Raw genomic sequence first — 144179 nt, 5'->3', positions numbered from 1 at the left:
TCTGTAAAGAGCTTTCTTATTTTGTCTTTTAATAAAACTTTTCTGTTTCCAACACTGCCACAGAAGCCATCCTGCTGATTTTATGCCATCTGAGGTGGCTGAGCTACCTTGAGGGTGACATAGATCTCCAAGAGCTCATGAGATCTGGCTTGAGGAGACCCATATATCACACGAGGTCCCCCCAGCCCATGGAAAGCCCTGGATCCTTCCTGAAGGACTTCCCAGGCAGCACATTTTAACAGAACCCAGTGCACCCTGATTCCATCTCTCACCCACCCCCTCCTCTCCCTGTGCTTTGCAGAACTTTCACCTTTCCATCCCTCCCCACGTCTTTTTGGGAAGGCAATCCTTCCCTCACGAGAAGCAGTGCCTCTCACAGCCCCAGCAGGCAGCAGCTGCTTGCAAAAATAGTGACAAAATCTTGACAAGTGGCCACCAAAAGGGATGAAAGGTGAAGCATCTCCTCCAGCACAGAGGTTAACCCCCAGTGCATCCCACATGTGCAGATTTTCCAAAGGTTTAACGTGAGCAGCAGCTCTGTGTGACCCTTTCTGCATGGAGCTGGATGGAAAGCTTGGTTTTTCCTCGTGGTAAGCAAATCCTAAGGATTTCCCAGGAGAGCAGCAAATTCTTCTTAAATATATCTTGCTGAGTCTCTGGAAAAAAAGGAGTGAGTGGTTTAAGCTACTCCTATTTTAGCTGGAATTGTAAGTTCTTCATCCAGCAGTTCCATCAAGGGATAGAGCTTCACCTCCAAATTTCTTCTGGGGGGAAGGGAAAAGTAATTATGACTTAATGGATGAAAGGAATATTTTTTTCATATGTATTATAAGTTCATGGAGCTCTCTGACAGGAGCAGGGATGGAGTGCAAGGTTTGCCACAATTCCAGGGGGAGTCCATCAGGGTCTGTTTTTATTAAGTTTAACACCAACTATATTTCTTATGGAGTTGTTTTCCTTTCCAAGGATAATTTGTCAGAATCAGACAGGCTATTCATTTCTGCTCGCTTGTAAATGCCTGGTGTGTGCTCCAGCACCAGCACCCTCTCCTGAAGTACAGGGGGCTCATTAAAACACCCAAAAGTCTCATTCATTACTAAACAACATTCAACTTGGTTTTTTTTCCCATATAAATATTTAGAAATAAAATTATTTTCTCCCTCTTTCCTTGCCAGAATGCATTTTAACGGTCAGTCATGCACCTTGCACAGCTCCATTCCCTAATTCTGGATTTCTGAATCAGAATATCTGATCATCACAGGAACTTCCTCATCTTCTGGATCCTCAGTGAAGCTCTGAGATCCCAATACAGGCTTTCATTTTCTGTCTCTGGATGAGTTCTTCTTCCCAAGGGGTTTAGGCAACAGATTCTGGGGTTGTCAAATACTCCCTGCCCTCCTAACAGGAATTAATTTGCTCCTTAATTAAACAGATAAATAACCCACACATCTACTGCTGCAATATTTTTCCTCTCAGAGTCGTGGCTGTCAGGCTTCTGTCAGCACCTCATGTTTAAAAGCAGAATTTCTCTGCTGATGGGAGACCACTGAGCTCCTCTTTAAACAGATTCCCACCAGCTTAGGTTAGTCCAGACTGTCAGAACAAATCAATTGGTCCTTACTTGGATGGAACTCATGAGGTGAAATGAATAGGGAACAACATCAGTGAATGGCGGACTTTTAAAAGACTTTATCATTCAACATAAACTGTTTCTACTGTTAGTCCAAGGATAGGAGAATCATCATTTGCAGATGGCAAAGCTTAAAAAAAGTTCCTTTTCCTCAGAATTCACTGAAAACTTCATCTCTGTTACTCAGCAGACCATACAGAGGAACTTTTTCCAAAGCTCTAATCCTGCAAAAATCCTTTCCTAGATTTCCTAGAAAGGTCCTGTCCTAGATTTACAAAACCAGTGGTTTTCACAAGGAATGAAATCCTTATTTCCATCCAAAGGAAAAATTCCCTTCCCTGTTTTTGAGACTAATATTGATCCCGACCCACAAAGGGATGGTAAATATGTGTGCACATCTTACTGAGCTCAGCCTAAACCAAGACCTGCAGATACTGCTCATAAGTTTAAAACCCTCATCTATATCTGATTTTTTTAAGACCAAGGATTGTTAATTTGGACTATATCTAGTCCTAATTAATCTAAGTTTAAATTAAACCAATTAACCTAAGTTTAAATGCATGGGGTCAAACAACTCAAATTTTTATCCAAGACTAACTTTTAATTTTCCACTTTTTCACTCCAAACAGCTGCAGAGTCAGCACTTGCCCACTGGAAATAGGGAACAAAATTTCCAGAGAAAGTTTTGAGAGTAAAACATAATTTTAAATCCTTTGTACACAACATCTTTCCAAAATACTGCTGAGCACAGGGGTGTGAGACAGCCTGGCAGCCAGGAGGTTAATCTGGTTTGTAGACACAGTCATGTGCTGGGAGGGCAGGCATAAAGCTGATTAGAGAACATTAATTGGCTCCTATCTTAATAAGGAGGGAGATTTGCCACGGAGTGGAGTGTCCTTTGAATGCTGCCCTGAATTTATGACACAGGGCTGGCTATAAATGCTACAAAACCAAACTGTCAGAAGTGAAGTTTGATTTGAGGGCTCCGATCCCTTTGTTTGCCTACAAAGCTCTGGGTAAACTGTAGCACTGAGGAAATAAATAATGAATTCTGGCAATTAATAATTCATCTTCTTGCTTGATCTCACTATTGCACATCCAGTGACCTACCTGGCCTCCTCTAAGACTACAAAGATTTGCCTCCAGCAAATGTCTTTTAATGGTTGCTTTTACCTCTTGTTTACCAGGATTGTTGACCCCAGTCACATCCCATAATGTAATTTTAATGGTGACTTTGTAATCAAGGAGTGTGTCTTGGAGGGAGCTGCAGCTGAGGCTCAGAGCAGTTCCCAAAGCAGCTCTGCCTGGATGTTTCCCCTTCCCTTGGATCCAGCAGGATTTGATGTTGGGAACACCCTGAGCATCCCCAGTCTGCTGATTCCAGTGGGGCTCACACAAATCAGAAATATTCCCCCCAAACCTGTCCCAAAAGTGGCTCAGAGGAGGGGACATTCTGCTGCTGAGGCAGAGCAGATCTGGGTGACAACCACCAGGTCTGGATCTGCCCATGGAGTCTGGCTGGGGCTCACACCCCAAATACCAGGGAATCATGGAATATTTTAGGCTGGAAAAACCCTCAAAGATCACTGAGGCCAACCTCAGCACTGCCCCTGTCCCCAAGTGCCACATCCACATCTCTTAACCCCCTGCAGGGATGGGGGCTCCACCACTCCCTGGGCAGCTCTGCCAGGGCTGGACAAACCTTTCCATGAAGAAACTTCTCCTGAAATCCAATTTAAATCTCTCCTGCCATGAGGGATTGACTTCATGATGCTTTTTTTTGGAGGCTGGCTGGGGGCAGATGATGCCTGATGTCACCATCTCTTAAAAATTAAGTCTCTGAGTGTCAACCTACACATCAGGGTTTGTCATTCACAAAATGACAGGAGTAGGAATAATAGTCTCAACTATAAATTTAATTACTCCTGTTGTACCAACAGTTACTCTCAGGAGAGGCAATGTTATCTACAGAGGAATTTCAGGAAGAAAGTTGATAAATAGTGAAGATTTGAACAGGAAACCCTTATGTCTATGTTCTTTTAAAGAGAGTTTAAAAATTATCTCCAAAGTTAGAGCACAGCAGCAATAAACTATTCTGAAATTAAGTGATAGTCACTAAGAAATCTGGAGTAAACACTACCCAGAAAGAAATTGATTCAGTCTTTGAAAGGAAATTACAGTTATGAATTCATTTTTGTTGATGAAAACTATTTTGCTTGACAGCTTGCTGAGGTTCTTACAAATATACAGTTCAGGGAAAAAATATGAGAAAAGAAATAGTGGAGACAGTAGAAAACTTTCTTTGGAAAGGATGAGTTTATTCACATATATATGGGCATGTATACATTGGTCTGTGAGCCCTATGCAGCCATGTGTGTCCAATTCTGATTATTTATACACAAATATTCTGAATTTCTCCAGAGTAGGCAACAATCCCGTGCAAATGTGAAAACCTCTGGATTTGAGCAACTTTTAGTGCTACTGATTGAATTTCTTTGGTGAGAGAAAATGAGAAATCAGGAGAAGGAGCAACTTCTAGAGCTTTCTAGCTCAGCCTGCTCAAACCTGATTAAAAAAAAAAAGCTGGTTTTCCTCTCAGGAGGAAAGCTGCAGGAGATCCTGCAGTTCTCAGGGAGCACATCTGCCTCTGGAAATCTGCTCTGGTCCTTCAGCAGTGGATCTGCACACTGGGACAAGCAGTGGGAACGCTGTGTGCACCATCTCAGCTATTTAATACCACCAAATTACTCATTTAATCAGGACATCAGCTTGAAACAGAAAAAGAAAATAAATTCTGTGTTTTCCCCTTCCTCCCCACACCTCAAGGATCCACTGATGAATGCAGGAGGTGCTGAGGTGATAATAGTTGTTAGTTCATGCTGTGCAAAAGCTTCATTAAGCTTGTGCTGAGCTCTGTTGGTAAATCCCTCCCTGCCATCCATCAGCAGATAGCTCGAATCTGCTCCAGATATTGATCAGCCTGTTCTGCTCAGAGCCGAGCTCCTCAAAATCCCATCTATTCCTCCTCACCATACCCCAGCAAAGGAGAAAGGTGCTTTTTTTTTACCCTTCCAGAGACCAGGCAGCTCCTGAATCTCAACTACTAACTGAGTAATGCTGGAGATGCAAGGCAAAGCTGTTTTCTAAAGTCACACAGGAAGTTTTGGACAGAGCAGGGAAAGAAAAAAAATCTTCCTGGTCCCAGCCCTGCATCCTAAGCAGTGACCGGTTCTCCCCCTGCCTCACAGGGACAGAGTTTTAGCAGGAACACAAAGCAATCCCTTTTTTTTTTTTTTGGTTCAGTCTCAGGGTCATAAATCACTGAAGCATTTGGGAATGAAGCAGTAACCAGAACAAAATCCAAGCCTGTGTTTTTGATAACTTTATGGCCAGAGCAGCTGAGCTGTGATTCAGTCATGGAGTGAACTCCCCTTGACTCGCTCCAGGTGCTCTCCTTGCCTCCCCATTCCCAAGGAAAAGCTTCTTCCCTTTCCCTCTAATCCTGCAGTTGGCCAAGGGATCTGCGCAGCCCCTCGGGGGTCCTGGATCAGCCTCTCCACGCTGGGAGCAGAGCAGATGGAGCAGGGAACACCCCATGCCCTGAGCAGGGCTCGTGGTTTTCCCTACAAAACTCTGCCCAGCCAAGGCAGGCGTGAGATTAAACCCAGCTCTCAGTTGGGAATGGATAAACAAAGTGCAAAGCAAAAAAAATGAAGGGAATCCTGGTTTTCTGCTTGACTTTGTTGCCTAAATTGCTTTATCAGGTGAACTAAAGCATAAAGGAGAGAAAAGAAAACTAGAACAGGGAAAACATTATTTGTTTTTCCTCGCTCTTTCTCACCAAGAGAAGTGAAGAATTCAGCTGCATGCCATGCTTTGGAGGGATGAATTTCACAGTCCTGCTCCAGGAATAATCAAACTCTTCTTTCCTCTCTACCCTCTTGTGTCTCTACTTCAGCAATAATTCAGTAGTTGCTTATGCAGAATAAAGAGAAACAAATGTTCACATTCTCTCCTTCTCAGAAAATAATGAAACCCAATCTCATCTCTGAGAGGATGGTTCCAATCCCATCATTTGTGTGTTCCAATCCCATCATCTGTGTGTGTCTCCAGCATTATCTGTGTGTTCCAATCCCATCATCTGTGTGTCCCCAGCATTATCTGTGTGTCCCCAGCACTCCCTGCTCTGGTGCTGTGGAGCAGGACACAATAAAATCAGGTGTTCTGCTTGTGCTGGGGAAGCCAATTGCACTTTTAGAGGCATGATGAAGGAGTGGGCACTTTTGCTGGCTTTATATTTGGGTGAAAAAACACTTTTGGGTGGTCTTTTTGTTATTTTTGAATTTTCTATTTAGTTTTTTAATGTCAGGATATTACACGTCACACCATGAGGTCCTTCAGCATGGGGGTCTTTGTGCTGGTACAAGGCAAATAACAAAGGGATTGGATTGGGAATTCAAAGCTCATTGCCCTTATCTCTGTGGGGTTTAATTCAGTGCAGATCTTATATTTATTTCAAAGGAATATTTTAGGAATTGATCTCTTTAGGGAAAAGAATTTTAGGAGTACTACTCTTTATCCAAACCCAGGAAACTTCCCTAGGAGTCAAAGATGGCTGTGGGTCAATATTACCTGACCATACCAAGGAGACACAGCTTCTCCATGTGGAAAACTCTTCAGTATCACACTTCAGGATCATGGGTAAGACATGGATATTCCCCACATGGTGGTCACCTGGATGGCAGTTGCCATCCCCAACCTCACTCTTCTCCCTTCCTTTACATGGTACATTAAATACTTGCTGCACTATATTTGGCACTTTTTACAGATTTCCCCATAGATCTTCAGATTCAGCATTTCCATTGGCTGGATGTTGAGTGTAAACACATTAATCATCCTGCATCATCCCAGATCCACTTGCAGGATATTCACTATTCTGTAGAGTTAATGCTTCTTCAGATGCAAAAGTGAAAACACGTAAGAACATTTAACTTTGATTAATTAAACTGTATTAATTTAACAGATGGTGTGCTGTGACACCCACCAGGCTGAGGTTTAGATTTGTGATACTTTAAAGAGGGATCACTGCCTCTGTTTTGATATAAATTTTGAATCTCTGCACAGCCAACAGATGTTCAACTCAGGGTTTTTTTCCTCCCCCATTTTGTTTTGCCTTCAATTCATGGTTGGCAAGTCCAGGGACTTCCAGGGGGTTGACACTGCTGCCTGATAAATCTGAGTCCTTGGTAAGGAGTCCTCTCTCATTGTGTGCAAACAAATCCTCATCTTTAAGTAGCAAAGCAGAAGAATTCTGTGGTGAATCCCCTTTCTCCTAGTGAAGTGTTAATTAGTGGAGTGAACCCTGCTGTATTTTAAGAGAAACCATCCAAGAGTTCAAATATATCTCATGAAAAAATGAATTTAGAAAGAAGCAAGATTTTAACTTTACAAGTATGCATGCTAAGGGCGCTGAGAATACATAAGAGGTATGTAAAAGAAAAGGCAAAAAATCATCATGGCTTCAGTGCAAAGCAGAAATGCATCAGGGACCCTCCTGAGCTGGTGCTGCTGAACCTGTGACACTCTGGGCTTTCACTGCCTGGCCTGTGGCACCTTCCTGCAGCCCCTGGTGTCACCTGGGTGTCCCTGCCTTGTCCCTCTGCCTCTCACCCTGCTCCTCCCCTGTGCCCAGGGCTCGTGGTGACAGCTTGTGAACATCCTCTGCTCGAGGGGGAACATCTGCCTCCCCCTGTCCTCTGTTCTGTGCCAGCTCCAGGCTGCTCCCCCTGCTCCTCCAGCCTCTCAGCACTGCTCCATGCCTCTTGTGATAGATGAGCTAGAAGCAGTGCTGGCTTCTTTCAAGATTTATGAGATTTAGCTCGCTTTGAGCACTTCACAGAATCTACAAATGACATCTAAACACAAACCCCCTGATTTGTGAGCTGGGCTGTGCGATGCTCTACACATCCTTTATTTTTTTATTATTTTATTTTTTATTTAGGAGAACCCCTCCCTTCTGGAAGCTGCTCTTCCAGGGTTGCAGAGATGTTGCTGCAGGCAGAAAATCTGCTGGAATTTCCACCAACCCTGGCCCCAAGAGTTGCTTAGTAACTACCAGTGGTTTCCCAGGCACAGCCTCCATGTACCAACCTCAAAGCCCAGAAGAGCCAAGCTCAGAAGCAGCTCTGAGCTTGCACATTCCCTCTGCTCCTGACATGCCATGAGGCAGGAAATCTCACTGCTGAATTTCAGACAAAAATTAGGAATGTATATATCCAGCAGAGAGGGTGTTTACTTGGTTTCGCTCATGCTGATTTGGAAGGCAGTTTGTGGAATTAAAGCATTGCCCTTATAAATTGGATTTACATTGGGACAATGGGCATTGAATACATTAACATGGGTTAAATTCCTGGAAGAAGATAGGGAAAAAAAACCCTAATTATTCACATTAGAATTTGGTGATTTATTAAATGACAGATTTCAACCTGTCCAGAGTTTCTATACTTAAACCCCCTGAAGAAAGAAGGGAAAAAACCCAATGTGGCAACACTGCTGGGAACAAGGGAAAAGCTGCAGTGGAGAGAAGGCAGAAGAGAAACTGGACAGAGCTTAGCTTGTGTCAGAACTGGAATTAGCACCTGAGGCTGTGAGAGCTGATATCTCTGCAGGATTACTTTACATCAGGATTAGTTTTCTGAACTGATTAAGAAATTGCTGCATAATGAAAATTCAGTTACGTACTTAGAGACTTGAAATTTTAGACAGCTGAGGCAACCTCACTGGTGAAGGCAGTCAGTCAGTCAGACCACAACAAAAATAACTTCTTTTAAAGTGCATTTTTCTCTAAATAAAGACAGAAAACAGGAGCTAATCATTCAGACAACTCTATTGGAAAAGCTCGGGAATTGTGTCACTTCCTAACTGAATTCCTCCTATGCAGACAGTTAAATCCTTCTGTGTCAGTGCCAAAATGTGACAGCACCAGGCTGCTGCTCCTACCTTCAATGCAGCCCTTGCAGGATGCCAGGCAGCCAGGGATGCTGGGGAGCACTGCAAGGAGGAGAAACACAACTGCAAAGACAAAATGCAGCTCTTTACCTGTGCTATCTTGCATTATATACTTGTTTAAGGTTAAAAAAAGTATGTTTGAATCACATCAGTGTGTTTCTATTTTTACAAGGAGACCTCTAAGGAATATTTTTACTTTTGTTTTTGGTAGGAGAAATCAGCGATTCAATTGGTGTTTGTGCCAAAAGTGACCGTTCACCACCAAGTGATGCAGGGCAGCCTTAGCCTGGAGTGTGGGCTCTTGGTGCATTCAGTTATTGTTTGCTGTGATTTTAGTTTTGTTTCTGTGAGTTCTGATCACCAAAAGCATTGAATGCTTCAGCCTCTGCTGTGGCAGCACAGTTTTACACTGTGAGCTTCCATCCCTGGATGTGCCAGCACAGCCTGAGCAGCTCTCTCAGCACAGCCATTCTCTTGTCCCTGCTACTCACATGCCATGGCTGTGTGAGCCCATAAAACTCCCAAACCACACATAAACCCCCTCAGTTGCCTGGAATCCCAGCCAAGGCCCAATCTGGGTAATTGCATTCTGTCTATTTAAAATTCAGGTGTCAAGTTTCAGTTTGCTGTTGATTGGACTCTTCCTCCCTTTCTTCACTCCACCATCTGCAGGTTTTCAGGCAGGAGCTGCAGTTTGTTTTCCAGGTAGCTGTGTTCCAGTCCGTGAGCCAGGGGCTGGATGAGGGATGGCCAGGCTGTTCCAGTGCCATGGGCAGTTCAAGTGGCTCCTTGACTGCCTCACCAGCAGCTGCTCCTCTTCCTCAGCCAGGGATGTCACCTCTGCCTTCGCATGGTGACAGAGCTCTGCCAATTCCACCCCAGGAAATGGCTGAGATTTATTTATTTTTGTTCTTGGCATCAAATCCCTTGAAAACACAGCCTGGAAGGAACCTTGTGCATTGAGCTGAACTTGGTCCCCTGCCACCTTGGCAGGCACAGGTTATGAAATGCTGCTGTCCCATGCCAGGCTGCAGTGATCCCAGCACTGCCGGGAAATGCTGTTCACTGTGTCAGAGGTGCACACTGACCCTGGAGGGATGAGCTGCTGATCACATTGCTTGCTGCTGGCTTGTCTCCACCCCTGCAGTTTAATATTCCAGGAGAATTCTCCTAACAGGAATGTGAACTTTGCTGCAGAGCTAAAAGGTCCCAGACAGCCCTGAGGAAAGGTCCCTGAATGCAGCTGGGCAGGGAAAAAAAAAAAAAAGATATATTCTTCCCTTTCATCCTGAACTTTCCATGAGGCAGTCAAGCCAAAGCTGAAGCTTTCCACCAGCTCCAGATAATTCATGGCATGAAGGAGGAAAGTGAGATATAAGATCTATTTCTTGCTGAATATATTGCTGATGAGCAGTGGCTGAAAAGCTCCGATGCACAATTACAGGGACGGAGTCCTGGAGCCAACTTTAATTAAAGTTCTTTTGACATTACAGTAAATCCTTAGTAATGGTGTCTTATTATTCCAGTTTCCTTTGACTGGCATGCCTACAATGCTCACTGGGAATGGGAAAAACCCTCCCTGGAAACTCTCCTGTCTACGCTGCTTTTCTGTAATTAGCCTGAGCCAACAATGCTCACAAGAATATCTCTGAGCCCCTCGATGGATGCTCAACTCTGCTTGGAGTGCTTTATAAACTGGAGATAATTACCCACAAAATAAATACAGCTCCCTTGGGTGCATCTGGGCACCTGAGAGCTGTGCCCATGGCTGTGCCCATCAGGATGAGCGTGGGCACCCTCCTGGTGTGTCCTTGAGCTGCAGAGGGAAACAGCCACGTGTCCTTTGATTAAAGCCAGAGATTTTCAGTACAATTAATAAAGGTGTAATCCATCCTGTCTAAGTCTCACTTATACTTAAAAACTGCTGGAAATCTGTGTTAGTGGACACTGCCCAGCACCAGCAGGGCTGTAGTGCAATTCCCTAGGGTTGAAGCTGCTTTTTGGGAATTTTTTCACATGTTAACCAAGGAGAGAAACCCATGAACCTCATTTACTCAGCTAAGAAATGTAGAAATACAGTCCAAAAAGAGGATCCCTTATATAAATAATCACAGCCAAGCCATTTCCAGTGCTCTCTTCTCTATGATATCTATTACCTTGCAATAAATCTTGGTTCTTAAATATTAATGGTATAAACATTGAAGATGTGTAATATCTCCAAAAGCAAGCTACCAAGTGATATTCAGATGTCACTCTCCCATGTCACTCTTTATTTCTCACTTTTACGGCATTTGTGAAAATAAGCAAGGAAATATATAAGAAAAAAAAAACAAACACATTTAAAACAAAAAGAAAAATAAGATGTGGAGAATTCAAAGGCATGAAGGGACGAAGGAACGGGAAGCAGCTCAAAGCTGCAAAAATGGCTCAAATATCTAAATTACACCAGATGTTTCTGGCCAGCCCTAACCTGATGATCATGAACAGCTGCACTGATAGGCAAGAACAAATGCACTTTGAGAAACTTCACTTTCATTGGCTTATTTGGCGGCTAAATGATGAATCTGATAAGACAGATTCATCCCTTACTTAAAACTTTGCATTTTTTTAATTAAAGTGTGGCATTATCTTCACAAGGAGCTCTTGTCCTCCCCTCTCCTTTTTTATGAAGCTGTTCCTCAAGTTATTCTGTCTTTTGCCATCAGAGTGGAGGCAATGAAATATGTCACTGATGCAACTGGAGCCCAACAGCTCCTATCAGAAGCTCTCTTGGTCCACAAAAAACCTTAATTACTGAGGAAACATTCTTTTTACATACAGAAAAAAATTAAAATCTTTATTTTATGAAGAGGAGGAGCAGAGGATCAGAAATCCCTTGATGTTGTCAGAGCTCAATCCCACTGAATAGACCCTACAGACTTCTCTAATTATTCACAAAACATTTGGAGCAGATGTCCGCAAAATAAATTATCCGCTGCCTGCCAAAAACTACCTCTGGCAGGCAGCACACCAGGTAAATAAGATGAGAGGTTGGGAACATGAATAAAACATGAATGGAACAGCTTAGGGCGTTTTGTTCCTCGTAAATTCAGCAGCACCAGTTGAACCCACGGAGGTGCAGAAGGCAGGGGAGGGCCACCATATGAGAAGGGGTTGGAGGAAAAGCTCTTAACAAGCATTTTCTTGTGTCAGTGGCAGTATCCCTGTGCCAAGGCACAAAAAGCACTTCAGGGCAGCACTCTGCAGCATCTACCATGGGAGACAGAGAATTTGGGCTTCCAGCAGCAGCCTGAGCCCTGGGAGTCCCGTGGGCCACCACCTTGGATTCTTACATTTAGCAAAAGTTGCTAAACTGTGCTATTGGCAAGGACATCCTTATCTAATTTAGCCTTAGCTTGATAACCCAATGAAAAATATTTACTTTCTTGCCCTTCCTACTAGGAGCGTGCCTGATGTTTCCTAATGAAGGCAGGATGCTCTACTCCATTAAAATTAGGGGAAAATTACCTCTACAACAAGGCTGAACACGGCAATGAGTAAATCTGCAAATTAAAATGCTATTCAGGAAGCAAAGTTTAGGTTTTAAACCACTCAGCCTCATGTTGGTTCATCTAGTTCTGAGATCACTTTTTAAGTGTGGTATCATTTCAGGCAGGTTCATATAGATCCAGACCAAAGAAAATATCAATTATTTGAGAGGAAGGGGCTTCCCAAAGACTTTACATTGAAAAGTTAAAGTTTGCTACTCTGTATTCTTTCACTGACTAATAAAAAATTTATAGTGCTTTAGGAACAGGTATTGTCCTTCATCCATATCAAAATTTTACTGTGCTACACAAAGTGTGCTGGTTTGTTGTTTCAGGTAGAAAGACCCCATAAAGTGAGGCTGGTAAATCTAAACATCAAGAAAATATGAATTAATCATTTTTACTTATGGAAAAGCTTGCCACATAAGAGAGGGAGAGGAAAAGATGGGAGGGCAGAGTAATTTGAAAATTGTGATTAGAAGCAATGTATGGGCAGGTAGGTAACCCCATAAATAATGGACCAGATTTATTCACAGTGGGTTCATTAAAAGCAGTGATAAATTAGTGCCAAGCAGAATTCTGCTTCTTCGCAGTGGTTGTGACCTATTCAGTGGAACCATTGTAGTTACTAATTCATACAGGATTATACATAATTGGGATGCCCAATTATTACAGCTGAGTTTCAGAAATGACAATGTTCCCTTTCCTTCAGGGATCTGTAATTTATTCCATTACCTTGAACCTGCGTTACGCAATCTGCCAAAATAAAATTTGCAAATGTTCTGCTAAATCCTGCTATCTTTGGTTCATACTCTATGTGTGAGGGAAACATGTTGAGAGGATTAAAAATATGGGAAAGAATTACCATTTTAATACATTTGACTTGTCCACCAAGAGACAACAGAAGGTTTTCAGCCTCAGTAAATCCACTTTAATGTATGTAAAGAGTTCATAAAAAATTATTCTATCCCATTGTTGTCATGAAAGCTAGAGCTGGTTTGTGCTAGAAAGGCCAGGATTAATTTACCAAAGAAATCTGCAGGTCTATTTTGTTTTGCAGGGACAGCTTCCCTTACCACATTTTATTCCACTCAAATACTTCCTAACCATATTAATTCAGGTGAAATCTTTTATATAAACTGCCAGCAGAAATATCAACCCTTTCAAAAGTGTGGCTGATGCCACGTTTCCCTGCACTTTGAAATCTCCGACATAGAATTTGGCTAATGGCTCTGCTTTCCACGTGTCATCTCGAGAAGCTGCTGAGATATTAAGATAATAAATGTTTGAAGAAAAGGATCTATTCACACAGAATCAATAAAGCGTTGCCAGGAGAAATGTGAAGCTCTCAGAAGGAGGTTTCCTAGAAAAAAGGGTTTTCCAGGGAAGAATGGTTTGTACACGTTTGATTCTTTCTGACTGTTGCTGTCTCATTGCCTTTGTTCCTGTGGCACTCAAGCCTGCCTGCTTCAAAGCAGGAATTCCCCTCAGGAAGATCCTCCAGCATCACAAAGTGGAGAAATGACTTGCTGGGATGTCCAGTCTGTGGCACAGGGGTTGGATGAGAGAGAGGTGTGTGAGCAGCACCTCAGCAATGCAAAATGATGGGAGAAGAGCTGGGGAGGGGTTGGGGTTTGGGGAACTTTGGGTGTGATGAAGAATTTTGGGGGGAGGTGTGAGAGCTCTGGGGTTTTACAGCTTGCTTACAGGGCAGGGATGATGATGATGATGATGATGATTATTTGGTCATCTTGCTGGAACTCAGAGGGGAAAGTGTTTTTTCTTACAGCTTTTGTGCCTGGACAATGCTCTTGGAACAGGGTATGGTCCTTGGGGTGTCCTCTGCAGAGCCTGGACTTCCATGAGCTTCTGGGTCCCTTCCCACCCAGGATATTGGAATATTCTGTGATATCTGTGGTTTGCTCTCAGTGGAGCAGTGCAGACGTTATTTTGTGGGTGTTCAGATGATGTGAACTACAGAATGTGCATGAAAGTACATTTATACCTTTTTCTAGAGTTTGAGGGTGGATATCAATATCTGTAAGATGTGACAGCATTATCTTCAGTTGCTACAGTGAACAGTTCATCACCAGCCTCTAAAAAAGGGGGATAAATTGGATTCTTTCCCAGTCACTCCTGCAGAGTTTTTCCTGTGGGGTCAGCAAGCCTTGGGGCACACATGTGACACAAGAAGTGGTGCTGCTCTCACCCTGCCTGCCTCCCCACACAGCCAAAATCCTTGGGTTGTCATCCCAGCCCATGGACAGGGTCTGTGCTGCTGCACATTCCACGGGTATGAACAGAGGGCTGCTTCTCCGGCTGCCTCTGAATTCAGTTTACAAGGCAATGAATTGGAACAAAGCCAGAGACATCCCTGAATGTCAGAAATGGGATCTTTGAAGTGATTCTGGATGCACAGCAGCCAGCCAGCCAAGTTCGGTCCCTCTTCAAAGTCATGATGCAAGTATTGTAATGCAGATTACATCGATTTGCTACCAGAGGCTGGCAGCTCGCAGGAGTCTTTTCAAGATTCTCCACAGCACCCGTGGAATAAAGAGCTCTCTGCATGAAAAGGAAGCTGTATTTTCATGCAGATGACAGCTCGAAAAAATAGTATCAATGTTATCATATATGTAAGGCAAAAGTTCAATTTTGTGTAGTGGATTTTATGGCTGTGTCAGGGTTCAGCTTACAGCACAAAGAGAACTTACATCTGGCACTTGAGTACATGGTTTAATGGTGGTGCTGGGTTGATGGTTGGACTTGATGACCTTAAAGGTCTTTTCCAACCTGAATGACTCTCTGATTTTATGATTTAAGCACATAAGAAATGCTGCTGGCTGGAACACCTGCTTAAGTGCTTGTTGATTATTTGTTTTGTAATTAATGTATTGCAGAGAGGCAGCAGAAACGCTGACTTGCAATATCCCCACAGCAAGTTTGCTGTGGATCTGAGCTCTCCTTGGGCAGGACTGGTGTGCAGGTGTTTGATGAATGGGAGTAGACAAGATTCTACAATAAATACCTGAAATACCAAAGCCATGACTACTGAAGCATAAAAGGAGTGCTGCACCAGGCCATAATTCAAAGCAGCATTCCATTTACAAATGGAATAAGAGTAATAGAAAAGATTAACTTTCATAGGGAATTACAGTTTGGGTGTGTGGAAGTGCCTGTTTTTATGAAGTGCAGTTTCTTACAGACTTTATGTTGCTGCATCAAAGCTACCAGAACGATTTGAGGCTGCAGCTCCTTTCAGTGATGTTCTGTCACTGTGTATCAGTGCTCCCAAGGACTGCTTCCCACTGGGACCAGGTTTTTGCAAAGATTTCTGTGTGTATTTAAAGCCTAACCATAATCCAAGCACTGGAAACTGCAGTGTGTGCTCATTTCTTTTTTTATTTGCATGTAAAGGCACATGCAAACCTTTGGGATTACACCTGAGCACTGCCTACAGCTGGATGCACAGATTGGCAGACTGGAGGAATGTTCTCCAAAATGTGCTTCTGTATGGAGGAGCTGGAAGTGTTTTAGATTTGCCGAGTGCCATAAAATACACCCTGGCTTCTCCAGCTCCTCATTATCTAAGGACAAAGGGATGCAATTGCAACCAAGGCAGAGACGCTTCCACTGTCCCAGGCTCCTCCAGCCCCAGTGTCCAACCTGGCCTTGGGCACTGCCAGGGATCCAGGGACAGCCACAGCTGCTCTGGGCACCCTGGGCCAGGGCCTGCCCACCTTCACAGGGAGAAATTTCTTCCTAATAGCCCATCTAAACCCTCTCACCTTCAGCTTAAGACCATTTCTACTTGTCCTATCACTTCATGCCCTTGTGAAATGTCCCTTTCCAGCCTGGACAAGAGTCCCTGGGCAATACCAATCCTGCAGTCCTCATCATTTGCTTCCTTCCTGATGAAACCTCCCAGCCCAACAACCCAATTTAAAACAGTCAAACCAAACACACAAAAAGGAACCTGAAACCAAAATACAGGCAGTATAAAAATCTCATTGCTCAAATGATGTTCATCCAAAAATAAAATCAAAAATCAAATGTGATTAATGCAGGGGAAAGGAAGAAAACTAAATCATTGCTCTGTTTCTTCCTTTTCCTCCTTCTGCTCAATGTCTGAGCTCCACAGAGTTGTTTAAAACACCTGTCCTTTAAAAGTTGTTATCACATCTCTAATTTTAGATGTGATAGATCACATCTCACAGCTTTAATTTTCCTATGTGAGCTTGAGGCCTATCAAAACTGGAGCAAAGCTGGTGAGAAATCTCCATTGCAGATCCCTGCCCTGAGGGCCTGGCCAGCCATGCCGTGATTGCTGCCCAGATTTCAGCTGCCCTCGGTGGCATTATCCACACAACAGCTTTATTGCATCCCCAGCTCTGATCGTGATCTGTCAGCGGTGCCCAGGAGCTGGAGTGACATCCCCAAGCTGAGGAGGGAGCGGCTGTCACAGGGAGACACAGCTCAAATGCCACCGAGGCCTCAATGGCAGCCAGGCCGTGACACACAGGGATGACGCACACGGGACTCCCAGGCTAATAACCATATTTAAAACAAACAAACCAAACACACAAAAAGGAACTTGAAACCAAAAGACAGGCAGTATAAAAATCTCATTGCTCAAATAATGTTCATCCAAAAACAAAATCAAAAATCAAATGTGGTTATGCAGAGGAAAGGAAGAAAGCCAAATCATTGCTCTGCTTCTTCCTTCCTCTTAAGGAACTTCTGCTCAACATCTGAGTTGCTCAGAGTTGTTTAAAACACCTGTGCTTTATAAGTTGCTGTCATATCTCTAATTTTAGATGTAATAGATCACATCTCACAGCTTTAATTTTCCTATGTGAGCTTGAGGCCTATCAAAACTGGAGCAAAGCTGGTGAGAAATCTCCATTGCAGATCCCTGCCCTGAGGGCCTGGCCAGCTGTGCCGTGATTGCTGCCCAGATTTCAGCTGCCCTCGGTGGCATTATCCACACAACAGCTTTATTGCATCCCCAACTCTGATCATGAGCTGTCAGCAGTGCCCAGGAGCTGGAGTGACATCCCCGAGCTGAGGAGGGAGCGGCTGTCACAGGGAGACACGGTTCAAATGCCACCGAGGCCTCAATGGCAGCTAGGCCATGACACACAGGGATGTCACACACGGGACTGTCCTGGAGTGGCAGTGATGCCTTGGGATTTCAGCTTCTGTATTTTTTCCAAATCCTGTACTGATTTGGTGTACAACTCTGAACTCCTTATAAAGTGTTAGTTACTGTCTTCACATGTTGGTCAGACACAACGATCCCTCTGCGTGCTGAGCTCTTGCATGACTGAAAACCCAAACTGGAAGCCCTTAACATGATGGACCACCTCTAAAAATTCTAATTGAGCTGCACTCTGTAATAGATTGGGGGAAATGAGGTAAAACGTTATCACTAATCTTCGTGCTAACTGCATTAAATCTCAGGGTATATTTATAAAGGCAAGGGAGGATATTAGCAAAAAGATTTATCCAACAGTGAAGGGTTTTTTCCCCATTAACCAAGTTCTAAGTTTCAAAGTTCTTGCAGTTTAATTGGAGATAGTGGAATTTAGGAGAAATAATTATAAACATGACTACACAGGCAATATGCTGCTATTAAGCACAAAATACAACAACTGTTTGTTTGGGGCTAGTAATTGAACCAACACAATGGGAGAAAATTCGAATAAAATTAACTTTCATTGGAAAATGGGAAAACGATAATAAGGAAATTTTGAACAAACTGTCAAAGGCTTAATGTGACTGCCATTGAGAGGAGCATAAATAAATGGAGCAAGAACAGAGAGACAACCAAAACCAAATGGCCTTATAGAAGGTTAGGGGTTGTTTTTCTCAAGGAAAAGAGAGAATTTAATGTCTGAAGTCAAAGTTAGACTCAATCAATACATTCAGGGCTCTTGAGAAATTTTGAAAATAGTTTCCTACTTGTAGTGATTTAGGGCAGTCAGGCATATAAAAAGATTGAATCGGTTGTAAGAAATCAATGACCTCCCCCAACACCCCCCAAGATTCCCACTGAAATGAAAACTTGCCAATTACAATGGGAGTTTTGATAAGGCCAGCAGGAGAGGGATGTTCCAGACTTGAAGAAATAGCATTTGAAATGTAATATCTGTTATTTTTTGTGCCATTAGGGTGTGAGACAGAAGCCTGCTGAACATCTCAGCTCAAAACACCAGCCTCCGTCTCCCGTGGCAGATTAGGGGTGGTGATGCAAAGCAAATAAGCAGAGTTTACACCTGCATGGGATAATGATTGTCCATCTTCCAGGGATGTCTGCAGACATTTGCTTCCCCACACAGCAGGTACCTGAGATGCTCCTTCCTTGCAGCCTTTGGAAACCCCCGCCAGAGCTTCCTTTGGGTAAAATGTGACAAAAAATCCCTCACTAGGTAAAACAACAGATAATAGATGATTTCCCTTCACCATTTAACACCAGGATCACTGGTTTCTTATTCTTTCACCATGATGGTCTGTCCTGTGCCATGCCAAGCACACAGGTACTGATGGGGCCCTGTCACCACCAGTTAATGGGGCAGATCCACTGCTGTGGGGAGTTGGTGTTGGCTCTACAATTCCTGGGGCTTTTAACTGCAGAACAGGGCTGGTCTTCTCCCCTGGGATGAATTTCCTGAAGGTGTGCATTGGGTGTGCTCCTGTGGGGACATTTTCCAGTTTATTTTCACCTGAGAGGAACCAACTGGTGCAATGTGAGAGTTGGCCACAATGGGAAGTGATGGATGGGATGGGGGATTCAGTTTGGTGAATGCAGAAGGGAGGTCCTGGCTTACAGAGCAGGTGCAAACATGGAATGCAGGTCACCACAGCACTGCACTACCCTTTTCCAACCCTCTCCCCCTTTTCCATAACTTTTCCTTTCCAATTTAGACATTTCAGTTGGGGCAGCATCCTTCTTTGACTTGCTGCTATGGCCGCTTGCCAAAATAACTCTCTGAGGGCTCTGAAGAGCAACCAAGCTCTTGGGGATGAACTTCTCAAACCTCCACATAAGCACAGGTAGAGAGGATCCCAAAAAATCCTGGTTGCCATGGCTTCCTGCAAGCACCCAGTGATTCCTCCAAAAGGCCAAGCCCATTCCCTCTTCTCTTGCCTCCTAAGAGCAGTGTTTGAGGGAAAAGCCAAGCAGCTGTGCTTACAGGGTCTCACAGAGATCCCTAAAAGCTGATAATCAGGTTTGACAGTCTTGTCATAATTGTTAACAATGGTACTGGAGACACACCAACAACCTCACACTCTGCTGCTGCTCCCCTGGCTGAGAGGAATTGCTCCACGAGTGCAAGTCTGCAAACCAAATTTGACATCTAGGGATGTTTCATTGAGAGGAAATGCAGAGCACTGGGTTGTGTTGCTGCCAGATTACACAGCAGCCTCACAGGGCAAAGCAGTGAAAGAGAAGAGGCTGCAGTGACACCACATTAATATTTGGTATTTCTGCTCTCTCTGCACTCACACTTATTATGTTGTTAAGGCCTTTAGAAACCCAATGGAGAGCCTGGCAGGTTTGGCAGATCGTGTTGGGCATGCTCTGCTGGGACAGCCAGCAGTGATGGATTCATGTTGGCTGGCGATACCTCACCCCATTAAAGGCTCTGCTCTTCTCTGCTCCTGATACACCATGCTGAGAAAAGTTTCCAAAAGTGTGATTTGGAGCTCCTTGTGCTCCTTGTGCACGGCTATCTGTCCTGGTTAACATGCACCCAATAATGTACCTGCCAGAATAAATCACAGCAAATGATACTTTTCCATGTGGGTGTCATGAATTTCAGAGCTCAAGGTTCTGGGATTGTTTCAGGCCGATGGAGGGGACCAGCTCCTTGTGAAATTTGTTGACCCTCAGACAGCTATAACTCTAAGCAACCTTCACTGTGAAAGGAATCAAAATACAAATCAACACCATAAAAAGTGACACATGAGAATGCTGTCCTTTCTGCCTGTGTTTGTAATTCCTTCTCAATGGCTCTATTAGAGCTCTTATCAGCAAACCCATGCAGATCTCTGCACGAGCTGTTAATGATTATAGACTGTTGTTTACCTTATCAGGGAAGCTGTCAATAGACCTAGTTAATGATTTTTTTTCTTGTCATGGGCATTTTATTTAACAGTTTATTAACTCCAAATCCAATTCACTAGAGGTCTTGGCAGAATTCTAGAAGATATTCTATACATATGTTTATGCTTTCTTCTCTCTTTAGACTATTTCTGGTCCAGAATTATTACATCAATTTCCCAGCACTGCAGATACGACTCTGACCACTCCAATTATCTGCCTGCTCCACAATACAGCAGCTGTAACTTCAAGCCATCAGAAAGAAGTTTATTAATTTAGCTCCAACTGAGTGCCAACCATTTCACTGCAGTGCAACTGAAAGTGATCTGCCCACGGAAGAAACCTTGCCCTGTTCATCTCTTGGCTTTTCTAAAAGGACTTTACAAAATTTGCGAGGATGAACAGTGGCTCCAGTGCAGAATCTGCATGGAAGCTTCCCTAAATCCCTGCAACAAAGGAATATTTCGGGTAGAAGCTGCTATTTTTGAGCCTCCGAAGTCAGGTTTGCTGGGGATGCAGCAGAACTGAGGCTCTTTTTTCCCCTCATTTCCAAGGGCTGGTATTTGTTTACACTTATTGGTGTGTGCTGTTTCCCCTTGAGTCAGCTTTTGCCGGGAAATCTGAATATAAACCTCCAAAATCACTCCTAACCATGCTCACAAACTTAATATCCTGAGCATTGGATACGCCTGACCTTCAGGCAAAATTGGGTTGAATTTCAACTGACCACTGTGCCCTGGGGCTGTACAGTCGCCTGAGATGTCCAACAGGCTGGCAGGAAGGAGCAGAGCTGCAGCAAAAAGAGATGCTCAGAATAGATAAAGCTGGACTGTAATGGCCAGTGTGTCATGGAGGAGTCATCTGTGGAGCACCTGGGGATCACAGAGCTGGCCCTGGGCTGAGGGAAGGGAAGGGAAGGGAAGGGAAGGGAAGGGAAGGGAAGGGAAGGGAAGGGAGAAAAAGCTCCTCAGCTGAATAAAATGAAGTACCCACCCAGGAAAGCAAGGAGTGAGGCAGGGATAGTCTCACAGGGTTGTCAGCCAGGCTGTAACACCTGGGTGTGTGTAACCTCCAGCATGATCCTCACTCTGCATCCTCCACATGACTGGAAAATTGCCAGGGATTTCCTCAGCCAGCAGAGATTGGTCTGGGATGCAAAGGGATTGCTTTGCCTGCTCTCTGTGTTTGGAATAGATTCTGTACTTCCCAAGGTACTGAAGCAAAATAAAATTCCCTGAGCTCATGGCAAGTCCAGGTGCTGCAGCAAACCAAGGCACTGAAGCTGAGCACGTTTTGCAGGTGAGGTTCTGCTGTCTGTTTGAAAATGTCAGTTGTCATGGGCATTATGGTACAATTCCAGCCATCTCCTGTCATCTTGAATTGCTGTTGGTCAAACACCTGTAACCCCAAACTCAGAGCCTGTCTCTGAATTACAGAAAACAGCTGCCAAAACTGGCAGCTTAAATACCATCACTCCATCAGCTGGGCACCAGGCGAGGGGAAATGCCAAGGAAATGTTCCTGCAGGGCCAGGCAGGAACAGCACAGCCAGGGCAGAGCTCTGGGGATCTGTGGGGCTCCTGAACACATCCCAGTCAGGGTGCAGAGCCCAGTACAGGGAACTGGGACTGACTGGGAGCAGGTTTGGTTTCCTTGACTGCTTTGAGAAGTCATGCACAAACCCCTGACTGTCAGTGGAACACAGGACCAAAATCTCTGATTAGATTTTCTGCTGAGTAGGGGGAGGAGGAAAAAAAAAGGCAATTCCTGTGCAGTGCTCCCAAAAGAGCCAAAAGTGACCCTGCAGAGCTGGGCTGCTGCCCAGGGTGAAGGCCACACTCCATTTCACAGGAATATCAAACATGTTTGGCAGTCGGGTCTTTTTCTGAGCTGAGAGTGAACTGTTGCACTTCATGGATGGTTACTAGTGCAGATGTCTGGGGTGATGAAAGAGCAAAGATAGATTCCTGATCTTTAGGCAGGGCAAAATGGAGAATGGAGGAAAAGAGAGCTTTTCTCAAGTGTAATAAGGAACAAGTGTGAAGCAACTATTTGAAAACTGCTTCAAAGCCACTTAAGTCAGTGAGAGGTTTGATTTCCCACTCATTCCAGTAAGCTTTTAATCAAGCCAATAAAGGGGAGACAGAAACAGACTGGTGGAAATTAGAGAGGTGTAATCAAAACACGAGTATCCATTTGGAAATGGGACATAAAATGGACTTTTCCCTTTACACCATGTTTAATCCTCATGCTTCTGAAGATATTTATTTAGAAAACCAATCAGATTCTCATTGGCAGTGAACATAATAATCTAATAAGTTTTGCAGACTTATATGGAATGGTAGCTATAAAAGACACCACCTATAAATTAAGGTTCAAAAGGTGAGACAGAAACAGAATATTAAATAACAGCACCTTTCCCTAAGTTGAGTTAACTGTTCCAGCAAAATTTATTGCCAATCTGGCTACAACATCTGCAGAACTAAAGGAATTGTTAGAGAAAAATGAAACTTGTCTTCCTGCCAAAGTTTGGAGAGGCTTAAACAGAAATTAATATCCATAAGAAATCCTGGAACATTTTTGAAAAATTATCTGCCTGGCAAATCCTGCTGCTTTTCAGAGAAATAAAAGCATTTTAAAAGGCATCTTTCACAGTGCAGCACAAACTTGCTCCACAGAAATGATGGTGCTTTGATACAACTGCTTTCAAACGCCGTCCCTGTGGTAAGGTAAATTTATGCTAATCACTCTTATTTCTGTCAAAACAAATCTGATGCATTCTCTACAGAAACAGACACCAGGCTCCTGTATCCTCCCAGAACGTGGCACATGCTGGTGCTGAATTCAAGGGATATGGATGATAATGCAGAGGCCTGTCTGTATGAGCAGGTTCAAGGTGACACTTGAGGACAGTGCTCTCCTCTGGGTCATAAATCCTCCCTCTGGTTTGTGTTCTGGAGGAGAGCTGCCAGAGCAGCTGAGATGGGCTGCAGAGGCCTAAAAACTCATCAGCACTCGCCCATTTTTGCCTATAAAATATCCAGCTGCTTATAGTTAAACATGCTAATGGCCCTTCCCTTCAAATTCTGGAATCCTCCAATTCCTTTAATTACTAGATTGTAAGAGATTAATGGCACCAAGAATTCAGTCACTTGACGAGACGCTGCTTCTCTTTTTATCACTGAAATCTGATGCCTACAGCCTCTACTATTTGTGATAATAGACCATGGAAAAGAAGATAATCTATTTTGTTACATTTTTACATTCATTCTCTCTTTTGAATTCTCTCTCCTCTCAAGGCACCTCTCAGAGAACTGGGCTCTCTGGGCTGCTCCTCATTAGCAGGGGGCACATGTTGGATTACAAAGCAACACTGCACTTGCTGAGGGAGATGCCCAAATTCCTGCCCTGGGGTGCAATGCCAGCACTGCCTGCGCTGTTGGAAAACCTGGGTTTAAAATGGCAAGGCCCAGAGAACATCATCAGTTGCAAACTGAATCCCAGTATTAAGCAAGGGTATGGGGCTGAAATGCTGAATTCATAATCTAAAAACCAAATTTTAGTTGGTGAAAACCAAAACCAGGATTAAATCAATTAATGGACGGCAAAAGATACAGCATTTGGATAGCATGGACTTCCCCAACACACAGAGCACTCTTCACTCCTGTTCAATCAAACTGGGAGAAATTCTTGCACTGCATTTAAGGATCGTCAGGACTGAGAACAATCATTTCTGTTCGTAATGCTTTGGTTGTTATGACACCTTCTGGCTGTGGATTTCAGCTAATTACAGTAATTACTTTATCCACAGCATCTTTAGCTCTAGTAAAGGCACCACCATCCCATTATCCATAAGCACTTCTGCACAGGGCAAGTTCAAGTTCTCCTGTGCCCACAAGGACCAACGATTGGATTTTTCTTGCCAACAGAGCATCAGGGATAGATCCAAGGTGCTTCTTGATTCTGGGATTTCAAACTTGCAGGGTCCTCACGTGTAAATAAGTCCCTCATGCATATTTGATTGCTGCCTTGGGTGGCAATATCCCTGCCTTTAATGTATGTGAACATTGTGCAGTTGCTGTGGGAACTGTAACTTTGAGCTTTCACAATTTAAAAAACAAAACAGAAAGAATGTATTTATAGCCTCTATTTATTTGGCTTATGAATCAACATGTTAATATTGATGCAATGGAAGAAGAAAGGAAAACAAACTTCTAAACAGAAAGTGCAACATCAAACACTGATCTGTTTGTTTTTCTCTTCTGCAAAGTTCCCAGAACAGCAAAATCGCAGCAGCAGAAAGGGACAGAATTATAAACCAGGGGCCAGAAAAAGAGAAAGCAAGCTGCAGAGAGGTGGTGAGCAGCTGAATTAAGTCCTTAGAGATCAAGTTTTACCAGTCACAGGTGACACTGTGCCCGAAGATGCTGTGACACATCCCAGGGTTTGCCATCCCCAGGTGCTCCCCCAGGAGCCTCAAAGCTCAGCCTGCTCAGGTAATCACAGCTCTGCTTTCCACAGCCATCACTGAGGGCTGGGTGGGCACAGAATGTGGGATCTCTGTCTGCTTGTAGGTTTGGGCTTAGCTGAGCTGCCTTGAGGGGTTTATCCCAGCAGCAGTCACAGCCCAGCACTGCCTCACTGACCATGGGAGTGGGACTGGGGCTGGTTCAGCTGCAGCTTCACCACAGGGTGAGCTCAAATCACAGATATGATATGAAGGAAATAGAAAAGTCCCTTTTCAGGTGGCCCTGTGGGGTGAGTCTGCTCTCTCTGAGTCTGGATGCTCCTGTGGTGAATTCAGGAGAGTAAAGCACCATGGTTAATTTATTACACCAGGGAATTTCAGGGAAAGATCCAGCTCAATCCCTCTCTCTCTCTCAGGGCCAGGCCGCTTTAGCACTTCCCTCTCAGATGTCCTTTACCTGCATTCCCACCATGGGAGTTGTGGCCACAGAAAATGCCAGATTTCAACAAAATGTGAAAGGAAGGGAAAATCTTTCCACTCTCACTTCACAGAGGGCTGGGATTTTGCCAGAGACAAGGGGCTGGCCAGAGGAATGGGGCAGCAGCTCTGGTGTGTGGATAAAGTGGAATGAATATCCATGAGATCCTGATTGAACCACATGGGCCATCAAGCCCTGGGCACTCTGGCTAATTGTTGTGACCAATTAATAAATTGGAGTCCACTTAGTGAAGCGCAAACTGCCCCATGCAGCTCTTTGCAGAGCAAGGAATGAACTTGTCTGCAACAGCAGCCTGAAGGTGGAGAGTTTGGTTACCAGGCTCAGGGGTGGAGATGATCATGGCAATAGAATTGGTTTTCTTCTCTGAGATACTCCTGTGATACATAAAAAAAAATTTTGCTTTCCACTGATTCACCAAAGACACACAGTAGATTCCTAACTTAGAATATTAAGGGATTTTTTTTTTGGCCCAGAAAAAGGTTCTGCTGTAAAGCTAAACATGTTTGAGACACACAGCAGTTCAAAGCAACAGTGATACCTGAGACACCAGTATTTACTCCTACTGTGACACAGTTCAGCACAGAGAAGTTGGCAGAAAGAACTGTGCTATAAGCACAAGTGCATCCTCTGCTTTCCTGTGTGATTACAGCTCATTTGGGCAGTGTCATTTTCTCTGGCAATGAAGCCCTTAATAGCAGCCTGAGATTTCTGAAGGCTGACCCTGTGCTGTTTGTACCCACCTCATCCCCAGATACAGGTCCTTATGAATAAAGCCACTTAGAGGGGACATTATAACTTAATTCTGTGATTAATGATTTGGATTCTGCTGGTAAACAAACTCTTTCCACTGCAGAGGGACAATGCTGGAGCCAAAGGAAGGGACAAGAATACACTGGCCCCTTCATCTGCTGACTATTAAGTTTTCTGGGATGTAATTATTTTTTTTCTTCTCTGATCCGTGTGGTCTGGTATCCATTTAATCTGCAGTGTGTAACTACATTTTCCAGAAGGTGAAAAATGAGGGATCTGATGTGTTCCTACAGGCTGGATAAAAGTGTGGAGCTGGCTCCCAGTGTGGGGCTGCTCCCCACAGCTCCTTTAGATATGAACATTATTGCCACTGTGCTGAATGGCTTCCATATTATGGCATAAATCTGTCAATTAGGATTGCAATTAGCATCCCTGACTAATCCTGCCCATGCTGGGAAGTTGCAGCATGCGAGTTCCTCACCAAAGGGGATGGTTTTGTTCCTTCATTATTCCATTTTAATGCCAGTTGACAACTGCAGCAGTGGTGGATAGGACAGAAAATCAAGTTTTCTTTTAAATGGGAGGTGAAGGGTTGATTAGAAGGGTTTCAGCAGAGGGTGAGGTTTGATTGTTCTCTATGACATGAAATTCTATATTCAAATTCACAATGTGCATCAAATCCTACAGATTTCCTTTAAAGTGAATGCACCAGATTTTCTATAAAATGAATGCTCCAAAGCTGCTCTGAACTTCATGAAGCACTTTGTCACACAGCTTTGTTCTCATGGTCTCTGATAGCACAGCTCTTAAAAGCCTCATAAAAATGAAGTTATTTTAACTGTGTAAACACAACGTCCCCACCATCACATTCTTCTATGGCAAAGCCTTTTTATAATCTCTCAACAGTATAAACAGATTTTTTATTTTAAAAATAATATCTGTAAGCATTTTAATAGCCAAGATTTAATGATGAAAATAATCCAGTCTTCAAATGTGACTAAAACATAATTCAAAAAACCCCAAGGAACAACAAAAAGTCGATTTGAGCACTGTGTTTTGGTACAACATCTGGAAACAAGGGAGTTCTTTCTCTTTTTTCATGACTTTCTTTATGCCAGTAGAGGGCACAACTGTTTAAATCACATTTATTTCACACACAGTGGGACATAATAGAGGCAATTTAAAAATTCATAGAAAAAAAAAAACATCTATTTCCAATAATGAAAATTTTGTGGCATTTTCCTGTATTATCCAGGAACGGCTAATAGCAAAAAGAATATTATTTAAATGATTTTGCATTCCACAACTGCCAGGGTTTGAGTGTTTCTGTTGAGTTCACTATCAGAAAGCAAATTTTTGGGCAATGGGATTAAGGGAACGAAAGATAATGAGATGGAATTGCATGAATAGAATAAAACCAGTATTAATTTAAACCCAAACCCCATTAATTTGCTGCTTTTAAATAACAGGAGTTGGAATGTTTGTGACTTTTTAATCAACTTTTATATAAAAACTTGGTAAACTTTCTGTACAAATCACCTCTGCAATGGGAAACAAAATCTTGGGGTAATTTTTCATTGTATTATTCCACCTGACATCCATGTAAAGGGAATTAGAGAGGCTTGGGATAAACCATGGGCTTGAAAATGACAAAACAGCAGTTCTACTTTTCATGCATAGCTTAGGATCCTTTCATCCCAGAGTTTATTTCTGGAAAGGCTTTGAAAAATCCTCAAGTCAATAGATTAATAGCTTACCTGGAATTGTAAAGGAAAAATTAATTAACAACATGAGCATCCAGTGGGACAAAGTTTAATAAAACACAGAAAAAAACAGTAACTTGTTTTCTTCCACTTTCTGGCCAACATCTCTAAATTTTTGGAGCCAGCTCTGAGCAGGGTTTCAGTGAGTAGAAAACCTGATATTGGATTGATTCTAATGCTGAAATTAGAGATGTTATCTTCCAGTCAGCCAGCACTCTGCTGTCAAGGAAAGTTTGACAGAATTATTGAAGAATGTGGAAAATTGCCGGCCACGGATGGAATTGGTGTTTGGGAGAGGGGCACAAGAATCATCAACAGCAGGAACTGGGAAAATAATATATTATCAACTTGAATTCTCTTTGAATCTTCCTTTTATTTTAACATTCTCCAAGTATTTTAAAGTCTGCTTGTGTTCACAAGTGCCCTCACTCTGAGCTGCAGGAACATTCTGGCTGGAGGTCACTGACATGCTGTTTTCCTTATTTTTCCTGCTCAAAGACATTTGCACAGGGTCATTTGTATTCATTACTGATGCAGAGTTTTCCCATCGGGGTATTTATAGATCTCAAAATTATTAATATTTGATTTAGGGAAGTATTCTTAACCTGGACAGGCATTAAGGCGTGTGTTTTCATGAAGACAAATGTAAATAGTGGCTGAAATACTTCACCAAATCCAAGCTCCTGGGGCCCTTTTTTCCCTTATTTATCTCTCAGGTAGGCTGGTTTTCATTTTGTTCCTTTCCAGGTCACCGTTATTTATGCTCCTTGTTTTATCTGGCTGCATCTGATCCTGCTGGCAAAGGATGAAATGCATTTACCTTCTCTTTCCCTCAGACATGTTTGGGATGCCTGAGCTAACTCATGAATGAAACTGCATAATGCTGAAGCCTGAACTTACTTTATTATATTAACATATAAAGTGTCAGACGATTTTAAAGTTCTACAGAATTACTCCTTGGCTGCATGGAAGGTGCTGTGTAAGAAATGGTTGAAGGGATGAAGACAGTTCCTGGTGTTTGGCTGCCATGAATTGCCCAGCTAGGAGGGAAAACTTTGGAAAAGACTAAAATCCTACATCACATTTGCAAGCAAATACTGTCCCATTACAGAGATCACTTAAAAAATATGAGTTAAAGCTCTTTGGAGTAGAAGGAAAAATCCCTGTGAGTCTGAGAAGGAGGAGGAGCTGCTGTTTCCTCCTCTCCTCACAGTGCCAGTGATCACATTTCAGAGCACTTTTCAGGAGTATTTCTTTGCTGGGCAAGTATTTCCTACCACATTTCACTGGCAATGCCTTCCCCTGCTTTGGTTTTTGTCTTCATCCTCTGAACAGCAAATTCAGAGTCATTGTTTGGATTAATTCATCCTCTGTAGGTTCCCCTCCTCAAAAGTCACTTTGAGCCAAGGAGAGGAGTCATTTCTCCTCCAGAGACAGCCTCCTGCCCTGTGAGAGCTCCTCAGCACTCTAAACAAAATATCTCATTTCTTTAATAAACTAAGCTGAGCTTTTGGTGGAATTAAAACCTCTCATTAATACAACGTTCCATATTTAGCAAACTTGAATAGTACATCAGGCAATTTGTTGGAACAAAGGATGGCAGGGGTGGTGGGAATACGATTTTGTGTTTAATTGGATTTGATTAGGAAAGTTACACAGCCCATCACTCAGCTTCCAGGACAGCCATAAAATGTCTTTGCCTTCCACTGAATTGCTGGCCAGGCCTCCAGGCATCAGGCTGGCTCCTGCTGAACACTTCAGATCGAGGTTGCCACTTAATGGGTAATGATAAGAACTGATCCCTTGCATTTTAATGGGTGTGACAAAATCAGGCAGAAGTACTGCAAAAATAACTTGAAATACAGGGGAGTGATGGTATTTTAATGCCTGGTAGCTGCAGATGTTCAAATTACTGTAATGCTATTAAAATCAGTAGCTATTAATACACAAATATTTCAACGACACACAAAAGCAGAGTCAAAAAAACCAAGCCTGAAATAATGACGAAAATAAAATTGCCCATTTATTGGAATTAGCCCTCAATCACTTCTTTCTAATGGGCAAGAGGCTGCACATCTGACAGCACCACTCTCATTGCTCTCCCTCCCAGAGTTCCCAGATTGCTTTTATGCCTCCATCTACCTATATGTGAAATCATTTCCCCATTTTAATTTTCTTTCTCTGCGATTTCAAGATATTGTATATCAGTTTGCACTTGCTGGGCACTTAACCTTCCTATTATCATTTTCTTTCTGTGAGATGCTCTCCAGCACAATTGCACATAATCCACTTTCTTTGATGGCTTTTGGAATAGTCACGGCGGCCTGCTGCAGGTCCTGCCTGCATTAAGGACATTTGCATCCACAGAACACCACTGGGGTGATTACAGAGGTGTAAACCCTGAAATGCAGATTCTGTCAGGGCAAAGTGAGGCTTCCAGTGCTGCTCTTTAATCCAGCCATAGAATTAATTTCCTTCATACAGCCAGAGCCACTCATTAAGCCTCCCCTTCCGGCCCTTCCCTCCTGCTGCTCCCAACACCAGTTGCACTCTCCATTTATTAGCACGAGCAGCAGCTCATGGAGGCACTGAAATAGGAATTTTAAGATGCTTGGTGATTTAATCAATTGGGTTCGATGCCAAAAGAAGTGTTACCATTGAATTCAGTGAAATTGGACCAGAGCTGTGCTGACTGCTTCTGAGAACAGAGTTATTTTAAGATAACACCTTCCAGGCCTGTGGAGAGCAGGATTGTCCAAAATCCAGCTGGCCATGGGCACGAGGAACATGGCTGATGTTGGTGACCATGGATCAGGCAAGGGAGTGAATTCAGCTTATCCTGTGGCACCACCACACCAAGGAATCTCCCCTGGGCTTGTGATACAGATATTCCAAAAAACCCAAAAAACAGTTGTTACAGCTGACCTCGATCTTGAAAGAAATGCACAATCCCTTAACTGTGCCTGCACATCAAGGCCTCAGATTAGTTGGTATCAGTGTCAGCTTAAGGAGGGATGTGTCACTTAAAAATTCGGAAGATTAAATTGACATTAAGCAGTTCTCTTTAAATAAGAATCCATAAGTATTACTGGAAAGAGATGATTTTCTACTCATTTAACTGCATCTAAAGGATCCTATATTTTGTCCATATATTTTTGCCATTGACATATAATGCCTGAAAGTGTGATTGGAAGAGGTGGGCTGCTCTAACCTTTATACCTAGAAGGACTGAAAATTAAATTTTCAACAGGTTTTAAATGTATTTTTAATATTCTACTTTCCAGGCTGTTTTAGTTAATTGAAACTGATAATGATTGTCAGTGGTAAGGCCAGACTAATGGTCTTTCATTGAGCCCCATTGGCCAAATCCCACTTTGGTAATGTCCTAGAGATGTTTGATTCCCTTGGTATTTCTGCCAGTGGTAAGAGAAACTCTTCAAAAGCTACAGCAGCTGGAGAAAAACACTATTTTTTTTCTTCTGGAGGAATTTACAGTGTATCTGAGTCCGCTTGTTACTGACGGCTAAATTTCCATCTCAAATTTGAGAAAACAAGGTTTGTCAAAGCAGGACACAAAAGTTATGGCGGCAATCCATGTGGTGGAAAGATGAACATGGAAAAACTGCTGGGAAAAGGACACAGCAACTAATGCAGAGAACAGTCAGAGGGTGTAATTAATAGGAGCAAGAGCTCAGTTGATATTTTAGGTCTATAGCTGTCATCAGGATGGACAGGGTTAAACCAGGTCTTCAAAACAAATGATTAATTGGGAAGTTTAAATACGATCTTCATGTACCTGCTTACACCTGTGCAGGGTTTTTTCCCCACTTTGATTCTTAGGAGGCCTTAATTAGACAACACTAGAGTAGGAGCATTGCTGTTCTTCACATGTAATTTCAGAGAGCTGTAGACAGCGATGTCTGAATGACAAGTGGAAATGGAAAAAAAATCATTAGCTGGAAGGAGCATGAGACTGGTAATTCAGTTGTTATCATTGAAGGTGAATATTGCAGCGGGTTCAGAAGCCCCAGATGGCAGAAGGGCAGCACGGGCTCAGGGGCTGTGTGAAAACATTCCAGGTAATCTGAGAGAATTCACTGTCTGCAAATTGCTTCCCTTCAGTAAGTCTATGGTGATACTGCACCTGTGCTGTGTTTTCTGAAATGAATACAGGAAAAGCACTTACAAACCCACTATTTCTGCGTGCCTGGGTTGCTGGAAAATAAGTGAGGGGAAGAGTGGGTTTCGTCCTTTTTAACTTGTCATCCTAGAGATTAGAGTCATCTTTTCAACCTCACAATCTCATAAAGTGCCTCTCTGACAAACTTAAAATAAAAGTATCTTTTATGTGGCCGAACTTGATACCTATGATAGGAATTTGAAGTCCTTGACCTAAATGAAATTGAAAAAAAATATATTAGTTGGCCAAAGGAGTCCAAAATGGGGCTGGGCTGGAGGTGACAAAGGGCACCAGGCAAGGCAAACTGCAGGATGCATTTTTAAAATTTGAACAGCCTCTGTGGTTGGTCAAGCATAAAAATACAGACTATCCTTCTCCCGCTGGCCTGCACAGCTAAAGCTGCTATTTCCATGTGGAGAGCTGTGCCACAGGTCCCTGACCTTGTCAGCTCTCATAAGACTGGGGTGCTGTGAGTACGTGAGCAGCACAGCTCTGAGGGAGCCAGATCTGCATCTGGGGCTGGCTCCTGCCCTGTGCTTGGCCACTGCCCCACAGAGCAGCTCACAGCCAGCACGTTCTGCCTGAGCTGCAGCTTGTGGGGAGCTTGAGCCCAGTCCTAGCTGAGGATTAATGCAATAGCAACTGGAAGTTAGGATTATCTTCCAGGCAAAAGCCCAAAGTGGGGTGTCAGAGATGTGGTGGAGTGATCAGACTGTGCTACAGCAGCCCAAACAGGCTGGGTGCACCCTCCTGCTCCATGCCAGGGCTGAGCTGGACCTCACTGCTACAAACCTCTGTGCTCAGCTCAGGGTAGCTCATTAAATCCCTGTAATTCTATCATCTCTACGAATCCTATTTGATCACACTCTGCCAATTAAAAATGCATCTTGTTTTCCTGAGATAATTTATTTTTTGACATCCCTTCCTCAGACCAATGCCACATTTCATTACAGAAGTGGCTACACTCCTGTGCTGGACATTTCTTAATTATAAACCTGCACATGCATGGAGAAGTAAGGACATCTCTTCAGGTCAGGGCTCCTGCACCAAGTCTGGGTCAACAGATGCTGTGTCAAGTCTCTACTTTCCCCAGAGGAGATGTCATTGTTTTTCAGCCAGCACATTTCAATAATTCATGACACAACTGGACAGGAAGGGAAACAGAGGTGGCAGTGACTTAAATCTTATTTGCTGAAGAAGCAAATTGTTTTCTTCACATCCTTCCTCCTTATGCCACGACAGCAGAGCATCACCACCCTGTCCAGAATTCTTCTGTGCACAAAATGACAGCCATTAAGTCCTTTCTCCCTTCTGGGAAGATCCCAGCACAAGGAGGAGCTGGAGCTGCTCAGAGAGCCCAGAGGAGGCTCCAGGATGATCCCAGGGATGGAGCAGCTCTGCTGGGAGGAAAGGCTGGCACAGCTGGCATTGTTCCCCTGCACAGGAGAAGCTTTGGGCTGAGCTCAGGGTGGCCCTGCAGCGCCTGAAGGGACTGCAGGAAACATGGAGAGAGACAATTGACAGGGAATGGAGTGATGGGATACAGGGAATGGCTTCACACTGCCAGAGGGCAGAGTTAGATGGATATTGGGTGGGAATCTTTCCCTGGGAGAGTGGGCAGGCCCTGGCACAGGTGCCCAGAGAAGCTGGGGCTGCCCCTGGATCCCTGGCAGTGCCCAAGGCCAGGTTGGACATTGGGGCTGGAGCAGCTTGGGACAGTGGGAGGTGTCCCTGCCATGGCAGGGGTGGCACTGGAGGGGCTTTAAGGTCCCTTTCCACCCAAACCGTTCTGTGGTGCTATGATCGACTCTCTTACATCAACACTCCACTGTGGCTCTGAAGACAAAGTCATCTCTGGTAAAATTTGACTTCAACTGAGGCACAGGGAGCGAATGCACACTTTATTATAACACACACTTCACTGTGCTTTGGGATGCTGAAAGATAATACAGGTTTCAGGAAGTTTTAATACTACCTGCTAAGGAAAAAAAAAAAAAAAAAAGAACTTAAAGGAATTTTGCTCAGCCTTAATTACACCACACAGCTCTAATGTTGTGATCAGCCAGAGCCAGATCCAATAAAACCTCCATCCGGCTCCTGCACAGCGACCTACGTGAACCTGACTCTTTCCCTGGGCTTCCAGCCCAGAAACGAGATGCAGTTTTCATTTAAGCCATAACGCCTCAACTTTCCCCGGCAGCGCATCCCCCCTGAGCGGGTGGGTCCAGCGGGGCTCCCGGGGGAACCGCGGCCGCCGCCAGCGGAGCATCCCCGGCGCCGGCGGGCCCGGCTGTGTCCGGAGGGGCTGTGCCGTGCTGGGCTGGGCTGTGCCATGCTGAGCTGTACCGGGCTGGGCTATACGGCCCCGCGGCGGTGAGTTGAGGAGCCGTGAGGGGCGGTGGGCGGGAGATCGCGCCGGGCCCGCCCCGCCGCCGGGAGCGCGGCCAGCGCCGCTCCAGAAGAGGCGCCGGGAGCCGCGGGAGCTGCAGGATTACGGCGCTGGCTCCGCGGGGAAGGACAGCGCTGCGGCGGCCGGAACGGCTCGGCTGCAGGTGGGCAACTTCGGGGAACAAAGTTGGGCAGCGGCTGAGGGGAGCGCAGAGCCGCTCGTATGCCCTCGGGGGGATGGAGCAGGGCAGCGGCACCGGGGACACGGACACCGCTCCGGGCGCGTCGCTGCCGGGCTCGGGGGATGCAGCGCCAGGCACGGGCGCTCGGTACGTGCTGCTGCCCGCCTGGGTGATCCCGGCTGGTGGCACTGCGAGGCTCCTCGCCCACCTGGAGGGAGCTGCTGTCCCCCCCGGTCCGCCTGTCCCGGGGGCGAGGGCTCCGCCAGGCGCCCGTGGCTCCCCCGGCGCTGGGGATGCGCTCCGGGTCCGGCGGCGCCGGAGCGTGCGGCTGCCGGCGGTCTGAGCGTTTGCACGGGGTTTGGGCTTTTTCCCCTGTAAAATTGTTCTGAGTCTGGAGTTGCTCAAGTTCTAAATCTGGGAGACTCTGGCTTTGCTTTTAATTAAGTGCTAATTGTCTCGAATGCGAGAAGGCGCGCACGGCAGCTCGCCCCCAGCTCTGGTGGCGGTGCTGGTCTGAAACAGCCCCCGCACCGCGCCAGTGAACGCTCGTTGAAAAGCTCTTTCATTTCCCTCTCGAATGAGAATTTCGCTCTTTCTGCACGTCCCCCGCGGCCGTTCGGGTTTGACCGAGTCGTGGCCACGGCGGAACTTTGCCGTCAGCCGGGCAGAGCAGACCGAGCCGGCCCCAAGTTTCAGCCGTGGTTCGGCATAGCCGCTGCCTCCGCTCCCCGCGGCAGCCCCTGCAGCGCTCCCCGGCTCTGCTGCTCCCTCTCTGACCGCTCATCTGCCTTCCCTTGCAACTTCGTGGCTCATACCTGGCTGGGTGCGAGCTGCTGGTGTCCCCAGCACCGTGGTGTGTCACCTTGTTGGCAGTCCAGCGTGGTGCCTGCTGTGGTTAACCCAAACCCAAGCATCATTATGTCGGATGCGTCGGAGGGAGATCAGCCCGTTCCTGATGGGGAATGATCCAGGGATAGCCTTGGGTGGGAACTGGTTAGTTAGGTTTGCCTTATTGGTGCCACTGACACACGCACAGAATCAATACTGATTTTTTTGCTGTCGTGTTTTACACGGGGGGAAAGAATGTCAGTATTTCTACTGAGTGCAAAAATCAAAACCAAGACGTTATGAAGAACAAGAAACTCTCCAAAGTATTGACTGCTGTATTTTGCAAGAGGAACTCGAACTCCAGCTTAAGCTGCATGCCAGGCTTGTTCAGTGATGTATTTTTTAAATGTATACAGGAAATTATGAACGAAGTACTAAAATCAGGAATGGAAATACTGAACTTGTAAGCACTGAAAGTGTGTTACTACCCATGTGGAATTGTTCCAGAAAGTTGTTTATCATGCAAGAGACTTCCCACAGTAATCTGGCAAATGCATTTGTGAAAGCATTTGAGGGGGATGATTAGTGAAGGTGCTTAACTCTTGCCAAAACGCTGCCGACTTGGTGCTGGGGCTGCAGCGAAAGGTGCTGTGAGCTCTGTCCTGCCACGCTGGCTCTTCCCGGGCTCCCAAAGATCCCTGCTCCTGCTGCTTCTCACTCTTACTCCCTTGCCCAGCAGGGGATGGATGGGAGCTCTGCTGTTTTCTGGAATAAGCCAGTGGGAGGTGCTGCTGGGAGCGCAGGATGTGCGAGCTGCCAGTGGCTGTGGGGTTTTTCCAGAGTGGGTTTTGTGGATGGCTCCTCAATGGATAGAACAGGTAGGGGTTGTCTAGCTGATCTGCAGCTTGGTTTTTTCTGTGTTAAGGAAGTTAAACCACTGGATTTTGGGGGGTTGGAGCTGCTGTGGGGTGGTGCCAAGCTGTGGTGGTGACTCCTGTGGCTCACTCAGCTCCAGTGTTGGTCGCCTAAGTTGGGGTCTTGTCCAGAAATCCGAGCATGCACCCAGCTGGCTGCACACCCTGGAAACCCTTGAGCTGGATGTGAAATATGGACCTGCCTAAACTACTTGTTCTTTAAATTCCTGAAGATCGCGTCACCGTAGCTAAGGAGCAGTGCCATATTTTCTTGTCACTTTTCTATAATGCTTCTGAAGTTTCCACCCACAAATGCTTCCAACCACTTGTGCAGGGGCGGTGGTTTTGGTTGTTTGTTTTTTCTGAGCTAGCTTTGCTGTCTTTGATGTTGTTTATGTTTATGTTCTTGTGGGAATTTTCCCATTGCAATACCACAAGAACATCTTAATGTTGTTGTGATACAGCAACGGGAGGTTTCTGCAAATAGATTCAATCTTTTTACTGTTCTTCCTGGAAGAGGCTGAATCTTACAAGTGACATAAGCCAGTGGTTTTATATGTATGGAAGTGATCATCAGGATTTACTTCGATACCAGAAGACACAGATTAACTGCAGTCTGCAAAGGAGATTTTTTTTGTGTATTCACAGTGGTGTGAGGAGTCTGAGGAGCCAGCAAACCTACAGGGAAGGGATCAGTGATGAGGAGTGACTGGGGCTGGAGGTGAGCATCCCTCCTGACTTTGGATGACTTGAGAAAGAATTACAAGCCTGGTCTTGGTTTATTAGAAAATCAGGGAAAATGGAAAGTCTGTTCATGTATAAAGTAATTTTTAATCCTTCTTGGTGCTCAGCTTGGAGCTAGGTCTGTCTTGCTGTGCTGCCTGATCCATAATCTACCAGTTCATTTTGGGAAACCAGGGAACAGTGGATTAGAGTCCCCTGGGGTTCATGCACACATGGGCACTACTGGAGATACAAGTGATGAAAAATGACTTTTTCAAGGGACCTGTGTGATGCAAGCCTGGCTGAAGCTCCTGTTCTGCATGGGTGATGTCAAGATGGGTTAAATGGCAGGATACTCTGAAATTAATTTTGGTTTGGAGAAGCTTAGGAATTTAATGTTTTGGTTCTTCAGAACTGAATGTGCCACAGGAACTGGCTCTGGAAATGGACTTGCCTTGGTGCTCTGTTGCTGCTGTCTTTAAAATATATCTGCAGTGACAGCAGTTCTTGTTTCAGGTATTTTTGGTTGGTTGGTTTGTTGGTTTTTCAGTTCTAAAGCTGAAGTTTCCCTCTCTCAACCAAATCAGGGATATTTCAGTCAGTGATTATCCCATTGAAAAACAACTGGAATGCAGAAAAAGGAAATTTGAAGAGCTGTAGTTCCTCTCATGCCAACATCTCCACCTTTGATTTAGTGAAGCTATTTAGAATTGTAGCCCAAACTCTTCAGTGCAGATTTGATGGTCCACATTTTGTAGAACGTAGTGTAGGAAAATTAATTGCAGGAAAAAATGAAATAAGCATCAGTGATATCTTGTAATGTGCCTTGACCAGGAAAGGATTAGGTCAGGGCTGCAGGTTTGCATAAACTGAGAAGTACTTTCCTGATTCAGAGCTCAAAAGGCCACACAGTTCCTGGTCCTCTGAGACAGATGAAAACCAGATCAGAGCTGATGGCCTTTTAAACAGAAGTGTACCCAGGAGAGCTCTGCTGGGGTAACAGGAGTGGGAAGGGGGGGAAAAACCTTTGAGCTTTGACTACCGTCAACTGAAATTTATTTATATTGATTTATTTTTTTTAGTGTGCTAATGCGAAGAAAAGACTTAATACAGACTGAGGGGAAGTGGCAGGAGTTCAGAAATCTTATGGATTCTCAGTCTTCTTGATTGAGTGAAGGTGGTGGGCAGCTGGTGAAATAATGGAGTTAGGTGGTATTTTATTGGTGAAAAGTTAAAATCTGCATGTTGAAATTTGGTCAGTTGAAATGCAGGTCATAGTGTTTACTCACAGCATCGGCTTTATTTTTAAACAGCAGTTCATTTTATACCCCTAAAATTTCACTTTTAAAGTGTAATAAAGCATAATAATATTATTTAAAATAAGTACTTTCATTTGGCGCAGCTGATGTGGAAATTTCTCCCAAATTATAACATCCAGGTATTTTTCTCTTGAAAAATTTATCTATTAATTAATGTCACGAATAATTAATTAACTGGCAAAGTTGTTGCACTTCCAGCTGGAGGAAGCAGCAGTGGGAGCTGCTGAAGTTGTGCTCAGCCCTGGACAATCCCACCTGCAGCTTGTTCTGTTCTGGAGAAACCCATTTAATGGGAACAGCCAGGATTTGAAACCTCAGCATGTATTTTAGTGTTTTCTTAATCCTGATTGCCCACAGGAGGAACTTTATCTGTGTTTGACTGAATCGTGAAACGCTTAAAATCTGGACTGCAGAGCTGGGGGCTCTCAGAAAATGAGCTGTGGGCTGTAAAAGGCTTGGGAGTGAGTGGTGATAGGAGCAGAAAAGCAGGGATAACCAGACTTGTCTGGGTTTTTTTTTTTTGTCAGCCAGTTCTCGGTTGCTGGCAAATACAAATAATGCTGCAGTGTGAGGGGGAAGCACTGCCTGTGATGGCGAGGGGGTGTGAGCTGGAAAGTGCTGAAAAAAATCTTTGTGCAAGGGAAATCTGACTTAAAGACAGCGCCACCAACCTCCCTGAGACCCTGGGGACCCTTGTGCTCCCTGATACTCTGCAATTCCAGGATGGAGCAGGGCTCCTGCAGGCCCCCACCAGGTGTGTGAGAGCTCTCTCTGCTTTCCTGAGCCCAGCTTATTGCAGAATGAGTCCAGAAGGGCTGAACTGGTTCAGCTCTTCCAGATTAGTCCCTCTGCATTGGGTTTAAATTAAGAAAACTAAATAAAGCAGTTTTTAACCCTAGTAAGCCCCTTGTATGCTGCATAAAGGAAGCTGTGGAGTCCAGAGCTGCTCTGAGGGCTGATGGACACAGCACTGGAGAGGCACCAGGTAAGGGCAGATCTCCTACCATTCCTATAGATCTGTTCCTACAGATCTATTCCTAGATCCTGTTCCCTTGGTTTTGAGATCTGTGGTTGAGGAAAAACCCACTTGTACAGTTAATTTTAACAGAGAAGTGAGAAATCTTGAATTTTACTGTACCTTTGAAAAAAGTGGTTTGAGCCTTGTTGAAACATTATGGTTAAATCCAGTTTCCTTTTCCACCAACATTACAAGTGGTAATGAGCTACCCTGGTATTAACTATTCTAAAAACTCTCCTCTCACTATTCCTGTTTGAAAAAAAAAAAAAATCCTACTGCTTTTCTAGCCCTGCTGAAATCACAGTGCCATGTTCCTGATGTGGGAAGCATATTTCACTTCAATAGGCCTTGACAATTCTGAAGAGTATTACTGCTCAACGTGTTCAGGCCTTTTGTGAAATGTAAAATATAATAAATTACAGCTGTTTGTAGCTGTAAACCTCTCATTGGAGTAAACTAGTGGGGAAAATCAACTGGTTTTCCACAGTCTGGCTTAATGTGAAGCATGTCCAGCATCCCTTTTGCTTGTGCTGAGGTCAGGACAGTAATTTCCAGTGTACTGCAGTACTTGACTACATAAGGAGCAATTCCTGTCTAATCCAATCCAGGGTGGATCAGTAAATGATAAATTCTGTTTAGCTTGCAAGCATACAGATTTTCATAGTTCATTTGCAGAAGGATCACGCATCTCTGCATTTGAAGACATTCCATTTGTTGAAGTTGGCATCTCTTAGCATTCCTGGTGAAATGTGCAAGATGAAAAATACTGTTCTAATGACATATTACTGTGGAGTATTTTACAGGGAGAAACCAGCAAATTTAGCTGCAGAAACTACTGTTTATTCCCCTGGATATTGCAAAATATTTTGATTTTATCCTGCATTCTTAAAGCTCCATGTAGTCACCTGGATGTGTCTGTCCCACCTGTCCATCTGTCCTGCTGCTTGAGGAAAGCTAGATTGTAAAGCCATGAAAACAGGGTCTGTTTTTGCCAGAGTGGGGAAGATACTTGATTTTTGAGAGATGCTGGAGCAGGTAATAGCCCTTGGTGTGGCCCTGGGTGGTGCAGTTCTCACATCAAAAGCTCATGACTAAAATATCAGCATTCCTGCAATGACTTTTTCTTTGTTTGATCGGAAATTTTTTAGTGCTTGCTGCTGCAAGTGGGGTGCAGGTTGTTGTGTGGGCAAGGGGGAGTGGGAGGAGAGCTCTCTGCAGCACCCTGGGTAATTTAACATCTCAGCCCAGTGTGTTGGTGTAGCTTGTAAATGACAATAAAAAGAAAAGGCTGTATATGCATGTTTGCTCTACCAGGGTAATTTATAAAGCAGGGTGTAATTGGGAACATTTCTGCCAGGTCACTGCCTGACCACTAGCACCTCTTTACCTCTGAAGTTTGTGTGCTCAAGGACAGGCTGCAGGACAATTAAATAATAAATGACCCTTTTTTTCACTTTTTAAAAACAAATGCTATAAAGAAAGAGGATGAGGAACCATTAGCATCTACCCTGACACAGGTGCTTTCCTGTGCACTGTTGGGATCAGTAGAAGACCCCAGGTTTCTGTGGTTTGCAGCCCTTCAAGTGCATCAGTTGAGCATTTAAGAGCATGTTCTTAGCAGTGTGCACCTCCTTTGGATAAAGATTTATTGATGCTGCAGAGCTGTTATGTTTGTGTGTGTGTCAGTGGGGTATGAAAAGCGCCTGTTTGCACACTGAGCTTTCCACCCCTCAGAAAATGTTTTGTTGTTTTCGACTCAAGATTTCATCATTGATCCTAAAAGAAAGAAGATCACCTTGATTTTCCTTCCCTAATGTCTTCCTGCTAAAAAAGGTAGAAGTTGGCTGGCTAAATTGATGCTGAAAGCTTGAGTTTTGTGTGTTGGGGTTAAATTCAGTTTACCTGGACCTGTGTTAGCCCAGGGCTGCATTCACAGCCCCCAGGAGCTCTGTGCCATCCCTGCCTGCCTGCAGGGGAAATGCACTGAAATGGGTTTTTATCCTTCTAGAAAAGATGAGGGGCAGCAGCTGCTCATGTGTAACCCTTTCCCATTCTTGGCATTGACTTCTTTTCTATTCTTAACTAAGCAGGAGTTAACTTTCCTCCTAGAAGGAGCTAAACTGATGTAAACCAGAGTTATTGTCCTCTTCCTCCCCATTTTTGAGGGGCTGCATTCTCACACAGCACCATTCCTCTCCTTGATTGTCGCATCTTTCCTGGTCTAAAAATCATGTTAAAATTATAGTGGAGAAAGCAATGAAGCCTTACAGAGAACTGGCAAACTGTTTGTAGAATCAAATGCAGTTCTTGGAGGGGTTGCATACATGTGGTAGTTTTCCTTTTAGTTGTGGAGCTTAACCTGGTTATAGATATTGCAGTTTTTCAATTTCTCACTATAATTTTTGTAGCTATTTGATTCTGAATCTCTCATTGACTATTTTTGCCATTGTATTGCTGAAGAAAATAAAAATTGCTGTGGTCCTGGTGAAGAGCAGTGTTTCTAATGCTTTAAGAGCTGTAGTTTATTGTCTCTTTGAGCATCTCTTTTCCTCAATAAGCTTAAAATGCAAACAGAAGAGGTGTTACATTTTACAGTGCTGTTCTTCTGCAACTGTTGAATGAAGGATAAGTCAAGTTTCATGCCCTCTGCTCCTCGAATAAGAGACTGTGTATTTTACTTGGCACTTTTTTCTGTAGCAGGTTCTTCCCTGCTGCAGAGCTATGCTTCACACACTGAAATCCTGAGATGAGAAAGTTCCAGTCTTTCATCAGGTGCACTTGGAGACTGGAAGGTTACTCTGCAGATCTGTCCTCCTACAAAATAGCTGAAATAAGGTGGTCCTTGATAAGGAAATGTCCCATCTTCTTTAGAAGCACAGCCTGGGAGCCCCTGGCTGCAGAGGGGAGTGGTGCCAGCCCCTGGTGCTGAGCCCTGACCCGGTGTGTGACGCCCTTGGACGTGGTGGTGGTGGCACTTGGTGCCTCTCCAGAAGGCACTGAGCTGAAAGAATGGACTTCTCCAAGTTTTTTCAGGCTTTCTTCAACAGGAGCATCTCTCTCCTGTTTGTTACTCATTCCATTCCCAGCTTGGATGGACTTAATCAATCTGTTGTAAGTCCTTGGGGCTTTGACCTTGTCCCTGTCCTGTCCCATAAATACCCTTGATGATGCCCATTGTGGGTTGGTAGGTTTATTTTCAGGTTTATTTCCAGGTTTATTTCCAGATAAAGGGTCTGAACAGCCCACAGTAGTTGTGTTTGGTGACTGGAATGGCTGCAGAGTTTAAACTCCTTTCTAAAGCTCTTCTGCTTTCAAAAGTACCACCACAAAGCAGCTTCTTCATAGTCAGGCTCCACTTGGAAATGTGAAATAATCTCTGGCTCAGAAACTGGGCTTACTGTGCCATTGCCCAAGTCATGCATGGGAAACATCAAGGAAAACAAACATGGAATTAATCTCCTCTACTAAACCATACCTGACTCTTCCTGGACAGATTTTTCTTGGGAAGGGACTTGGGTTTTTTGTTTCTTTCCTTGGTCAGAGGGCAGGATGGCTCCTGAGATGTCTGTCCCAAGTGTAACTCAACCTGAGCACTGTTCGCCATCACTTGCTGGATGTTCTCCAGGGTTAAGAAAGTTGCATAAGCTCCTTATCTGGAGCTAAGCAGCTTTAGGAAGTTAAGCAAAGCACCAGCACCTTCTCCTGTGGAGCTGTTTTAACTCAGTCCTCTCTTCCCCCAGCATCTGAGCATCCTGATGGTGCTGATTTTGATAACCTGCTCAGTTACCTCCTCCTGCAAGAACAAAAAGCTCCCAGACCTTTGTGTAGCTGTGGCTACAGGATGAAAACACATCAGTAAAATGTGTGAAACTGATAGAAAACTGTGCAGTGGTTTGGGATTAAATCTGGAGTTTTCTCCAGTCCGTTCTCCTTCTGAGATGGGCTCTTGATTACTTCATGCAGAATAGGCAGGCATCAGTTCTGATCTGGGTCATTGAATCCTTTTAATTCCTCACCTGGTACCTGCTGCCTTTTTGGGAACCCTGGGCATTGTCACAGTAGGTGTTTCCAGCCTGAAAAATTGTATGTCTCAAACTTAAAAATCCCTAATGACATAGGCATACTTACTTCTAGTGTCCAGGGATGTTCTCTGTCCAGCAGAAAATAGTCCAGAGAGAGACATTATTAAGAGAACCAGGCTTGGATTTTTTATTTGGAGCATACAACACCCTAAGCATAAAAATGATTTTTTTTTTCCCTGCAGTCAACCTAGCAAAACAAGCAGAAGAAAAAAAGTCTCCTCTGTCCTGATGCCCCTTTGCAGTATTGTAACAAGGCCAGCCCTTGGCTCCCTGCAGCAGGGACAGAGGAATCAGCAGTCCCTCTGTATTTTCAGGAAAATTTGAGGTGCATTATTCCCCAGAGTAAGCACTGCAGACAGTTAAGTGCCTGTAATTCTAATGCAAATTTCTTTTAATTCTAGATTGGTAAAGATCCACATTTTTCTTTTCCAGAAGGCTCAGCAGCTTGTCCAATAAGCCTAATTAAAGATGGTAATGGACATTCCATTCTCAGATTGATTTATTGCTATGCAAAGTGATTTGAACTGGTTAAATGGCACCTGTGCAAAGGGGTTGAGATACAAGCAGGGATGGCAGCAGAGAGCTGATGTGGTTTTCTTACTGTCACAAAATAAATGTTAAGGTTGCACTGATGGAAAACCCATTTACTCTTTCCTTTTGTAAAGTTTAACTCACAGTGAATTTACAGAGAATCCCAGAATGGTTTGGGTTGGAAGGGACCTTAAAGGTCATTCCACTCCCATCCATGGGACACCTTCCACTGTCCCAGGCTGCTCCAAGCCCTGTCCAGCCTGGCCTTGGACACTCCAGGGATCCAGGGACAGCCACAGATTCTCTGGGCACTCTCTGCCTCTCTCCAGATGCAGTTCTGGGCACACTTTTTATTTGTTACTTATCAATTCCTTGCCAACCCTGCTGAGGAATGCATTATTCTGATAAATTTCACGAGTTCTCTTTGCATTATGTGGAAGATTTCTAAAAAAAACAGCTCTTTGTTTTATGTACCTGAGACTTTTCCTGATTAAAAGGGTTTGGTACTTCTAGAAACAAAATCCCAGCAAGGCTTTATCATCAGTTGGCAAAGCTCTATGGTTGTGTTCTTCCACTCCATGAAGTCCAATATATGGAGATCCAATTAATATTATAGGAAAGTGAAAGAAGTCTTGAAAGTCTCCTTTAATATTAGGCTTTGAAAAATCCTGCTTCTCTGATTCATTGTGGTCAAGTGAATTTAATGGTCTGCTTAGTCAAAAAAAAAAAAAAAAAAAGGAAAAGAAAAAAAAGCTAAAGGCTCCAAAAGCCTTTGTAGAATTAAAATTCTTTCTTATGAGTTAAAAACATGCATTGCAGGCACAGCTTCAAGTACTCTTGTGCAAGGTTTTTTCGTTGATGAGCTTATACTTTGTTCTTGAGTTAATGGCACCACTTCAAGCCAGGCACAATGTGTTCCTCAAGGCTCTGATTTTCACCTTCTCTCCTGTACAGTGAAGGATGCAGAGGTGTCCCAAATATTTTAGCAGCTGCAGCCTCTTTCAGGCCATGTGAAAAGGATGTGACTCCTCAAATTCCATATTCAGCCTAGGATCTACACTTCTCCCTGTGAGGAAGATGAGAACCCATCCAATATATGTGATGCACACAAATATCCATTCTTCAGAGAGGATCTTTCCTCCTGGTGGTGGTAACTCCAGAAGAGTGAAATGCAGAAGATCTGGAGTTCTCTGGGAATATCTGGAAGGAGTTAAGGGATGCTGCCCCTAGATCTGAGAGGTTTAGGAAGAAGTATTAGGTAGGACTGTGCTTTAGCACAGAAAAATTCAGGTTTAGTGGTGGATTGAATTTATGTAGCACATCTCTATTCTCTCTTTCTAAGGATCTCTGGTGTCTTTGGCCTCTTCGTTCCTTTGCTGGCTCAAACCACAGGACTGCTGTTAAACCATATAAACAGTTTCCAGTCTGTGCTTTAAATCAAGGTGCTAGTGGGTCTTGCTAAAGGGAATAAAGCAGCTTTGTGTGCCTGGAGCCCGGTGCAGAAGGGCTGAGCTCTCTGGTTCAGTGGGTTTATTGGTTTTTAAAGAATTATGAATTTAGTTTGAGGTCATTTCTGGAAAAGCACTTTCTCTTGGTCTGCAGCAGACGATTAATGGTGAGAGCAACGCCAAGTGCATTAAGACATGAAGTGAACCTTGGAGATCTGAAAGAAAAACAGCATCTCCTCAGGCCTGGGGCTTGCTTCTGCTTTCCTGTTAGACATGGTGCAAAAGAACTGTTGGTCTCTGAAGCAAAGTGGTATTTGGGAAGTGGAGCTTTTTGCTTAGTAAAGCTCCCAGTGTAACTTTCCTGGAGTTGTACCTCAAACTCACTTTGGTGCCATAATGAACCTCACGACAATATGAACATCATCATTATGAAATAAAGCTCCTGAACTTCAGAATTTAAATTTGTGCTTGTTTCTCCATCCCCGTGCATGGGCTCTGTCTGCATCACCCTTCTGCAGATTTGTTTTCCTGCCAGGGCAGAATGCCAGGGCATTTTGTATCTTGGTACTTTCAATACTTTACAAACCAATTAACCTCTCTCCCCATCTTCTTTTCCTTCCATGTTTTTCAGACCTTTGTCAGACAGAGATTTCCTAATTTGAATTTAGTTCCTAAGTCGAGAAATTGATTTTTTTAGCTCTTTAGATGCTCTTAGGTTCATCACCACTCAACGTTATCTCAGTGTAGCTCTCTGCTCCTTCCAGTTTTGTTTGGGTTTTTGGTGTTTTTTTTTTAAACCAAAGCTGTCAAACTTGCCCAGCAAAGCCAGTGGAGTCTTTATCACATCTAACCTTGTACTGATATTTAAAGAGATCTTGTTAAGTAATTTAAATACTTGCTTGGTTTTTTTTTTTTCCTTCCTAAAAGTGAGGCCTCATTATATGGGAAAGATAAAAGAGGTGTTCCACAGTTGTTTGGCTAAAAAAGCTGGTTTTCTTTGCTGCTTTTGGTGGATCAGTCAGATTTGCATGCATTAATCTTGGGATGGGCTGTAACATTCATCTCTTAATGTCAGTGGAAGAAAACGTACTGAAATTTAACCTCTAATTTCTGCTTTTTCCAAATTATGGTCTTTTGCTGAGACTCCTTTTCCTGAAGATACAAGGAACAAAGATCCCCAAATCATAATAACTGTAATATCTAGATTGTGCAAAAGTGAGATGAACTTCCCTTCCTTTTCCATCTCGGGGTGCCGGACTCCTCCAGCAGTGAGTTAATGAAGCAAATGTGTATCTAAACTAAAGTTGGAAATTAAATGGGTTGATGAAGGGGAGCAGAGATGTGGCAGCAAAACACAGAGAAAGTAAGGAGTGGGAGGAGGTGGCAAAGTGTTTGTTAAAATGAAAATAATAACTGAAAGAAACCCATATTCTGTGTTATTAATAATAACCATAAAATGGTTTGATTCTCTTGCTCTCCTGTCATGTGCACTCGAATCAGCCGCACTCATTCCCTGAACACCTCTAGTGGGATTCTCATGGTCTCCTGTGGGTTTTGTTCTGCCTCCTGGTTGGGTGTTTTTTCTCTTACAATCTCACTTTTTGATTAATATCTGTGCTACTGGTTTGAAATTTGGCTGAAATGCAGTATTGAAGTTCTCAGGCAATGCCTCATAGTTTCCTTTGTAAAAAAGAAACGAAACTTTTTCACAAAAGTATTTGGGCATTTTATTCCTATTCAAAAGAGAGAGGAAACTCTCTCAGACTGAAGAACTTTTCAAGTGAAACTTCATAGACATCAATGCAGATTAAGCTGCCTTGGTCTCAAATAAGAAGTAGAAGAGGGGGAAAAAAGTGCAGAAATGGGTTTGGCTCTAACCATTCAGCTGTGACTTTGAGCTTTCTCTCCTTTCACATCAGTGCTCTGTGCTGCAGGGGATTATTTTCCTGCATGTGACTTGGAGGGAGATAATCACAGACAGGATAGATTAAGGGTACCTGTGGCCATATCTCCCAAAGCTCAGTTCCTTGCTGAAATTGGTGAATATTTCTATCAGGCTCCTCCATTCCCACTCTCTCTCTGTATATATATATCTGAAAAGAATAGGAAAAAGCTGGCAAAGCTGTATATGAAATGTAAATTTCACATTTTTTTCCTTTATTTTTCTTGTTTGCTTCCCTGCTTGAAGCATCTGTCCCATTTTCTTCTCTTGCTTTATTACTTCTTGGGAATTAATTGTTCTTTTGTGATTAAACAGAGACAAAACATCTCCTTACATGTTGCATGTTGGGCTGTAAACAAGTGTGATCCTGGAGCATCAATTTTATGTCAGCTTTGGTCTGGGGAGTTTCACTGATGTTGGTCGGGAAGAAACAAATGTGTAATAATAATAAAATATCAAATTCACACCATGTGTAGGATCAATTTAGAGGACAATCATCTGGCATTGTGTCATGTAGTACATTTATTTATTTGAGGTTTTTGATGGATTAGACTCCCTAATGTTAAAAACCCCAAATAAAACCAGCCCAGCCATCAGACATCATCTGCAGGGCAGTGGGGAAAGCTGTCCTGTCTTGCTCTGAGTAAATTGGCCAGAAAAGTCTGCATTAAAATTCATTATTTAAGAGTTTAAAATCTGCTGTCTTGGAGGTATTTTCCATTTAAAAGCCAAGCTGAGGCCAGGGCTTAGTGGGAAGCCCCAATTCCATGGTGGCATTTGGGTGGGAGAGGTGCAAGTTCTCATCTTCAACATCTGTTAGGAATTCTTTTTAATTTCTCTTGGGAAAAAGAAATGACTGTCCTGCATTTTCTGGAAAATTCCTGGCTAATGCAGTGCACAGGTCATGTTTTAGGGTTGGGTTGGGTGTTTTAAAGATGTGGTGGGGGATCTCTTCCTGTATTGGGATGGTCATAGGACAGCAATGCCATTTAAATGGAATAAATTTACTTGTTGGCACTTGAGCATTAATGAGGCTTGGGAGGAGGAAAGAGAGGGAGAGAAGGAAGAGGTTGTTCTGCCATTCTCTTTAGTACACATTATTAAACTGATAAATTTATGTATACCTATATCTCTCTGTAAATACACATGTGTGTATGTGTGGGTAGCTACACATTTTACTGTTTACCCTGAAAAGTCTCTGGAGTTTTTCAATCCCAAAGTGTCTGACTGTTTAATTTGTCAGCTCTAAAGGCGTTCAGCACAGAATGATTTCCTCGTGTGTTGCAGTTTAAGTTGTCAGTGTAAGGGGAGTTCAGTGGGTTGGAAATGCTGTTCCTGCCTGCTCTGATGGACTTTGAGCCTCTCCTGTAGTGAGAGGGACCAGGCAGGCTGAGTGCTCATTTTGATGAGGATTTTTGGCACCAAGAGCATCAATAGGGAGCTCTGAAAATCAAAGTAACCTCTTAAGGGAAGTTAAACACTGCCCTGATGTCAATTTTGGTACATTTGGATGTTGAGAGTATCTTTGTGTTGAATTTTACATTCTTTTAAATTTCAGAGTAATATTGTCAGCACTTTTTAAGTGGAGTGTCTGTTTTGCTGTTTTGTGGCATTTAATGGGCTGTCTATGGTTGGGTTTTGTTGTTTCATTTTTAATTTGTTTTCAGTCTTTTTGTTGGGAGGGAGTTGAGGACAGGCTTCATGTTTGTGTCAGATTTTTTGTTCTGTTTATTGAGGTGCTTGCTGGCCTGTTGTCACTTTGCTCCCTGGCTGCCTCAGCTCAGGATCTGCTTGAATTTCACTTCTGGGATTTGCTCAGGTGTAGGATCTTGTCCTACCCTGTGATTTTGAGTAGAGATATGAGGGAGAACAGCTCATTCTGTTAAAAAACATATTTGGGGAAGATGGTTTTACCATTTGCTGTAGCATCATTGGAAATTCAGCAGCCTGTAAATTTTTGATGAGGAGGGAACTGTTGACAAATTGCTGCAGGTGACCCTTGGAGCCAGGGCAGCCAGCGTGGATCAGCATTCCTGGGGATCCGTGTGGGATGTGGGCGTTAATTCCAGCTGGACTCCAGAGAGGCACAGATCAACTTTGTTCTGGCCAAAGAATATCAAAGTGGAATTATGTATGCAGGGGAAGGTGAGCAGTTTTTATTGGGGCAGCAGTGCAGGATGAAAGAGGCTTTTGAAGCTGTGATTTGGAGTGGGTGGCAGGAAGGTGCTTGCACAGAAATGCTGATTTTTGTGCCTCACCAGGGACAGCTCTGAGTGTGCTGGTCAAGGCTCCAGATTTGGGAATGAGGAATGAAAGCACCCTGGGCTGGTGCCAGCAGGAACGGGGGGATCCTGCCCCTCCCAGGTGAGACCCCACGTGCAGAGCTGCCCCAGCCCTGGAGCTGCTCAGAGAGCCCAGAGGAGGCTCCAGGATGATCCAGGGATGGAGCAGCTCTGCTGGCAGGAAAGGCTGGCACAGCTGGCATTGTTCCCCTGCACAGGAGAAGCTTTGGGCTGAGCTCAGGGTGGCCCTGCAGGAATCATGAAGAGAGACAATTGACAAGGGATGGAGGGACAGGACACAGGGAATGGCTCCCACTGCCAGAGGATGGGTTTGGATGGGATATTGGGAATAAATCCTTCCCTGGCAGGGTGGGCAGGCCCTGGCACAGGTGCCCAGAGTAGCTGTGGTTGCCCCTGGATCCCTGGCAGTGCCCAAGGCCAGGTTGGACATTGGGGCTGGAGCAGCCTGGGACAGTGGGAGGTGTCCTTGCCATGGCAGGAGGTGAAATGTGATCTTTAAGGTCCCTTCCAACCCAAACCATTCTGATTCCCGTGGTCACCCTTCTTTTCAGGGACTAAGGATTGACCCAGCAGCAGCATCTCCTCCACCCCAAGGCCCCCTGTGCTCCTGGCAGCCCTGCAGAGTTTGGAGCACAAATGCAGACATGGGAGTCATTCCTCTTATGGAAATAAAAATCAGGTCTCACCCTTTCCCCCCACTGCAGCTGCACAAGCCAGAGTTCACCCAGCTTCAGATTGGATTTTTTGTTTAAATTTCAACAGCTCTGATTTATTTATCATAATTCTCCAGCCCTACATTATTTTGAAGTGATTTGTGACACGCTGTCATGTGGGTTCCCAGAATTCCTGACCTGTGAGAGTACCTGCCTTGGGATGCCTGCTTGAAGGTGTTGACCCATAAATGTTATCAAAAGGGTGTCTGGAGTTGGTAGGTCACAGGGGAAAAGCCTCAGGCACAAATTACAACAACAAGGGCCTGAAAAGAACAGAGGAAATACTTGATTTTTGACAGGTCACTCTTCTGGAAAAAAAAATACTTTTAGTCTTGATTATTTGTTTAAAATATTGTTACTCTAAGAAAGGAAGAATTAATGGGCAGAGCACAGGTCATGTCATCAAGGGTGCATTGCAGTTTTTACATTTTTGTGTTCATCAGCATGGGTTTAAATGCACAAGTTTGTGCTGTCACTGGTTGGGAAGGCATTTAATAATTACTGAATTACTGAGTAATAAATGGAAATATTTAAAATAGCAGCTGAAGCTGACTTTTGGCACTGAGTGTTGAATATGATTATCTACTTTTCAATTTTATTAACACTTGTACAGAATTCAAACTTTGTGCTAAATATGCAAAATTCTGGGTTACCACAGGTAAAGAATTTTTCCTGCAACTATTTGGATTTTAACATCCTTCTCTCCTGTATGTTTGGGAAGTACAATTTTGGCACTGAAGGAGGGTTTTGGTTGGAGCCTGGGAGTGAGTCTGGTGTTAAACACAAAGTCTGTGTGCAGATGAGATAAAGCAGATTTCCAGAGCAGTTCAATGTGTGGATGTCTCACTAAGTAATGCAGAAAAATGTAATATAATTCTGATTTAATTTAATGGCTGCATGAAAAATTAATCTGCTCTAGCAGTGTAACACCTTCACTGCACCAACACCAAAAATAGTTTTTTCCATGAATTCCACGTGTGTGGTGGTGTTCACAGGGGTCCCAGGATGAGGAAAAGATGAGAATCTTGACTCCATGTTTCAGAAGGCTGATTTATTATTTTATGATATATATTATATTAAAAGAAAATGATATATTAAAACTATACTAAAGAATAGAAGAAAGGATTTAATCGGAAGGCTTGAAAAGAAAGATAATAAAATCTTGTGACTGACCAGAGAGTCTGAGACAGCTGGACTATGATTGGCCATCAAGTAGAAACAACTCACATGGACCAGTCACAGATGCACCTGTTGCATTCCACAGCAGCAGATAATCATTGCTTTTCTTTTCCTCTGAGGCTTCTCAGCTTCTCAGGAGGAAAAATCCTGTCAAAAGGATTTTTCATAAAATATGTCCGTGACACACGTGGCATGAGATTTGGTCACTGTGGTGGGAATTGTCTTCAGTGTTTGCTGGGTTTTGAGTTGCTGCTGCTTCAGACTTGCTAATTTTAAATTGTGTCTCATAACTGATAAAATGGCAAGAGTTTAAAGAGAGTCCAGTGAACGTTTCCTAGAAAACTTTGGGGAGAATGCAGAGCTGGTTCTTGGGTGAAGTGTTCCCATGGGTGTGCCGGGATTGATGGAGCTGAGCTGTCTCCACAGGTGCTGCAGAGCAGAAACCTCTGGCAGGATGTGGAGAGGCTGATGGGCTTAAAACAGAGCAGGATTCCTGAGGACTTTAAGATAAATATCACTTATTTATTTGTTTTTCTTGCTACTGAGCCGCTTTTGTTGAGGTGAATAACTCCCTGTGGTAAAGGCTGAGCTGAGCTGAAGGTGTTGTAGTGATTAGTGGGATGGCAGAGATGCACAAGGGAGCTCAGCAAACCCTGCTGGTGTGTGCAGGGGCTGGGCTGTCGTGAGGAATGAGAGATAAAAAGCAGAAATGTTCTGTGGGCAGAGTGGCCATTCAATCACTACAAATGTTCTTTGCTGCACTGGGAGAAGGAGGGACTGGAATCAGTTCCAGGGCCAGGGAGGGTGTTCTGCAGAGCAGAACCACCTGTGTGAGCAGGGTTCCAGGGAGTTTGGGTCAAGTGCAGAGGATGGATGGGCTGGGGAGGCAGGGGACCGTGCCTCAGAGCCCATAAATGCAGCCAGACAGGAGGAGCTGTAATAAAACTCTCCACAGAACAGTTGCTGCTTCTTCTACATTAAGCTGTTGTAAATTAATTTTGTATAAAATGATGCTTTTAACTAGGCCTCTGCTAATGGCACACTGGAGAGAGCTTTAACCCTGCTCAGTGCTCGGGAGTGGAGGAGTTTCTGTGGAAGTTCCTGGCTGATTTTGTGCTTGCAGCTTGGTCAGGGGGGTCTGGCTGCTGCCAGTGCCCTTGCAGGGACAGCAGGCTGGGGAAGAGCCAGGGGCTCCCTGGCCAGCAGCTCCCTAATGAGTGCTGCTGCCCTGGAACTGGCATCTAATGAGACCCCACAGGAGCTGGAGCAATCCCATTTTTTCCTTGGAGCACCATTTTAAACTTACCTAACTTATTTAACTTACTTAAATTCATCTCAGGAGCAGGGCACAGCACTGCTCAGCGTGTTTTGTCACTCTGTTCTTTGTCTTGCTGCTGTGGCTTTTAACTGGTCAGTCCTTTTTTATTTACAGCCTTGCAGGTGTAGTGGATGCATTTGTGTTGCTTTCAGAAGCTGCTGCCACTGCTGCCTCTGTGTTTTGTTTTCCAAAGCCTTTGCAATCCCTCCCATGAATTTACTCTGATATCTTACTCTCTAGATCTGCCTGGTGGATGATGTCAAATTGAATTAACTCTTTCTTTCAGCTGACAAAAATCTCTTCTAAATTCTTAAACTGGCACCGTCTCTGCTTCAGTGCAACAAATGACAGATACCAGTCTGATTTTAGTAAATAATTAGTGGTCAGTTGTGCCATTGGACAGTCTAACCTTGCCTGGGTATTTGCAGATACCTTTAGCACTTTTGAGTTGGATTCATCTCAACACAGATCCAAGTGAACTGGGCTGTGTTGGTACCGAAGCAAAATCTGGGGATTCCCTGGTATTAGAGAAAGATCAGCTTGATAAATCAGATCCAAATGGAGAACTGCCACAGGGGTTCAGTTCTCTTTCCTTTGGGTTTTCAAAAGCCTGTGACTGTCGGATTTTTCTAATGATTTTTTGTATTTTCATCATGTTATGTTCATCACGGCCCTGGTGCCTTCAGGCTTGGATAGGGGCAGTGGGAGGCAGAGGTTGGACTCAGTGATGAGGAAATTCCCAGCTCAGCTGTTTCCCCATGGAAACTTCTCACAACTGCTGATTTCATTCTGAGGCTAATCAGAAATGGATAGCACTCCCCTCTCTGAAAAATAAATAAAATGGGCTGCTTGAGCTTCTTGTGGAGCATTCAGCGCCTCATTTTTTCATGTTGTGCTATGGAGATGACTTCAGCATTAACTGGAGGGTAAATCTCAGATTTTATCCAGATGAGGCCCTGGCACAGCTGGAGCTGCCTCTGGATCCCTGGAATGTTGGGCCAGGTTGGGCTTCGAGCACCCTGGGATAGTGGAAGATGTCCCTGCCATGTCAAGGTGGGAATGAAATGATCTTGAAGGTCCCTTCCAACCCAAATAATTCCATGATTTTGTGGGATTTTAATAATTCCCTGCCTTAGCAAAGGTCTGCTGACCTCTAGTGTCAGGACATCACTTGATTTTCTGTGCTGGGCTTTGTGATCAATACAGAAAAATAATAATAATAATTTCTGGGTCTCCACAGTTCTCCTGAGTTCCAGGAATTTCTGATTAATTTAGACTCGATGACTCTACAAATTCCTCCTGCTCAAACTCCAAGTTTAAAATGAACTTGCCAGCCAGCTCTGACAAGTTCCACTTCTATATATATAGAAATAAAAATTCCACCTTTAGGGAACTACTTCTTTTTATGTTTGACTCTGTATAGTAAAAATTAAGGTCACTGAGTAAAATTACTGACTCTTGAACCTTTCCCAAACTTTTTATTTCTTTCAGACATTCATGTGCGTCATTTGCCATATTATATGATCTGAAAGTTCAAAGGTCTGAAAGGCTAATTTTATAGGAAAAAAAAATGAAGCTGAATTTTTCCTATGTGAAGGTGCTCCTATTCTACTTAATTTGTTTGGCTGGGAGTTTGTTTGGGTTTTTTTTTTTTCTGGATAACTGGTTGTTTCCATCAAAAATGGTTGGAGCAACTCATGAGAATTGACTTTTCTCTGAAAGTTGAAGAAATTAATCATAAAGAAAGGTAATCTGTTAATTTTTCCTAGTGTTTTTCTCACCACTTCACAGCTTTGCTTTTTTACTGCCTTGGAATAACTTGGGCTTCTGAAAACAGAGCACTGCCTAATAATAGGAAGCTTTCTGATTTAAAAATTAAGTTCTGTTTCCTTTTGCATATTCTGTGGCTATTACTTTGATTCTTTACAATCTTTTCCAACCACATCAGGTGCTGTTTGTCTTTATTCTTCCTGGCCTTTACAAAGTGCTGAATTTGGGGGGAGCCAGTTTAAATCTTATTTCCAAAACCCTCCAGGTGATGTTGTGGATCTGCCCCTCTGCTTCTGTAACGGGGGACATAAAATTACTCTTAATATTAAGAATAAATTTATAATAATTGATACATTATTATTAATATTTAAATATGGATATTTTACAAGTTACATTTTAATGTAATATTAAAATGGGACATTTTGAACAGAAAATCCAGAGGCAAGGGGCTGAACCTGAGGAACAGCTGGGGCTGTGCAGGAGCTGTGAAGCTGACAGAGATGCTCAGCATTGCCCTTGGATTCTGGATCCTTGCATGGGCAGTGGATTTCTTTGATGCAGGTTATTCCCATCTCAGAAATAATTGGAATATGTCTATTATCAAAAGCAACTCACTGCAGCCTTTCTTATGCAATATTTGGGGATTTTGACATCTTCATTTTTAGATCATCGGGGTAAGAAATAAAAGGTTACAGTGATGCTGAGCTGCTGTGGTGCTCAGAATTTGATTTTTTTTTTCTTTTTGGAGCAATGTCCAAGTCAGAATCTTTCTCCAGTGCCAGGCATTGACCAAGGCTCTGTGGACAGCCTGATCCCACTGACTTGGCCAGGGGCAGCTCTGCTTTGCAGGCCTTCATGTTCCCCACTGCAGAGAAAAACTTCTTTGGTTCCTTTTCTTGAGAGGAAAGCAATGAGCTGAGGAGGAACTTGAATAAATTCACACTTCATGTGTACATCTGGGTTTGCATCTTTGTAAAGAACAGATATTATTGATGCACTTATCTGGCTTAGAGCTGGAAATTTGAGCACTCCTCAGTGTGGTGCTTTTAAAATGAAGCAGTGGTATTCAGGAATAGATCCTAGATTAGCGAAACCTCACAGAACACAGGGAAAATGAAGTGTTTAAAGTAATTTAAGTCTTACAATGTTGGCTGGTAGCTACTATTCTCTCTTTAGATATTAAAATTTATTAAAATACAATGCAGCCAGAGGTTGAAATGCATTTTATGATTTTATACCCACATACAAAGCTTTCAATTTTTCAATTTTTTTTTTTTTAGCTTCTACCAAAGCAGTTTTTTTTGTGGCCTGAAATGGATCTATCACATTCTGCTTTGCCCAGAGCGCTTGGAGAACAAAACCAAATTAATTTAGCTTCTCCATTTTATTTTTTTTCCCTTGCAAGACTGAAAGACAAGAGTGACCCACTTTAATATTGGTGCTTCACCTCCTCCCCTCTCTCTGCTCTGGGCAGCTGTGGAATTCCTGGGTGCCAGGGGCTGGGTGGTGATGGTGTTACCCATGGATAACATTCCCTTGGGAAGGCTCTGTGGGTGCCCCTTGGAAACACAGGGTGAGGAATGGCCAACTCCAAGTTTACAGCTTCAGCAAGAAGTTTTTTATGTTGTTGGATTTGTTTTTTGTTGTTTCAGTTTGCCCTTTTTTTTTGTGTGGGGGTTTTTGTGTTGTTTTGCTTCTCTTAGTTTGGGATTTTTTTTTTGTGGGTTTGCTTTGCCAAGGAAGGCAAAAAGCAGAACCAAAAACCAGACAGCAGAGGAGGAAAGTAAAGCCTTGAACTGCAGGTCTGCCACAGAACAGGTTTCTTTGTGACCTCACTTTTTATTTGGCTCAAAGAAAAGTTTGGACAATGCTCTGAGGCACGGGGTGTGTCTTAAGAGTTGGATTTAGGGTCTTTGGGGGTCCCTTCCAACTCAGGATATTCTGTGAGGAACTAACCTATTGCCAGAGGACTGTTCTGAGGTTTTTACCATGCAAAATGAACAGTTTATTGCACTCCCACCCTCCTTTTGGAAACCAGTAACATTTTAGTTGTGTATCAGCAACATTTTTCCATCAGAGATCTGTGAGAACCTGGGTGAGGCTCCTCAAATTGTACCCAGGAGTGCCCTGGGGTGGGATATTCCCATTTGAGATGCCTGGGAGTTGCTGCATCCCTGCTATGAGCCTTCCTCTGTGCCAGCTTTGCTGGGGGATCAGTGCCTGGTATTTGATAGAGATGTGTGGGCTTGGATTTGCTTATTTTCTGGTTTAGAAAGCACGTGGGAGAAATGAGAAAGCAAGAACTTCAGCACTGGATGGAGGATGCCACTGCCAGCTCTGTGTGGATCCCACAGAAGCCGGGGATGCAGGATGAGGAAAAAATACTCTGCTTGTTGTGGCATTCACATTGTCTGGAAAAATCCTTTCGCCCAGGATTTTCCTCCTGGGAAGCTGAGAAGCCTCAGAGAAAAAGGAAAACAATTCTTCTCTCATTTGCTTCTCCTGTGTTTCGCTGCTTTGGAATGTGTTTGGAGATTGTTCACCCACAGGTGATTGTTCCATTGGATTCTGCTGGGAGTTGTTTTGACTCTTTGGCCAGTTGGGGCCAAGCTGTGTCGAGACCCTGGAGAGTCATTATTATCTTTTTAGCCTTCTGTCTGTATCCTTTCTGTATTCTTTAGTATATTTTAGTATAGAATTCTTTAATATAATATACTATCATAAAATAATGAATCAGCCTTCTGAGAACATGGAGTCGGATTCATCATTCCTTCCTGCCACGGGGATCCCTGAAAATACAATACCTTGTGGTGCTGTGTTTTGGAGGAGAGAAAATTCTCCTAGCTAATCACAGGCTGGGGATGTGTCAGAGAGGACCCTCTGAATTCTTTTTCTGGGGAGCTTAGCCAGCAATTCAAACACTTGTTCTAGAGCAATATAAAACCCTTAATTCCAGTGTTTAAAAAAAACCAAAAAAAAAAAAACAAAACCAAAAACAAACCAAAAAAAGGTAGTTTACATGGAAACATCAAGTTCAGACAGCTCAGATTTGGCTCCTCAGAGTTAGTAGTTGCTTTCTTGACCTTAACATGGCCACGCAGTGATCTGTAGGCTAATTCCAGAAGGAATCATTGAGTCTGGGCTGTGTCCTGCCTGTCTGCCCTTCCTCTGAAGAGAGAGAATGCTGTGGAAGTGACATCCAGAAAATACATAGGCCAGAGTTGTCCTGCATCTAGGAAAAATTACTGTAAAGCTACTTTAGGAAGAAAATACAAGTGAAATAATGTCATAGGTTGGTAAGGCTGGGCACGAGGTTTATCATCTGGCCAGTGACAGAGGTAGAAATTGCAGTAAATGGGTTCATTGCACCTGGTGCACAATTCCAAAGAGGAATTAAAAACTAAAAAAGCCGCCAGTGAGCACCTCACGCTCCAGTACATCAAAAAAAGGATGAGTTGGATGTGGCTTTAATTAAATCAGTCACAGGTTCGTGTTGCTGCCAGCATGGCTGGCACAAGGCAAGTGCAGCACAAGCTGCTCCTCCCAGATGTGTTCAGCTGCTGAACTGTCTGTGTTTGCACCACATCTACTCCCTTCCTTTAAATCCACTGTATCTCACAAATAAATCAGTGCTGGGGCTTGGTGGGAAGTGGGAACTGCAAAATCAACTTTGCTGTCAGCTCTGCTCCTGCTGGAGAGTAAAACTTCCAGCACCTCATGGACATGAAAAAATGTGAAATATGGATGCACCCTTCTGTTGGGGGATCGAGACCTGGAAAAAAGAGGAACATTAAAGGATATGTCAACTTTGTATTTATTTAAAAGTGCATTATCAAGGAAGCTGGTTCTTAAGGACCATCAAGGGATTCAATTTTATGTCTGTTCTTTTAACAGGTTAAACCTTGCCACCTGAAAGTCTCAAACACACAGTTCTGTGAGACAGCCAGAATTACTGAATCCAGGAGACTGAAGATGCTGCTGCTGCTGCTGTGGGAGCAGCTGTTCCTGGTGTCATTTGTTGGCTGCCTTGCAGGTAACAACAATCTCTAGTTTCTCTTTTAGAGCTGTGCATGAGTTCCCAAATTCAGGGTTTCAGCTGCACTTGAGGAGGAGAACCCAGAGGCTTTGAAATGCACAAGTTATGTGGAGTTCAGAAACCAAGCATGCAGTATATGTGTTAAATAATGGAAAATATTAAAAGTGAGTGAATGGAAAGAGCCTTTGCCATGTAGGGATGTGCTTTCCAAGCAGGCAGAAGATACTGGAATGTGTTGAGGATGCTGTTGGCAGCAGTGCATGGTGGATGTGCTGATTGAAGAGCTGCAATGTGTATTTGTCTTTAACTGGACACTGCAGATTCTTGCTGAAGCTGATTGTGCTGCATCTTTTCCCAAAACCCTGCTTTGGAAAGGGGTTTTTATTCCTGAGGAGCAGCCCTGGGTTGAACTGCTGAATTGGTGCAGAGGTTTGCTTTTCTTGCTGTGCCAGGCTGCTCTGGGAGTTTGGATCTGGTGCTGCTGCTGAGCTCTCCTCTCTGCTGCCACACCAGCCCTGCAGAGTCATTTCCCTTTCCCTTTTGGAGCTCAGTGCTCTCTCCCAGCAGCACAGGGCTCACTGTGATGATCTCTCTGCTCAGCTTCTCCTGCTCCAGCCTCCCCTGTGATGCCAGGGGTGTGAGGGCAGAGGAGCAGCTCCTGCCCTGTCCTCAGGGCTTGGTTCTGGTGAATTCTGTGCCCCCTTTACCAGGCCTGCCAGGAGCAGGGCAGTGCCCAGATCCCCCCTGTGCATCCTCTTGAAGATGGGCAGCACAGCTCTGGGAGCAGGGCAGTGCCTACACTTCGTGGAGCATGAAAATCGAGTGGTTTATCCCCAGGACCTGCTGTGGATGCATGAGTTTGCTTTCCAAGAGCTCCAGGGGGAGGGAAATGCTGTGGCTGCCCTGGGCAGTCCCAGGCTGGGATCTCCCTCTGATCCTGTGCTGTGCCAGCCTCCCCTTCCATCCTCTTGCATCCCTTGTGCCCTGGCTGTGCTCAGCAGGGTTGGAGTCCTGCACACAGCTCCAGGGTGGATGGATTTATCTTCTCACGGAGGCTCAGAGGGCCAGGATTGGTTTTTGGCTGTCAGGAACTTTAAAGAAGGGGAAGTGACATTGTTAGAGCAGTGTCCATCCTCCCAGCCCTTCTCTGCACCTATTTCAGAGGACTCCCTGCAGCTGGGTACTTGCCAAATGTCAGTGTAATGGCCATGGGGAGTTGGTAAATTGGAGAGCCAGCAAGAAGTCAAGTGAAAAGCTGATTTTCCTGTTTCCAAAGGCCAGCTGGCATGCTTGGGAGCCTGGAGCACCCATTAAGGATGCACATCCCAGATTTAATGATGGATTGGTGTAACTGGGGAGGTTCTGTGGAGTCCCTGTCAGCACCTGCAGAGACAGGAGTTCAGCCAGATGCAGTTCAAGGAAATGAGCATTTCCAGCTGCCTGGCCCATCCCCCTGAAAACTCTGCAGAAGGGCTCAATCCTGACAGAAAAACCTGTTATTTGGGCATGTGTTCCATGCTACCATGACCTGTTTGCTTCAATTGCATGAATATCTTCAGTGGACCTAAAATCCACTTGGGAATCCTGGGGCTGAACTGATTCAAAACAGATTTTAGTAAGAGCACGCTGTAAATGTGGAAATAAGTTGTCAAACAATTTGGAGAATTTTATTTTAACCTCTTATTAAGACAGATCAGCAGGCATTCTGCCTGCCCATAGAAAACCATTTTTCTTTTGCTTTGCCTATAAGCAAAAAGACAGTTCTTGGAAGAGCTGTGTGCAGTTCAGTGTTATGAAATACCATCACAGCTGCAGAAAAGGAGATGATGCTGATCTTGGCTTATGAACCCTGACATTGTCTGTCTTTGCAGATAATGTATTTCAAACTAGGACCCTTTTTGCAGTGTCCTATATTGAATTGCTTTTCCTTTATCTGTTGTGAATCTTCATAGTTCATCAAAGAGGAGAATGTGAGAGGATCTAATAAAAAAAAACCAGTGGCCCTTGGGTTTTTGTTTATTGAAGTATGGTTGTATCTGTATGACTAATGATCCCATGGGGTTTTTTGGTCCATTTACCTTGGGGAGCAAAAAGGTGATTACTGAGTATTGAAAATTTATATATATGTGGGGTTTCCAAATGTCTGCCTTGTTAGAAGAGGCATTTCAAAACACAAACTTTAGCATTATTATCTTTAAATTACTCTGAAGACCAACTTCAAAGACAAAAATTAGTAAAACATGCAGAACAGCATCAACAATGAAAATGCCAGACTAAGCTGTGGTGAAGTAATGAATTAATTCCAGGTGTAACTTCCTGCAACTTGTGATTCTTGTAGGGCTTACATCCCTCCTGAATGTGCTGGTTGCACTTGGTCTTTGGGGAACTGGGGTGGAATTCCTGTCTGGAATATGTGAGGAGCAATTTGATGAGCAGTTTGATGCATTTGTGAGCCCCCATCACGTAAGTGTGTAAAAACCTCCCTGCAGTTTGTGAGGCAGCTGCATTTTCTGACCACTTTTGTGCGTTTTTGGCTTCATTTTCCTGCTCCTGGAGAGCAGGAGAAGGCACCAAGGGCAGTACTGGGCTGCTCCAGCCCTGCAGAGAGCACAGGCTCTGCTTTCTTCACTCCCTCACAGTGCTCTGCTGTTCTCTCTGCTGAAACCAGCTGCTCTCCTCCCCAGAAATGGATGCTCCTAAATCTTCTGAGATTTAACAGAAAAACAACTTCTGAAGGGTTGTTGAAGGGGAAGGAAAGCTGTGAATAAAGAGAGAGCTCAAAGAAATGAAACAAGGAGGACTCTGTGTGTAAATGCATAAATTTTTTCTCCTTCAGGAGATGAAGGGGCACATTTCAAACATCGTGTCCAGGGTGAGGCTGGAGACGCCACTTGGATTAACTTTCCCTCCTGGAATTCTGACTCCTTGCCATCACAAACTGTATGTCCTAACACTGGCTTTGCTGCACTTTATTTACATAGAGAAAACCAAAAATAATTATTAAATTTTTTTCCTCCAGCCATTGCAAGCCTTGGCAAAAAAATAACCAAACAAAACCACAAACAAAAAAACCCAGCCAATGCAATACTGTAATATATAGAAATTATTTGGACATTGAAGCCTGGTTCCTCTTCTGTCACTTTTATACTAAAATTTGCCAATAGGGAGATTTTTCTTCTAATTCCTTATTCAGCAGTCCATTTGAGTTAAAAACTAGATCATATTCTGTATATTTCTTTACGTCAATTCAGGTATTTTTATTGCTTTCATTTTCATTTTTTCATTTTGTTTTCTCAGTCTAATACAGAAATAAACTGTTAAGCCCTCAGGCACAGGAATGTCATGTATCAGATTCACAGTTCTCTTTTTGAGTATCAAGTTTAGGATGCTTATGAAATTGGAAATCATGATTCATTCTTTATTTTCCAAAGAGCATGAAAAGAAACCTTCAGTGGTCTTACTGCTCTGATGGTGGGATTACATCATGCCACAAGGAGAGCAGAAATATCCCCTTCACATTTAGTCTTTGCTGGGGAGTTTCTTTATGGGTAAAAGTCCATCTGTAAAAAAAAAAAAAATAACATCATTTACTACTCTTGTTCAAATTCTGTTTTCATTAAGAGTTACAGCCTTCAGCCAGAGCCAGCCTGGCTTTTGATGCATAATTCTTTTACATATTAATAGTAATCTCCTTTTTGTGCATTACACATGCCCAGCCATCGTGCAGCTATGCCAGTAGTGACTGTCAGAATTGTTTAGCTGGGATGGCTTGTGCAGCACTACCAGCATTCATTGCACTGCCAGAAAGTTTGGGTTCAGTTAGTTACAGAATGAGAAACTGGCCTTGAGAGTTCTGCTTTTATCTGAAGTGTTTGGGGAGCAAAAAAGTGATTAGTGAGCATTAATATATATATATATATTTATATTTATATATATATTTACATATTATATATTTTTACATCTATGTATATATTCAACGTGTCAATTTTGAACATTCAACATGTTCAACATTTCAAAGCACAAACTTTAGAATTATTATTTTTAAATTACTCTGAAGAGCAACTTCAAAGATAAAAACAAGTAAAATATGCAGAACAACCCGAAGAGTGAAAGTACCAAACTAAGCTGTGGTGAAGTCATGGATTAATTCCAGGTATAATTTCTTGCAGTTTTGATTCTTACAGGGTCTTCACTTCTTGCTGCAAATCCTGCCTTCCTCTGCAGCTCCTTTATTCCTCCTGTAGCAGCCTTGGGCACTCCTGGGTGAGGTGACCACATTTAATCCATTCACTTGGAATTAGGTGAGGTGAAAAAATCATGAGGATCTGTGTTTTCTGGTCAGCTGGATATAAACTTGGAGCTGGATCTAAATTTAAGCCCAAAGCCCATGAAAAGACCTTTGTTGACATCCCAGCCTTTCTCCAAGTTCATGGATTTCCAGGAGTCTGGGTTTCCATGGTGGGTGTGCTCTCACCAGTTACAATATTGAACTCCACAAGTGCAGGAAATGCTGTTATATTCACATTCTTTTTGAAAGAGACCTTTAATAGCTTTTGAAGAGTCTCCTTGGTCTCTGCTTTGTCTTTCCAGCTGAGGGAAGCCTCCTCTTGAAGAGCAGCTCCCTGGTGCTGCAGATGCTGTCTAACCTTAAAGCCGAATCCTCACCTTCAGACAATTAATGCCTCATTTTAACGAGGCAAATGCTGCCTTTATCTTCATTAATTAAGCTCATTGCAGATTTGATGACATTTGAATGGAGGAATTTTGGCTTGTGGCAATTCTGATTTTCGCATAAATTACCAAGAAGGAATTTCCAAGTGGTTTATCCTGCAATAAAATTCTGTTACTGCAAATATTACTGAGCATGAAGGCTGCACATTTGTACTCCTGCAGTTCTTCTGCCTACTGCAGTTTGAAGTGCAGTACAATAGAGCAAATAATTCCAATATATTTCATGTAAAAGGTTATGGAGCTTGGGCACATTGAATAGTAATCCCTACTGGAATGCTTACTCCAGTCCACAAATAAATATTGATTTAACAGGAATTGTGGTAAGTCCCAGTGCTTTAGGACTTCTGTTTGCTGCATTTTTTGGTAGATAGATCATAGCCTGGTATTTTGTTTATGGCTTTTTATTTGCTGTGTGAATTCAGCCTTTTTTTGCCCAGACACCTTGGAAAAAGCTACTTTTGAAGATTCCCAGCTTGCCTGCTTTGTGACAAGGACAGCACAGGAGCCTCTCCACGGGTGTTTTTTGAGTTTTAGTGTGGAATAACACAGTCAAAGTTTCAGAAAGTTGTTGGAAGACTCTTTGCTTCCATCCTTTCCACCCCTTAACTTGGGAAGCTCAGGACACCATGGAGTTAAAAAAATCAGATTAAAGAGGCTGAGACTGACAGTTGAAAAACAGGGGAGGTACACTGGGTTGAAATCTAAAGCTGAATAATTTGGCAGATGTTCAGCAAAACAGCCGAACTGAGAATAATTCAGTTTGTATTTAAAAAAAGCTCTTCAGTAGAAACTGTTCTGATTTTTCTTTGTTCTTAATGATGATGTTCAAAATGAATGCTTTAAGTTTTTAATTTTTGGTGATTTTAAATATGTGGCTGCCAGTGCCTTGGACAAAAGCTTTATTTGTGCCATAATTAACCTCTCAGTTTTTCGTGTAATAACAAATGTGTTAATAGTAGCCTTTAGCTCCTGCAGTACAGGATGTACATATCAGCAGTGAGATTTCAGGGATCAGTATTTATCAGGGATTAAAACACAATTTACACGCTGTTTTTTCAGTAACAAAATAACCCAATATTGCAGAGTCTAAAGCTTAACCTCAACCGTATTTACTAAACGTGTTTGAAAACCTAAGCGAATAAAAGCTCATTTATATTCCTGTCTGATTAGCACAATCAGAACTTATTGATGCTAAAACGAGCCAAATTTCCATAACTATAAACAGAATATTAAAATACAGTTGACTAGCAGAGCATGATGCCTTTCCCCTCCTTGGATGGAACATGGAGTTATGACTTTCTTGGTGACTTTTTAGGGGTCTTTCAAGAAAATCAAAGACATTTCAAAGCCAGGCCTTTGGGCAGGGAAGCAGAACTCTTTCCAGGCAAGTTTTGCTGCCTTGGAATAGAAAGCAGAAGATGATGTGTAGGTGAATGTGTTTGTGCGTGGCTGTCCTTAATTTCTGCATAGTTGGGGTCAGATGTTCAGGAGCATTTGAATGTAGGAACCACTTCTTTTGAAGCAGCCACTAGAAGTATTTGTAGTATTTTATTCAGTAGATGGGGCCAGAAAACCTGAGTGAAGAGGGGGAGGTACAGAGTGACTTTGTGCAGTGGTGTAAATTAAGGAATTCCATACTGAAGCCAACTGGGTGTGTAAAATGAGAATTACAGAATGGTTTGGGTTGGAGGAGACCTTAAAGATCATCCAGTTCCACTTCCTTTCACAGGCAGGGACACAGAAACATGGGATAATAGCACAATAAAGGAGTTTTGAGGAGACCTGGGTTTGATTTTGATGGCTGTGAGTTTGTGCAGGTGACTCAGGTTTCCATTTAAATTGCCAGGAGAAAGCCCAGTGACACTTTGGAAGTTTCTGTGTCTGGGTGAAGAGTCCCAAAGCTGAGACTTACTACATTATCCTAAATACACATCAGGGTTGGTTCCTATCTCTGAAATGTCATTTTGTTGAAAAGTACCACGTGAGGAGTGAGCATCGCTTTTATTCAGCAGACACAGCAGAGTGTGTCGGGATCCTGTTTGAAATAATCAGAAAATTTTGCATCTCCAGTGCTGCCACTCCACCCTCAGAGACTGTGAGCTGCAAAATCACACCTTGCACCTGCTTTGCAAAATTATTTGGGGCAACTCGAGGTGCTCTGCATGCAGCAAGGACTGCAAAGAGAAGTGTGGCATTCCCTTGCCTTTGGCAGTTGTTTTGCAATGAGAACTTGAAAATGGTTTAAACCTGAATTAAAAATAGCTTCATTTGCATAGTCTGGGGTAATTAGTGTGTGTTTTACCCTCCTACAGCTATTTATAACTCTGTAAGCAGTAAAGAAAATCCTCAGGTAGTTGGATGTTTGATTCAGTTATTGTCCTGTAGCTCAGGGGTGGCACATACAGGTCTCACTGTTGGTAAACACCTGAGTGGCAAATTGGGGTACTGGAGATGATGGGCATAGCTTGGGAGAGATAAGGTGCAAAAAGAGTTCCTCTTCCAATGCTGTGCTGCATGTCCTGGAAAAGTTTTTAGCTTGATTATTCCAGCTTATTTCCAGGCTTTATGTTGCCAGAAATCATCCCCTGGTAGAGACTTTATGAATTGGGTATTTTAAAGTTTCATCCCATTTCTCATTTTTAAGGTTTGCTGTGTAGGGAGATCCCATGGCCCTGGATTTATTGAGTCAGGGCAGCTCTGGGGGTGTGGAATGCAAGGAAAGATGTTTTCCCTACGCTCTTCAAAATGAGAAGAGGCATTTATCCTGTATCAACAACTTGAAAATAGGACGGATTCATTCCTTGCCACGATGTTTTGTGCTGGCTGGGAGATGATTCCAGCAAGCACTGATAAGAGAGTGTTTTCTGAGACAAACTGCTGACAGTAATGGTGCCTTGGCTTTTTGGGCAGGGGGTGTGTGACAGTTCTTTCTGCCTTCAGAGTTCATAAGAATTGCCTTTGATTGCAGCTGTAGAAAAACCCTAAATCTGAATTTGCTTGCTAGCCTTTGTGAAACTTTATTGTAGACCACAGACTATAGTTAAAAGTAAGACAACTACATGGCTGGATCTAATTTTTATGCATAATTTATATATAAAACTAAAGATTCATCTCCAATTTCCCATCTGCATCCATAGCATTGCTGCAGAGGGGACATATTTCAGCTTTTGCAAGAGTTTGCCTACTGAGTGACAGTAGTGAGCAACATATTGGGAAATATTACTTCTAATTCATTTTTTAAAGTTTTTTGATTCTTAACGTGAAATATTGTATTCTGTAAAGAGATTCTGACGAGAAATTGAAATTACATAAAAGCAAAGAGGAAATGAGGGAGAAAAAGCAGTTGTTTCAGATCATAACCTCATTGGTTGGGGTGACAGTTTCAATTCCTTCTGAGTTCTCTCCAGTTCTCATCCTTTTTATGTTGGATTAAGTAACAGTTTTTGTCTCCTTATTCCCATAGCAACCTTATCTCTCTTTATTTTTTTGATGTAAATCTGCTTGTCTCTTACTGTCTTTCAAAGCTTGTGCATGAATAGCTTGTGAAGGAGAGGAGCGTGGCAAGGAGAGAGCAGAGACTTTTTGGCACAGAAAATAAGGGAAAGAATATTTTTGAGCAAAAAATAGAGAGCTTAAAAACACTTTTTTTCCTCCCAAAGCTATTTATTACATCGTTTTCCCGTGTAGTTTTTTTCATGAAGCTTTAGTGCTGTTTTAGGATGTTGTGTGAGCTGAACTCCTCCAGTTTAGGCCAGCCTGAAATACAGATTTCATGCCCTGTAGCACTGTAACTTGGGAAAAGTTGGTTTCTATAACTTGGGAAAGGTAAATCTTGCCTTGCCATGGTTTTGCTCCACGTGGGATCTCTTAGGGGAAGGTTGAGTTTTGGGCAGGACCCCCAGCTTTGTGTCCAGCTCTGGGAGGAGAATCCTGGTGCTGGAACCCTCAGAGTGCCAGGGATGAGGCTCCAGATCCTCAGGCTGCACATCCTCAGCCAGGGGCAGCTGCTGCTTGGCCTCAGGCATTAAATGAAGGTGGAAAACGCAGCTGTTGCTTTGTCTCCCTACATCTTTTCCTCCTATTAAATAATTCCCTTGATTGGACTTGCTTAATATGTGTCTGAAGTGCAAGGGAGACATTGGACACCAATATCATTTTAGATTTTTAGATTTTAAGCCTAAATTCTGAGATTTTTTTAAACAGGAGCCTTTTGAATTGCTGGCTTCATTTCTGTAAAAAATATTTATAAATGACAAAAAATTTTGGCATTTCCTGCACAGCTCCCCTCACCTGGTAAAACTTTAAATCAAAAATACTTTAATTCTTATGTGTCTGTGCTTGGTTTCTTTGTTCAAGGAAAGAAGTGATGTTCCTTAGGACTTTTTGCATTGCAGGACTGTTCTTAAAACTCTGAAATGTGGATTATTTGGGAAAACAGAACATACATTCACTAAAAAAATCAAAGCAAGTCCTTGCTAAGGAAGGTATTTCAGCCCTTGATTTGTTTGTCAGAATTACCCTAATGGGGTCTTGTTAGCCCATTTAACGTGCTTCTGATAATATTAAGATAATACTTTAAAATGTTTACATTACATTTATACCCCATTAAGGGCCTGATCTGAAGCCCATTGAAGTTAATAGGAACGTTCAGTAGGCACTGAATGCTTTGATCTTTCAACTGTACTTTTTGCAAGTTAGGAAAAAAAAAATCAAACATGAAAATTGTTCCAGTCAACAGAAGCACGACTGTGCTGTGCCCTACCCCACCCTTTGTGGCTCATAAAGCTATTGGATTTGGAACCTCCTCAAACTGAGATAAAGATTTAGAATATCAATTTGGGATGTGTTTCATCCAGGCTGTGATGTAGAGAAAAAGGGTGTTGCTAAAAGGGTTTGGCTGAGCAGCTGAAATAAGGGAAGGCTTGGCTGGGTGGCTGAGAGAATTTGATTTCATCATGTTGTAGATGTAGGGTTTATTTTAATTTTTTTTTTTTTTCTTTTGAGATGTGGAGTGCCCTGGCATGGTTTTAGACAACATTACATTATTTAAAGAATACCTTCAATAAGATAGAGCAGATGTCCTTTTGTTTTGAGGTCGCTTGGAAGATGTGCAGAGGGAGATTTAGGGATGTGGTTTAGTGGGACTTGGCAGTGCTGGGGACTCGAGACTCTTGGAGATCTTTCCCAGCCTAAATGATGCTGTCATCTATAACAAGCACAGATCTTGTGATCTACAGAATTACTCTGACATTCAGTGAATTTATAAGAAATACACAGCAGAGTTTGGCTGAATTAACCCCTGGCTGCAGCTCAATAAATGTGGACAGATTGCAAATAACAATTTCACTGCCTCCACTGCGTATCACCTTACTTTAAAGATACTTTCTCAGAGCTCCAGTTTGCTGCTAGCTTGTGTATTTTGCTTTCTGATGTTCATTACAAAGCCAAGTAGGCATCTTAAAGCTGAAGCAGTGGAAGTTAGAGAGCTGCTCCTATTACACTGCATTGCTGGTGTCTCTATTCTGGTATTGATTATGTATTTTATGTCTTGTTTCTCATCCACTGTGGCACTGAGCAGTTACAGAGAGCCCAGGCTGGGACTTATGGGGAGTCTCATTTAATAACCAATTCTCTGTACTTATGAGAAGAGATGCAGTACCTGATTTTATTTTCCTGTTATTGCTTCTCTCAGCCCTGTGCAGCGAGACATCTCTCTTTTTTTTTTATGGAACTGTATTTTTTCAGCCCATGACTTTTTATTCAATTGTAGTTAAGGATATATTTCTGAGGATTACATCACCCTGCAAGGAACAGTGTGACTTGGGCTGGGGATCAGGCTGCACATGGAGCATCTGCCATGGAACAATTCTGCTCAGATACCAGCAAAAAGATTTCAGGTCTCCCTGGTTTTGGGGGTTTTCTCCTTACTTTCATGTCTCAGTCTATTAAACTCTCCTCAGCAACACTGGGGTTGTATTTATGTCCTAAATGGAGTAGCAGAACTCAGCTATTTCTCAGGAGTTGTTTTTTTTTTCCCACTCCTGCAGCCTCTGTTGTTGAATGGTCTGATGCTGAATTTATTAATCTGTGCTGTTGCTTGCTCAGGTGTAATCCTGTTCAGCCACATTTATTCATCCACTGAAGGATGTGCACATTGGTCCATCATGGCATATTAAAGGTTTGCCTCCTCCTGCCACAGCTGTCATCTCCTTGACCCCTCAGTAAACTAACAGTCTTCCACATAATTTTGCTTTCATTCAAGTGTAATGCCATTACTGTGGAGGCAGACAGAATGCAATTCTCTAAAGATCTTGTCTCATTCCCTTCTCTTCCAGGGAGGTTAATGTGCTCAGATGATCCCTGCCTTTTCTTTTTGCTCTCTTGCTGCAAGAAGGGCAGAAAAAAATAGTGCTCCTGGATAATCTGTTTGGACTGGCTTTTGGGGGATGGAGCAGGCTGGGAAGATGAACTCACCAGCTGGGTAGAAGCTCTCTTTACCACTTGTGTTTCAAATGCTTTCATTTGTTTTCCTAGCACTTTTTATTTCTACAGCTTTTTACAAAAATGTTGTACAGATGTTTTCCTGAAATGGAAGTAACTGAGTCAAAACCTCTTTACCCAAAGCAAGCTAAGCCGGGTTGAAATATTAATGATGTGTGGGAATCACTTTAGTCTGAAGTTGCAGCAGTGTTTTGTCCACAGCCATTTGTCATTTACAAGTGGTACCACTGCAGAAAACCAGGAATGTCTGCAGGGGCAGTGCTGGGGTCACAGGGATTCCTGATTTTGGGAATGAGAGCTGGGGGAGGAGAAAGGAGCCAGCCCCAGCAGGAATCCTGTCCCTGAGTGCAGGTTCCTTGGATGAACTTACTGTCATTGTCACAGCTAATGACGTGGAATGGCATTGATTGCCTCTACTGTACACACTGCTATTTTACCACTAATTAAGTTAAAAAATCAAATGAGGCAGTGATTTGTTGGGTGTAGGGGCTGGTTCTGCCCTGCCACAGCCTCTCATCTGCTGGCTGAGCTCTTGTGTGTGATTTGCCAGAGGCTTCCCTGGGTATCAAATGAGTGTATGAGTGTGTGATATGATGCTTTTGATTCTTAATAATCTGATATTAACAGAGGTATTTTGCATTTTCTTGTCTGTTGTTAACACTCCTTTGCATTCAGCTGGTTTTGAACCTCTGATTTCTTACTACATCTCTCTTCCTGATTTTATTTCAGATTCTCTTCAGAAGAATTTTTATGCTGCTTTAGTTAGCAAAATGTAGCATTTTTCTCCTTAGTATTTCATAACTTCAGCTCTTAATAACACATGCTGCTCTAACTTACTCTTTCATCTTTTTCTGTATCTCTCTTTTGCTTCCATTTAAAAGTTACTTTAGCACCTCTTTAAGCCAATTGCATCTTGGCTTCATCCTTTATTTTTCTCCTGTCTTTCCTGATGAGCATTCAGTGGAATTACTGTCTTAGTTTCTTCAAGAAACCTTATTGCCTTATAATGAATGAGTGGGGGGGGAAGAAAAAAATCAACTTATCTTGTGATTTCGGGTCTGAGCTTTGTGTCTAAAGCTGTGGGACCTGAACATCCTTGCAGAGTGTGGTGTTTACTGATTCTGTGCCAGGGTGGGATTGGTTTGTCCCATCCCAGAGGCGGGCAGAGGGCCGGGCACGGGGAGCTCCTGGTGTGCCACACGCCCTGGGTTGCATTGATCTGTCTCTGCACAAGGTGACCCAGCAGCTCCAGGTACTGAATTCTCACCACAAAAGCTTTGGGTAGTGAATTTAATTTATTCTAAGTCATGCTTGCAAGGGTCTCCTGCTCTTGCTCCAGACACTGCAGGTCCCAGTTCAGCCTGAGCCAGGCCAGATGCAGTTTTGTCATCTCTTTGCCCTTTTGTTTAATTGTGTAACGATTATCGTTCATAAAGCAAAACCTGGGATTTGTTATCTGCCTGGGGATTACACTGATTGGGTTTTCCACGTGCCTCTGCTACATCTGGGTCAGAGCAATGATTAATATTGAAAGACAGCTTTTGTAACCAGGCTGAAGCTCTGGCACACGTCCTGAAAAGGCTGCTGTGATTTTAGAGAGGGGCACAAGTGGATGTGTGGCCGAGCGAGGGGAATTTGTGCTTGATGACAAGCAGGTGGAATCTGTCACCCTGGCTGGGCTGATCAGCCTGGGCTTATCACTGGCAGGAGCAGTGGGATGAAAGGTGGTGCTTACAGTGCTCAGAGTGGAGAAAATCAGCTGTGCCAGAGGTTATTCACAGCTCTGCATTGGCCTCACAGGTATCACAGCCGGGTTTCACTGTGTGACCCTGGTGTTAGCCCTGCCCCACTCTGCAGTAACTGACCTGGGGCTGTCATTCTGACTTGGGTTTGCCTGGCTGCAGCCTTTGGGTCTGTCGTGCCTCAGAGAAGCCTCCAGGATCAAGTGCTTTGACCTTGTGGTGGGAGCATCCTGCAAAGAGCTGCTCTGGGCATCCCCTGGAGCTGCTCCCAAATCCCTTCATCCCGCACCAGGGAGCCTGTGCTGCCTGCTGGGAGCTGCTGATGGCAAGTACACGCGTGAGAAAGTTGTTTACACAGCTCCACAGCAGCAAAACAGCAACCACAGGTCCAGCTCTGTGTGTTGGAGCAGCCACTGCTCCTCTGGTTCCCCTCAACATCCGCCCAGGAGCGCGGAGCCAGAGCTCAGAGCCTGGGTGCACAGTAGCCTCACACCGTCCACTGAGCACTCAGGCTCTTGAAAACTAATTAAACACACTCAGCAGCACTTCAGAGGTTTCCAGGTAAGACAGGAAAGTGGCTGCTTTAATAGCAGGAAGCCCTGGTGTGTGGTGATGTGCGCCGGGGTGCCAGAACGAGGGAAGAGAGGAGAATCTTGTCTCCATGTTTCAGAAGGCTGATTTATTTTTTTATGATACATATTATATGAAAAGAAAATGATGTATTAAAACTATACTAAAGAATAGAAGAAAGGATTTCATCAGAAGGCTTGAAGGGAATAGAAAGGAATGATAATAAAATCTTGTGACTGACCAGAGAGTCAGACACAGCTGGACTGTGATTGGCTGTTAATTTAAAACAACCACATGAGACCAATCACAGATGCACCTGTTGCATTCCACAGCAGCAGATAATCATTGTTTACATTTCGTTTCTGAGGCCTCTCCGTTTCTCAGGAGAAAATCCTAGCAAAAGGATTTTTCAGGAAATACGTCCATGGCACTGGTGTGAGCCATAGTGCTGGAATCTCGCTGATGGGGCTGCTGCTTTGTGCCTCTGACAACGTTTGTGGTCTTTGGCAACCTTAATTCTGGCATTTTCTACCTCCAAGTAATTGAGTTTTCAGCCTCAGTGTGTTCTTTTAATTTTATTAGGGACTAGAGAGTAATAAGTTTGCACAATGCTGAATTAGGTTATGCAGTGGTTTTCTTCTGCTTTTCATTAAATAATTAATTAACAGCTCGTGCTTGTGCACAGGTTGGAGATGTGACTTCGGTGGGAAACTTCATCATTTGGCTTTCATCTTCAGCACTGGAGAAATTACTGTGCCTCATGGACTCTTCCATGGTCTGTCTCCTGGAGATAAAGTTCTAATTTTCATTTTTGCTTTTTTTTGTGAACCTGGCAGATTAGTATTGTTTTAAACATCTCCACTGTCCACATCACAGTAACGTGGGCTTCTTTCAATTTTTCTGCCTTATCTGCCACAGAAAATACCTGTTTTGCTTGTCAGCTGCAAATGGCATCAGGGTAAGAAATGCCTTTCCCTGCATTCCTGTTCCCTGAAGTCTGTAAGGAAATAACTCCATCGTGTCTGCTTTAGCCACATTTTTGCAACTGTGAAGGAAGTGAACAAAATCTCTTCTGGTTTGCTTTGATGTGCTCCTGAACGTCCATTAAGCTACAACCTCAGTGTTGCTGTATGGTGCTGGGATAGAAATAGATCATTTTTCTTATCTCTGCTGTCCTTCTGAGCCTGTTAATGTAGTCTAATCCCAGCGAGTAACCCCAGAGATTCTCAGGCAGAAATGTTTGCAGCAATTTTGCAGAACCTGTTTTAGGCTGTGGTGACATCCTGGTGCTCACTCACGTCCTGCTGGGGCTGGAGAGGAGTCCAGGGAAGAGCACATTGTGTCCCTGATTCAGAAATGGTGAGTTTGAACTTCACAGGAGCAATTAATGTCAGTCCCAAATGCTGTGTTCAGGATACTGAGTCTGAGGTGCTTTATTTGTCAAACGTGGAAATTCGCCCACCTCTTCCTTCAAATTGTGATGTGAATAGTTAATAAGTGAAATAACTGTTCTTCCTCTGCATGAGCCAGGCAAATGTACTCTGAAAACATATTACTTTTATTTCTGCCTCTTTTTCATCTTCAGTAATAGAATTAAAAGTTTAAATTTCTCCTAAATTCCTCTGTAAATATTATTTTTGTTACGGTGTGAATCAATCCTTGCACCTTATCCTCTCTACAGCTCACTTTGAGTGGGTTATTGAATTCAGTTATGTAGAAATAGTCACCTTCTCCAGGTTCCCTTGTATTTCTTTTATTAAAGAGTTGAGGCATAACATACCCGAGGTTGAGAACCAGTAAAGAGGAGAATTATTAAAATAAATACAAAAAATAAAAGTCCATTAACATGTGTTAATGCCCAGTGTTTAACATGCCCAGTTAAAAATACTGAACAGCAGCTGGACCTGGAAATAAATCCCAACTGATTTTTGGAACAGAAAATGGCGCAGGTGATTCTGGCAGGGTGAGTTGGGAGTTAAGGCTGGGTCTCTTATTCTTGGTTTATTATTTCACTGCTATGAAATAATTATTATTACACTGGTATATATTAATAGTAATAATATATACATCTATTATATAATCATATAATATATATAATATATATATTATTATTTTTATATAATATAAATAATATTACTCACTGTTGATGGATGAGGAGATGATGTGTTTCGTTGCACATACAACAAAATATTTCACGTTATTTTTTGCTCAGCCCAGGTAAGGCCCCACGTTTGGATGAGCGCACAGCTGTCTGGAATGGCTGTGAGCATTGGATTTTTCTGCTGACTCCGGGTGGTGGTTTGGGGCTGTGGAGAGCAGCCAGGGTGGGACATCTGTGGGCAGGACACTTCTCCATCTGCTGTGCGTGTTCTTTGTCACTGTCACATCTGGGCTGGCCCAGGTGGCCCCTGTCAAAGCTGGGATCAGTGCCAGCTGCTCCATACCTTGTGAAGGAGGAGATGGCAGATCCTGGTTATCCAGGAACCCTTTCTTTTAATGACATTTTTTAATACTTGGGGCAGAATCTGTGCATTTCTCTGTGTGGAAGGTGCCATCTCTGGAAACATAAAGGACTGAAGTCAGTGAGAGTAAAAAAAAAATCAAATCCCAATGTCATCAGCATGTTCCCAGTGCTTTAAAACTGAGCTGTTGTCGGATGGTTTTCATTGATTTATTTATTGAGGAAAGGCTTTTTGGGAACATTGCTGCATATTTAATAAATAAACAAACCTTCAGATAATTAGAGCTAGATCTGGCAGGGCTTTAGCCATCTGTTTAACTATTAAAATGTGAATAGCCTGGTGTTCTTCAGCACTAAACCTGCTTTGTGCTTACGAGGCCTGGTGCTCAGTAGACTGCCAGGATGTTCTTAGGGCTTGTTTTGGGAAAGTGTTAGAGGGGAAAAAAAAATCTGTGTTGCATCTGAGAAGTCGACTGTAGGATAATTTCCTTGAGCAAACATCCTTGCCTCCTGAGATATTTCTGAAATTGCTTGAATTGCTTTGTTCAGTGCTGTGTTTGCCTGGAGTTGAGTGGTAATTCCCAGATAATACGAATTTATGAAAGGCATATTTTTGGAAATACCTATTGGAGAACATTTTTCTTTCAAAACATGTATTTCCCTAGTAACGCTGTTAGGGCTTGGTTTGGTTTTTTTTCCAGTTCTTTCAGTGCATTTTTGCCGGTGCAAAACATGTTTAAAAAAAAAATACTCCCTGCTTATCAGATGTTGACTCAACTTTTATGCTATTAATATTATTTTACTGGTTTTTTTTTAAATCTCTGCTGTCTCTGGTCCTTTCCTTCAGTTCCACAGAGCTCACAAATCACCTCATCCCTTTCTGTCCATCTTTCCCCTCATTATTGCAAATTCTTCTACTTCTTCCCATGCTGGCATCTCCTGTTCACCACACTCTGATACATCTGTGCCAATGATTTTTTAGCTTTTCCTGCTTGCATTTATGTAACACAGACTTTTGAATTATTCTCCTTTAATTAGTGTAAGAGCATTTAAATGTCTCCTGTTTCATCTTTTCCTGCACCTCAAGTTGATACAGGGAAGGGGAAGAGTTTCAAAGATTTTTAGGGTTTTTTTTTTGCTGCTGTTGGCTGGTTGTTCACCTGTGAGATATTCAGCATTTCATGAGATGGAAACAGCCTGCAGGGTCTGTTCTGCACTGAGGTCTGCTGCATTTTATTGGCAATATTTCTATGGATTTCTGTATTTCAAACTCAGTGGATTTCTGTGGTGTTCTGTGGGCTCTCACATGGGCTCTGCTGGTGGGACTGACATGAGAAGAGATGGGGACAATATTCCAAACTCAGAAGTTGTCTGAGTAGTATTTTGGGTGTAAAATGAGCCTCGAAGGGTGGGAGGTTGTTCGGCTTGCTCTGTTGTGGAGCTTTCAGGGCATAAAATGCAAGTTCAGCCGCGTGGCATGGAAGAAAGGGATTTTGTTGGTGTGGAATTCTGTGATTTCCCAGCACCAGCCTGAGCAAGTGAAACCCTGGAGCTGCTTCCCCAGCAGCCTCTGAATCTCTCAAGTGACAAATCTGATGAATGATGTTCACTCCTGCACTGTGAATATTTTTGTCCTCTCGTTCTGCCCAGCAGAAATTGATTACTGAGATAATTTTTGGTCTCATCCCTCACTCCTAGCTCAGTGTGTTTCTCCCAGGTTCCATCTAGGCCCTGGCAAGGCAGCAGGAGGTTTTTCAGTGGCTCACTTCAGCCCTGGTGTGGTGATTCCTGTTGGGGTTAACAGGCTGTGTATCCCAAATATCCTGGTGGCAATTAATTAAGCAAAGTGCACATTTAGTTTTGGGTGTCTGTCTAAAGAAATACCAAGTTCTTGATCACAGCAGTGCCTGGGTATAGCAAATTTTGGGGTTTAGGGTGGGTGGGGAAGAAGGTTTGTTCATGCACACAGGTGAGTTAGGGGATGGTGGTGAAGGTTGCTGGGTTTTCTTATTTCTTTTTAAGTGTGTTTGTTTTTTCTTTTTAAAGAAACAAATTGGTGTTCCTCTGTTTTCTCCAGCAGTTCTCATTACCAGCATAGCTATTACAACGTGCTGAGGCTGTTATTTGCCCTCAAGAGCTGAGAGAGTGGAATTTCCGTTCTTTTTAATAATGTGACTTTTACCAGGGCGAGTGGGCTGTGAATTAGTGCTTCATTATGGGCTGACATCAAACAGAGTCCCCACTTCAGAATTACCCACTCAAGAAAACAGCTTAGATTTGCTTGTCTGACTCATTTAGGCACTTGAACATCCAACACAGAATTATACCTAAAGTACATTTAACAAGTTCTGCTCCTTTGAATAGCAGTGGGTCTGATGCAGCAATACAATAAATATTTTCATGGCTATTAAGGCACAATTATGTTTATAGAGCTTGAATCCTTGTTCTGCAGTTTTCAGAACACGGTAGGATTACTAACAAATATGTGTTGACAATAAAGGGCAATTGATATAAGTGTGGTAAGATGTTTGGGTGTTGCTGGACTTGGAGCTGGAAACCTGAATTAAAAAAAAAACAGCTGGAAAATTGAATCCTGCTCCTCTCACAGTGAATTCTGTGTATTCACTTAAAAAAACAAGTGTTCTGTGTATTACTTAAAAAAATAAACAGGATTTGGTGCAAGTTCTAGCAGTGCCTGCAAATCTTACAGAGTTCCTGTGTACAGAACTGGTGTCTGGGGGTGAAATATCACACAGGTTTCTTGACAAAACGCCGCATAACTCAGCATTGCCACACGCCAGCAGCTGTATGTGTGGAGCAGCTTTGTCATCAGAAATGCTCTGGATTTTTCATAGCACCATGTTCTGTGTCTCTCCAAAGCACGGCTGTGCTGTTTGATGTGATATTGCCCCATCCCTTCTCACTTACATGGGATCACAAAGCAGAAACCTCTGGCAGGTGCTTACAGTGAATGTGGTCAGTGGGCTCTGAGGTGAGTTCTGATTTATTAAAATCTCACTGTTCTCAGTCTCATTTTGCTTACAGAGATGCTCCAGGTAGTGTTTTCCCCTCATGAATCCACAAATTTTTATTTTATCTTTTAATTGTCTTGAGTATCACAGGAGTGTTCCAGTGCAGCTGTTACAGGTTTGATCCATCACTGTCACTCCACATTTTGGAATCTTTCTCAGCCACTCCAAGTCTCAGTGCTTGAGACTGAAAACTTGGCTTAATAAACTTAATAAACTCCTTGAAAGGAGGGAACCCAGTGGAATATGCAGTTTTCACATCCATTTGTATGGGTAGGAACTCGTTCTGTTGTTCTCACTTTGGGCAGAATCAAAGATTTTTCAGCAAAGCTGAATTGTGGTTTTTCTCTCCATTTTATTGCAATGGTGTGTATATTTCAGTTAATACAACTTTATGGACTTGTTATTAAAGCAATGAGGCAAATACATGTGTTAGCAGGGGAAAGGAGAAGAAAATGCTGTTTCAGGAGTCAGAAAGCCTCAGTTGCTAATTTTAAACTTCCTCCTATATGACGAACTATAAACAGGCAATAAAAACATTTAATTTGCAAATTACAGTTTTAGCTTGGTTTTTATGTTGGATTTTCTTCTCTTGTAGTCAGGATTTTTGTAACATTTTTACCAAAATATTTTCAGTGGCAGGATTAGAGCCTTGGCCTGGTAGGGTTAAGTAATAAATTGTTCATTTTTTCCATGAATAGTTGCTTTTCAGATGAAAGGAGATTAGAAGTGAGGTGTAATAAATTCAAGGAAGAGGTGAAAAGAATAAGGCAGGAGAAACTAATGAAAGCACTTCAGTTTGGTGACCAGTTGGAGAGAGTTGTAAAGATCTGCTGGTGGATAAACCAGTCTTTAGTCCAGCAGATAAAATGCAGAAACACTTTGTGTGTTTCTGGCCTTTTCTTTCACTGATCAGTGGGATATTGTCATCCCATGGGTGCTGAAAAGTGAATCCTCTTCTGATTCACCACGCCTCAATACCATCTTCTGTCCTGATCTCTGGTCTTTGTTTCCAGTTATATTTTATCTATCAAGACAGCTATTTCAGCAGGATGAGAGCCTCTGATTTCAGAGGGATACAGTTCAATCTGTAAAAGTCAACAAGCTGTGCCATTATTAGTCCACCTTTTAAGGGATTTTATTTACCCTGAGGACTTGATGTCCCTTCCCAATGAGTTCATGTAATAATAAGTTTTGTTAGAAGACACAGCTCTCCTCCCTGGTGTTACTGTGATTGGAATAGTGGCTTTATTAAAAAATCAAACAAAAACCTTACAAAGAAGCTCAAGGATAAACAATCACTCTTGATACACTTCCAAACATGTCTGGATTTGACCTTCAGTCCTCTGAATCTGCTACAGGAACACCAGAAAATCAGACCAGCATGGTGTTCAGGAGCAGCCAGTGCTCTCCAAGGTCAGAGATTGGGACTTGACTGTGTCATGCTAATAAAGAGCCCTGCTCCTGTTCTGCATGCTGATTTTTCATTATCAAAGCTGTGCCAGACAAGAGAATACAGAAGTTTGTAGAGAAATTAAGTGCTGGTATTTGGGCAGCTGTGTGATGAGTCTGGTGATTGAGCTGCTCTGAAAGGTGAGATGGGGAGCTTCCTGCTAATTTGTGGGAAATGATTCTTTTATGTAGCATGGCTCATATTCTCCATTTTTGGATGGATATGCATTGCTGCTTGTTTCCCCAAAAGCTGTTTTTCTGTGTCAACAGTCTTCACCTGCATCAGTGATTAACAATTCCAGTTTTTACAACGTTGCAGCAGCTCACACTGCAGGGCTGTGGCGGGTCCTGTCTGGGTGCCTCTGGGCTGATTGCCTTCCCAATCCTCCAGCATGTCCCACATCCCTTCCCAAGGTGCTCCCACCCAGTCCCATCCTGCCCGTAGAATTTGTTGGACAACACAAAGACAAGGAAGGTTCTGAAGGTCTGTAGTTGCAATAAATGAGCACATGGGCTTAGAAACCCATTTCAGTTATGGAAATGGTATTATTTAAGATTTATGACTTCTGGTGGTTGTGATGTAAGAGGGCAAAATGTGGTCTAAATTAATTTTTTATGTAAAATATTAATTCTTTGGGTGTGATTCATCCTGGAACAGAACAGTGTTTGTTCTCTGAGGTGCTGTCAGCTCCTGGTTTTTCTTTCCATGGCTCTGAGGAATGGTGTTGGGGCAGCTGACGAATGTATAATGTTGTGGGAGAAAGAGCAAGGTGCTGGAAAGGCCTGAAACAATAATTTAAGGCTGTGCTGTTTTGATCCTTGAGTGAAGTCAGTTTGGCTGGGGTTTTATGTGACTTCTCCATCACATCCAGCAAAAGGATCTGAGTTTATTCTGAGGATACCTGCATGGAAATTCACTTGGAAAACTGAAAACAGCCTAGGAAACATTCCTGTGAACTTTATGTGCACTAACAAGGGACTGTACAATGCTCTCTTCCTGCAGCATTTTTTAAAGGAAGCATTGAAATTTTGGTCTCTCTTATTCAGTGTTCTCACTGTAACAGCTGTTGCTTTGCAGTAATAAAAAATGCTGTATTTTGGGGAAATAGCTGCTGTTGGTCAACTCGCTGCTCCTATTATGCTTGGCTATAAAGACAGCTTTATTTGAAGATTGTGTTAGTTTAGCAGCATCCTATACAAGGTTATAAAAAATATATATTTTTTAATAGTCATCTGTTCTGTTAGTGAAAAATATATGGTTTATTTATGGGAAAGCTTTTGTTACTGTAGGACTTTGATCTTGGCTTGTATTACATGTTGTATTTAGCTAAGTTTAAGGGTATAATCAACCCAAACTTTCTTGGGTCTTGACTCACCGGTTAGAGGGAAAGACAATATAAATTTATGATAAAATATTTACATTTATGGAAACTGTAGCATTTGCTTCCCACCAAGTAGTGCTGGACAATGCTGTGTGTGATTTTTGGGGTGTCCTGTGCACAGACCAGAAGATGGGCTCAATAATCCTTGTGAATCCCTTCCACCTCAGGGTGCCCTGTGATCCTTACACAGTTTAAAATAATCCCAGAGACCTGAGGCCAGCCAGAGCAGAGCACTGGGTCAGTGCACCGAGGAGCAAAGCTCTGGTTTAGTGATGCTCCAGGGGATTCTCCTGTGGGAATGTGGTCCAGGAGGTTCCTTGCTCTTGGGAAAGATCCATGTCTGTTTTCTGAATAGCTGTTATTACTGTTATTTTAAGTTGGACATGGGAGCTTGATACTGTATTCATCATAGCCTTCACTTCCAAAGAAGAGTAGATTAAGAATTTATTTTTAAGTCATTGGCTCCCTTTTGGTTATCAAAGTCAGGGTAGCAGAAGCCAGGCATAAGAGCAGAATTAGCCACAGGATCTGATCAGTTATCTCACTGCAGATTAGTCCCTTCAGCCCTAATTCTGTCATCCCCCCTTGTGCCAGGCAGCCTTTGCTTCTGCAGGGGCTGCGCTGAGTCTGCCAGGTCCAGCTGCAGACCAGGAGATGGGAGGTCAGGATTTGGGAATGATTTCAGAATGTCGGGATGTGGGAATGCCAGGGTTTCAGAGTGTCGCTGTCCTGTCTGTTGGTGTTCCCTGACGTGCTGCTCGCTGCTGTTCCCTGGCAGATGTGGAGAGCTCCAGGACGAGGATGAGGAGCGCGGTGTCGGTGCGCGAGGGCCAGGGGGTCGTGCTGCTCTGTGGGACCCCACCCCGGGCTGGAGGTAAGGGGGACCCTGGGCTGATGGGGCTGGGCAGCATCCCTGGAATGCTAAAAATGAGAATTACAGTGAAATCTGAGTTCTGAGTAAAAGCAGGGAGAAAGAAACCAAAAACAAAGGAGGGGGGAGGGAAGTATTTAGGAGGATTTACTTTTGTCTCGTTCCTAGTAATTTCTATGCACTTAATGTGTCTGTTTTTTATGGGATTTCCTGTCATTAATGGAGTATCTTCTAGAGTTACATTCTGCCCAATTTCACAATTGCTGAGCCTCAATGAATCCAGTTTTCCCCATGAGCAGAGAATTGCAGGTTGTCTTGAACAGTGTCTGTGTTCTTGCAGTCAAGACATTCTGTGGTGGGATGGAATGATGCTGTGTAATTTAAACCACTGCTGCACTCGAGGGGTGAGAAAAATGGATATATGGATTCTTGGTGGACCAAAAGTTACAAGTACATTTCTTCCCTCATTCTGCATCTTCAGTCTTTGACTAATTGCTGTTGAGCCTCAAGTAATATCTGGAAGGAACTGGTTTTATTGTTTTTAATTGATACGGTGTGTCATTATTGAAGGGCTGTGATGTTAAACATTAGATCTGATTGCAAAGACAAGGTAATAAAAGCTAGACATTATATTCAATAATATAGGTGTTGTGGCCTCATAAATTTGGCAGAGTCCAAGTAGACACAGCCATAAAGTGGCAATTTTACAACTGTCTGAGCTTGCAGAATTTTTTCCCCTCTAAACTGATACATACTCTTAAATCATCTTTATAGCCTTGCAGCAGCTTTGTCTTTCAGCAGCTGAGGAAATGGGTCATTCTCCCAGCTATCTATAAGAATTAGAGTGATTAAATTTTCCTTCTAGACGCAGCCCAAGGGCTGAACTGCCCCAGCTGTTGCTACAGCTGTGTCCTGTGTGTGGGTTTACACCCAGAGGTGATGGCCAAGCTGAGGCAACGCTGCCTGGCTCTGGCAAGGTTTAAGTTTGAGGTGTGGAAGAGGAGGTGATGCCAGATGTGCTCGTGGTGCTGAGAACAGTGGTTGGGAGAGGTGAGAATTCCTCCTGCAGTCAGCAGATGGGAGATGATTGACACCCCCACACTAATTGTGGTGTTCAAGCAAAAACAGAGCTGAGCTCTCCCAGAATTACAAAATGGGATTGAGAACTGGTACCAGAATTACTTCAGATCCTTGAATCTGAGAGTCTGAGAGTTAGAGGATTAACTGTTAAAGTTTTCAGCAGACATGGAGCAAAAAACAATTTCTTTACTGAAATAAAGCTGTAGCAAGGTGGCAGAAAACAGCCCTGCAGGGTGGGATGCAGGGCAGGAAACCTGGGATAAAACATCCAGCCAGGAACCAGAATTGGTTTGTTAGGAAGAGCAGGGATGGTTTAGGACCAGCTGACCAGGCCTGAGGGATGTTCAGCCCTTTCCAGATCACTGATCTGACTCTTTTTTTTACTTGGAGTTTGTATTTATTGCGCTGAGCTATCACATAATTCCAGACAATACTAATTCTAAAAACGTGCTCCACCAGCTTGTTTCCTCTCCCCCTGTAGCCCCCAAAATACTCTGCTTTTATTTTCTGGTGTGTTGTGCAGTTTCTAAGATCTTACTGTCTTAATTGCACTTATTTCTTGCATTCTCTGCAAAGAGTTTGCAAGAAGAGACTTGATTAAATAGTGATTATTCCTCCATGTACAGCATCCCAGTTACAATAGAAACCAATGCTCATCCCCAAAGAAATGCCAGCTCATAGTATGGAAAAAGAAAATTGCTTCCCTTCTGCAATTTATCATATTTTTTCCTTGCTTATCTTGGGCACAGATATTTACATAAGTCATATGAATGTCCCTTTTCAACAGGGAGCAAATTATTCCTGCAGTGAGCAATGGTTTTGTCCTTTTGAGTGTGCAGTTCCAGCTCCTCTGGGCTGTGGACACCCAGCATTAAACCAACAATGAAACTCCATTTACGAACCACAAATCACTTTCTTTTAAGTTCCCCCTTTCTGGAAATGAAATAAAATTCCATTTTTAGCAGTCTTGTTTGGGATTTACTGAGTGGAAGATTTGGTAAATGACTGAATTTGAGTGTGAAGACTATTTTCCCCCAAATATTTTTCGGATCCAGGCTGGTTTTATGTTAAATACCCTAAGTTGTCTCATAACTGAGCAGTGATGTTTGGATAATTAAGATGGTCATCTGTCATCGTTCTGCATGGCCATACTTCTGGATCTTTGAATTCTGTTGCAGGGAACCTGTTAAAATACCCTTTTTTGCCACCAAAAATCAGTGACTAATCTCACCCACATGCTCAAAAGGTAAAGTAACATCAAAAATGGATTTATGTAGCTCTCCTGCTACTTTTTCCAGTTGTTACAACCTTTAAATTGCACTGAAATCTCTTCAGCTATTTTGACTTTTTACTGTGTTACTGTGATGTCTTTAATGGTTTTAAAGGGCTGTCAATCCAACAAACATCTCAATATCCCAGACCTAATGTTGGACACAGTTAATGTGCAGCTGGTTAAAAAACATTCATGTGATGCTAATTTTTGCCCATTCTGCCAAGAATGGGAAAAGCTAGACATATGGAGATCTAAAAATGATTTTTCTCAGCTACTGATTTTGTTCCAAAATTGATATCTAACGAGTGACAAAGCCCTCAGTAAAGCAAATCTGAGTTCCTGTAGGGTTTCACCTCCTGTTACTACTGAACTGTATTGTGATTATTGTGTAGCTCCTCTTCAGCTGTTATTTCTATTCCTGTATATTGTGATTTATATTTGTTTGGTACAGTCAGTTTTCCTCAGCTGACATTGATTTTTGGATTTATGAGGTGTTTCTGCTCTTTGAAAGAGGAGCAGGCAATGAGGCATGGTCCTTTTGTGTTGTCTGGGGTGGCTTAAAGCTGCTTTATACACAGAGAAAAAGATGATTTTTAATGGTAGAAGTGAAGATTTGCTTGATGGTTATTTGAACATTTCAACAAATTTTGGTTTTCCTGGAAAAACTCGACATTAATTTTACATTGGTGTACTTCCTGCTGCATTATTCCCATGGGAAATGTGACCATAACCCAGTAAATAAATAAATTTATTTCAAAAACCTAAACTTCAGAACTTAAATAAATAACAAGAATTTTGTGGAACTGTTGCTTGAAAATTGCAAGGAAATTCAGTTTTATTCCTAATGATCCTTGTGTGCTCTGTGTTCCTGTTCCATGCAGTATGGCAGGGATGTTCCTGCATGGATAAAGCAGCAAGGATTTGTCCTTCCTCTTCATGTAGCTCCCTGATAAATGTCAGTTTAATCCATAAATGAGGCAGGATTTGAAGGGCAGGGATCAATTCAGCTCACAGCATATTGTGTCAGAGTTGTGACATGCTGATAGGAAATAATATTAGATCATGGAAAAATAGATCCCAATTTATTGCTCACTGTTTGCTATGACAAATCCTTCACTGAATAATGCCATGTCTGTTCCAAATGAGTGTTTAGACTTGCAGATTTTTGCTCGTGCCTCTTGTAGGTCTCCAAACGGCAATACAAGTTCCAGCAGGGCTCTGCTTCATGAATAACATGGCATGGAGAGAGTCTCAGATGCCAGAAATATTTGGATGCTCTGATTGCTTCTCTTCTGCAGCTCTTGAATAGCAACATGCTATTTTTTCAGGGAACTGAAAGTTGAATTAATTGTACATATTTGACTTTGGAAACGTTTTGTTCCTTTAAAGCAAAGTGAAGTTAAACAGGTGCAACTCCAGAATAGGATTTCTGTCCTACTGCACTGTCACAGACATATTTTATGAAAAATCCTTTCATTAGGATCTTTTCTCCTGAGAAGCTGAGAAGCTTCAGCTTCTCCATGTTTTGCTGCTTTGTGATTTGGAGAATTGTTTACCCAGCATGTGAAATTGTTTTTACTTGATGACCAATGACAGCCACCTGTGTCAAGGCTGTGAGCAGTCACAAGATTTTATCATTCCTTTCCTTTCCTTTCCTTTCCTTTCCTTTCCTTTCCTTTCCTTTCCTTTCCTTTCCTTTCCTTTCCTTTCCTTTCCTTTCCTTTCCTTTCCTTTCCTTTCCTTTCCTTTCCTTTCCTTTCCTTTCCTTTCCTTTCCTTTCCTGCCTTTTGCTGAAATCCTTCATTCTATTCTTTAGTATAGTTTTAATATATAATTTTCTTTTCGTATAATATACATCATAAAATAATAAATCAGCCTTGTGAAACATGGAGTCAAGATTCTCATCTCTTCCCTCGTCCTGGGACCCCTGTGAACACCACCATAGTGCCCAGGAGTGTTTTGGGTTGGAAGAGACCTTAAATTCTGATCCACCCCATGGGCAGGGACACCTCCCACTGCCCTAGGTGTTCCCAGCCCCAGGGTGCAGCCTGGCCTTGGGCACTGCCAGGGATCCAGGGCAGCCCCAGCTGCTCTGGGCACCTGTGCCACCCTCACAGGGAAGAATTCCTGATATCCCATCTAAACCTGCCTTTCCCCATCCTGATTTGCACCTTTGCTTCCTGCGGCCATTGCAGGCTGTGGATGACACACATCTGGGCATCAGGGATAAATCACACTTGCAGAACTTCTTGCATTTTGAGGAGAGTGGTACCTTGAATATTGTAAGAGCATTGGCCTTAGAAATGGCTCCATAGTGTTCCTGTGCTGTTTCAATCTGCCAAGGAGAAATGGCATTTTTATTTAAAAACATATTTTTCAATAGTCCTGCTGGTGTCATCATCATCATCTGCACAAATTTCAGCTGACAGTTTGAAATCAAATGGTACCTGAGAGACACTTATGTTTGTCCATATGAGGGGAAATAATACATGTTCACAGCTGGATCTTCCAGTGATTTCTATCTGCCAGGGCATTATTTTCACCACCAGTACAAAACCAGTGCTGCAGAGACACTCTGCTGTACACTTTGTCAAATGCAGTCATTCTGAAGCACTTTTTTCTTTTGATAAACCTGTTTTCCAGGCTGAGGTAATCCAGGCTGAAACTAGTACATATTAGGTATAAATTATAAACTAATATATATTTTTACAGATTGATTATTATATTATAATTATAATATATTTATATATCTGTGCACCATCTTCATTTGCTTTATAGTGCGTGTTTTTAAGCTGACAGAGAGGTAATCCAGGCTGAAATGAGTACATCTTATTTATAAATTATAAATTAATTAACATATCTTTTTATATATTTATTATTATTATAAATATTATAATATTATAATTATTATATATATATCTATTTATATATTTGTGCACCATCTTCATTTGCTTTATAGTGCATGTTTTTAAGCTGACAGAGAGGTGGATAAACAGCCCTAGAAGCTTTTAGCAGTTTCTTACCCCAAAATCTTACAGAACTCTTTAACTCCACGTTCATTTGTGGGGTATCTCCTGGAAGAATGGAGGGATGGAAAGAAAAAGGGAGAAGTTGATTAAGAAGAACCAAATTGCAAGAAAAAAAATCAGGTTGGACCTTTTTACTTACCCAGTCCCAGGTATCTCAGTTATGCCTTGGGGGAAAAAGGAGAAAATTGGAGACAATAACTGCATTTGGCTCTCCACCAAGTTTATTTTTATCCCTAAATTGTGGCTGTGGGGTGTTTCTCCTCCAGCTCTTTATTATCTTCTCTACTAAAATATTTGGGTTTTTCTTTGCAAACAGGGTAATTGATTAGGAGGAGGCAGGAGGGAGGTGGCTGCAGTCCCAGCGTTCAGAACAAGAGTGCTGAAAGGAATTTTTGTTTTTCACAAGGGTTTTATCAAGTACCTTCTCCTAAAAGAGTGCAAGAGTACCAAATGAAAGTGTCACTGAGTACTGCTTCCATGTATAAATATTGGTGCTTTACTTTGAAAATTGACTCCTGGGTTATTTCCATTAGTTTCCCTTGGTTTATGTCCCTAATATTTAACATTCACAAGAAATCAGATTTATTTTAGTTCGGCAATAAACTAAACGATCGCCTTTTTTATCCTCAAAATTATTACAGGCAGGAAGCAATTTTAAAGTACTTCCAGCTATTGAAAAAGCACAGCAGAATTCTGGAAATGCTCTTAGCAATTAAATGTAAAGTTCTAGGGAGGTGATTAAAAGAACAGTTTGTCACTTGGAATGGATGTGGCTAATGGGGATTTATTTACATATTGCTTCCTAAGGCACTTTCTTACTTCTCTGCTGCCTCCAGAGTGGGAGCAGCGTGCTCAGAGCCAGGGCCCTTGCAGTGACACAGGCAGTCTGGAACAATTAGTGCAGAAATGTGATGAGCAGGAACCAATCCATCCGCTGCACAGCTCCAGGGGAACCAAAATTGGGAGTTTTGTTCAGCCCTGGGAGCGCAGAGCAGCAGAGCTGTTCTGTCAGGCTCTCATTCACATCTGGGCTGCCACGGGAGCACCCAGGGGTGTTTCACTGCCAGCTGAGGAGCACCTGGGGATGCAAAGCCATGGGCAGGAGCCTGGATAATGTTCCTGGCCAGCAGGGCCACGTGCTCAGCCCTTCCCCAGGGAATCTGTGGTGGTTTTGGGGATCCCCAGATGGAGGAGGAAATGAGAATCTGACTCCCATGTTCTTAGAAGGCTAATTTATTATATGATATGATAGATGAGATGAGATATGGTATGACATTAATTATATTATATTAAATGCTATACTAAGCTATACTAAAGAATAGAAAAAGGATACAGACAGAAGTCGTGGGGAGGAAAGATGAATCTGACTCCATGGTCTCAGAAGGATAATTTATTATTTTATGATATGATATTGTATTGTATTATACTATATTCTATACTATATTATACTATATTATGTTATGAATGCTATACTAAACTATACTAAAGAATAGAAAAAGGATACATACAGAAGGCTACAAAGAATGATAATGAAAACTTGTGACTCTGCCTCCAGAGTCCCAACACAGCTGGACTGGGATTGGTCATTGAGTTAAAACAATTCACATGAAACCAATCAAACAACCACCTGTTGGTAAACAATGTCCAAACCACATTCCAAAGCAGCAAAACACAGGAGAAGCAATCAGATAATTATTGTTTTCAGTTTTCTCTGAGGCTTCTCAGCTTCCCAGGAGAAAAATCCTGGCCAAGGGATTTTTCAGGCAATATGATGGTGACAGGAATCTGGGGTTGGACTGGCCACGAGGGGGTTGGTGTTAATAAAGAAATCAACTGCCAGTCTGCAGCATCTGTTTCCCAAGGCTGAGCTGGGAAATGTTGATGCTTTAGTTACAGTGATGAGCCATGCTTGGGATGATTTAGAAGAGCTCCAGGAATTATTCAGTGGCCTCAGCCACCTTCAGTGGCCGTGTGACATTCCTGTGGCAGCTGAGCACAGGTGACACATCATTGTGTGCAGTCACCTCCTCTGTGGCTGTGCTCTAGGCTGGGGGACAGCAGAAAAAATATTATTCAGCATTTTTTAAGAATTAAATCTGTTTTTACATCAAACTAAATCTCCTTCCAAAATCAGAATGACAAGTGGACTCTTACCCTGTTTTGTTTAAAAATGAAAATCAGGTTTTAGCCTGAAGAAGGAACCTTGCAGCTTCAGCTGAAACGTTTCAATATTCTCATTTAATGAGTAGATTGGAATGGCAAGATATTGTGTGTGTTTGTGTCTCACTGCTCTCATTGTTCTGGGCTGTTCCGTACACACCAGTTGCATGCCTGATTACCTGCACAGCAGGCTGAAAATTGATCTGGTATATTTTTGCTATGAAATAATTCAACTTTTATGCCAAAACAATTAATGTTATACATTAGTTTCAAATCAGAGTGTTGCCATTATACTCTGGAATAAAATTAATTTCTGGGGATACATTTTTCACTTTTGGTAGCTGGACTTGAATTCCCATCACGCAGTTTGCATTTGGTATAAACAGAAATTCAGCCAAAAGAGTTCTTCTGCAGAGTTCAGGTGAAATCCCAGTGGTTGGGGAAACACTGCACCTATTTTAAGCAGATCTCAGTTTCTCACATCACTCCTGGAGGCCACAGGTCAAGCCCTGCCACACAGGTTTTGTAATTGTCATTATTTTTATATAGAGAACATGAACAAAAAGTAAATACCAGCCCCATTTGTTCTCTGAAGTGTGACTGCAGCTAAAGACTTTTTCATTATCAGAGATGGAACTACTTGAATGCCAACAGCCCAGGATCCCCCTGGAAATGCAGTCTGAGCCTTGCTTTGGTTTCTTTTTCCCAGCTGCACACACCTAAGATAGTTTTTAAGTTCTGAGCATTGAATGTGTGCAAGAATATACCCCAAACCCTTGAAATTATCTACAATTTATCTCAAATGATATTCTAAACTAGTTTTTCATTGCCAAGATGCTGCCATTTCTGACAGAGGCACCTTGTGACATTTTAAGCTCCAGCTTACACATATATTATGGGAGCACACAAACACCTTGTCCTACACCTCCAGAGCAGGAGATTTTTTATTTGGAAAGCAATTTTTAACGTTTACCAGGAGAAATAAAGGAGATGTTACTTGATTTGTGGCACAGGGAAGGTGACACCAAGAGCAGCTGGAGATGGGGGCTGGCCAGGGGAGGATGGGGTTGCTGAACTAAATGCAGGAAAATTGGCCCAAGTGAGAAGGGAAAAGTATTAAGGAGAAGCTTGAATTAATTTACGTAAAATAAAACCAGTTATACCCCTGGGAGCACTGACATTCCATTATCCCAGTCCCACAGCAGTGTAATCCAAGGATTTGCCTGCAGGGAGGCGAGTGGGCACAGTTTGCACCCCAGTGCATCCTCTGGGACCTTAATTGCACTTTTACCTCATTAATTAATTCCCTGCTTTTAGGTGATTTGTTTGCACTTTCCCAGGGGTTCCCGTGCAGACAGCCAGAGCTGCAGCAGTGGTGACAAATGGACATTTTTGTGGGTGATTGTCCCACAAAACCCAGCCTGAATGCTCAGTGTGAGCTCTCAGAGCTCCTCCTCAGTGAGCGAGGGGTGCTCATCCACAAACCCCCTTTTCTGCCATTTCATCACACTTGCAGCTGAAATTGGGCCAAATGATGAACTAATTGGTTTCTGCCTTAATTAGGGAGTCTGTTATTATCCTCTCAAAATCAGTGTTACTTTTCCATCACTCTTCACCTAAGGTAGATCATTCCAAATAGCTGTTTGCTGCACATTTCCATGGTTTTAATTGCAGTTTCTGTCATTGCTAAATTCTGTCTGATTACTTTCTTGGAAACAGTTTTCCAGGAGCCACGTGCCATCGTGTGGGAGGGGCAGAGAGCCATTGGGAGACACAAAATTCCAGGATATTTCAGCTTTTCCTTGTGTCTCTGCTACAGAATATTGTAAAATCAGAGCTGGAGAAGTGCCTGAAATAATTGGGATTTGGGTATCAGTGATTGACATGAAACTTCTTTATGTTTTGGTGATTGTTGGTTTTTTTGGGGGGATTTTTGGGGTTTTTTCTTAACCTTGAAGTTCAGTCAGCTCCATGCTCCCCAAAATCAAGAATCTTCATTTCTTACCGGTTTTATTTCTGGAAACACCCACTTGGCTAATTCAAATCCAGTCAGTTTGGAGCATTTAAAATCTGTTTCAGAAGAACACTGTTCACTTCACTTACTTGTGGCTGTTTTAGAAGTCTCAGTTAGGTGTGAATTATGCGGCTGGCAGGTAGGTATTAAGCAGGTTTATTGAAGTGATGGCCCAGAAGACAAGGAGCAAGAGCTGGCATTATTTATGCAAATAGTGAATAAAATTAACTTTGTGAATTGTTCTTCTCCTTTTGATCATAGGTCTCTGTGCCTTTTTTTCCCCCCTAAACTTCTGCTTTTCTAACTTCCTGAATTTAATTACAGTTTGGGCTATTCCACCACTGCTGTTGTCACTTAAATTCTGTTTACAAGAGGTAAAATCACCCTGGTTCTGTAAATGATCTCCCAGTGAAGTGATTCAGTCTCACTTAGAAGAAATGTGTAATTTCTTTAATTTTTATATTTCTAGAATTCTTTAAATATTATTTAAAGCCATATTTTCAAAAGCATGTGGCATAAACTTAAGCCTTGACTTTGAACATAGTTAAAAACCAATAAATGTGTGAGTTTTACCCCTTTTTGTTCCTTTAGCAACAGTAATTTGGGGTTTTTTAAGGTTCATAAATAGCAGGAAATGACCCTGGTAAGCCCCAAAGGCCATGGTGATTTAATTGTTGAATTTCATAAAGAATTCAGGTTTAAAAATGACAAGTAATTTTATAAGCATTTTTTTTTAATTGAGCACTTAAGGTGCACAAAAGGCCTGGAACAGCGTGAACATGCTGAGTGTGTTGGAAACTGCACAGTAAATAATAATCAAATAATGGAAAATAAAGAGAAGCCGCCAACCAAGACGTAGTAAACAAATAAAAATTGAGTAATAACTGTAATTTCCAATACCTTATCCATGTATGGTCGCCAAATAAGGGAAAAATGCATTGGAAAGCAAAGGCTTAGAACTCAGAGGAAGCCCAGGAGAGACATATTACTTCCATTTATAACAGAAAATCAACTGAAAACTTGTAATTGACAGAAAGGGAGTGAGTTTGTGTCCCTGGAGGTGCCCAAAGATCAGCAACAGGCAAATGGTGTAAACATAATAAATCACACCACAAGTTGTTTAATATGATTTTTTGTTCTTTTTTTTGGTTTTTTTTTTAATAATTTTGGAAAGTAAGAGTGCAGTTTTGTAAAGGACAATAAATATAAAATGAGGTGGTGGGGCACAGGGCTAGAAGTACCCCAGCCTTTTTTAAGGGAGTCAGTGAAAATAAGTGTTGGATGGGGAATTAGGTTTCCAGGAGTGTTTATTCATGGGTTGAAGGACCCAATTAAACTGGAATCCACTTTGCATGGCTGCCATAATCCCAGTGACTGATTTCAGTGGGTTTATTCTTGACTTAACCCAATATCCTAGCAATGAAATGAAGCTGCTTCTTCTCCTGCTGCATCTCCAGATCTCCACACTGTTCTGGACATCTTTTTTATTTTTATTCTTGCCCTTTTTTTTTTAAGCATGAAATAATATTTTGAGCAAGGAAGCACAGGTGGTTCAATAAATACCAGAAGCATTAAAGGCTGGTGTCACCCACGGCTGCCTTGTGGGTGTCTGAGTTCGGTGTGGAGGTGAAAATTGGCTTTTTTTGGTTCCTAACTCAGTGTTCAGCCCTGAGATCATTGTGTCCACCCAGCTCTTCTGCAGAAAGAATTCTCTATTTTCTGCCTTTCCCATTTAGAAAGATCCCACATTCCCTGCTACCTAAGATCTTGTAGTCCCCTTCAAACTCCTCAGGTGTGCTCTCTTTTTTCTTTATTTTTGAAATAATTTAATGCTTCCCACTGCGCTAATTCCCCCATGGTTTCCTGACAAATCCTTGCTGCCTTCCTTTCCACAAATGAATTGCACCTCTGAGTTCTGGAGGAAGGAATTGTGGTGAAAGCCATTGGTGATCCTGAGGTCCATGGAGGTGATGGTCTTGTAGGTATTTTCCTTCTTATGGTGTTGGTTTTGGCAAGAAATATTTCTAATATTTATTTCTTTGTTTATAATATTTATTTATTTGTTTATTTGTCCTATTTATTTATTAATTATTTATTTATATTTATATTTATTGCTAATATTTCTAAATATGACAGAAGTTTAACTCCTGAGCCTGTTAATGGTCGGCCCAGGCCGCTGCTGCAAAATTATCGTAATGGAAGAGGTTTAAATATTGATAGAAGAAAATTAAACGCAGGTTAATGATCAGCCATTTCATTTGATGCCTTTTCTGCATTAGGCAGCCTATAAATATCTTAATAATTTCGTTTATTGAGTGGGTTTTTTTTAACCTGCACAGTCTTACCTTGTGTTAAATTGTCCTGTTGGCTTTGGCAGCCTGGGGAGGGGTTGAGGGCTCAGGTTGTGTCACCTTTTCGTTTCATGGTGCACCCAAATTTGTGCACCCTCAAATTAAAGCTGTGCAGGAGGGGCTGATCTCCATCTTGTGGGGGCAGTGCCAGTGCTGCAGACACTGCAACACAAGAAAGGTCAATCAGGCTGCAATCATCGCTAATTAGCACTTCCAGAAGCTGTAATCTTTGTGTAACTGCCACGTGGGTGAAAAAAATTATTCCTTGCCTAGAACACCATTAAAAATTTATTTTCCTTTGATCCTGCAGGAAATGAATGAGACAAACACGTGGCCTGGCACAGGAAGGGGCTTTTGCCAATTAAAATTGGCCACACAAGGCTCAGAGTGATGCTCAGGAAACAAAACAAATTCAGTGGATTTTTTTGCCAAATCTCTTGGTTTCTCTTTCGAGGTGTGGGTTTGTTTTTTTTCCCTTTCAGATAATCATAATGAGTGGTAGGGAGGGCTACTTTGCCACATCACAGTGTTTTTAATGGAGTTTTTTATAGATTTTTGTATGAAAAAAATAGTTTTGCTCTGTGATGAGCCCTACTGGGAATTTAGGCTTCTTCTGACATCCTTATCACGTGGATACTGCTATCTTGTTTCTACCTGCTAATCATCTGGCTGAGCAGTTAAGTAGCTACTGAATGAATAATCTTTCCATTTTAGCAAAGTTTGCTCTCATTTTGCTGTCTGTTCCTATTTCTGTGCATACTAAATTTCAAAAAAAAAAAAAAAAGAAGGAGATTTAAACAAACCGGCTAATATTCTGGATTTCTTTTGCCTTTTTTTTTTCTTCTGCTGAAGGAGATGGTGAGAAAAAAATGGGGGGTTTTGCTAGTTTCTGGTACTTTTTAAAATGTATTTTTCTCTGTCACTGGCTCTGTTTGTTACACAGTACAGTACTGTAAATAATGCAGTGATGTCAAATATAGCAGTAAAGTTGTCTTTGAAGGGAAAAAAGGTGGAAAAATCCTATCAAACACCTTTGCATGTGTGTTTTTCCCCACCGTAGAGATGGTGAAAAAAAATTGGGGGTTTTGCTGGTTTCTGGTACTTCTTAAAGTGTATTTTTCTTAGTCGTTGGCTGTTTGTTACACAGTACAGTACTGTAAATAATGCAGTGCATTGTATTTGCAGGGATCCCCATGGCAGGAAGGAATGATGAATCTGACTCCATGTTCTCAGAAGGCTAATTTATTATTTTTATACTAGAATATATTAAAGAATACTATACTAAACTATACTAAAGAATACAGAAAGGATACTTACTGAATGCTAAAAAGATAATAATGAAAACTTGGGACTCTTTCCAGAGTCCTGACACAGCTTGGCCTCAATTGGCCATTGAGTCAAAACATGAACATGAAACCAATGAAACAATCACCTGTGGTAAACAATCTCCAAACACATTCCAAAGCAGCAAAACACAGGAGAAGCAAATGAGATAATTATTGTTTTCATTTTCTCTGAGGCTTCTCAGCTTTCCAGGAGAAAAATCCTGGGCGAAGGGATTTTTCAGAGAATGTGAATGCCACAGCAGTGCTGTCAAATACAGCAGTAAAGTGATCTTTGAAGGGAAAAAACATGGAAAAATCCTACCAAACACCTCTGCTTGTGTTGTTTTTCCCCACCCAGACCTGTCGTTCGCCTGGATCTTCAACGAGTACCCCTCGTTCGTGCAGGAGGACAGCCGGCGCTTCGTGTCCCAGGAGACAGGGCACCTGTACATCGCCAAGGTGGAGCCCTCCGACGTGGGCAACTACAGCTGTGTGGTGACCAGCAGGGCCAGCAGGAGCCCCGTGCTGGGCTCCCCCACGCCGCTGGTGCTGCGCACGGACGGTACGGAACCGAACGGAACAGCTGCCAGGGACACACGGTGTGACCGCGTTCACAGGGGTCCCAGGATGAGGGAGGAGATGAGGATCTGACTCCATGTTTCAGAAGGCTTGATGTGGTATTTTGTCATATATATTATATTAAAACTATACTAAAAAGAATAGAAGAAATTATTTCATCATAAGGCTAGCTAAGAATAGAAAAAGAAGGAATGATAACAAAGGCTTGTGGCTCAGACAGAGAGTCCAAGCCAGCTGGACTGTGATTGGCCATTAATTAGAAACAACCACATGAGACCAATCACAGATGCACCTGTTGCATTCCACAGCAGCAGATAACCATTGTTTACGTTTGGTTCCTGAGGCCTCTCAGCTTCTCAAGAGGAAAAATCCTAAGGAAAGGATTTTTCGGAAAATGCAATGGCTACAACATGGAATGATCAGATGTCCAAGGCAAAAAAGGGCATTTATTTCTGGACCTCAGTATTTATAGAGTTTCATAAGTGACCGTGGATTGCAGGATGAAATTGCCACCTCTCCAACCACACTGTTCAAACAAGCAGTCCATTGTTGCCCTGGTTTTTTAAGATTTTCTAAGCCTTCTGATGTTTACATTCTTGTAACAAACTTTCTCATACACTTTCTGTAAGTAACTCGTTGTTTTGCATTCTTTTATGGAGGAGGACACATTTGATGGACTGTTGGTTTGTCCAGTGTCATTGGAGAGTTGGCACTTTCACCATCCAATCCTCTGTCCCTTCTATCACTGTGCTTCCCTTTATAAGCAGATAATCAGAGAAATGATCTTGAATTGCAAGAGAGAGAAAGAAAACCCTTTTGAAAATCACCTTGAAAATTTGACCTTCTCAATTGTCTCGCACAGGTGTGATGGGGGAATACGAGCCCAAAATAGAAGTTCAGTTCCCTGAGACCCTGGCAGCAGCCAAAGGCTCCACTGTGAAGCTGGAGTGCTTTGCACTGGGAAAGTAAGTGTTCATCTTCACTGAAAGTTGAAGCACCTTTGGGGTCACCTGCACAAGAGCTGTGGGGCTCTGGTGTTGCCCTGATTTTGGTCATCACAGCTCCTGCCTTGAAATGAGAGGGCAAAGACTCTTGGAGTGTATTTTGATTTTGTTTAGAATTAAGATGTGTATGTTGGCAGCACAGGAATTTACATTTCACTTCAAATTAACTTGAGTAGATTCTCTGTGGTTTTGCATATGACCTTTGAGCTAAGTCTCTTTTCTTTGTGCAAGGAGATGGTGCTGAAGCCTGTGAGAATGTTGTCTGAATTTTCCCCTTAAATGTACTTGATGCTTTCATAATATTGTTCTTTCTTTATGGCCAAAATAAAGATTGAAGTGCATTTCTGCTCTGAATGATGCTTCACTCGCAGCTGATACCTTTTGTCTTTCACAGATGATCTGAGAATGCATTTGTGTTTCTGTAACTGTATTTATTTACCAGTGTGGGTTTGTTTGCAGGCAGTTTGTCAGGTGCCCGCGTCAGATTGATAACTTGATCACACACTGTTGCTTTGGCTCCCTGGAGAGGGGAGGGGAGGTTTGCAAATCAGAGAATTAAAGGCTGCTGGAGGATGGCAATTCCAAAAGATTTGCCTGGATTCTTCCTCTGTGGAAGCCACTGGTAAATCTCACCCATCCTCTGGGGAGGCCAGTGCTGATTTACAAGAAATGTTGCAATTATTGGGCATTCACAGAGTTATTCCTGACAAATTTGGGGCCACAAATGCAGCGTAGGAATCAGCAGGGAATGCAAATCAGGTGCCTGAGTGTCTGACCATCTGTCATGTACAGTGTGGTTACTGCATTTAACACAGCCTGCAAGTCACTGCTGAATTTAGTTTGCTTTAAGTATCTCATTATGACAATCAAGGACTTTATGCAAAACTGTTTAAAATCTCATTACTCTCTCTTTAGCCCCGTGCCTCAGATTAACTGGAGAAGAACTGACGGGCTGCCGTTTCCAAGTAAAATAAAGCTGAGGAAATCCAATGGCATGATTGAAATCCCTAATTTCCAGCAGGAGGATGCAGGGCTCTATGAATGCATTACTGAAAACTCCAGGGGCAAAAACATTGCAAGAGGACGTCTCACTTACTATGGTAGGAAACCTCTGGTCTGCCTCTCTCCCTCCTTTCTTTACTCATGAAACACAAACTGCTCTGGGGTATTCTGGAATTTCCACTTTCTGCAGTTCCATTGGGCATTTGGGCTTAAAAATCCATGGCATTTTAAGTGCTTCCAGAAAGTGAGAATTTCTGCAGCAGTTTCTTGGTAAGGTCTCTAAGAAATGGCTTAAAAGCTCAGGGATTGCTGAGAATAAAGCAGAGTGTGCTTGTGCTTGGTTTTTTTCTCTGATGGAAAGACTTTTTTTTTTTAGAACATTTCTTCTCGGTCTATTGGTGAAACCTTCAATTTTCAGTCAATTGGATTTATTTGGGGGATCATTTAGGCCTCCCATTTATGAGAAGTACAAATTTTGTCTTGCTTTGTGAAAAGATTACTGATGGATATTCTCAATCCTGTGCTTTCAAAACAGCCAATTTTATTTTAAAATGAGTAAATAAATGGGAGGATATAATCCAGTATAGGAAATGAAATAATATGAAATTTTATAGCTGGAAAAAAAGCAGTCTCTTGTGCATTTGAGGCTATAGAGTGAAATGAGTATCAGCAAAGCACACTGGTGGTGGTGTAAAGCCAGAGTGATTTGCAACAAAGTGGTAATTGACAATTTTTGTTAAAGCCAGATCTCAGCAAATATAATTTTCCTTACTTCAATGGCAATTTAAACAGTGATTCTGACTCTGCCTTGGAATGTTTCCCTCATGGAGGAATATTTGAGCAAGGGGATGGGTTTAGAGTTGGATAAAGGCACAGAGCACAGCTCCTCTGCAGCTGGGAGCAAGTTCTTCACTGCCTCTCCATGGGGAGCAGCTGGCTGGTACAGCACACACATTTTGGTCCTTGAAGATTTTACTTTAAGGCACAATAGATTTTATAAGGAGGAAGGAAAATTTCTCTCCTTGCCAGCTTCCAAATTAATCTTTACACTGAATAAGGCCCCGTTGTTGGAAATGTTCAAGGTCAGGTTGGGCAGGGGACTTGAAGCAGCGCAAATTTTCCATGCACTGATTGTAATTATGACTTCTTGAGAAATCCTGTGATTGACACAGGGCAACAAATCCAAGCTGCTTCACCTGCCAGTGTCCTCTGCCATGCCAAACTTGGCACTGTGCATTTTATTTTTAAATAAAATTTAAAAGTTTTTATTAAGTGACCTTATTTTTCGCTTGAAAGTTGCAGAGTTGGGGTTTGTACATCATTTTGCCTCAACATTCCTATGGCAGTGTCAAGTGGGGGCAGTTGTGAGATGCATCACTGTAAATTAGATATAAATTAGAATAGATAAAAAGTAGATAGAGAAATTAGATATAAAATAGAGTGGATTTGTTCATCAGTCCTTGTAATTCCAGCAGTGCCATTCCTGGGGTTCCTGCCCTGCTGCCCAGATTCTTCTTTGCTCATTAAAAGCCCACAGAGCTGAAATAAAGGATGTTGCTCATGAACAAAAGCAACTCAGCTGCAGTTCTGTAACAATGGAATTCACAATGAACAGCGTTCATTGTGAACGTTTTCAGTGCAAATCCAAACAGGGATTTGAACCCTCATATTCCAGGAGGAGTGGCTGCCCATGTTAGGAGCCATCCCTGATATGGATGTTTATCTTAAGAAGAATAATGAGAGCTGTAATGGCAGTAATGGCACTCCAACTGTTTCATTTCATTTGTTCTGCTTCATGGAACCCATTCTGCAGAATTAAATAGATTTAAGTAATCTTTCTTATTTTGGTGCTTGCTTTGTTGTTGCAGTTAGAATTCCAACAAGCCTGGATTCGGGATGAGAGCATTTATAACTTCTCTTGATAATTCAAAGTTTTATAACTGAAGATAATGTCTTCTGATGGGTTGCCACCTCATCTGGTGCCAAAGCCCAGAAATGTAATAATAACCACATCCCACTCAGCCTTCCAATAAAATATCAATATTTAAGGAAGTTGTTCTAAAAGCAGATGAGGATTTGGGGGAAACTAATACAATAAGCTGAAGACATGGAGTAAAAAATCACCCATCTGCCAGAAAGTACCAGTGCTGTCAAAAATCCACAAATCTGCTGTTTTTAGGGAATGGTGGCTGCTGTTAGAACATTCAGAAGTTTAAGGCGTGTCTGCTTATCAAACATAGAAAAATACAAACATTACAAAAGTACAAATGCCTTTTTATTTCAATAGTGACAACATTCATTTTCCTCTGGGCAGAACAAAGCATATTTCTGCCTGACCCAAAAAAAAAGTCAGTATGAGAAGGATTCGGTTTAATGTTTTGCAAGTTGTCATGGTGAAATAATATGAAAAAGAAATCTTTAGGCAGAAAAAATATTGATAAAAATCATTCATGTGCCTGAAAAATAGGTTTTTCTTTCTTTGCAAACTTTAAGGATTCTTTGAAACGTAACATAAAGCTGGTCCTAAACCAAAGCTTGAAACATTCATTGCTCTGGTGCAAAGTGAAACACTCCTATTCTGATTTGTTTTATGAGCTGAAACTGCGAAGTTTAAAATCTAAAAATCAGGTTTTCCAGTTCATAAACAGTTTGGTTAAAAGCCTTCCTTTTTCATCCAATAATGAATTACAGCCTTGAAGCCACAAAGTCCTTGAACAACTTCACTCCTGTCCATAGTCAGTTTCCCAAGAATTCCTATAAATCTGTCACTTCTGTAACTCCTGAAAGAAATGAAATGAGTCTGTTTTATTATAATTATGGTGTGTTTTAAATATAGCTCTCCACCCATAGTTGGAGTTGATAATTAAAATAGATATTCTAAACCAGATATTCTGGGTTCATTACAACACTCACAGACTATTAATCTTCCTTTTCTCTCCTGAAGGATTTTATCAAGAAAAGCCTGACATCAAATGTTCAGTTTTTTGTCCCTTTTACAGTTCCAACATTTGTTAAATGCCAGTTTTCTACTCAGGAGAGCTCAGATTGTGCTAAAAATAGGAGAAGATTATCCAACTTAGATTGAATGTAGAACCTGAAGATTTAAATAATTTGCTTTCCCTTTATTAGCCTGTTCGTTTGTCATCACTTTTAGCTTCCCATAAAGAGATAACAGGGGAAAAAAAAAAAGAATCCACAGAGGTGTTTCACGTCAGAGAAAAATGAGAGGAGATGAAACAATTGTATTTTTGTCTTTTAGGATGCAGTTAAACATGAAGCACGGTAAAGATATGTACAGCAATTAATTTAAGGTATAATTGAAGGAAATATATTCTTAATTAGCCCATGCTGATATACCAGCAGTCCTGCTTGGCAGCACCAAGGTAAAATGTTTGACAGGGAGAAAGAAATTCTGCTGCTGTTCTCCTTTTGCTCTGCAGTGCTGGTCTGTGGTAACACAGACAAAATCTCCCAGGAATCAGTAGAATCTACCTCATTTTTTTAGTGTGTTAAGAAATATTGGTATATTTGGGTTGGTTTTTTTTTAAATAATCTATCAGCAAAACTAAACTGAAACTGTTATTTGTGTATGTGGAAGAATATCTCTGTTTAAAGGTTTTATCTGATAGTCTTGTGCTTGGCATGTCTTCAAAACATTGACAGCAAAGTTACAAATGACTGAATAATATCAAAGAGTTGCTGAGTTTGATCATCTAGAGTTTAATTGTAATGCTGTCTAATAATACAATTTCCTTGCTGCCCAGACAAATAGTTTTTCTTCTTTTACATACTAAAGCTTTTCCGAGTGATTTGGAATTACCTGTTGCTTGAGGGCATTCTTATTTTCCAATGGGAGCCAAAAAATGAAATTTTCAGAGATGTCTCAGCTGCTTCTCCAGGCCCAGCTGGTTCAGCAGAACAAAAGTGATTTGTGCTTGAAGTCCTTTGAGTTTGGAGGTGGAATAAGAGTTCATCCCTGCTGCAGGCATCAGTGGGAGTGTCAGAGCCTGGCTTGAAGACAGGAAAGCTGCAGGTTACACTTTTGGGGTGGGTTTTCCCCCTGTTTGATTCACAGCTTCCCTTCTTCTGCTCTGGGAAGTTCTTTGTGCTCTGATTTTCCTGCCCAGCTGCTGAGCTCCCCAGAGGTGTTTCAGAGATTTCCAGCCCAGCTTTCCTGGTGGAAATGTCAAAGTGCAAGTGTAAGAAGGGAACATTTTGTGTGAATCCCTGTTCTGGAGGAGCTCCCCAGGGGCTTTGGCTCCCTGCAGGAGTCAGGGCCCTGAAGTTCTGCCTTCCCTTCGCTCCTACAGAATTAAAACCAGATTTTTGTCGGATTCTCTCGCTCTGAAGGAGGTAATACATAAAAATACGTGTTGTGATGCACTGTGCGTGGTTAGCCCACAAATAATTCACAAATCCCAGCCCAGCCTCTGGAAAGTGTCACTTCTTCAGCCAAAAGCATCCCTACAGTCTGTCTTCCTTCACATCAACCCCCAGGACACCACAAAGGATTTGTAAAATCTGAAAAAATGGTTCTTCCCTCCCTTTTGGCCTACAGGGGAGGCCTGGAGTGTAATGGAGCAACAGTTGTTTCCTGCAGGCTTAACTGGCTGGGTCATCATAACCACCAGAAAAGATGAGATGTCTCTCCCTGGGATGCTCTTTATGAAGTTACACACTTGTTCTCTCCTTGCCTCTGGGACCACGAGCACTGCAAGGAATATTTTAGGCTAAAACAACTGAAGCAAAATCTAGGCTGGTGCTTTTCCAAGTGACTGGCCATGGAGCTGACGGCTAACCTGCTTCAGAAAATCACTTTACCTACAAGCATTTCGTCCTGGGGGAGCTCCAGATGAATCTTTCATGAAGATTGCACAGCAAGTTCCCAAGAATTCTTAATATCATCCCAAAATACAGATTCCTGTCACAGCCTCAAACCCTGCACTGTGAACTCCTTTAAAATTGACTTCCAACCTCTCAGCTTACAGGACAATGTCTATTTTTTTTTTAAATCTCAGCAAGGATGTGCTGCCTGCCTATTCCTTGCTTTAGGAAAAAAGGACTCCTTTTCTCTCCTCAGGAAAATCCAGATTTCACAATAACTCTGCAGTAGTTCCAGGAGATTCCTTCCCTTCACTCCATTCCTATAGAATTAAAACCAGATTTTTGTTGGATTCTCTCACTCTGAAGGAAATAATGCATAAAAATACGTGTTGTGGTGCACTGTGCATGGTTAATTCACAAATAATTCACAAATCCCAAGAGAAAATGAGGCTTTGTTAGCAAGTCTTCCTTCAGGAGCACAGATGTGGCAGTGATGGTGGAATCAGATCTTCAGGGCAGTAAAATCTGCTAAACCTTGAGAGGAATAAAACTGTTTATTCAGAGTCCTTCACATGTCCTCAGGCAGAGCTCAACAAAAAGGGGCAGAGCTGGGCTTGGCAAGTCCTGCTCCTGTTTTGGGAAGGTTTCAGAGCTGCTGATACCTGACTTTATTTCTGCACATGAAGCACCTTTATTCTGGCCAGGAGTCAGAGTATTCCCAGCTGGAATTGCCCCTCTTGAGCTGCCTTTTCAATTTTGAGCTGGTTGGTGGAATTGTTCTCTTTCGAAGACAGATTGAAAATGGTGCTTTCCTTCCTGCTCACCTCCTCCATCAGGAATTGGAAGAGAAAAAAGAGCCTTCCTCCAGGAAATCACTGGAGTCTCCATCAGCACAGACAAGCAGCAGGAATTTCTCACCCTGTGCCTTGGGAAGCTGCTCTGTGCATTTCTGATTTATTCTGTTGTGTGGGAACTTGGGAAACCCTCCCATGGAGACTGCCTGACACACAGTCCTAAAACCAAGATTAGATAGACAACGATTTTTTAATTGGTAGAATTGAATCCAAGATCTTTTGACTTGAAAAATAGTTTATATTTAACCTACTTTCAAGTGGAGATGGGCAGCAGATGTTAAATATTCCACATGTGTGGGTCCATCAGTAATTCAAGCACTGCTGAATGTTGCATAAATGTTTAGGTGTGCAAGCTGTTCACTACATGGAGCCCTGAGCTGTCATTCCCTTGACACATGTGGGGCAAATCCTCCCAGTGACAATGTGGGATGAAGCAAGGGCTGGCTGGAACTCCAGTGTTGTAACATGGACTTTGAGGATTTAACCCCAGTTAAATGAAATTGTACATCCATGTGACACAAGAATCATCCTGTCTTTGGCAGCTGACCTTGATAAAGAGGGTGCAAAAAGTAAATTATCCCCAAATCGGTGAAAGGTGTTAATCCTCATGTGGATATTAAAAAAAAAAAGTAATATTCAGAGGGTTTCACTGTCAGCAAATTATTATAGTATTTATCATATATTTATATGTATGATAAATATATATATATAGTATTTATCAATATAGGTATAGTATTATATACTGTATCTATATTTGATAAATACTATATATATTTATATATACATATATATGTATATAATATATATATAATATGTATATAATGTATATATGTATATAATATGTAATACTATATAGATGTAGCATTTATCAAATACTATACAATATACTACTATATACTAATACAGCATATTAGTATATATAGTATATAGTATGGTATTTATTAGTAGTTCAAACCTCAGGGAATACATTTTAGGAATTTCTTCTGTAAGAAGTTAACCCTAAATATGGGCACATAAATCATAAATAGATTAATCATCATTATCATAAAAGCCTGCTGCCATACATGGTCGTGTTGAGGTCTTTTCACTGCATTGCAGAGCCTGGGATTGAGAGGAAAATTCCATGCTGGGAAATAAGGAATCTTTTAAAATGGAATTAGTGCCGGCCCTGGCCCAGACCTGGCTCTCAGCTCTGCCCACTTCCCTCGTGCCCACGGGCAAATCTTTAATTTCCCTGGCCTGAGTTAATTGCTGCTGAGCTCCATTGTAGTGGGAAGTTCCATGGGAATTAATCTGACCTTCTGTCCTTCCTAAACTCATGTAGTAAACAATGTTTTCCTGCATCACCAGGGACTTGTTTTCTCCCTGCTGTTTTCACGTGAGGGTGGTAGGAGATTTTCCTGCATTATTGACTTAAGAGAGGCAAATTGACGCTGGAAAATTCTAGCTAAATGTTTGCAGCCAAGTTTCATCCTGCTCTTTCCATCTGGTCTTTTGCATTGGCCATGTCCAGAATTTATCTTTTCTTTGAGAAATAGCATAGGCTGAGATGATAAACCTTCTAGTAAATTGAATAAATTCAAAGAAAATTCACAAATCACCTATAAGATAGTGTTGAACTGATGTGTGAAGCAGCACTAAAGGAATAAAAATAAATTACTGTTGTCTTTCATGCACTGATGTTTATTTGCCAAGTGAGCTTTCTACTTCCTGTGAAAGCTGTAATGGATGTCTTAAATATCTTCACAGTTTTAACTGCATTTTGGGTAATTCTGAAGGATGTCTGGTATTATTGCTTCAAATTTTGGCTTAAAAAAATAGTGATTTTTATGGACTTTATTCTACTGGTTTGCATTACCCAAATTCTGTGCCAAGACTTCTGCTTTCAAAAACAATCTCATATATCCATGTTTTCATCTAGTTAAGTGCTGCCTTGCATTAGAAAGCAATTTAAATGGTATTTAGCACTAAGGCTGACATACCATTATTTTTTTTAAGACTTAAAGGATTCTCTTCAGCATTAATTTGATGATTTAGCCACATCTTTCTCTTACATTTGCCTCGATTGCAAAATGATGTTGTTTAATCATTTGTGATTTTAATATTGGTTTCACCAGTCCAGCTTCAGTGATCTGTACTCTCAGTGTTCTTCTGGCTTAGTGCTCATAATAAAAATGTATAAGAGGAATAATAAGTGATTTATTTCATCAGGGGGCTCGGAGCAGAACCAGTGGGAAGCTGTGTTGGTACGGATGAGCAGAAAATGGATGAGTTCTGTGCCCATTAACGCTCTGGTTGTGATCTGGAGCAGTAACTTGTGTTTGCAGGGTGTTTGTTGTGTGTTTCCCCTGCAGCAAAGCCTCACTGGGTGCAGCCCATACAGGATATGGAAGTTGCTGTGGAGGACACCTTGTACTGGGACTGCAGAGCCAGTGGGAAACCCAAACCCTCCTACAGGTGGCTGAAGAACGGAGAGCAGCTGGCAATAGAGGTAACATTCTGTTGGGAAAATGTGGTGCTGTGTAAAATTACCAATATCCATCCATCCAGAGTTTCCTGGTATTAGTCAAGAGAAGTTTTGGTACTGGGTTTGTATTTTTTGAGAGCATCCTGATGAAGCCTCAATAGCTGCAAAGACAAATTATGTTGTACAGAAATATTCCAGCTAAAAGCAGATTGAAAACCAATAGAACCACAGAAAGAAACATGAAAGGAATGACTGGAGAAGGAGGTTTAATAATCTTATAAATAAGGGATGGAGAGCTTGAATTATTTTACTATATTTGCAGCTGGCATTTCATTAAAGGTAGTAGGAAAATATTTTCCAACTTCTTTACAAAAGTCCTGAAGATTCAAGGGTTTACCACTTCTTGTTGCGAAGAATGGAATGCAAACAGCAACATGACATAGATATTTGCTTTAATGCAGTTGCCACAGTAAATTAATTGAAAGTAATGCAGTTGATAACAGAGGAGTCGAACTTGGAAGGGGAAAGGTCAGAAATGCAGAACAGGATCTGATGCCCCTTATTTATTGATTTTAAGTCTCACTGTTTTGGAACGCAGCCCCTTTTCAGGTTATCAGGAATGTGAACTGCAGGCACTTCTGCCCTTGGCCAGTGCCTTGTGCTCAGCGCTGAATTTTGGGGGAGAAAGGGCCTGCTCAGGTGGATTCACTGGGTGGTTCTGAAAAATGAGCAGAGCACTGGAAAGCATTTCTTACGTCCCTGCTGGCTGAAAGGAGTGGTGGTGCTTTGTGGACAGGTTAAATGAGGGAGCACAGAGCCTCCTCTGGGAGATTTAAGAGCATTGCTGCTGTGTCATACAGAGTCACTGAGGCAATGGGCTCCTTTTACCTCAGGAAGTACAAAAATACCTTGGGATCATTCAGTCTCCTGTTTCCCCAGTTTGGGGTGTTGCTGTCCAGCCTTTTGGCTGTGACCTGCTCTGGAAACAGTGAGGGAGCTCTTTGGGAAGCAGCCCTGGCAGGAGCAGAGGGGTTCTGTGTGTGCAGGGATCAGGTGTCCTCTGCTCCTTGACTGATCCCTCCTGCTGGGTCTCCTTCACAAACATGTTCCACTCATGAACACATCTTCCCTAAGAGCAGCAGCCTGGGATGCTGCAGAGGAGATCAGGACGTGCGCACTCAGCTTTTCCCCCTTTGGGATTGTTGTCTGTCTGTCTGTCTGTCTGAGTCCCTCGCACTCAGGACTGCCAGGGAAGGAGCTGAGCTATCCTGGACTCACCCTGTGCTTGGGCCAGACCCAAAAGCAGCCCTCAGAAAACACTTCTGGGCAGGCAGTTTGGGGTTTTGTGCATTCTGTGTCTCTGGTTTCCCCCAAAGCTGCTGCTCCTTTGGTTTTGTCTTTCTCCCTGGTTCCTTTTGCCACCAGTTCTGCCACTCAGATCAGTCATTTCCTGCTGTGATTGAGCTTTCCAAAATCAGCAAGGTGAGGAGTCCCAGGTACTTAAGAGGCTGAGCTGGCTCCAAGCACTTCAGTTTGTGCTTTTGGTTCAATGGCTGCTGGAATTTTTTCTGCAGTGTTAGAGAGAGCTCATTAGCAAGTGGCACATGTGAAATCCCTTAAATAGTGTGAAATGCCAGTGCCATCTGCACAGTTTGGATACTCTGGTCTGTCTGAGGGGGCTGGTAGATTCTGTCAGTATTTCTGGAGAAATAAAAGGGCATTTGAGATTGCCAGACCTCAGTGCAATTGGGCAAATTTGAAGAATTACTTCATGCACTGCATCAGTCTCCATATCTGATCACCATTACTGTACCATGCTGCAGTCGTCACTTCTTTTAGAACTGTTCTCATGATTATGCTTTTGCATTTAACCTGTTCATTGTATTTATGCTGTCCTATTTCTATTCCTTACTTATTTTAAATTTTTCACAGGAAATATATCATCAATAAAGATATTTTTCTTAATATTCAGGGAAGGATCCAAATTGAAAATGGTGCACTTACAATATCAAATCTAAATCTGACAGATTCTGGCAGATACCAGTGCATAGCTGAAAATAAGCATGGTGTCATCTCTTCGAGTGCAGAGCTCAGGGTTGTAGGTAAGATGTTCCTTTTTTCACTAAAACACAAACCTCATTATCCCTCTCCACACCCCCTCAGATTGCACCTCAGATTTAACTCACTCAGCTGCTGTCACTGAAATAAAACGGTTTTGTCAACCTGATGTCTTTATCTGCAGAGCTGAGGAGTTGAGTCATCTGCTGCCAGAGGATTTTCAGGCCAGTCATTCATTTAAAGCAGAACAGGATAAATTATTCACGAGGGGAAGAGCAGGGATGGGATTAAAACCCCTGGTGTGCTCTGGAGGTGCTGCTGGCTCCATCAGCTGCTCTCACTCCTGCGGGGGGCTCAGGGGCACCCTGGGGTTAAAAACCTCTGTGTGCAGCCCTGGAGGAGTCATTTCCTGTCATCTCACACACGTTGGCACGTGGAACTGGGAACATTCCAGTTCCCTGAGGTTCAGTGAGACTCCTGGTGTGGTATTGATCAGATTGATCAGGTAAATCTGCTCCCTTCAGCAGAGCATCCACTTGGGCAGGTGCTGAACATGAAACTAGGTTCCTTGGGCTTTGGTCTTCTGTGCTTGCCTTGTTGGATGCTCAGCTGCACTCCTGAGACCTCTGGAAGGTCTCAAACACTGAATTTCCTTTCCAAATTCAATTTTACACAGGGAGAGGCCACGAGCCTTCTCAAAACTCTTAATTCATTAAAAGTTCACCCAGAATGAGCTGCACTGTCATTTCCTGTCATCTGACCCATTGGCACATGGAAGTGGGAACCTTCCAGTGAGGTTCAGTGAGATTCCTGGTGTGATATTGATTCGATTGATTAGATTGATCAGATAAATCTGCTCCCTTCAGCAGAGCATCCACTTGGGCAGGTGCTGAACATGAAACTGGGTTCCTTGAGTTTTGGTGGCTTTCACCTTCTGTGCTTGCCTTGTTTGGTGCTCAGCTGCACAGCTGAGACCTTTGGAAGGTCTCAAACACTGAATTTCCTTTCCAGGTTCAGTGTTATATAGGGAGAGGCCATGAGGCTTCTCAAAACTTAATTCATGAAAAGTTCACCCACAATGAGCTGCACTGTCATTTCCTGCCATCTGACAGGCACTGGCACATGGAAATGGGAACATTGCAGTTCTCTGAGGTTCAGTGAGACTCCTGGTGTGGTATTGATCAGATTGATCAGATAAATCTGCTCCCTTCAGCAGAGCATCCACTTGGGCAGGTGCTGAACATGAAACTGGGTTCCTTGAGTTTTGGTGGCTTTCACCTTCTGTGCTTGCCTTGTTGGGTGCTCAGCTGCACAGCTGAGACTTCTGGAAGCAGGATGAGGTACAGAAAAGGAGGAGAAAATGCCTAATTGCCCAATAGAAGATCTGTCTGAACTAATTAATGGTGTTAATTATGTTTGGAGTCTGAGAAGTGCTCGTGTAAGTGCTAACTTGTAGTATCATTAATGTCATTGAAAGTGCTTTATTTCACTGCTACTGCCCCTTCTGTTTCAGCTTCTGCTCCAGATTTTTCCAAGAGTCCAATGAAGAAACTGATCCAGGTTCAGATAGGCAGCACAGTTGATTTTGAGTGCAAACCCAGAGCTTTCCCTAAGGCCAAATGTTCCTGGAAGAAGGGAGGTGAGCAGCTGCAGGAAAATGAAAGGTATCACGTTACATTGGTTTATTTGTTTTAATCTTACAAGAAGCTTTTGTGTGTCCTTTTATGCAGCAGTGTCAGGGGTAGGCCCAAACACTTGTGAAGTCTCTCTGAAGTCTGGCTGGCCTGGGGTTTTTTGTTTGGTTTTTTTTGTTGTGATTGTGTGAGAGCACTGAGAGGGCAAGTGTGCTGCTTTCCCTAAGGTCAAGGTCAGATTTTGTTTTCAGTTTGATGTAGAGTTGGTCCTGATTTAAAGAGAGCCAGGTACTGATAGAAAACTGGGAGTGCAAAGCCTGTGCAAAAATACTAAAAGGCTTCAACAGAATGCTCTGAAAATGGCAGAGGGGCAGTTGAGGTGTGTTACAGCCATGGGGATGATACAGGTGAGAAAAAAAAGTTAATTTGGAGGTCAAGAGTAGCAGATGCAAACATGAAAAGAAAAGGAAAATGCACTTCCAGGTTCTTTCCAAGCAGCCATGATCCTCCCAGGGATAGCAGATGCCATCATTGTTTATGTTTATTTGTGAGGGTGAGGGTGGTAGTGGATGTGTTTTGGGATTGTAATTCTCAGGGGAGAGTTTGGGATTCACCCACACCCCCAGCTATTGATTTCCAACAACATATAAATGTTTTTTTCCAGCAATACCCATTAAAGCATTGTTGAGTTAGTCATAAATTGTAACTGCACAAGTATGCTGGTTAAATTGTATAAAAACACTGCAGGGCTCTACCACACTGTGCTTGGCAGGATAATTCATGGACAGAGAGGGTCCAAAGGCCAGGCATGGCACTGAGGAGAGCAAACATGAGGGTTTAAAGGAGGATTGCCATGGTGGTGTGATTTAAGGACTGGGGATTGATTTGTACAAAGCTTAGCCTGGCATCAGGAACCTGCTTCTGAATTAGACAAAATTCTTCTGGTCCTACTCCTGTAAAAACACCACGTTGTGCTTTTCTTCTGCGGTTTTTAAACACAGCAGTTGCTCCCAGATAGATAAAACCCGGATAGACATCAGTGGAGACCTTTATTTGTGCCATCATAAGGCTGGAGCTGTCTCTGTGTACCCAGGAGCTTTGGGCACTGCCATCTCTGCCCTGGCTCTTTGTTCACAGGGGCCTCAAGAGTTTTCATGAGTTCTGGTGTTAAGTGTTGTCAAATGTGACAATTTGGCAGAAGTTGGGGCATCTGTTGCTGCAGAGCTGGACATGGTGCCACAGCCTCCCTGGCTGCCTGCCTGCAAGCAGGCCAGCAAAATCCCTTCCAAAATTGCACTATTTGGTTATTGAATACTTCTAGCCTTAATTAAACAATATTAATTTATTAAATTAAACAATGACATCTAAAATTTATGTGAAACTTGTTGCCTTTTGATGGATCTCAATCAGTTTTATGTTCATGACTGCTTTTGTAAAGCTTGTGCAAAAAACCACACAGCACCTGATTTTGTCTGTTTAGGGCAATTCCCAGCTTTTGTCCCCGTTCCATTTCCATAAAAAGCAGAATGGTATTAGTTTCATTTGGGGTGATAGTACCAGGCTGAGGAAATCAACACCCAGTTTGCAAAAATGAATTGAATGTGATGCTGCCTGCTTTAGGTTTATGAACATAAATTACAGCTGTTACTTCTGCCAAGTGCAGGTAATTCCAAAATATGACCCAGAGCGTGCATTTTTGACAACAGACTGTAAATGGCTTCCAGAGGAAGCACAATAACAAGGCAGTAATCCTGAATTAATCTAAATGAAATAAACTTGCCTTTGGAGAAGAGCAGAGGGAGGTTCTTTGCAGAAAACCCTGGAGTTCATTACTGTCTGCTGTGAATAATTGCAATCCGTGAATTTCATGCAGTTCTCCGAATTCCTGCAATTCAGGAAAAGGGTTTCAAATTAGCAGAACATTTTCCAGCCCTGAACTCCATTTCCAGTGGAGAAGTCTGCTGGGGAGGGTTTCCTCTTCTTTAATTGCAGCAAGCAGGAGGAATGGGTTCCTGCCACAAGGGAGGTCCAGCATGGACAGCACCTGGGAGAGGTGGGGAGGCAAAAGGAGCTGAATTTTAATTACATTTGCAGCAGCATGGCTGGAATGTTGGGGTGCTGTTGTGAGGGTCTCCAGGACAAGGTGAGAGATGCCCAAAAGAGGTTTTCCAAGTTCTCAGAAGGCTGATCTATTCTATTCTATTCTATTCTATTCTATTCTATTCTATTCTATTCTATTCTATTCTATTCTATTCTATTCTATTCTATTCTATTCTATTCTATTCTAAACCATAGAGAAAAGAGACATCAGAAGGCTAAAGAAGAATGATAATAAAAGCTCGTGACTGACCAGAGAGTCCAACACAGCTGGACTGGGATTGGTCATTAATTAAAAGCAATTCACATGGGACCAATCAAAGATGCACCTGTTGGTCAGCAACCTCCAGACCGCGTTCCAAAGCAATCAGATAATTCTTGTTTACATTTTTTTTTCTGAGGCTTCTCAGGAGAAAAATCCTGGAGAAGGGATTTTTCAGAAAATATCATGGTGACAGAATTTATACGTCTTAAGAAAACTCCTATTTTAATAGTAAAGATAAAGCACAAATACTTGAATTTCTTGTCATCAGAGAACTTGGATTTCATTGAGGCACTGACCACAATACTTTGGTAAAGCCTGAGAGAGTTTCATTTTGATGGCACTCTTGCTCGTGTTCTTAATTTATTTTTAAATGGTGCTGCTTTTTTCAGTATGTAGAAGATTTGGATAATGACTCAGTAAATTTTAATTAAATGAGCTGAATATAGTGTGTCTTGTGGAGGGGAGAAAATATAATTCAAAATGGATTCATGAGCTCTGGGCTGAGAAATCGCTCAGCATTGAAGAAAGCAATCTTGTTTCTTGTTAATTTTGCAAAGTATGTGATTTATTTTTTTTTTCTAGAATATCTTTAATAAAGAGAGCTAAACATTAAAGAGCAGTGGAGTGCAGAGAGCAGTGGAAGCATAGGATAACATGCAGAAGGAAAGACAGAAAATGGGAATTAAATTTAGTGCTTGAGACACCTCCACCTCTGGATGGATGAGTTTTTGTTGTCTTTTTATCCTCCAGAAAAGGAGGATTAGATGCTTAACCAAGGTTAAATGCTCCTGAAGCTGGTTTAACTCACCGAAACCAGAATAAATACTAAAATAGCTGTTGTCCAGACATAAGCCCTTCCAAGATTTCCTTAATGTTTTATGTATGTACATGACTTTTAATTTCCAGTTTGTACTTGACAGTCACTGCCTGTGGGCTGTGGTGGGCCTGAACTCCTGGCTCAAATACCTGACTGGAAGAGGGTTAAAAACCAGGATTTTGTGAAAATGCAGAGCAGCATTTAAAAATAATTCTCCTTTAAACAAACTCACTAGATGTTTCTACATTTACCAAGACTAGAAAAAGATGAGAAGATGCTGCAAAAACTTCACTGAAAGACTTCCCAGTGGAATTCCCTTAGGAAAACTGCAGTTTTAGCAGCTTCCATTGTGGCCAAGTGATGGCAAATTAAAGGGGGAAAGAAATAATTCCTGCTAAAAAATTGCACTATACTTAGAAATATTGGTTAATGGTTTTAGCTTCCTTGCAATTTGAATTCAATATTTTTATTCATTTTGTGTTACAGTTTGAAATGCTGTGATGTGAAAAGCAGTGCATTTACTTACCAGTACTTGCATAGGATTTTATTTTGCTGACTTGCCTGTTAATTAATCTGCTTTAATTTAGTTGGAATTTGATGGATACATTAAAAGACAGTTTTGACCCACTTTTCCCCTGTTCCTTTGCACTGAGGTGTTATGAACTGGAAAGGAATGTGTTTGTGCTTATTACCATATCAATAAGGATCTAAAATAGTTCATTTTTTTTTCTAAATAATCTGAGAAATGAAACAGGCAGTGATTCCTGAGTTTGATGGTGTTTGATAGTTCAGTAATAAAGAATTGCCTTGAGGAGGTGAACAGGTTTGCAGCCATCAACAGCTGCATCAATGACACCAAGTTTCAGTGGAGGCACACTCTGTCTTCTCTCTAAATATCAATATATAAAGAAGTGTAATTTTAAATTAGTGTATAAAGGGGTATAATTTCTCTCAAACTGGGAACCCCAAACTCCTGAAGTTGTTCAGTCCTTCTCCCCATCCTGCTGACCTCAGTGTCAGGGTGTGGGGGTGAGTTAAGGGGGTTTTGTTTGACTGTAGAGGAAAAGAATCTCCCCAAACATCAATTTCCCCCACTCTGCTCAGGAATTAGTGAGAGATGATGAGTTTGTCAGTGATGCTGTGATCTGATGACCAAACAGGTCCTAAATCCATCTCCAGCTGGAATTGAGGCGGATTCAGGACCATCACTCCAACCATGGTCCCTTTTACAGGGCTGAAGGTTTTGTGCCATTTGCCAGAAGGGTGCTGGTTGTGGAAAATGGAATTTCCATGGAAAATTGCTGCCCTTAAGCAAAATGATTTGGGAAAACACCTGTAGATAGAGGAATGCCAAAGGCTGGGTTGTTACTTGTTTGTGCCACAGGTCTGGGTCTCTGCTGGCAGTGTTCCAGCACCATGTGTGAATATTGGATAATTCCAGTCAAACTAAAAGCTGTGGTTTGTCTCCTGTTCCAGCAGGAGGGGCAGAGCTATTTTTGGGGTTGGGGTTTCCACAGGCTCTGAGCTGCATTTACTGTTTTGTAATTGGAAAAAGTGGAGCATTACTCTTTCTCTAATTCACCAGTAAAGATTTTATTTCAACTATATTATTTTTCTCTAATTGATTTTTTTCCACGTGTATTGTTTGCTTTTTGTTTTTAATTCTAGAAAAAAAATATTCTTAATTATATCAGGGTTTTAATAAGCTTTCTGTTTAATTATTTTAGGCAAGCTAGGCTTGCAGGTAGCTCAGAGCACTCTAAAAGTGATTCATTTTAATTAAACAATAGACATTTTCAGGTTTATTCCCTGATCCTGCTTTTTCTTTTGTTTGATCTTGGGCTTTGTCAACACTTGGGGTTTCTTTAGGTTTGTATTTTTTCTATTGGAAATTGCATCAAAGCAGATGAAGCTTCAGCTAGAACGTGCAACAGCACTTGCTTGTAACCATAATTGATATATTTTAACGCTTTTTTTTATGTCATTCTAATTACCTATAAAATGCATCACTCATGTCTTTAACACATTTAAAATACCTATAAACCATATGGCACGGTTTAATTAATTTTAAATGTTCCATCTAACATGAAGTGCAGCCAAATATGACTGAAGAATTTTCCAAAACAAGTTAATGAACCCCAGGGAAGTCACTGGTGATGCATATCCTCCCTTGAAAAAACACCTCAAATGCCACCACAGCAGCTGAGGTAGCTCAGGATGCTTTGTGTGGTTATAAATGGATAAAAATGCCTATTTATAGCTCTCTTTCTCACCCCAATAAAATGCTTTTGTCTGTTGTTCTAACAGGGTGACTTGTTATCTCTTGTAATTTGCATCTGCTAATTTCATTATTGCACCACCTCTGCCCAGAGGAGGAGTAGCTCAGAGACAGCGCTGAGAGCTGAAACACCCTTTTTAGGGAAATACAACATGCAATTTGAACTAATTAAGAGAAAAGCGTTTAAAAGTTGTGTATATTTCTGTGTTGTAATTGCAGAAACTCAGTTTTCCTTGTAGAGAGCAGTGCAGCTGTGGCAGAGTGCAGACTGCTGCTTTCAGAGGCTGTGAGGATGAGGAGGATTTGCTGCTGAGGGGCAGTGGAGTTCCAGAGCCCTGGGGTTCTCCCACTGCTGGGATTTGCATTTAGGGATTGTGGGTTTGGGTCAGAGGAGTTAGGAGTGCAGGATAAGATCAATGAGCCCTTGCATGAAGAAATTCACCCCAAAATCAAATCTAAGCCTCCCTGGCCATTCCTTGTCACTTGTCACCTGGGAGAAGAAACTGAGCCACCCCTCACTGCAGCCTTGTGGAGAGTTGATCCCAACCCAGCCACAGAGCTCAGCTGGGACGAGTGGTGGGGATTTACTGACTTCATTTTACCTTGAGAATGTTGAAAATAAAAAGAGGAGCAGAGGCATGTGATGAATTCCTTCCTTTTGTACTGAATGGAGCAGCAGGTGCGAGTGAGCAGGCAGAACCCTCCCAGCTCTTGGTGGCAGTGTCAGGTTTGGTGACATTTGCTGCCTTTTCAGCTGGCACTTGCCCTGAAAGGGAGCAAGACTCAGCTAATGCAGGCAGAGCTTTGCCTGGAGAGGGTTTGTTTGCTGCTCAGTTTCCAAATTTCCACATCACCATCCAGCCAAGGTGCTGTGCTCCAGTTGGTGCTTCTCAGGTGGATTGATGGGCTGTGAGAGAAAAGCTCCGAAGCTCTCTTGACTTGGGCATAGCAGGAAAATGGGTATTTTTTAAAAATTTTTAATACTATGGACATTTTTATATATATTCAGTTGTTTTGCTGCTGCAGGTTGTCTTAGGGTAGAAGTGCCTGCAGGATAGAACAGATGGGGAGACAAGAAATAGGGAAAAAGGGAATCAAATCAGCCTTAGCTGTGCATCAGCAGTGCTGCTGTCTGGGATGTCACCTCTGCTGTGGGGACATTCCTGCTCCTCTGTCCCCCTGTGGGTTTTCTTCTCTCCACATCTTCTATAAGCACCTTCCTGCTTTTCCACGCTCTCACTGTGTGGGGCGAAGGGAATTTTCTGTCCTGCAGCTCCTTCCACTAAGGAAGTTCATGAACAACCCTATGGAGTTGTCATGGTAATCACAGTTACTTCAAAGTTGCTGTGCAAGATTTCTTGAGGTAAACAACAAAAGAGCTGAAAATTATTCCAGTTTCAATTGGTGCAGCTGAAAAAGGTGGAGCTCGCGTGTGATTTCTCCCTTTCACACCCATACATGTGCCCACATCTCTTAAAAAATTGGTTCCAGTGGTGTTCAGAGTGATATGTCCAAAGTTGTCCATGGTTGAGTTCAGATTTGCTGTGGATGGCCACAACATTTTCAAATGTTTTGTTGTGGATGGCCACAACATTTTCAAACCCCAGGCTGGTAATTGTCCAGGTTTCAGCTGGCGTGGAGCTCATTTTCTTCCTAATTGTTGACAGAGGTTAATATATCAGAGATAACAGTAAAGCATGAAAGAATTTTGTCTGCAATTGCTGTGACTTTTCAAAATCTCGTAATTTTCCAGGATCAGCCTGTTAAAGGATGGAGGACTGAGGGTGGCCAACGTGACCAAGGGGGATACTGGCACCTACACCTGCCTGGCCACAAACCAGTTTGGAACAGCCAGGGGCTCCACCAGCCTGGTAGTTACAGGTGAGTGAACTGAACTGCAGCCTCAGGAGCCTGCAGTGCTGTGGTAGAATGTAAAGGCTATAAGAAGTTATTTATTTAATGTATAAAGATAAAAGGATAGCTGTTACAGCTCTTTTATTTAGTGTAAAAGACACTGAGGGATTTTTTATTCTGGCTTTGACAAAGATATTTCTCAGATGTGAGGGAGTTCTGAACACTTCCCTCCCTCCTCTCACTTCTCTAAACACTAAATAGTGCAATTATGCTTTTAAGTTCGTGGGGGTTTTTAATTTGTTATGAAAAAAACTTGTCAATCAAAAAAAATCTTTGAGGTAATTCTGTATTCCTGTGGAAATTCTTTTGCCCAGAAGAGGTTTAAATGCTGTTTGCTTATGGAAAAAGATGTGGTGGAAACTCCAGCTGCAGGGGAGCATTCAGGGACTCCACGGGCAGCAGAACACAGTCTTTGAAAAGTAAATTTTATACAGAATTGTTGTTCAGAGGGATCCTTCCTCCAAGTCATCCATTCTTGGCTGCTGGTTGAGATACTGGATGAAAAGAGTCAGGAGTTTGTGAAGTTTATCTGCAAAATGTCTTCTCTCATCATGTTCTTTCTCAAAGATTTTAATATCTAAAAATTCCCCAAACCTGGAATTATCTAATATCCCACTGAATTACAAATCCCATATATCTCACAGGTCCAAACAGAATTATTTTGCTCAGTGAATTAACAGCTTCATGTTTTCAGCCTGTGCTCCTAAATGATTCATATCCCTTTATATACAAATAATAAAATTATATACAGAGAATTCCTAGAATTCGATGTTATTGTAACAGTATTTACAGTACCTGAAACTTTTCTCTGTTAATGTGATTCTGGGATAACAAAGAGCTGTTCTTAATGACACTATTTATGTTCTGTGTGATGTATGGACCCAAATATCCAGTGTGCTCCTCCTCAAGTGGATTTCCTGCAATTTCTGGGTTTATTAGGTTCTTCCCTTACTCTCATCTCTTCACCTGCCCACTGCCTGCTGCTGCTTCAAAACCAAGTGGGGTTGCTGAGAGCCTCCCATGGCAATTCCTGCCCCTGGATTCAGCTTGGTGCAGTGGATTGGCTGCACCCAGCAGGCTCAAATTCACCTTCCAGTGCCCAGCAGCTCCTGCTGGGAAATTGTGGTATTTTCAGGGTCCCCCATCGTGGGGAGGAAAGATGCATCTGACTCCATGTTCTCAGAAAGATATTATATTATATTATATTATATTATATTATATTATATTATATTATATTATATTATATTATATTATATTATATTATATTATATTATATTATATTATATTATATTATATTATATTATATTATATTATATTATATTATATTATATTATTATATCATATATCATATCATATCATATCATATCATATCATATTATATTATATTATATTATACTAAAGAATAGAGAAAGGATACATACACAAGGCTACAAAGAATAATAATAAAAACTTGTGACTCTGCCTCCAGAGTCCTAACACAGCTGGCCAGTGATTGGTCAGTAAGTTAAAACAATTCACATGAAACCAATCAAACAACCAACCACCTGTTGGATAAACAATCTCCACATTCCAAAGCAGCAAAACGCAGGAGAAGCAAATGAGATAATTATTGTTTTCCTTTTTCTTTGAGGCTTCTCAGCTTCCCAGGAGAGAAATCCTGGGCAAAGAGGATTTTTTCAGAAAGTATGATGGGGACAGGAAATGCCAGGACACAAAGCTCCAGGCAGCATTCCCAGTCCAGCTGCACCTTTGGAAGTGGCTGTCACTGATCCCAGCTGAGGAATGTGGGGATATCAGTGGCAGGCAAAGCTCAGCAGTGCAGGAAAACCCAATGCCCAATGTCTGTGCTCCCTGCAGAGCCAACCAGGATCACCTTGGCCCCTTCCAACATGGATGTCACCGTGGGGGAGAGCGTGGTGCTGCCCTGCCAGGTGCAGCACGATCCCCTGCTGGACATCAGCTTCACCTGGTACTTCAACGGGAGCCTCACAGACTTCCAGAGGGACGCCTCCCACTTCGAGAAGGTTGGAGGGGTGAGCTCAAAACATCTCTCTTCTCTTTCTCTTTTTCTCCTTCTCCTTCTCCTTCTCCTTCTCCTTCTCCTTCTCCTTCTCCTTCTCCTTCTCCTTCTCCTTCTCCTTCTCCTTCTCCTTCTCTTCCCTTCCCTTCCCCTCTCCTCCCCCCAAAAAAGTCCCACAAGAATTGGCTTTTCCCTCACAAACTGAGTCCCATCTGCTTTTACTGAAGCGCAGGGAAGCTTCTTGCTTCTCCCCCTGTCCCTTCACACTCTTCCCAAACCCCCACAAATTACTGAAATGCACAAATTACTCAAATGCAGAGTTCACAATTTGCTGAGGTTTATTTCAAGTAAATGTTCTATTTGAAGCCCCCCCCTCCCCTTTGGTGAGATGTCTCAAGTTGAGTTTGCTGAAATTCCTGTAGGACGTGATTTGCTTGCATTCTCTGCTGGTGTTGGGCATTCCCTGAATATCCACTTCCAATCAAGGAGATGGATTTTAGATTGCTTTTGACTCAACTTTTAATTTATTGTAAGCAATCAGCACTGAATTGTCCTGCAAACAACTTCCATCTGTGCTTTCACAGCAGACCAGGCACACACATGGAAGGGAATCAGGCAGAATTGGCTTCAGCTTGTGTTGAGTAAAGAATTGAGACATTGTAGTGCTGAAACAAAGGAAAATAATCAAATGTTTTGAAAGGTTCATGTTTTTTCCAAAACTAAAATAAACTTCAGAGTCTGGGTTTGCCTTTCTCCCAAACTACTGTTTGCCCATGGATCAGTGGCCAAAGTGGCTGAAAATACGCACAAATTAGGGTTCTGTCCCTGAAGAAAATGCTGCTTGTCCAGAATAATTGTAATTTAAAAATTAAAATCTGACTGAGGCGTTTTTCACCTGGAAAATTCAACTGGAACTGAGTTAAGGCAGTAATTGAGCTGACACAAAGAGGAGGTTTTTTTTTTTTTTTTTAAGGGACACTGTTTAGCAAAGGTTTAATGTCAAGTTCTCTGTTCAGTGGTGTAGAAAACAGACAGTGCACAAATGTGATAGGAAGTTACAGTTTCATTTAGGTTTTATTTCTTTTCCCATGATCCAGGAAATAACCACATGCTGTGATCTGAGAAAGAACAACGGGGAAAAAAGACTAAAGATTAAATACTCAGTGAATAGCAAAGAGCAGAACTTGGGCTTGTAAAATGGGAAATTCAGCCTAGAATGGGCAACCTTTAAATGAGAGTGCTCACAGTAACCTGGAGGATGGACTGAATTCAAGTTTGTTCTTTGCACATTTGAACTCCTTAAAAATCTATCATGACTTGCCTTAAAAGTTCAAGATAAAAACTCCATGAATTCTGTCTAGAAATAAAATTTGTAATGGCCACAGAAAACACATTTTTCTTTTTAGGGCTTTGAGACAAATGGTCACAGGGCACTGAGGTTACTGGGGGTTCCAGGCAGGAGATGCTCCCAGTATGAGCTCCCTATGTTGGAGCTCATTTCTACCAAAAAAGGGAGAAATTTGTCTTTTACACATTTGAACTCCTTAAAAATCTGTCATGACTTGACTTACAAGTTCAAAATAAAAACTCCATGAATTCTGTCTAGAAATCAAATTGGTAATGGCCACAGAAAACACGTTTTTCTCTTTCAAGGGCATTGAGGTTGCTGGGGGTTCCAGGCAGGAGATGCTCCCAGTGTGAGCTCCCCATGTTGGGGCTCATTTCTCCCAAAAAAGGGGCATCACCTCGTGTTTTTTGGGAAGATGCTCCCAGACAAACCTGGAGCTGCTGATGGGCAGGAACTTGCTGTCCTGCAGTGCAGCTTTTGAGCAACCTCAGAAGTTTTTGGTGGATTTCTTTTCCCATTTCAGAGAAAATACTAACCGCCAAGGGAGTGCAAACACTAATGAATGTTCTGTGTTCCCAGAGTGCATCAGGGGATTTGATGATCAGGAACATCCAGCTGAAGCACAGTGGGAAGTACGTGTGCATGGTGAAGACAGAGGTGGACAGCGTGGCCTCTGCTGCCGACCTCATCGTGAGAGGTACAGCCCAGCCCAGCCCATCATGTTTTCCACCTTTTTTTAAATTACAATCTACAGAAATAACTGATGGTGGAGGTCACAGAGCCAATGCATGGTTTGAATGGGGTGATGAATGGCTGTGAGTTGGATTTATGTCATTCTGACCTGCAGCTAGGGAAAATTACGGCTCAGGTTTTGGGTGAAGCCTGATTTTTCCCAGAGAAAGGAGGAGCTGGAGGTTGGAGTAGTGACCTCATACCTTTTTTCACTGCCAGTCCTTCAGGCTGCCAAGAGGAGCTCACTGAGGCAGCTGGAGTTGCTGCCTCTGCAGACTGAAGTGTTGGGGACTCCAGAATCCCTCCTGTGAAATGGGCAATTCTGCCAGAGCCCAGGAGAGGTTTTCTCCTAGGGTTTAAAGCCTATAATGCAGGATTATTCCTTTTCATTCCGAGCTGGAGTGCTCACAGTTGAGCCAGAGCTGTGGCTTTCTCTGCTGATGTTACAGCTACATTTATTGCAAGGTAAAAAGCTTTGATCTAGAAAAGCACATTATGTGATCAGCACTCAATATATTTTAAAATAGATCAGATATTTTCTCATTGTTAATGCACTGTTACTCATTTACACCCCCTTTGCTGGTGCAGGTGAGACAAACCCCAGCATTTTGGCCAGGAAATGCCCAGAATGAGGATTTTGCAGAAGGCAGCAGGAAGTTCGTGTGACTGAATTGCTGCTTGGGGTGCTGGTCACATGTGCTGAAAAATTGTCCCAGTGCCTTGTACAGTAAAGAAGTTGTAGGTAGAGAATTTTCAGACTACAGAGATTTGTCTGTACATTAAAGAGAACACTTAGGACTAAGGGAAAAGATATTGGAAAGACAGAGGGATGTTCTGAACAAAGGTTTTGGTAAAAAAGCCAAAACCCAAGCATCAGTTCTGCCCTTGAGAGTATTTCAGGTTGAAATTATCACAGTTTAGTGAATGTAAAACCACAATTATGAGTGTTCTGATTCCAGTCTGAATTGTTTCCTCCTCCCTGAGGAAGAAATAAAACGGGAAGTGATTCCCAGGGCTTCCCCAAACTGTGCCTGGTTTCCCACCCCTCTCCAGGCTCTCCTGGGCCCCCTGAGCACGTGAGGGTGGACGAGATCACGGACACCACAGCCCAGATCTCCTGGCAGGAGGGCACAGACAACCACAGCCCCGTGACCACCTACACCATCCAGGCCAGGACCCCCTTCTCCGTGGGCTGGCAGAGAGCCACCACAGGTGAGCACAGCCCAGCCACCACAGGTGAGCACGGCTCAGCCACCACAGGTGAGCGCAGCTCCAGCCACCACAGGTGAGCACGGCTCAGCCACCACAGGTGAGCACAGCTCCAGCCACCACAGGTGAGCACAGCTCCAGCCCAGCCTCTGAGGGAATGGCTCTGGCACCTGTGCCATTTTCCTATCCTGAGCTCCCTTTTCCCTTGAACCATTTTCCTGTTCCTGAGTTCCCTTTTCCCTTGAGCCATTCTGCTTTTCCTGAGCTCTCCTTTCCCCATGAGCCATTCTCCGTTTCCTGAGCTCCCTTTTCCCTTGAGCCATTTTCCTCATCTCCCTTTCCCCATGAGCCATTCTCCTTTTCCTGATCTCCTTTTTCCCTTGTGCCATTCTCCTTTTCCTGAGTTCCTTTTTCCTTTTCTCTTCCCCAGTTCCGGACGTGATCGACGGCAGAACCTTCACGAGCACAGTAGTGGATTTAAATCCTTGGGTTGAATATGAATTTCGTGTAGTTGCCACTAACAAAATAGGAGGTGGAGAGCCTAGTTTGCCCTCAGAAAAAGTAAGAACTGAAGAGGCAGGTTAGTGGGTCCTTCTATTTGTTTTTAATTCAAGAATCTTGAATGTTAACAGAGAAAAGGAGTGTTCATGTCTTTATCTTCTTGGCTCTTTGTAAACAAGCTCGGAATTGCCATTGGATATAAAAGCCCGAAACAAGTTTGTTCATATTTTTCCATTTTGCTGTAGGACAGTTTGTGTTGCATTACTGAACATCACAGAAGCATAACATCTAAATCCATTTAAACTGCATTTACTGTGGCAAAATCTGCCAGTTCAGGCAGTGCTGCAGAGTCTGAAGGTATTAATGGATGGAAAGAGATTAATTTTGACAGGGATTTTTCATTCCTGCTGTTTGATCAGTGAAACCCTTCCATGTAACAGGCGTGTGGCTCAGAAGAACCCATCAATTACAACCCCAGCTCACTTGGGATGAGGCTGTTTCCCAGCTTATCTGCATAGCATCCCTGGAAGTGTCCAAGGGTGTGGAATTCTGAGCAACATGGTCCAGTGGAAGGTGTCCTGGAACAAGATGATCTTTGGGGTCTCTTCCAATGCAGGAAGAGTTAACTCTAGAAAAATGAAGCTTGTCTGCAGTTTTTGGAAGTTCCTAGACACAGCAGGAGTGGTTAATAAATAATTAAATAATCTGTGAGCTGCTGAGGTTCTTCAGAACTCAGAGGAACCCCAGCCTGGACCAGGGAAGGACCAGTGTGGGTCAGGGCTGGGGCTTTCCAGTACTTCCTACCCCAAAACCATTCCCCCTGGTTGCAGAAGGAGTATGAGTGTGGGTTAAACTCAGATCTTGAGGGTGATGTGCTGTGTTCTCCTGCCTCTACTCTGTGCTGACATCTCTGCATTTCCTTCCCACAGTTCCTGAAATTCCCCCCTCTGAGGTCAGTGGGGGAGGAGGCAGCAGGTCTGAGCTGGTCATAACGTGGGATGTAAGTTTGTGGGGAGAGCTCTTCTTTTCTCTCCTCCTTCTCCTTCTCCTTCTCCTTCTCCTTCTCCTTCTCCTTCTCCTTCTCCTTCTTCTCTCTCTGAATTTCCTCTGGGATGTGCAGGTGCTCTGAGCCCCATGTGGTGTGAGCCCTGCACACTTGCCTTCGTTTTTTAACTTCCATGTGTCCCTGGTCTGGATGGAAATCCCCAGGGAATTCAGCTTGGCTGGGATTGCTTCTGTTCTCAAACAAAAGTTGATGCTAAAAAGGAGGCAGGAGGGCAGGGCAAGAGGGCTAAGCCAAAGAATTGAGCTTTGCAGTGCAGATTTGCAGTTCTTGCTTTGCCACCATTAAATCTGGATGCATGTGCTAACCAATTTCCATTTATATTATGTATCCCTTTTTTAATGATTTAAAGAAGTGTTAATATTCTGTTCCTAGCATTGACTACTCTGTGTGGTTATCTAATCATAATGACATCAGAAGAAGGTTTCAGCCGCTGTATGAAGGTGGTGTTGGATTCTCTAACAGCTGACCAAGCAATCATTCATTTTTTATGAACTGTGGATTGATGAAAGAAAAGCTGTATTTACTGAAGAGCATCTTGAAGCAGAACACTTAGTGAAAACCAGAGGTTATACCTGAAAGCTGTCCTCTTATTGAAATGCAAACCTTAACACAGGTTATAGCGAGCACATTTTGCTGTTCTGTCCCAGAGTTAATTGGCTGAGGGTTTGATGATGAGTGCAGTGCCAGCACCTGAATCATGTCCTGAGTTTCTCCTGCCCAGCCTCCCCAGTGGCTCACAGCTGTTTTTCTGTCCCAGCCCGTCCCTGAGGAGCTGCAGAACGGGGAAGGATTTGGGTACGTGGTGGCTTTCCGCCCCTCGGGCACCACGACGTGGATCCAGACCGTGGTGACCTCCCCTGACACCCCCAGATATGTCTTCAGGAACGAGAGCATCCTGCCCTTCTCGCCCTACGAGGTCAAGGTCGGCGTCTACAACAACAAGGGCGAGGGGCCCTTCAGCGCCGTGGCCACGGTGTTCTCAGCTGAGGAAGGTACAGCCCTGGGCTGCCCCAGACCCTGCCACCAGCTCTTCTTGAGAGGCTCCCTGGAGCAGAGAATGGGCAGAGTTAAATTAATAAAGCTGGGATTTATTAAAGGCCTTCACAGGATTCACTTGGGCAGTGCAAGAGCCCGACCGAGGCTCCACCCAAGGTGGATGAGGGTCAGGAGTTCTCTCACTTTTATCAGTTTTGGTCCATTTCCAATTGGTTAATTATCCAATTCCAGCTCCAGGTGATGCAGTCCCACCCTCCCAGTTTGCTCTCCTCCATTCCCTGTTTGCATTTTTGGGCTGAAGCTGCAGCGGTGTCCTTGGTTCTGGGGCTGGGAAAGGATTGTTCTGTGGGACTGAGCTGTGAGGAGAACTGCTGACACTTTATATGGAGTTCAGAGTCACACACACACAAAATATAAAAGCTAAAACTTCAGGCATCAGTTCCAGCAGCAGCTCGGGGCAGTGAGGTGGGTTGGGACGAGGATTTATTTATTTATTCCCAGGTTTATCCTAAATCACCATGTTGATTTCCCAACCCAGAGCCCAGCACAGCCCCCTCAGGAGTGTCTGCCACCAGCCTGTCCTCCTCAGCCATCCAGGTGTCCTGGACAGCCATTCCCTGGAAGATGAGCAATGGAAGGCTGCTGGGCTATGAGGTGAGTCTGTGGGAATAAAAAATATTTCAATGAATCGACCCTATTTATGAAATAAAATCCACTCCTCTTTGTAACGGGCCATGGGCCAGAAGGGTTGTGCAGGCTGTAGCACAACCCCACAGATTCACCCCAAATCTTGCTCTTCTGCCCCACCAACAGCCAGATGGAGGATAATTTTTTCTGTCTTTGTTAAAAAAGCCCTTTATTAAAAAAACTTTGTTAAAAAACAGAATGAAGTTGAGTTTTGCTGCTTGTGCTGATAGGCACGTGTCTGACATAACTCCAAGCTAACATTTTTTCAGAAATACATTTACTTTCAAAGAAACTTCTTTATAAGGTACATTTTTCTGAGCTTAACTTATTTCCTTCTTAATGAAATAATGGTTTTCCTCTTGTCATTCTGTAGTTCAAGCAAGATCTAATATTTCAATTGTCTTTTTCCTGCAGTCACACTGAAGAGAGCAGCAAGCGTGAGAAGCAGATGGATAAGAGTATGGGGGGGGGGTTTTTCACAGTAAACATATTTCTGAAACTTTAATTTATTTCTACCTTTTTCAGCAGAAGGAGAAAAAAAAAGGCACTTAAAAGAGTCGAGTCCAACGCTGTGGGTGAACAGCCCATTCCATGCAAGATTTAAATGGTTTTGGTTTTTATCTCCTAGGTTAGGTACTGGAATAAAGGCCAGAAAGAAGAATCTTCCAACAGAGTAAAAGCAGCAGGGAATGAAACATCAATAAAAATTACGGGGTTGAGGAGCAACCTGGATTATTACACAGCTGTGCGTGCCTACAACAGCGCTGGGGCAGGGCCCTTCAGTGCCACCGTCAATGCCACCACCAAAAAGCCACGTGAGTGCCTCAGCTGGGAGGGGACACAGGCACAGATGGGGGGCAGCACGTGAGGGTTGAGTTTGCAGGGTCCCCAGGATGAAGGAGGAATGATTGAATCTGATTCAATCTTCTTAGAAGGCTAATTTATTGTTATATGATATGATATTTATACTATTTTTATATTATATAATAGTATAATTTCATTAATTAATATATTTATAATATATTCATATATTCATATATTAAATAATATATGTATAGTGCATATTAATATATTTATATTTTATACTTTTATATATTTTTATAATATGTATTATTTTATTTATATTTATTATATAATATGACATTCATAATATCATATACAAATATTATATTATATTATAGTATAGTATAGTATAGTGATATTATAGTATATTATAGTATATTATAGTATATTATAGTATATTATAGTATATTATATTACAGTACATTATATTATAGTATATTGTATTGTATTTATTATAGTACATTATATTATAGTATATTATATTAAATTAAAGAATGCTATACTAAAATCATACCAAAGAATAGAGAAAAGATACAGACAGAAGGCTTAACAAGAATGATAATGAAAACTCGTGACTCCTCTCCAGAGTCCAACACAGCTGGACTGGGATTGGTCATTAAGTAAAAACAGTTCACATGAAAGCAATCAAACAATGACCAGTTGGTAAACAATTTCCAGACCACATTTCAAATCAGCAGAACACAGGAGAAGCAATCAGATAATTATTGTTTTCATTTTTCTCTGAGGCTTCTCAGCTTCCCAGGAGAAAAATCCTGGGCAAAGAGGATTTTTCAGAAAATGTGGCAGTAATATTGGAGGGGAAAGGAAATGCAGTGGAATTCCTGGGAGTCACAGTATGAGTGAGCTGAATTTCTGTGTAGTCACATGAATCAAGCACAGAGCTTCCCCCACTTCTTCAGCAGGGTGGGTGAAACCCAACCATGCCAGGGGAGCCCAGGGAAGATCTGTAATTTCTGCACTGGACCTCTGTTATGCTGCTAATGACTGGAAGAAATTGAAAAGAAAAATCTCTGTTATTTAGAAGAAGGAAAAAAAAAGAGACTTGTTGAATTTTTCAGTGTTCTATAACATATTTATAAGTTCTCTAGGGCATGGGTTTTGAAATGCAATGAACCTCCTGGAGTTCATGCAAAGCAATCCTTCATGTCCACTGTTTCCCCTTGAACAAATTGCACAAGAGGCCACTCTGCTGCTGCAAAGGCAAAATTAGGCTGGAGAACAGATTGTCAAAGGCCGCACTAATTTTTCTACAAGTGGAAATATTTTTAGTGTGCTCTTCCGTTGTAATACAGCTCAGAATCAGGGTCATCAGTCTTGAAGTGTTTCTGTCAGAGGCACAAGAACAGACAATTAAATCTGTCTGAAGGGTCAAATTCCCTGCAATAATCATTAACATCCCCCGAGCAGGCAGAGTTGTAGCATTAATATTTTGAAATAAGCTAGTTTATCAGAAATTATTCTATGCAAAAATGAGTGTCAGTCTGTCACCGGGGACTAAACCAACTCAGATTTGCCTGAGTTTAAATATATTATATGCACAATTACCATGAACTGGCTGATCTGAAGTGACTCACTGCCTGCAGCCTGGACAGGACATGGGGAAAGGAAATTTTTTCTAATTAATCATCTTTGTGGCTGCTCACTAGAGGTGCTGCCAGGCTGGTCAGCTCAGGGATTTTCAGTCCTTTTTTAATGTGCCCCTGCTTTTGGGGTGTGTGACTGAGAACTGGACAAGGCCCTGATCTCACTGGTGTGAGCAGGATCTGGACCAGGCCTTGGACAAGACGCTGCTGTTTGGAATTATTAAAAAGGAAAATTAATTGCATTATGTCCGTGGATCTTTCTGGTGAATAAGGAGAGCAAAGCCATGCATGTAATGTCAGTCTGAGGATTTTGATAAATTAGTTGAATTGCTGAGAGAAATAATTCTCCGTGCTACTGCAGTAAAAACTGATTTTTCATTCAAATGTGTAATTTTTAATCAATCCTGGTTTGTAATTTAATTTGAATATTTGTGATTGGTGTGGTTTTCACTGTGAAGGATTTACATTTCCCCACAGGACCTGCCAGGTAAATCTCAGAAACTGTTGCCATATCAAGGAATACAAATAGTTCAGTTCTGCTGGCAGTGTGTATTTCCAAATTGAAAGTGAGCCTTTGACAATTAAAATATCTTTGCTTGAAAATTTGAAATATGCATGTTTACAGCCCAGAATAACAAGTGGAGTTTTAGATATTGCTATGTAAAGTGCCAAGTGGGTGGGGAAAGACTTGCCTAAGTTGTGACAATTATTTCATATTTCGAAAGTCCTAAAATAAAACCCAGTGTTCTGTCCATCAGCTCTTAATTCGGAGAAATTCTCCTGCCTGAGAGCAGCTTTCAGAAATCCCTGCAGCTCCTTGGACATGTCCTGACGTGATTGATGGATCAGGACCTGCCACAAGTGAAGTTCTGAACCCTGGTGATTGCTGGAGATTTTGGTGCCTGCAGCAAATGGAGCTTCTGAATCCCTCAGACAGAGGCTTACAGTTTTTATAGATAATTACTCTTCTTTTTTTTTTTTCTCCACGTGTCATCTTAATATTTTGTTGTGGATTTCAAGGATGAGTCATTTCCTTTGAAATTCAGCTGTAATATCTCAGTGTGAAAACGATTCATACATGCTGTAACACTTCATTCTCAGGAGTGAAACAATCTCCTCTTACATTTACAAGGAGTAGTTATTATTAGAACGTCAGGTTAAACCTTCCTCAGTACACAGAACAAGACAAAAAAGAAAATAGCTGGGGGTGGTTGGTTGACTTTGAAATAATTCTTTTGAGTCTCGGGGGGGTTGGGTTCTGTTTTTTAGTATAATCAGGTGGGTTTTGATCTGGCTGCTTATGGAGAGAAGGCAGGGAACTTCCTGTGTGAGGGGATTGAAAAGAGGAGGGGGAAAAAAAGAGGAAAAACCCTATAAGGACATGGATACAAGCGTTCAAAACCACTCTCAGTGCTTAAAGCTGGAACCTCCAGTCTCAAAGCACAGCTCAGCCCACCTAAGCAGCAGTTGCCTCCACTAGGTGACAGCAACAGTAAATTGTTTTCCTTAACGCGTTTAGAAAAGATTTTAATCATTGATTTGTGTCACTGCAGGACCTGTTTACTGGGAAAGCAACCTGAGGTATTTGAGGAGGTTTGTACTTCCCTGAGAGCTTGGCAGCTCCAAAGTACATGAAAGGGGCAGAGCCCAGAGCATGCAGCTGCTTTGTAAATAACAGCCTTGGGCTGCTGATGAACCAAAAATCCCAGCAGATTTCTGTGGCCAAAGCCCACTTTTGGCACAGGCTCAGTTCAGAACCACAACTCGAGTTGGAAGAGCCAGCAGACAAAAAAAAACTTCAAATATTTTCCATAACAAACATCTTAAAGTAAATCAACATAGTGGGCAAATATGAATATTCACTGAGACTAAATTTGTCTAAAAATCTATTGTGAAGAATTTTCTTATTCTTAGCGCTGTACTAAACCTAGAAATTGTCTGTTACCATCATTAGAGTTTGTTCTAATTAATCACCCCTGTCCTAAGGCACATGCTTCTCTCTGGGTGTATTGAATGAAGGACCAGCAACAGATATTTGAGCTTCAGAAACAACATTTATGTGCCCTTCTGGCTTTTTCCTTCCTTCTGTTTTTCAAATTTAGCCTCTGAACTATAACATGCAGAGAGAGGAGCCTTCACTAGAGCTGGTTTTGCATCCCAAATGCAATGACAGCCAATTACCTGAGCAGGTGAATCAATCACCAATAGCAATTGAATTAAAGTCGTGCTTTTGTTGTGTGTTTGAAGCACCCAGCCAGCCTCCAGGAAACGTGGTGTGGAATGTCACAGACTCCAGGGTGGTGCTGAGCTGGGAGGAGGTCAGAGCCATGGACAACGAGTCCGAGGTCACGGGCTACAAGGTCAGTGGGGACAGAGCTGGGAACAGCCCAGGGCTGGTGTTTCCTTGTCTGTCTGCATGCTCAGAGCATGCACAATCCCACCCCTAAAACATTTCACTGGGGTCTCCTTCTTAGGGATTTTAAATATTTTAAATATATATTCTAAGAGTGTCTCACCATTAATGTCCCCCAATCCCCCTTCCTCCCCATCCTGGCACTGCTCAGCTCTTGGGATCCCTCCCACACCTGGATCTGAGAACATTTAAACACTTACCACATCCGTAACTCTCATTCTAAATGTGTAACACTTAGCCAAGTGGATAAAACCAAAGAAAGAAACCAAAAACATTTAGCCTGATGGATGTAGCTTCCATTGCTGGCCAGGTGTATTTATTATATATTGTCACATATATTAAACTGATACTTTTAAACCTTTCTCCTCTTACCTGCTGTGGGCCATGCTCATTTCCCTCTTAGAAATTACCCAGTTGCACCTGCTCTAAACCTGATCAGCACACAAATGTAGAAGTGTTTAAAAATGTCATATAAGTGTGTGTAAAAGAAAAGCTGAGGATGCTCCTGCTAAGCTCTGTACTGCTGGATCCCACATGATATAATCCTGATTAAAAGATTTAGGCTGAAGATCTGATGACCCAGGGAGTTGTATTGGCAAGAAGTACATGTTTACAGCTTGTTCCAGTGTACCATTATTTCATATTATTGTAATAAAAATAATACATAATATGTATTATTTTCATACATATTATGTACATACACATTTTATATGTGTGACAGTGTTCACAGGGGTCCGAGGATGAGGGAAGAGACGAGGATCTGACTCCATGTTTTAGAAGGCTGATTTATTATTTTATGATATATTAAAACTATACTAAATAGAAGAAAGGATTTCATCAGAAGGCTAGCTAAGCTAAGAATAGAAAAAGAAGGAATGAATAACAAAGGTTTGTGGCTCGGACAGAGTCCAAGACAGCTGGACTGTGATTGGCCATTAATTAGAAACAACCACATGAGACCAATCACAGATGCACCTGTTGCATTCCACAGCAGCAGATAATCACTGTTTACATTTTGTTCCTGAGGCCTCTCAGCTTCTCAGGAGGAAAAATCCTAAGGAAAGGATTTTTCATAAGACATGCCCGTGACATTATATGTACATACACATTTTATAATAATACAATACGGATGTATTAGCATCCGTGGTGCCATTTGAAATTAAATCTGGAATGAAAGGTGAAAAAAATGTTTGAAAATTAATGAAAAACTCATTCTTTTTTTGAATGAAAAACATTCCAAAAACTGTTTTTGAGAGCGTTTTGAGTCAACGTTCAAAAGAGAACATTGATTGCTATTCCCTTCTCCCCTTAAATACAGTTCCACCCTGGAATATTAACCAAAAATCAGCTCTTTTCCTTCATCCCATCCCTCTGAAAAGCTGAAGCCCTGTTTGTGGGAGGCAGAGGAGGGCAGGGCGGTGCTGAGGCGTGCTGTGTTCGTTGCAGGTGCTGTACAGGACCAGCCAGGGCGGGGTGGAGGTGCTGACCACGGCCAGCACCACGGCCGAGCTGTGGCTGCAGCTGCAGGACGATTATCTCATCGAGGTCAGAGCCACCACCGAGGGCGGGGATGGCAGCAGCAGCCAGCAGATCCTCATCCCCAGACTAGCCAGTAGGTTCTGCCACTTCTTGTCCCAGCTCGTCTCTGCTTCCTTTGGTGGTGGGGGGAAAAAAACTAAAATTAATGTTTAGACGTTGTGTGGTAATAAGGTAATAAAGGGAAAGCAATTAAAATCTTCATGCCCTTATGCGTGGCAAACTCCATTCTGCTGAACTGGTAAATTGCCATTTAAGTTGGTATTAAAAATGTTACATTTTTTACTTCTTCTCCTTTTTTGATAAAAAACTATTACCTTGAAAGTAAACTCACAGATGAGTTTACTTTTCCAGCCTGATAAAGACCTGCAAGATCATTGAGTCCAGCCTTTGCCCAAACACCACCTTGTCAGCTAAACCAGAGCACCAAAACCATTCATGATCACAGCATCTCTGTAATTTTTAAATATTTCCTGTATTTTTGTAGATCTCTAGTGCTTGTAAGAAAAAATTACAGTAATTTTTGCTTGGCATCTAGGGAAAAGTCATAGTGGCACAGCAGCTACTTCTGCTTTCATTTAATCCTGAATTCATTTTTTCCTTTGTCACAGGTATGGATGCAAGAGGTTCTGGACCATCAGTCTTGAGTATCTTCAGTGTCTCCAGCTTCTTAGCAACAATATTTTCCTTGACCCTTAATTCTGTGTTGTGCTGATATATTTGCATTTGCTGGGGAAAAAAAATTGGTTACTAAAGTGCTTTTTTAAAAAAAACTGCAGTGGTTAATGCATGTTTTTTCTTCTATCCTGATGTGTTTTTAAATTCTTTATATTTCACTGTAAGTTGAAGTAAAAAATACCATGTAAAGTTTAGCAAATCCTTTAAAAAGGAATCTAAAATGCCTTAATACTTGAACCAAAGGAGTTTACATGTTACATACTTCAGATACAGTGTAAGAGAGAGGGGGCGGGATGGCACTGTGAGGTCGCAACATTTTTTGCAGCAGCCCTGAAGCGTTCTGGGTTTGTTCTGCATTGCTAAAATAGCATTTGACATGGAAAGGATGAAATCAGAGCTGCGGCTGTTATCAGGTGGAGTTGATAATGGCTGCTCCCAAGGCAGTGCCATCACCTTGGAGTTTGGATCATTTCCCTGCTGCTCTAAGTGGAAAGAAATCCCAAAAGAAATCTCCTTGAAAGAAATCCCACCTGGAGCAGGGCAAAGGCAGGGCCTCCATGCTGCTCCTGAGAAAGGATCTCCCAGCTGTGCTTTGGGGATGGTTTTGTGCTGCTTCTCAGTAAATTCTGAAATTCATCTCCTCATCTCCCCACCTTGCCTTCCCTAACCGGGTTCTTTGTTCACAACCAAACCCTCCCACCTTGAGGGTGCTGTGCTTGCCCTGCTGCCAGTGCTCAGGGGCTGAGGTGCCCACCTGGCAGCCCTGGGGAGGTGCAGGGACCCCATGGCCTTGGGGACAGGGACAGCCACCCCCTCCCTCCCTCCCTGGTGCTCCCAGACCTGCAGCCCCAATTCTCCTGCTCATGGCACTGCAAACAGCCTGAACTCAGACCTACAGTCAGACCTCTCCTTCCTGCTGCTCTTGAACCAGTTCTGAGCTGTTCCACCTGCTCTGGCCCTCAGCTGCACCCCACTGCTGTCACATGAGTCTGGGAAGTTCGTGGCCATAGTAGGATATTTAAAAAAATTACACAACAACACTACAGACTTGCTGTTGTAGAGAAATCTGTGCTTTCTTTCATGGCAGTGAATTAAAGATACATTCAGCCGGGTCCATTTGACTTCTGGAGTTGTGGCTTCAGTCAAATCAACCTTTTTAGAGAGGTCACAGCATCCCTGTTCAGATGACATAAAGCATCATCTCCTCTTAAAGACTGTGGTTTTTAAATTTCACAATATTACTACAACACACAGAAGTACAAAGGGAGAACCAGGATTAATAAAATTATGGTAGCACTTTGGAAAAAAATACCTTGATATGCATTCAGCTGGCAGATGAGCTCCAGATGAGACAAAGTGCTGCTGAGGAAAGCAGGAGCTGTATATACTGTACATAGAGAGCTATAAATGAGTTTAAAATTAGTTGCTTTTCCATGTGGCTGACCAGTGTTGTTTTCAGACACTTGCAAACAGGGGGGGGGGGGACATGGAAATCCAGGTGTTCCTAGTGAGTAAATAGTTCTATTTCATGCAACAAAGGGTGACTCTTGTTTCACAAAATTCTAGTCCAGGTTCCTGTACTGCCCATTTTTCATGCACTTACATTGTATTATTACTTGATTTCTAGTTCTATATCTCCATGAGATATGTACCCAGTACCTTGTTTCATATTGAAAAGGTTGAAATTTATCCTTGAACTTCCAGTTGTGCGTGTATCCTATGGTTATCTGTATGCATTCTTTTCTATGGCTCTAATAAAATATTTATTACATTGAGGGATAATAGAATATTTCAAAGTGTTATTGCTTGTTCCTGTTACATGTTTGTACACATTGGGGGTTTAATACATCTAGAAATGGTTGTGCTCAACCTTCTGAGCTTCTCCTCTGCCTAGGTTTGCATCAGGATGGGCAAAAATCCACCTCCATTTCCCTGGCTTCATTTCCCATCTATCCAATCAGGCTGTTTCCTCTTCCCTAAAGTGGAAAAAAAAAAAAACCACTGTAATTATACTGAAGAAGAGTTGGTTTTTTATAATAATTTATTCAGTGTATCACCATTTAGCATTAAATTGCAGGTCCTGTTTGCTGCTGCAGTTGCCTGTTCCTTACACACTGCAGCTTCCCATAAAACCTGAGACTTTCCAGCAGTGAAACCTTTTTCTTGGGAACACAGGCACAGCACAACTATTTACTTTAAGTTTTTAAAGTGTAGGTTCTACCTGCATAACTGGGAGCTGATCCAGATGCTGCAATAAGGGTTAATAATGATCCCAACAAATCACAAGTGTATACACAAGACTGGAATGATTTTTCTGAAGTAAATCAGGTTTAAATCAGGTTTTTCCTGTCAGATGGTTGTAGGTGGACACTCCTGCCTTGCTCTGCCTCCCCCAGTGTCCAGATTAATCTTCCTTTAAACTGATCTCTCTTTCTTCCCCCTATCATGTTAATGCAGCTCAGGGTTATTTGCATTATTAGAAGTGTCTTGGTTCTCCAGTGAGTTGATAAAAAACAAGCTGGCATTGGGAAAGTGCAGGAGGAGAAGGTGGAGAGGCAATAAGGGATAATCCTACCTCTTGCAGGCATTTCCAGGGCAGCTCCTGTGACCATCCAAAATTAGCAACTCGGTCCTGGGGTGAAAAAAAAAAATAAAAGGAAGAAAAATCATAATGAAAAACGTGACTAGAATTATTTATACAACAAGAACTGCAGGTGGTGGGGAAGGCGGTTCTGCCACTCCATTTGACTTGGGCTTCCCCAAATAACCAGCATTTTGTCACATGTAATATTTGAAATCTCATAAGAAACAATGGTAGACTTCAGTCATAGTTCTAAAAATTGCATTCTTTTCAATTCCCCATCCACCATCAGAGCTGTATTCTAAAGCCTGAATTTCTCAGAGGTACTTGGAGTAAGAATTTCTTTAAAACCCAACTTTTCCTTTGAACAATTTACTGTGGGATATGTTACAAACATGCAGGATCCTCTATGAATGCAAAATGAGTTAAAACCTAATATCACTTCAGGCCAAAGAAATATTGGAGATCTCTATTTTCTACTTAATTTGCCTTTCAGTGGTGGCAGGCAGATGTGGGCAGTGCCTGTCAGGTTATATCTGTTATGTCTTAATAACAGGCAATAAAGCAAGCTGTCCAGCATGAGGGAGTGCATTCATCTGACAGCTCTGTCTGCAATAAATAACAATGGGATATTGTGAAAATAAAATGAGTTTGTAAACAGGCCCTGGCTCTCTTAGGGGAAACAACCGCCTCGATTGTTTTATGCTAATGCTGTGAACTCCTGCAAATCAATAAAAGGGGATGTGTTCAGCACAGACAGACCTGAGTGCACCTTCTGCTGCTTTATCAGGGCTGATGGATGGAGAGAGGCACTTGGAACCTGGGAGCTGCCAGGGATGGATGGGGAGCACCCTCAGCAGCTCTGGGAGCAGCCCTGTCCTCTGGGAAAAGGCATTTCCTGACAATCCACAGCTCACAGCCATCGAGTCCCAGCCAGCCCAGAGCAAAAAATTTATATTTTTCAAAAAGAAAAACAAAAAAAAAAAAAAAAATCAAACCAGCACCTCAGCCTCAACACCTGACCCCCCAGTGCCACATCCAGGCTTTGTTAAACACACCCAGGGATGGGGACTCCACCACCTCCCTGGGCAGCCATTCCAGAACTTTATCACTCTTTCTGTGAAAAACCTTTTCCTGATATCCAGCCTGTATTTCCCTTGGTGCAGCTCGAGGCTGTGTGCTCTGGTTGTGTCAGCGCTGCTGGAGAAAGAGCCCAGGCACCTTTCAGTTGAGCTGTTGGGGCTGGGTGGGACTCGATGTTCTTGAAGGTCTCTTCCAGCCTGGTCATTCTGTGAATTCTGTGAACTCCTTCTCAGCAGCCCCAGCAAGCCCTGGTGCAGTTATTAAAGTCTTACCTTTGGCTTGGAAGAGTTTCCAGAGTGGCTGAGGGTGGGACACACCATTGCCACCCCTGGGCATCCCCTGCAGGACAGTCCTGTGCCAGCTCTGCCACTTTCCCCTGCGGGCAGGTGCTGCCAGAGCCAGGGGACTCTCCTTGGAGATGCCCTCACAGGGCACCAGTGTGTCTGGGCACGAGTATTTGCCACAAATACAGCCCACTGTCCCTCCCAAATAACCCTGCACTAATCTGGGATCCATTTCCCTGTTTTTCCCTTCGTGCCCGTGGCTGTGGGTGCCAGTCCTCTGTCCTGGCTCTCAGCTGCACCACAGAGCTGCCCCCAGGAGTTTGGAATTTCAATAAAGAGACTCTCACCTTTCCTTTTGCCTGGTGTTTCAATAAAGAAACCTCTCTCAGCTTTCCTTTGGCTGCTCTTGCAGAGCCTGAGCTGCAGTGTCTGCAGTGCCCTCGTTAGAATTCATACCCTGCTCTGGGCCTGAACTCTGTTTTCAGACTTCACAGTTTGTACATGAGAGTGTTTTAGTATTAGAATTTCACAGGACCTTCCTGTGCATCCTTCCTTTGCTTTTTCCATCCTTAAGGGTCAAGAAAACGTGAAAACTCAACTTGGAATTAAATTTCTTTTCTTGAACTCCTCACTGATCTTTTTGAGGTCAGGAAGCGTCTTTGAGACTCTTTTATTTTTTTTTCCAGATGCACAAATACAGGAGACAAGCCTGTAACCCCATGCAGCATTACTGAAACACTTTCTTCCCAATGTACCCAAGATTATTTTCTTACCCTTTAAGAGCATAATTAGTCCTGTGAGGCCTGGACCATGCCTGCTCTTTGTGCTGTGCTCTCCATTGCTTCCCAGCCATTAATTCCCTTGTGGGGGGAGAACATCAAGGCACTGGCAGAGGCTGAAAAGGGAACAATCAAAAGCATCACATTGGAGCCTGTGAAAGGATGCAACTTCAGGATGTTCATTCGCTCAGCTTGTGACAATTTAAACTCAGAACAGCTCCTTCTCAAGATGGGGTCTGGATGGGCAGGAAAGGTGGCCCTTGGGATTGCTGTCCCTGGGGGATCTCTCTTTTGTGCTGGAACACAAGCAATGGTATCTTACATCAGGTAAAAGCACAAAAAGAGTCAGAGAAAACAGGGAAAATCCCTCCCTGATGATACAGAGAATAAATCATTTTCCCAGCACCTGTAAAGGATTCTGAACAGGACATGTGTTTAACAAGAATTTCCCTTATTAGCAATCCAAGGAGGGCCATGCTTAAGGCAGACAAATAATTTAATTTTTGTCACACTTCCTAACATTGCCACCAAACTGAGGCATTTACAGTCACCCTTGTCACAACACCAATTATCTATTTGAATAGCAGAGCTCTCTGCTGATTGAATGAGTTCTGCAGTGAGAGCAGATCATTTCAGCAGCACCATCTGATCATCATTACTTTTTGGATACAGGATGTAAATAGACTATCATGACAAAAAATATGGCTTTGGTACCTTTTCAGCAGCTTCAGACGAGATGGGGGAGCTTCTGCAGCAGCCAAAAGCATCAGTTCATGGGCTGGAAAACAATGTCCTGGGGGTTTGTGTTGCCTTGGAAACGTGAAAAATAAAGCACCATTAATTACCAATTCCCAAGCAAGCAGTGCTGAGGGTCTGATCCCAGGCTAATGAATCCCTCACCCCAATTTCTGCAGCCTTGGGCTGATCAATCCGCCCTGCTGAACCAGGGCAGGGCTGAGGCACAGCAAAGCTCTGCCAAGTTTTCCTGCTGGCTGTGATTCCTCAGTGGCACCAGGAGGCTCCAGGCAGCCCCCAGGGCTGTGGTTCCTCTTGCCTTCACATCCATGACCTCAACAACATCTTCAGCTGGTTGGTTTTCACAATAAATGCACTTTTTCTTCAAGGAGGTACTAGCAGCAGACCTGATGAAACATCCAGGGACACACATATGCAAGTCCTATATAAATCCCATACACATATATATATATATAAAAATATATATAAATATAAATATATATATATATAAATCCCATATATATATATAAAAATCCCATATATATATAATATACATGTGTATATATTTATATTTAACAATTTTATTTTTTATTTTATATTTATTTATTCGTATATGTATTAATATATATTATATATAATATAATATATAATTTGCAATATTATATACAACATATATAACATAATCTATGTAATATAAAATATATATATTATATTATGTATAGTATTTATTTATTTGTATGTATTTTCTCCAGATAAAAACCATTCTGGTAGTCCTGACCACTGGCACAGAACCAGGAGTTCAGCCAGAACTTCTGCTGTCGTTCTACCCAAAATACTGCCAAAATCTTTAATGTTACATCTTCTGTATAATAACAACTTTTAAGTGGAATTAAACATTTTTATCTACAGACTGCATGTGCTCTTTTTCCTCCCTCTAGTGCTGGTGCTTTGGTGCTAGTTTTATAATTAGGAAATATAAACTCTACATGATAACTCTGTGAAATAAATCTAATAATAAATAACGCTGTGGAATCAGTGAAACTGGAATCAGCCCCTTCTTGTGGGAGTTTGAAGTTACCATAAAAGTTTCTTTTGGGAATGCTCCACCCCCCTGGCAGCACAGCCCAAAGCAATCAGTGAAAACTTTAGGCACAGAAAGTATGGAAGGATAAAAATAACTCTAGTAATAAAATAACTCCAGTGATTCTGAGATCCTGCCCACAGCACAAGTCTGGGGCACAGCCATCTCCCTGGAAAAGCACCACTTTCATCTTGTATCACACTAAGCAAATGCTATTTTTATATTGGTCCCAGCTATTTTAAGCAAAAATTTGCTTAAAAAGGACACCGAAAGACAACGTTTTCCTTTGGTGAGCATCCACTTCTAAACGAGCTGTTTACAGCAGTAATTTGGAGTTTTCTTTTCTCTCTCCAGTTTTCCTCAGGACTAATGCCAATGGCAATCTCTGTGAATCTCCTGACTCTTTCTGGAGGTTAAACAGGCTACAAGAAAACCAGATCAAAGGGAAAGAAAAACTTTGTTTGGGAAGCACAAAAATATTTACATAGCACAAGGTAAGCCAGAACTCCTCATTTCTACCATGTGGACACGCTTGTAAAAAGCAGGTTAAAAATTGGCCATTTTTAGTTCAGCTGGGGAGGAGAAAAGGGATTTTATAGCTCATGTAAGAAGAGAAGAGAGACAAGGCTGGAAATCAGTTTGTGATGCAGCTAATTGAAAAGATCCAGAGTTTCCCGGGTTTCCTGCCTGGAGGAGAAGAATCTCTTGGAGCCATTTTGATGCACAAGAGGAAAAGAAAATAAAGTTTCCCACCACAGACAACTGACTGGGAAATGGCAGCCAGAAACAACAGGACTGGAGCAGGCAGAGCTCGGGAAGCAAGACAAGAGCTTTGCTCCAACCTCCTCTGAGCTCCTCAGCTGCAACCACCAATTTGGGCAGCAGACTATTAATAGAACTCCTGAGAGATAACACAGATTGAACTGGGGCTGGCCACTGCAGTAAAAAATTAGAGACATTTTTTCACAAGATATTTCTCAAGAATTCACCTCTTTTCTAGCCAGCTCTGGTAAACTCAGACAAAATGGGGAGTTCAAAACATTTAATGATATTTCTTCTACCGAGTTCATCATCTCTCCTCTCTGAGGTGCTGGAAACAAACCAAACCATAAATGTTTTGATGTCAAACACCCACTTGTGCCTGCCCTGGGAGGAGCAGAGCTGTCCCTTCTGCTCTTAATTAGCAGTCCTCTGGGAAGAAAGGAGAAAGGCCGTGCTTTAAATGAGAGCCATTTGGGGAAGGCTTTCCTCAGAAGATGAGAGCTCTGGGATGCCTTGGAGCTGTCAGAGGCAGAGCCCATCTGTGCTGGGCGAGTGCTGCCAGAGCTCAGGAGCGCTCCATGGTGGTTGTTCAGATGGAAAAGGTGACTGAGGGGTCAGAGTGCTGCCCTGTGAGCATGAACACCCTGAGAAAAGCCCCCTGAGAGCCAGGCATTGCCCCCAGCACCTCCTTGTCCTCGAGCAAGTCACTCCTGCTCTTGGAGCTCAAGAGGAGATTCTGCAGCTTGGGGCCACTTCCCTGCTTGACTGGAGTTTGTGCTAGAAAGTGTGGGACAGGGTCAGACCCCCCATCAGGGGCTTTTAACCAAATATCTCTTGATCTTCTTGAAGCCTGGTGGATCAGAATTCTTGGGGTGGAAGCCCTGATTTCAGAGACCATGGTTTGATTTCCAGGCCTGGATCATCTGCTAATGGGCTCCCTTGCATACAGCCACAACTTCAAGACTGAATTGCTGAAAATCAGGTTTAAATCTCAGGTTTTCCCCCCATTTCTATGAAGTTTAAAATAATTTCCAATATTCCACGGGCTCTTTCCTCCAGTCCCAGCCCAGGTGAGGTGCAGCCATGTGAGTCCTGCCATTCCCAAAGCTGCTCGTGACTCACTGCTCTTACTGGGGCAGCACAGGGCTGGGACCAGCTCCCAAGGAGAGCAATTGGATGGAATTCATGATGCCTCCTGTGACCAAAATAACCAGACAAGGTTATAAATTTAAGCAGACACTATGAGGGACAATATGCTTAAAATGTTGGTTTATATGGTAGTGGCATAGAATAGGAAAAAATTGAAATTAGAAGAGAATAAAAAGAGCATTAGAGAAATATTGAACATTTTGTCTATTTCACCTGTCAATAATGCCTCATGTGTTGCTGTAAGGATTCAAGAAACGTTCAAGGAAGGTATTTGAAGTGCCAAGAAAACATTATTTGTTGGTGAGTCCAACCTGCCCAGCAGCTGCACTACCTGGGCTTGAAGGGCATTTTTCAGTGGTAATAAGGAAAAAAAGCATTTGAACAGAGAACCACAGAGTCATTTAGGGTAGAAAAGACTTTTAAGATCATCAAGTCCAACCATTAACCCAGCACTGCCAAGGTCACCACTAAACCACGTCCCCAGGCACCACATGTACACCTCCGTTAAATCCCTCCAGGGTTGCTGACCCCACCACTGCCCTGGGCAGCCTGTTCCAGGGCTTAACAACCCTTTCAGGGAAGAAATTCTTCCTAATATCCAATCTAAACCTCCCCTGGCACAACTTGAGGCCATTTTCCCTCTCTTATGGCTCGTTACCTGGGACAAGAGATATCTATTTCCCACTCTGTGTAGAACACTGAATTTTGTGAGCACGGGAACTCAGACACAGAGATGCTCAGATGATCAAAGGGCACTGGAGCATCACTGCTCCAGAGAGAAAACCTTCCCCTGCACACCTATGGCAGGACAGGACTCCTGGCTCACAAATTCAGGACTTCTTCACTTAAATATGAGGACAAATATACAAAACACACATGCAGAAACCTGAGGGAGTGAGGGGCTGGTTTCTCCACACGCCAGCAGCAGAGATGCTGCCGTCTGCCAGGCTGCAGATGGACACTGCATTTAGAAATTAAACTGTAAGTCACTGGTTGTTGGGGTTTTTTTACAGCATCAGTCAGGTTTTGTGTCTGTGGGAAACTTTTCCTCAGAGAGGCTCTTTTCACAGACACAGCAGGGATGGAGGTAACAGCATGAAACGAGAGAGCTTGAAAAGCAGCGGCGTGCTGCAGGAAGCCCAGCATTTGCATGTTAAGCTACATCTATTCCCTGAACGCTCAGGCACATGAAAGCAAGCCTGGTTAGCAGCAGATCTGTTCGCTGCAGCCTGAATTTAAAGGTCAGGGATGTTTAGAGCCGGGTTTTTTTTGCACTTAGCTGGAGCAGAGCTGCACGGCTCTCCTCGGGAGCAGGCACCGTGCCGGGACAGCGGGGCACGGTCCCGTCTGCAGCACAGGGCCTCCACATCAGCCCCTGCCTCCCAGTGCCAGTGGCCCTGGTTCGCTGGGATGTTGTAGGAGAGACATTTCTCTGATACCAGTGACCTTAACAAGAGCTTTTCAGCGCTTGTCAGGCTCTGACAGCTGAATCCTTTTAGGCACGTAAATGCCGCGTGAGTGGAAAGCAGCCGAACGGAGCCTTTTTCCCAAAAACACAGCCCTGGGGGAAGTATCAGACATTCAAACTCAATTCAAACCTGTCTCATCTTCAGAAATTAAGCTGGTTTTTGACCAGGCTGAAGGTTTCCTACCTGACATGGCAATTCTGCCCTTTGGCTTCTGGAGGGGCTGGCAGGGGCACCAGGGCTGCAGGCACGGATGCTCTGCTCTGCCTCCCGCTGCTCCTCATCCTCCTGTGACACCCTGATGAACAGCCAGGCATGGCAGGGTTGTCATCCACACCCCCGAGCTCCCCAGGATGCTGTTTCCTGCCTTGCTTTGGCATCCAGGAACGGGAGATAAAGAATAAAATGATGACCCTTGTCATCGCCTTCCAAACGAGCAGCTCTGATGTGCAGCGTGTTTGAATAGTCAGGGCAGGGGCAGACACACATGCTGGATTTACTGAGATAAATGTTGGTCTCAGCTGTTGAATTCCTGGTGCTGATGAAGGCTGCAGAAAAATTGTGTGTATGCAGAGTGGATAAGAGATGAGGGCTTGCTGTTGCCTGCCAATAGATAAAGGACTGGAGTGACTGCTGCTTTGTTTGGGTTTGTGATTAGATTGATATGGCTCATGTCTTAGAATAGGTGAGCAATTAAACAGCAATACAAGCCAAGATCCTTGAATTCACCTGAAATGCACTGGTGAGGGAAGGGCCCCTGGAGGGACTGATCTGACCCCAGAAAGCAGTGCACACCCCCCAGAGGGGTTTTAGTTCAGCTCTTCTGGACTGGTCATTTATCTCATGCTGGTGAGGTGGCACAGGGCTCCATCTCCTCTGGAGAGGGGACACACCTTCTGAAGCCGCAAGGGAGGGAGAGGTGGGCACAGACTTGTCTCACATCCTCCCAGGCAGTGACACCCCAGCACTGAGAGCAGAGGCAAAACCCCCTCACATTTCCCAGCACAGCTGCACACAGTGGCATTTAAAAGGCCCATTTTGAGTCCCCTCACCTTCCCCTCCCACAGAGCTGAAGGGAAGCCCCAGCCCCAGCAGCAGCACTGGAAGATGAGCTTGCCTTTCTCAGAAGCCCTGGAGGTCCCAGCCCAGCGGGCGAGCTCGGCTCTGGCTCCCGGGTGCCACCCGGGCCCTGGGGACAGGCAGCTGGGTCACCGAGCCACCAGGCTGCTCAGCAAGGCACAACAGCCACCTGGGGCTCTGCCAGGCTCAGCTCCTGCCCTCCCAGGTCCCCTGCATGAATGCACTTGTGCTTTGCTCTGCTGCCTCCGCAAGCACTGCTGGTGCTGAGCGCGTCACTTATCCCAGTGAGGAACATGACAAAAATTGCTGGGGCTTTGTTCTGGCATTCTTAGCTACTTGCTGTATGCAAGTAAGTCCCTTGTCTTATTTTTGGAGGAAATTTGTTGCTACTTTCTGCCTGCAAACCTCCCGCCCAAGGGCAGCACCTTCCATTACTGCAGTCCCTGGGGCATCCCTTCAGGACAATCGATATTGGGCACTGTGAAATCTCAGGGGTTTTCCCTGCCACCAGCCCCAAAGCACCTTGAGAAATTCCACGTGTCTGCCTCCCAGAGTGCCACTGCAGCAGGTATAAATGTGTACCTCTGCCACATAGCCTGGACAGGCTCTGCTGAAGAGGGAGGAAGAGGAAAAGAGATTCTCCTTTTCTCTCTCTGCCTTCAACAAATCCACATCTGCTTATGGCATCTGATGCTACTTGCATTCACCTCTTATCTGGTCCTTTTATCTTTTCCTCTTCTGGGACTCCAATCCTACCAAGGACAGCTGAACTCCCCAGAATTTTCCCCTCTTCAGCTCTGTCCTGTCTGTGGGGGTTGCATTAATTTACCCAAATTTTACTGCTGCATTCAGGGTTCAGAGCAGAAGTTACATAAAGCAGCAGCACCTCTGTAAGGAAGAGCTGATCCCTCAGAGGGGATGAGATCAGTTGTAGCTCTCAGTGACCACCTGAAACGGGCTTTTATGAAATTGCAGGAAGTTGCCAAACATCTCAAAATACAGAAAATAAGTCTGACATACCTATGAATGAAAATATTGCTGGTTACTATTATATTTATATGCATTATATTGAAATGCATTATCCCATGTAAAATGTGGTCATAATTTAAACATGTGACTATCTCAGGATTTAGTGCATCTGTTGAAAATTTTCATTGCAA

At 42.7% G+C, this 144179-nt stretch overlaps 1 protein-coding gene across 2 annotated transcripts; it reads left to right on the top strand.

Annotated features, from left to right (window-relative positions):
• Window positions 1–34355: 34355 nt before the first annotated feature.
• Window positions 34356–133801, top strand: CNTN3 (contactin 3). Of its 2 annotated transcripts, XM_030956756.1 has the most exons (21): window positions 34356–34480; window positions 58481–58619; window positions 81269–81364; window positions 94952–95155; window positions 96035–96137; window positions 97092–97276; window positions 105211–105347; window positions 107296–107425; window positions 108895–109045; window positions 116226–116353; window positions 118244–118419; window positions 120334–120451; window positions 121540–121698; window positions 122126–122275; window positions 123126–123196; window positions 124020–124254; window positions 124797–124912; window positions 125574–125760; window positions 129640–129752; window positions 131252–131417; window positions 131953–133801. In XM_030956756.1, exons 2-21 carry the CDS (start codon window positions 58559–58561, stop codon window positions 132054–132056), a joined length of 2790 nt encoding a protein of 929 aa, XP_030812616.1. In that variant the 5' UTR covers window positions 34356–34480; window positions 58481–58558; the 3' UTR covers window positions 132057–133801. The 2 variants fall into 2 exon arrangements, with proteins under 2 accessions (XP_030812616.1, XP_030812617.1); XM_030956757.1 differs by lacking the exon at window positions 81269–81364.
• Window positions 133802–144179: the final 10378 nt, after the last annotated feature.

Source organism: Camarhynchus parvulus, chromosome 12 (assembly GCF_901933205.1).
Source record: "Camarhynchus parvulus chromosome 12, STF_HiC, whole genome shotgun sequence".
In the NCBI taxonomy this organism is placed as follows: domain Eukaryota; kingdom Metazoa; phylum Chordata; class Aves; order Passeriformes; family Thraupidae; genus Camarhynchus; species Camarhynchus parvulus.
The sequence above is the reverse complement of the archived record's forward strand: the minus strand, read 5'-3'. Positions and strand labels throughout refer to the sequence as shown.

Coding starts and splice junctions, on each gene's coding strand:
- CNTN3 (XM_030956756.1), top strand. CDS start 58,559: ATGCTGCTGCTGCTGCTGTGGGAGCAGCTGTTCCTGGTGTCATTTGTT. Junction 96,138..97,091: donor GAGTGCTTTGCACTGGGAAA/GTAAGTGTTCAT, acceptor CTCTCTCTTTAG/CCCCGTGCCTCAGATTAACT. Junction 118,420..120,333: donor ACTTCGAGAAGGTTGGAGGG/GTGAGCTCAAAA, acceptor CTGTGTTCCCAG/AGTGCATCAGGGGATTTGAT.